The sequence below is a fragment of the Panthera leo genome, chromosome B2 (assembly GCF_018350215.1).
Source record: "Panthera leo isolate Ple1 chromosome B2, P.leo_Ple1_pat1.1, whole genome shotgun sequence".
NCBI lineage: Eukaryota > Metazoa > Chordata > Mammalia > Carnivora > Felidae > Panthera > Panthera leo.
Window position 1 is genome coordinate 8836743 of NC_056683.1, and position 144179 is coordinate 8980921.

At 45.4% G+C, this 144179-nt stretch overlaps 1 protein-coding gene and 1 long non-coding RNA gene across 2 annotated transcripts; both read right to left on the reverse strand.

Moving 5' to 3' along the window:
• Positions 1-5471: 5471 nt before the first annotated feature.
• E2F3 (E2F transcription factor 3) lies at positions 5472-79886 on the reverse strand. Its single transcript, XM_042937787.1, has 7 exons — positions 79783-79886; positions 17346-17457; positions 15505-15706; positions 13804-13962; positions 10683-10797; positions 8606-8741; positions 5472-7336 (listed from the first exon to the last, which is right to left on the reverse strand). The coding sequence occupies exons 1-7, from the start codon at positions 79798-79800 to the stop codon at positions 7074-7076; spliced, it is 1005 nt and encodes a 334-aa protein (XP_042793721.1). The 5' UTR covers positions 79801-79886; the 3' UTR covers positions 5472-7073.
• Positions 79887-119552: 39666 nt separating this feature from the next.
• On the reverse strand, positions 119553-121267 carry LOC122218935. Its single transcript, XR_006202181.1, has 3 exons — positions 121167-121267; positions 120749-120855; positions 119553-119782 (listed from the first exon to the last, which is right to left on the reverse strand). It is a non-coding gene; the product is annotated as an uncharacterized LOC122218935 (long non-coding RNA).
• Positions 121268-144179: the final 22912 nt, after the last annotated feature.

A 144179-nucleotide genomic window follows, 5' to 3' on the forward strand; every position in this document is an offset into this window, starting at 1 on the left:
CAGAGAGACAGAACATGAACGGGGGAGAGTCAGAGAGAGGGAGACACAGAATCCGAAACAGGCTCCAGGCTCTGAGCCGTCAGCACAGAGCCCGACGTGGGGCTCGAACTCACGGACCGCGAGATCATGACCTGAGCCGAAGTCGGCTGCTTAACCGACTGAGCCACCCAGGTGCCCCGGGAGAGAGAGAATCTTAAGCAGGCTCCACATTCAGCACAGAGCCTGACATGGGGCTGGATCGCCCCACCCCACGATCATGACCTGAGCTGAAATCAAGGGTTGGACGCTCAACCAACTAACTGAGCCACCCAGGTGCCCCTGTATTCACCTTTTAAAATGACATAGCCCTGGGCGCCTGGGTGGCTCAGTTGGTTGAGTGTCCAACTTCAGCTCAGGTCATGATCTCGTGGTCTGGGAGTTCGAGCCCCACATCGGGTTCTGTGCTGACAGCTCTGAGCCTGGAGCCTGTTTTGGATTCTGGGTCTCCCTGTCTCTCTGCCCTTCCCCTGTTCATGCTCTGTCTCTCTCTCTCTCTCTGTCAAAAATAAATAAACATTAAAGTAAAATAATTAAAAAAAAAAAGGATGTAGCCCTACGCAATTGATTTAGTTGTATCTTGTCTACATTTTTTCAACTGCTTTTATGTACAGGCAATTCTTCTTTTATTCCCTAGATCCTCTACCCCTGCCTTCAACAGTTCACCTGGAGGAAGGACTATATCTTTGTATCATTTTGTTCAGCTTCTACCACTGGCTCGAGTACAGAGTAGCTGCTGACCAAATGAGGAGGTGCTTGGGTAGGGTAGCAGCTATGGTGGATGACAGGTCAGACAACCAAACTGGGAAAATGGGACTCAAGAACTAAAGAAGATGAAATGCAAAAATGTCGGGGGAAGAAAGGAGTCCAGTACAAGGTACAAAATGAGGAAAAAGAGGACAGACAGCACAGATGAAAAGCTCACCACAACACTGCCTTGTCTTTGGGCTCTTCGTGTTTGTTTTGTTTGTATCATTTTTATTTCTTTAGATTAAAAAAAATTTAATGTTTTATTTATTTTTGACAGAGAGAGAGAGAGAGAGCATGAGCGGAGGAGGGGCAGAGAGAGAGAGAGGAAGACACAGAATCCGAAGCAGGCTCCAGGCTCTGAGCCGTCAGCACAGAGCCGGACGCAGGGCTCGAACTCACAGACCTCGAGATCATGACCTGAGCCGAAGTCGGTCGCCCAACTGACTGAGCCACCCAGGCGCCCCTATTTCTTTAGATATTTTAAATGTTTATTTATTTTTGAGGGAGAGAGAGAAAGAGCACGAGAGCAGGGAAGGGGCAGAGAGCAGGGGTGGGGGTGCGGTGGGGGTGAGGGGTGGGTCAGAGGACCCTGGGTGGGGTCTGAACCAAGAGCAGCAAGCCTGATGCGGGGGCTCGAACTCACAAACCGTGAGATCATGACCTGAGCTGAAGTTGGATGCTCAACTGACTTGAGCCCCCAGGCGCCCCTGTGACATTTTTAAACCCCAGACTCATCTGCAAAATAGGAATAACTCACTCATATATGGTTTAGGTGCTTACTATATGTCAGTCGCTCTTCTAGGAACTGGGGGCACAGCAGAGAACAACATGAAGTTCCTCTCCTCACTGAGCTTACATTCTAGAAGTGGAGAAATAACAGATACATACTTTAGCTAGTGATGTATGCTTTGAGAAAACATAGAGCACTCATAGAAAGCACTTAAAATAGTATCTGGCATTCCAATAGCCAAAAGGTAGAAACAACCCAAATGTCCATTAACTGATGAATGGATAAACAAAATGTGGCATATCCACACGACAGAACATTACTCAAGCATAAAAGGAAAGTAACGACAAGGGCTTGAACACGGAGGAACCTTGAGGACATTGTGCTAAGTGAAAAAAGGCAGACCCGAAAGGTCATTTATTGTAGGATTCCATTTATAGGAAATATCCAGAACAGGCCAATGCGTGCAGACAGAAAGCAGATGAGAGGTTGCCGGGGGTTGGGAGTAGGGCTATGGGGTTTGGTAACGGGTATGGGGTTTCCTTTTGGGATGTTGAAAATGTTCTGGAACTCACTGCACAAGACTGTAAATGTACAAATGTCACCAATGTTAAATTTTGTGTTATGTGTATTTTACCACATTAAAAAAAAATTGTACCTGGCATAATGTAAGTACTCAATAAAACTTACATGTTATTCTTTATAGCAAAATGAACACAAATCTCCCAAATAGAAAATTACCTAGGTGATTATGCTAAGTGAAATTAGTCAGAGAGAGACAAATCATATGACTTCACTCATATGTGGAATTTAAGATACAAAACAGATGAACATCGGGGAAAGAAAGCAAAAATAATACAAAACCAGGGAGGGGGACAAAACATAAGAGCCTCTTAAACACAGAGAATGCGCTGAGGGTTGCTAGAGGGGTGGGGGGATGGGCTAAATGGGTAAGGTGCATTAAGGACGCCTGTTGGGATGAGCCCTGGGTGTTCTATGTAGGGGATGAATCACCGGAATCTACTCCTGAAATCATTGTTGCAGTCATCATATGCACACTTGTGACTTAGCTTTTTCATGTGTGAGCATTAACAGCAGCAACTCCGTGGTACCAGAAAACCTGCAGACTTAACTTGGATGTCGATTTAAAAATAAATACACAAACAAACAAACAAACAAATGAAAATTTAAAAAATTACCTAGGTAAACAAAATTATTAAATACACTCTTAACCACTGGAATGCTATGCAGGCTTTGAAGAGAGCGAACGTGGTCTGTAAGTACAAACTTGGAAAGGTGGCTGAATTTATAGCAAGGACACAGCAGGAGCTGCAGATGAGGGTACGTGGCGGGATTTATGTTAAAATACACATGCACGTGCACACCCATGTATATCTGCCTGGGAAGCAACCGGAGGGATATGCATCAGAAAATTGAGAATTGTGGTTTCCTCTAGGGTGAATAGGTTGGGGGAAGGGGCAGGAATGGTTTTGTTTTTGAGCTTTATACCCTTGTGTATTGATGGACTGATTGCGTGTGTATATGTACCATACACAACAGTTTGGGAGTTTAGATGATAAGCTGAGCATGAAGAGTATGAGATGGGGCGCCTGGGTGTTTCAGTCAGTTAAGCGTCCGACATCAGCTCAGGTCTTGATCTCGCCATTTGTGGGTCCAAGCCCCACGTCGGGCTCTGTGCTGACAGCTCAGAGCCCGGAGCCTGCTTCGGATTCTGGGTCTCCTTCTCTCTCTCAAAAATAAGTATTAAAAAAAAATAATAAGATGGCCATCCAAAATTCCTAACCTGCTCCTAGGCAGTATTACAAGAGATACAGAATCTTGGACAAGGGAGGTAATTATCCATCTTGAGAATTAAAATCTTTTGGCTTCATACTTGTTATGACGAATAAAACTGGACTTGTCCCATAGTGTAAAAATCCTTCAATATCTGGAAGTGGTTTTTGCAGGTGGCCAGAGGGACAGCATGTTCTAAGTGCTAAGCACACCACAGGTGCTCGAAAAGGATGTCCCGTGTTCCCCAAGTCCCAAATAAAGGGTAAGGCATGTGACGTTCTTCAGCTTCTGGGCAACCTTTCCCCTTGTTAAAGTGCATCCCCAAAAATGAAGTTAATATAGGAACATGAGATGGTATGAAGAAAAGCCATTTACAAGTCTGAACTCTTAAAAAAAAAATCATTTTATTGATCCTTTACCATACAAAATTTATTCAAATTACACCCATTTGAAGTGGTAAGATCACAGCTAGAGAACAGGTTTACCCTGTAACAAATCTATTTACAAAATCCGTCATAAAAGCTTTTTTTTTTTTTACATTATATTACATATTTTCTTTTTTAAACTAGCATACAACACGAAGCTAAACCGATTAGTAGTTTGCCTACTCCCAATTGTGGGAGAGATACTTCCTTTCGACAAAATCACGTACCCCGTAGGAAAAGAAATTCCCACAATCGGACTTGCCATACCACTGCAAAGCCATCTTCCTTCAGACCCTTCCTCTCACACACAGACTGTCATGCACTCCTCGAGTTCTTACTCTCTTTTTCCTGAAAGATAAAGCTTTAAATACTGCAGTTTTATTTACAGATCTACACTGAAAACAACGAAAACGGAAACAGAAACCACGACGAAAAACGAAAACGCAATATGACACTCTTAAAAAATTACAAACCAGCTAGAAAATACTCTGGCAGTGTTTACAAATTAATTGCTATTTTTTTTTTGTACAAAATTGCTAGATAATGAAAATGTGAGTAGACTACATATCAACTTAAATAAAACGACCGCTATGCACAGATCTGTACATATGAACACACACCTAACACTGTTTGACAGCTCATGTGTTGCCCTTTATACACTTTATTTTGTAAGGCTCACGCAGTCATAATTTGCACACTTGTAACTTTCAGCCATTTCATGTGTGAGCGTTAATAGCAGCAACTCAATGGTACCAGAAAACCTGCAGACTTAGTACTTAAAGTAACACAAATACCGTAGTACTAACCCGCTGGGTACGCCAGATACTACGTCAGAAAGAAAAGGACTAATGCAAATGGAACACAGCATGGACATCTAATTAAGGTACACCAGTTAAGCCCACTAACTGGGGGAAAAAAAAAAATCTTACGCGTGAAGGAACTCTTTAAGACTTATTAGTATTCCTTTCTCTTTTAAAAACAATAAATACGGCATTATTACATCACGCAAAGGCTTCGCGAGAAAGTCAACAGAACACACAGCAACCTAGCCAGGTGAGCTCAGTCTTTAGACTTTGGAAAAAAATCAGCTTTGTGCAGCTGGCAAAGAGAATGAGACAAAGCTGGGAGCAGAGGCAGCTAACCAGATGAGATAAATATGGGAAATGGGGGAAAGCTTGGCATAAACGGTTTCCCATACAGGAAAACACCCCACAGTGCATTTCCAGTAGGCACTTGACACAAAGCTCCCCCTCCCTCCCCCACCCCAAGGCTTCATCACGGACCACACCGCTATTTGTACCAAATCCAGTGTGTGTGAGGGAGGAGGCTGGGGACGGAGGCCGAGGAAGAAAAAACGAGGATAATCTGCACCTTTGTTTGCCTTCCCAAACATACACCCACGCATACCCACACAAAGAGTTTAAAGTGCTGGTGTCATTTGTTTTGACCCCACCACCACTTTGCATATTGTGGAAATCTACCTAGAGTAAACTGGCTGGGGGCTTTCGTGGTTTTTTGTTTTGTTTTGTTTTGTGTTTTTCCCAAGGGATGTTCTCGATTCGGTTCAACACAGGAATCGAGTGCTGCTGCGTCAGGCACAGAGCATTTCAATTTAACCGTTTGTTTCATCTTGAGGTTTTTGTTTTCTGTTTGTTTCTTATGTGACTCCCTCATTCCTGCAGTCTTCAGTATCCAAGGAATGGATCTGAGGTACCAGGCCACCTGCCCCGGGGGGGGGGGGGGGGGGGGGGGGGGGGGGAGAAGGCTCGCTCCCGGGGCCCACGGGAAAGCCATTCTTGGACGTACCTGGGAGGATGTGCGGCTGACATGAAGCCTCCAGCAACTGGGGGACACCATCCCCGAAGAGTAAAGTGGGAGGCGCCCTGGCATTCTATCGCTTCTTTTCCCACCTCCCGGCTTCCCTTGGTTCAACTTTACTCCTTCGTGGAGGAAGGGGACCGGGCTCTGGCCAGGACGACTGCAGCCCCCCTGGGCAGTGGGGGGGGGGGGTGCCCCGGTCTCGCCAGCGTTAAGTGAATGCCCACAGAATGCCACTCACACGGCGGGGATGTCTTTGTCCCCGGAGGCCTCTCCATCTGACCCCATCCTGAGAAGTGGTCTCCCTGAGTGCAGTGTAAGAGAGCCCTTGCCCCACTCTCGGGGCCCGGGGAGGTGGGGGGAAGGAGGGAAGCCCGAGGACGGAGGGATCCACACCTGCGGCTCCCTGGGACTTGCTCTGTCATCTGACCTGGTTCTCCTCTCGCATGGGCCACCGGTGTCCACGAGCCCCAGGACCCCCTCGCTCCCAGGAAGGGAAGCAAGAAGGGGTTGGTGCTTCTTGCCAAAGCTGTTACACCTGCAGTCCCACGCGTCTAGATGCTCTGATCAGTAGAGGTTCTCTACCTCTGCTTAAATCATTCCAATGAGCAAAAAAACCGTTTCAAAGTAAACAATTAAATTGAAATGGTGATGGGTGCCACAGGAATGCTTCAATGGCGGCTAAAAAAAAAATTTTTTTTAAAAGCCTAAAACAATCCACAAAGGACTTCTAAGTGAGCATTTGCTACAAATCAACTTTAAACTGACAAATACGTTGGGGGCGGGGGACTGGGAGTGGTTAACGGAGTCAGGAAAATCCACAACAGCTTCGAGTGGCAGAACGCTATGGTTCTTCTGTATCTGCAACAGATAGTAGAAAACAGAGTTCTTCATCCGAAAGGCTGTGCGGGTTCTCTCGACCTCCTGGCGGGACACGCGGTCCATAGCTTACACTGAATTATGACAGTAATTTAAATATTCCTAAGAAGAGCTGAAGAAATCCATTTCATACTTTTTGCATGACTTCAAGTTTACAGTTCCTGCCGTTCCGTTCCATATTAGCAGACCCCAAAGACATGCATTCTGCGGAGAAGGCACGGCTTGAAATGCTATTAAGGAAGATTGCTGTTTTCGAGTGGGCCAGGTGGCCAGACCCCATTCGACAGCCCATCCATCAGGGACAGCAAGCCAATCCGGGAAGGGGGTGGGGGAAGAAAAATACGGGTGAGAGACACCTGATTGCACATTTTCTCACTTGCTGACTCATCCAGGAGATTTTGGAGCCTGGGGCAAAGCAGGGCTTTCCCAAGGGCGCCTGCGACTGTGCGTTTAGACAAATAAACGAAAAAAAAAATTTTTTTTTTTAAATTCATTAAAATGTCAGCTTTGTTCTGAAGTTTGTAGTTTACTTCATGATACTATCTCGGAGGAAGAAGGCAGGAAGGGACAACACTGCATGACAGATGTTCTGGTTCCATAATAAAAAAATATTGGTTTATAAGGGGAGTTCACACAATGCATAATCAACTACACATAAAATCTTCCACCAGTGGGAGCTTTTCCAAATCGTAAGCATCGAAGAGATCGCTGATGCCTTCTTCCTCCCCAAGGCTTAGGAGATAGTCTTCTTGGAGCAGGGGGGGCAGTAAGTTCACAAATGGTCCTTCCAGGTTGGAAGGAATTTGGTCCTCAGTCTGCTGTAAGAGGTTGGCTGGGGAGGCCAAAGGAGAAAGGTTCGCCATAGAAATTGAACAATCGCTATGTCCTGAGTTGGTTGAAGCCAAGTCTGAAAGGGGAAAAAAGAAATGGGGGAAACAGAAAAATAAATTAGGAGCAAATCGAATCGACTTTTTAGAAGAATATGCACGTCACTGTTATAAGAGCATGCGCCCTCTGCTAAGGTTGATCAGAACGACACTGCGGTCCAGACCATCTCGTGCTAACTGTTCACAGGGACGGGCTGCCTTTCTCTGTTCTGGTCTAACTCATTCATCTTTTGAAACGTCCACTGTTAGCAAACAAGACTACAAACCATTTCAAAGATTACAGGCTAACAAGTTCCAACACTTTGTTCTGCTATCAGTTAGTCACTATTTATTTATTGAGAGGGAGAGATCTCGAGTGGGTGAGAGGGGCAGAGGGAGAGAGACAGAATCTTAAGCAGACTCCACACGCATCATAGCATGAAGCCCGATGCAGGGCTTGATCCCACGACCCTGGGACCATGACCTGAACCAAAATCAAGAGTCATCGGATGCTCAACGGACTCAGCCACCCAGGTGCCCCCAGTTAGTCACTATTTAAAGGAAAAACAAAACAAAATATCAATAGTGAAACACTGGCTTCCTAGTAGGGCTCACTGATTTTAACTTAGCCTTTTTTCAACTACCTTTTAAAGATACCTCTAAAAACACATGTAATAAGACATATCCTCTTTGAAGGGGGGGGGGTCTTTCGTTTTACCATCTGAGGTGCTGTGTTTTTTGTTTTTTGCTCAGTATTAGATCAGAACCTATTCACGTAAATCACTCCTATTCTTGCTGCTATACTGGGAAACGGTAGGAAGAAAAATTAAATACACGTCCCCCAGTCTGAAACTGAAAAGAGGGGAGCACTTAGACTCCCCCCGGGGTTATTCCTCCCATGTCTTGTCCCCATCACACTGGGGTCGGGGAGGGAGGGTGGAAATTCAGTTACAACTTCTGTCGACAAAAGGCTTTTCTCTCCAAACTTGTTGCCTTTCAGTGTCGCTGATGATTCACCCCAACAGCTCACAGCTTCACTCCGCACTTGAGTTGGTTTTCTAAAACACTAAGCAAATGGTTTCCGCTGATTGCAAAAGCCTGAGGGACTCCATCCGAGGGTGGAGGAGTCATTTGCTCAAGATCATTATTTTATTCTGTAACCAGTCCCAATGCCTTAAAAAAAAATTACCTTAATAACGTTTAATAACAAAAGTTTTCATTTCTTGCCTAGACGTGTGGTTCTGACACAGGATCCTTCCAACGACCTTCATTTTTAACATAGTTTCCAAATGAAAAAGCTGGATTTTTACCTTTGGAAGGGGGTTTCGGGATATTCCCATTGTGGTCTTGGTTGTTTGTTTTCATTGGACTGTGTGTTTCTGTCTCTTCTGGACACAAATATACCTCAATGGGCCCTTGGGTACTTGCCAAATGTATTTGTAGGCTCTATAAACAGAAGAAGTGAGAAAAGTCCAAACTGAAAAATGAAAGCTACAGTAATTATCATCTAAAAATGGAAAGTAAGGGTAATTTTCATTCTTTATTTTGCTTCTTCACTGGTAGCCCACTCCGATCAAAAGCAGGGGCCAGCAAACTGCAGCCCGAAGGCCAAATCCAGCCCATCAACTGGCTTTGTAAATAAAGTTTTATTGGCATAGAATCATGCCCATTCCCACGGTTTATGGATTGCCTCTGGCTTTTTTTTTTTTTTTTTTCCCTCATACTATCATAATGGCAGAGTTGTGCAGTTGAGTTGTCCCAACAGAGACTTATGGCTCACAAGTCCAAAAATATTTACTGCCTGGTCCTTTAACCTTTTTTTTTTTTTTTAACGTTTACTCACTTTTGAGAAACAGAGACAGAGCATGAGTGCGGAAGGGGCGGGGGGGCGGGGGGGCGGGGGTACACAGGCTCCAGGCTCTGAGCTGTCAGCACAAAGCCCAACGTGGGGCTCGAACTCACGAACTGTGAGATCATGACCTGAGCTGAAGTCGGACGCCCTACTGCCTGATCCTTTATAAAGAAAAAGTTTGCTGACCCCTGCCCTAGAGGAGGTGAACTGTGTTCTTTAAATATATTGCTTCTATGCAAACTATTAAAAGGTCTTTTAAATATTCCATAGACAGTATTTCCATGTTGTTTTTCCTATATGGCAGGGCTTTTTCTTTTTTTTAACGTTTATTTATTTTTGAGACAGAGAGAGACAGAGCATGAACGGGGCAGGGTCAGAGAGAGGGAGACACAGAATCTGAAACAGGCTCCAGGCTCTGAGTGGTCAGCACAGAGCCCGACGCGGGGCTCGAACTCACGGACCGCGAGATCATGACCTGAGCTGAAGTCGGACTCTTAACCGACTGAGCCACCCAGGCGCCCCTGGCAGGGCTTTTTCATGTGAACTTTAATAACCACTGGATGAATAGCATTCTTACGTGATAGGAGCAGAGTTTAATAAGAGAATACGGCACACTAATATCTAAAATTCTTCTTCATCTGGGTCACAGAGCTATTAATATCATTTAAGGTGAGAACTGTACCCTAGATGGGAGCTTGCAAATTTCATTCTCTTATTTTCTATGCATTTCCTTTTTGCTACATTTCTTTATCTTATAGTTACAGTCCAGGCCTATATTAGTGAAGATTATCTGAAACCAATCAGAAAAACATGCTCCCTACTTTCTTCTAATATTCTAGTCTATCAATTCAGCCACAGCCTTATGTGATTTCTTAAAAGTAAACATGTTATAAAAGATAAATTCTGAAAATGTGCTAAGATATGTTGGGGGGTTACTTTTTTTTTTTAATTGGGGAGATACATTAAAGCATTTATGCCTCTACTCCTGGGGGTCCAGGGCAATCAACATAAAATTCCCCAATGGTTCAAATCAGTCAGAACCACCAGATGATAGAGAAACAAAAAGTACAAGAGGGACAGGGAGCCATACACCAAGTTCAGTGCTGCTATGTTAAATTTGATTTCTGGGGGACTCCATGCATAATGAACTGTTGAAATGTTTTTTATTTTTTTTTTATTTACATTTATTTATTTTTGAGAGACAGAATGAGACAGAGCATGAGTGGAGGAGGGGCAGACAGACAAGACACAGAATCCAAAGCAGTCTCCGGGCTCTGAGCTGTCAGCACAGAGCCCGACGCGGGGCTTGAACCCACGAGCTGTGAGATCGTGGCCTGAGCCGAAGTCAGACACTTAACCGACTAGCCACCCAAGTGCCCCTGAAATGTTTTTTAAAGTTCGGGCTAAGTAAAATAGATGGGAAAGAAGTATCCAGTTTTTCAGAGGATACACCCTTTGTCCATGACTCCACGATTCCTTAACTTCAAGCATTCCAGAAAGATCTCTGCAGATGAACAAAGATGTTATCTCCTTACCTCTATTGGGTCAGGCACTTCAAGTCTTGTTTCTGGAGGGGCTTTGACAACTATAACAGTTTGGTCTTTAAGGCCACTAATTTTTCGAATATCTTGATATGTAACGTAAGCTAACGTAGGGAGTGTTAAGGAAATCTTCCAGTGAATTGCCTCAGATGTAACCATTTAGAAGACAAAAGAACAGATGCAAGGAAAAATTTTATAAAGTATTTTTATGACTTGGAAGAATATATCAGCATCTCCGTCTAGATCTTTAAATATATGGGATCTCCTGTGAATCTTCTGGTTGATATTCTACACAAGACAAATACACAGCTTTTTCCTGCCCATTTCTAAAAAGCCCATGGCTACTTAAAATATCAAACACAGAAACGGAATAGTTAAACTATCCAAAGAAAACCAAAACCCAATTTGTTCAGGGATTTCCTAGCCAGGTTCCTCTGGAGCACAGACATTCTATACACTTCAGTGAAAAGTGTTCTGTCACTCAAACTGAGTGATGGCAGTTCCCAATTTACAGGGGGGAAAAAAAAAGTAAGTTCTAATACCCATATATTTTCTGAAACTCCAGTAACTTCTATCTGCTGCTTGACTATTAGCAAATGTCAGCAGCCACCCAAATGAATGAGTGAGTAGCAAACAGATCTTTTGGTGGAAGAATTCAGAAGACTGCTCAGGCAGACAGCCTGTATTCTTAAGGGCACCCGGGCTGTGGGTGATTATACACTGCCCATTGATAAGACTGTCATTATTTCTCTGTTACAAAAATCATCCTTTGTAGGATATTATTAACTGTCAATATTTCAGTGTTCACAAGGAGGAGAAAAGCAGCTTCCCAAGGTTCTGCCACTGAACAAACTTGAGAAACACTGCCGTTAGAAGACAGAGCAAACAGTATTTCAGTACCCTTGCTAATGACTTCTACTCACTGAACAATTCTTTTGAGTGCCCTGGCAGGCAAACCTGAGAAGATACCATGAAAGAATATGGTACTTACTACATGATAAAAGTATTCACGCAAGCTTGCCTAGAGAGACACGTTCTTACTCGGCAGTAAAAGAACTCACGTAGCTCTCTTCTACGAGGCACACGGAGTGACATAATTAATGTACAATGTCTTCTAGCCTGTTGCATTTTTTATGTTAGCCCACAAAAAATGCCTAGGATAAAACAGCAAATCACAACTCAATGAAGGCCTTTCTGCAGGTAATGTAATACAGCACATAGAGTCAATGATCTGACATGTTTAATACAGAAATAGGGTTGAGAGAGCCAGGAGGAAATGTCTCTTAGAACAGTGGACTTTTATTAGAAATTGAAGGAAGCTAAGGAACGTGCTGTGCAGAGTAAAGCACATTCACTTCATATCTGTATATACTTTCAGGGGCATCTTCATAGACTATCTTCTTTAAGTCTGAACGGTTCAGACAACGGCTAATTCGGTGCTGAGCTTGATGGGACAAGCTCACGTGGGAGTCCAGGTCTTAGGTCCCCATTTATTTCATCAAGGAAGCAAACTGACTGTTGTGAATTTTTACCGAGAACGCTGGGGGAACTGACAGCCAGGTACCTATTCCACAGCCCACTGTCAAAAAAAGCTGTGCGACAAGAACTTATTAAAAACTCATCTACAATTACTCAACATGCTGCAGGAAGGAAAGTTTCAACACATTTGTGAACAAGCTGTACCACATTCGGAACTGAGTGGCGAATTGAAATAAATTGTGCAAACACATTTTCTAATCTTACAAATTTAAAAGTACTTCCGCTGTGGCTCCCTCCTGAATTTGCTTTTTTGGGTTAGCAGCTCCCCGCAAGGAAGCTTTCAGTTTCCGGAACAATGGCCCCAGAGAAAGCTAATGTAGGGGACCATGCCGTAAGCTACACATTGCAGAGGGCTGTCAATCACGGACAACCACCCCGTCTCTTCCTCCACGGGGGTCCCGACTAAACAATGAAGGAAGCAGCCCCACTAGAGTTATTCTGCGTTCTTTCCTGATAAACCCACTCTGGCCACCACCGGGGGTTCAAATCATCACACCTCTTCTCCATGTCACTAATCATCAGCTGACAAGATGAATCTTTCGGTCAACAGAAAGCGAACGATCACAGTAGCAAAATACTGCCCGAATTGGAAAATGTATGTCCCCACACCCTCCAAGGGGAAGCTTATCAGCCATAAAGGGTAATGTGGAATGATCACAAGTGGGGAACGCAGATTAGGGATGGGGTGTCTTAAAACATTGGCTTTGTCTTCTTCTAGAAACTGAGAATATTGCAAGATCTTCTTGTCAACATAATGAAGTAATCTTGCTCCCTTCTTGCTGGAAGGGGGGATGATGAACAGTAAGTTTTCCCATGATGGCCAACAGATTGTCAGCCAGTTGACAAGAACTGGCTTTAAAAAATTTTACTTCCAGAGACTAATGTCTGTAGATGAATGGATAAATTGAGATGTCGCAGGCCTTGGGGCCGGGGGTGGGGGTGGGGGCGGTGTGGGGCGGGGGGAGGGGGGGTGCTTCTGAAATCTTGGTGCTATGAATCAGCATTAACGCATGGGAGAAGTTATAGTGTGCTTTTTCTCTACTCTCTTTATTCCTTCAGCTGTAGCCCAGATTCAACAAATTCTGATCGCTCCAATATCTGATGAAAAGAAAATAGAATGTGAGAACCCCAACAGTGACAGCTAACGCCCACCAGAAATCTGGGGAGCCAAAGATGAATCTGCTGGGTGTTGTCATTAATATTAACACCGACACCTTACGTGTCTTATAATAGTGCTGCCTTACGCTATGAGTGTGTCCATATGTCCCAACCACACATAAATAACATGCTTAAAAAAACAAAAAAAAAAACCCCAAACCAGTCACCACCCAGCTATCAAAATAGATAGGAGAAGATACTGTCCAGTGACTATCTTTCCATAAATACTGAGTTCTAAAACCAAGATAAGTGGATTTACACACACACACACACACACACACACACACACACACACACATATACACGGACTTGGGTGAAACCAGAGTAAAATTCTACCTGTGCCTAACAGTCAGCCTGTCAACTCTCGATGTAATCTAGAAGGCGCTAACCCCCAAGGAACAGGTGACACAAAGGATATCTTTGATTCTCTGAATCCTCGGTTAGCAGTTTGAGGTCCAGGGTGCAGGTTTGGATCAGCTCATCTAATTTCTTCTCCTCCTGGCTGAGCTCGGTCACTTCCTTCGACAGGCCTTGACACTGGGCCAGCATGCCCCCGTCCTCAGACAGACTGCAGCCCCTGGAAACCGAAACACAGACTCATCATGGCTGCTGGGGGGGACCAGAGGTGGGGGTGGAAGGGAGGGAAGGGAGAAGTGGTCTTTTGAGTAAATGTCTCCTCTTTTTTTTTAATTTTTTAAAATGTTTATTTAGTTTGGAGAGAAAGAGAGAGTGAGAGAGAGAGAGAGAGAGAGGAGCAGAGGCAGGGAGACACAGAATCCGAACCAGTCTCCAGCTCTGAGCTGTCAGTGCAGAGCCCAACGCAGGGTTCAAACTCATGATCCGTGAGATCATGACCTGAGCTGAAGTTGGACGCTTAACTGACTGAGCCACCCAGGCGGCCCTAAATGTCTCCTCTTGACACAGGTCACGCTGCTTGTTAGCCAATTGTTAAAATCAGAGCATTTATACACCTATTTTTTTTTTCTCCACACCGTCCTTCACCTCTCACACCATAGAAACTAAGTGGGGAAAAAAAAAAAAAAAAAACAACAAAACACAACAACCCAAAATCCAACACTGCTATTTTCAGGTTTCTTTTCTCCAGAGGAGGCCTGTTTCTTCAGAAGCCTCCAATTCAAAGGGCGAAAGGAGGGCCTCCTCCCTGCCACATGCCTCCTGGGGGGAAAGAGAAAGAGAGGGGGAAGAAGGATGGAGAGACATAGCGAGAAAAATTTGAAAGAAAAGATGAGGAGTGGTTCAAAATTCAACAAAATATCATCCGAAAAGTACAAAAGACCTAGGTAGTTTCTGAGGGCCTTATACCAACCACCGACAAGGAAAAGGAGGTTAAGGGAACGGATCTGTGTGCTGTATGGGAGAACAAAGGCCACTACCCAACAGGCCAAAATGGGTCACCGAGTCGTCACAAAATCCCAAAAAAGTACAAAAAGTTACCCGCTCATCTTAGCGTGTCTGAGGTAGTATTTTTCCAAAGCTACCCTCTAAGAGGTTGGTTCCTTCCCACAACGCTTTCAAAGTTTCTTCTAAAATAGAGGCTCTTCAGGCGCCCCGTCTAATAATTCACGAGCGGCATGATCATACGTGTAATCACACGTGTGGGTGGTAAGTGTTAACATCCCTGCTTTCCAGAAGGAACCGAGGCAACTAAGTCTTGCCTCAGTTTACTCAGAAAGTGAGGTGGCCTGCTGGTCGAGCCACGGCTAAGGATAATGTGGCAATGGTGTATACACACGGATGTGTTAACACACAGCGGTCGTTCGCTTCCAAACGCCTGTTAGAGACGAGCCAACGACACACGTGAGCAGCCTTTAGATTTGCCACGGGAGCACACACGTGGGCATCGCCACAGCAGATGAACGGCATCTTCCTTGACATCTGCAGGCCCCCCCCACCCCCCGCCACTGAATCCCAGGATCCCCTGGCTTGAGGCTAACCAGGCTTTTCGTCTCTGAAAGTATCTAAAGAGAAGGGCTCTGTGCAAAGAGGCTCTGAACTTCTGACAAAGGACCTGCTTGAGGGGCAGGGAGAAGGGGACCGCGGAGACGGAGTGTGGGCGTGGACGTGAGACCTGGGACCGGGGCCCGTGGCTCGTACTCACATCCACTGCACGTTGTTTTTCGACTTCTTCTTAATGAGGTGGATGCCTTCCAGCACGTTGGTGATGTCATAGATCCTTCTCTTCTGCACCTTCAGTACCTCCGCTGCCTTGTTCAAATCCAAGACCCCGTCAGGGGACTGGCTCAGTAGCTGAATGAACTTCTTGGTGAGCAGACCAAGGGAGGTGTCATACCGTGTTTTTTCTGAGGGAGATTTTGGAGCTTAAAGAAAAACAAAAGCCGAGCGGGTGGGGGTGGGGGGACAGGGAAGGGGGAGAGGTAAAGAAATGAAGGGTTTCTTTGCAGGTAGGCAGGCCCTCTTTCCCGCTGCAGCCCAAGTATTAGTGTTGAAGCAAAGCTATTGCTGTCGTGTTTTGGTAAGTTACAGAAAGCTATGAAATTGCTTTATTAGAAAAGGAAGGGGGCGCCCGGGTGGCTCAGTCGGTTGAGCATCCGACTGGGGCTCAGGTCATGATCTCGTGGTTCACAAGTTTGAGCCCCGCATCGGGCTCCAGGCTGACAGCTCAGAGCCTGGAGCCTGCTTTGGATTCTGTGTCTCCCTCTCTCTCTGCCCTTCTCTGTTTTACACTCTGACTCTGTCTCTCTCTCTCAAAAATAAATAAACATAAAAAAAAAAAGAAAAAGAAAAAGAAAAGGAAGGGACAGGACAAGTTCCTGTTTGATTATAAAGCGTTTTACTGTAAATTTCTCAGGAGTTTCTACTTTGGCTTCCCCTCCTCTCTGGGTCTAGTGAAGAATCCCACACATAGTAGGTGTTCAACAATATCTGTTGAATTAATGAAAAAGCACGATAGCCTCAGGGGAGCAGCACATGGGGAGCCTAACCTGATGGGGCCAGGCTGCAAAGTCTCCCTAGCGTTTCATGACGGGCTCAGACAGACTCAATTTAACTGGCTTTGCAGTCTCCTCTGTGTGTGTGTGTGTGTGTGTGTGTGTGTGTGTGTGTGTGTGTGTGACATGATGGGCTCAGACAGACTCAATTTAACTGGCTTTGCAGACTCCTCTGTGTGTGTGTGTGTGTGTGTGTGACTTATTCACCACTTTTTCAAATAATGCTTCAAGTGGATGAAGAATACTGAAACTGCCTTTCAGTGGAATCGCCCCATCCCTCTTGAATGCAATGTCCTTATTCAATATCGTGTTTACTCTCTCACAGGTGCACAGGTCAAGGCTTTCGCTGAGCATTACACACCGTTTGTGGACTGCCTCATTCATAAACTCCATGAGAGGAGTGAACAAAGTCTAATTTAGCATCTATGTTAAATGCCAAAGACATAAAGACTGTTTAGCTGTTTTCAACCTACTTTTTTCTCTCTCCCAGAAAAAGCAATCGATGGAAAGGAAAACTAGCTGCAGTGTATTAGTGTCGGTCAATTCTTACACTGCCTTCCGCTGAGTTAGAGAGATTCAGGCTGGTGCAGACATCCCCGACCCTGGTGCGGTTTGTCTACCCCCAGTTAAGCCTGCTCTCCAAAGTCATGTCTGTTAAGGAAAGTTAAAACTAAATTTGATTATAGAATGGTGTAGAATTTAAATTTGTACAGAATACAAAGAACTTGTATTCCGAGTGGAAAAGTGAAACCACACACATTCAAAGAGCCCCCCCCCCCGCCCGCCCCAAATCAGTATTCAGGTCCCGAAGTGACTCGAAACCCTTTGCGGGGCATCTGCAGACACTGTATTTAATTTTCTGGATAGGAACAGGGAGACGAAAAAGGACACAACATGCCAGCATTATTCACACCTTGGCATCCTCTCAGCCACAAGCTTTGAAAGGTGGGAAGCCCACACCAAGGAGAATATGAGATGAGAGCATCCTTACTTTTTGGACTATCTGGACTTCGAAGTGCAGCTCTTCCTTTGCCCTTAGGGGTTTTTAAGCCATCGGAGAGGTACTGATGACCGCTTTCTCCCAGCTCCAGCCTTCGCTTGGCCTGCAATGTGAAAGCACAAGCGTTGGTCACTGGGCACGTGGGCAATCACAAGGAGCGGGGCTGTCTGTGACCTGTCCCTGCCAAGGGCTGCGGGCACCTGCCAGCTCTCAGGCCTCTGTTCTGCCGCACTCGGGGCCCTGGCCCGCCCCACAGCCAGGTTCTGGCTCCGGGGGCCGGGCTGTCACGTCAACTCTCTTCACCTGCAATGGATTACCCATCAGATGCAGGACATAGCCAGTGGTCCTGTAGGATTAGGATCAGGAGCCACCTTGTTCGTTCGTTCGTTCGTTCGCTCATTCATCCATTCATTCATCCAACATACGTGCCACGCGTGGGGCAAGACACTAAGACAGCAGGCATCGCGGAACATAAACTCACTTTTCCCCTGCAAAACTTTGCCGCCGACCTCATCTCTAATCTGGGCAGGACCCCCTTCCTTGTGCTCCCGCAAACACTCTGTTTATTTGTATCCTCCACTTATTACATATAAGGGTTATTTTACTTCTCTGTGTCTCATTTCCTTTAAGGCAGGGACCACTTATCTTTGTATACCTAGTGCTTGGCACAGAGCCTGGGTTTCTGTAGGTGTTCAATCACTCTGTCTCTCTCTCTCTCTATTTATATTCAATGCGAGAGTGATTGAACAGTAACACAACTAGTCACAGACTACAAATGGTCATTCACCAGAATAACAAATACTGCAAATGTCCCTAGTATTACTGTCTCCGATTCTGTCATCACACCTGACGCGTGGAGGTCTTCGAGTTTTTAATTTGATCTAATTTCACTACAAAAATATCCACCTAGTGTCTACGGACTGGGCACTGGGCTTAGGGCACACAGGTGAAAGCAAGATAGGTTAAGAGTCCCTGCCTCCCTAGCGCGTAGAGTCTGAGAGGAGACAGATCACTGAAGTAAGTAATTACTGTGTGCCAACGTCTGGGTGTGACAGGTGTTCAGACAGGAAGGGTACCGACTGGACACCCCACAGGGCCATGTGTCTCTAGGCTCATTTCTGGGGCAGATCCTCCTAATGAGGAGATACACAAGTTCACAGAACTCCTCAGGACATAGAAACAGAAGTAAGAGCTTCGCCGGCTTCTCTGTAGGAAGTGATCAGTTCATCTCGTTCTGGTCACTACAGTGGCCACAGCCGCGTGTGGCTCATCTGAATCAACATGTGCTCTAGGTGTCAAATGCACACCGGATTCTGAAAACGTGCCACCCCCCCAAAAGGGCAAAATCCATCACCAACTGTTTTTATATAGATTACACGCTAAAATGATATTTTGGCTTTCTAAAATATTATTAAATCAGACAGTATTAAAACGATTATTTCACCTGTTTCGTTTCATATGTATTTTTACTATGTGGCTTGCATTTGTGGCACATATTAGCTTTCCTTTTTTAAATTAAATGTTTGTTTTTAACTAATTAAGTAATAAAATAAAAATAATTTTAAAATGCTATTTTTTAAAATTTAATGTTTATTTATTTTTGAGAGAGAGACAGAGCGCAAGTAGGGGAGGGGCAGAGAGAGAGGGAGACACAGAATCCAAAGCAGTTTCTAGGCTCCAAGCTGTCAGCTCAGAGCCTGACGCGGGGCTCGAACCCACGAGCCTTGGGATCATGACCTGAGCGGAAGTCGGGCGCTTAACCGACTGAGCCACCTGGGCGCCCCACGCGTTATCTTTCTGTTGGGCAATGCTGGGCTGAAGTTCACTCTCAAGGCCTAGGAACGACGTTCAGCAAATTTCTTAACTTCATCTTCCCCTCCCAAATATTCTGTCAAATCCTCGTGTGAGCCTGTTGTTTTGGTTGGCCTGGCAAACACTCTCTTCATTAGGTAAAAGCCTCTGATTGTCTTTGGGGAGCACCCCCCTCCCTGTGCCAGCACAGGCACATCTGTGCACACAGGTGACCTGGGCCTGCCTGATCTTTGTGTTCCATCCTCCCCTCCCCCACAGTGACTGGGCCGGATGGCACATGACCAAACCTGGGTGAACAAAGGCCAACCCAGGAATTTTTCTGGAACCACTGGCAAGAAGGGGTTGTGCCTTCCCAGTAAGGTTGACAGTGGCCAGAAACTACCCGACAACAGAGGCTCTAGAGGGGAAGGTGGAGTGAAGACACGGAGAGAATGGGGTCTAAGGCCATCACTCAAAACTCTGAATCAAGTCATATGCTGGGGACAACAGCTGGTCTTTCCCCAGACTTCTCAGTGGCATTAGCCAATCAAAGCCTCAGTGAAGAGCGGCAGGGTGGGTGGGTCACTTCTTGCGGCCTGCAGGACGTTACCACTGATAGAGGCAAGCTTCATTTGAGGCTCACCTAGAAGTAGAGAGGGGAACAGCTTTGCTATGGAGGCTTTTTCTCTCCACAGAAAGCCATCCAAGAGGTACACCGCTGTATTCTTTCCATGTTAAGGTCCCCAGCAGGGAGTCAAATGGGAGACCCAGAACTCTTGGGCTCCTAAGTCTGTAAACTCTTCCTGAACACTCGCAATAAAGAATTGCTCACTGGCCAGGGGCCTGGGGGCATATTAGTTTTCCCTCCCCCATCCAGGCTACTGTTCCAAATTGCTTTGAGGCGAAGACCCATGGAAAGCAGTAAGCTTGTAGGCTGGGGAAATTCCCAGAGATCTGTTGCTAAGAAACGGAGATCTAACTTCAAGGACCAGGACTAGGCTGGTTGTGTGACTTTGGAGAGTTGAACCAATCTAAATACTTGATGGAAAATCTACTAAATCTTAAGGCACTTCTACTGCCAGAGAATCCTTAAGTCCTAGAATCCTCACGATCTATGAGATCTCAGCTTCTAAGGGGATAGATCACCAAGCCTATACATCTACGCCAAAAAGAAATGAGCTGCGGAAGAAGGGCAGCCCCAGCAAATCCTCCTGGAGGGTAGAAATTGGGGGCGGTCATATCGGCTACACGAGCTATTCCTGCGGAGTAGGCGTGACAGGCTTTGAGAGGTGATCACTGCGTCATTTTCCTTTTCCAGATGGATGTTTCTGCCAGGCTATCCTGTTAGCATTCCTCCGCACTGTAGTGGAAGGGGCTGAACTGGATCTGAGATGAACACACAGTAGTCCTTAGGACTTATAGGTCGCAGACCTGAAGACGGGCACACTAACTGGAATCTCTCTGGGGAAAGAGCTGGCTGAACATTTGATACATCATGGAGCAGCATTACCTTAACAAATTTAGGTGCACGTGCTTGGTAAAAACAAACACACACACAAACAAACAACTACATGGGAGGTTTTAAACAGCACGGGCGGTCTCTGCTCACACCAGGACAGATGGAACTCTCTCTCCCATCAGCTCAATTTTTGTTTCTTATGAGTGTGCCCATCTCCCTGAACTGTTGAGTTCTTCTGTTTATAAAGAGATCTTCATATCACATGGCCCCTATCAGTAAAGCAACTCATCTATCTGGTGCTCAGCGGAAGGCCCAGCCATCTGGTCCCAAGTAGGAATAAAGGCTGGATGGGCGAGAGGTTACGTAGATCGCCCACGTGGCATCTTTCTGAGGTATTACCAAGTGTGGCTTTTATTATAAATGAAATAGGTGCTGATTTTAGAACGTCAACCCAAACTAAGATGTTGTAATGTTAAATTTCTGAAAAAAAAATTAAAAAAAAATTATATATATATTAGTAATAACTGTCAGGCAGCCAAGCAGTGGGCTGGGGCGGGGGGGAACATCCATAGTTTCTGCCCATCTGGCATCTGTGGACCCTATTTTTGCCTTCGGGGAAGAAACTTCTCCATAATTCTTAGTTCAGGTGGTTTCTTTGTCTCTAAGCCTGATCAGCAAAAACCCTGACACTGCTCAACATCTTAGGCTGGCCCTTCCCATCGAGGGTTCAAAGGTGAGTGTTGTAACCTGGGCCCACCAATCAGCGTATTCCAGTATCCCTTGGCTAATGGGCCTATGATCCAAGCAGGAGAATCGGCCAGTGTGGGGCTTTTGTTAGAAACGACGGGGAAAGTACTGGGTTCTTTTCACTGGGAGTTATTAGTAGGAAGTCAGCCTGGGGCTACCTGGGAACTGAGCCAACATGGAAGTAAAGAGCTGGAGAGACTGAGTCCCAATGCCTTCAAGTGAGGTGCTAGAAATAGCCATGACCAAAGGCAGGTCTACCCAAGACTTCCATTTTGTATGAACTAACCGATTCCCTTTTTTCGTAGAAGAAAACTGACTTCGGTGACCATTATTTGCAGCCTGGAGTCCCGATAGATCGAGCATGCTAGCATTAGCTAGAACTCAAGGGATATTTGAGTGCTCATAATGTATCATGCACCATGGTAATTACTTTTCACTTGATTATGTTATCTCCTCTTCACAACGTCCCTACAAGGTAGTTGTTATTATTATTTCTCATTCTACGGGAGAAAACGGAGGTTTAGAATGCTCAAATAACTTTTCCAAGATCCCGCAGTCAGTAAATATGCCTACTCCAAACCCATGCTTATAACCACTTTAAGGATTGTGAAAAACTGCCACATGAAAATATTTGAAAAGTTATATTAAACTGATGCCATTTTACTTTATGATAAATTTAGAGCTTTATTTATTTATTTATTTGAGAGAGAGAGAGACAGCACGCAACATCATGAGTGGGGTCTGGACAGATCTATCTATCTATCTTCTATCTATCAATCAAGAGAGAGAGAGAGAACCCCAAGTCAAGAGTTGGACAGTTGGGGTGCCTGAGTGGCTCAGTTGGTTAGGTGACCGACTTCAGCTCAGGTCATGATCTCACTGTTTGTGGGTTCGAGCCCTGCGTCAGGCTCTGTGCTGACAGCTCAGAGCCTGGAGTCTGCTTCGGGTTCTGTGTCTCCCTCTCTCTCTCTGCCCCTCCCCTGCTCGCACTTTGTCTCTCAAAAATAAATAGTTAAAAAAAATTAAAAAAAAAAAAAACAAGAGTTGGACAATTGATTGTGCCACCAGGCACCCCAAGTTATTTTATTCATGACTTTAAAAAAACTTTCCTTTACACAATAAAAGGAATATGGAAATTCAAACAGCACAAATGTGTCTATGAGGAAAGCAACTCTTTCTCCCACTCCTGATCCCATCCCCTTCCTCAAAGGCAAGACTACTAAGTTCCTTTGATCTCCTTTTAGACAATCTATGTGAATATATGTATACAGAGACCATTGCACTTTACAAAAAACTGTACACCAATGATGCATTTATTAACACAGGATGACCTTATTTTTCATAGCTACATAATGCCGGATTCATTAATATGCCACAACTTGTTTACTTAACCAAATACCTGCTAATGGATAGTCAGCACTCTTCTACTGTAAGCATTCATGATGGCACTGTGGGGTAGGTATCACTATGCCCACCTTGCACTGAGGCAGAGAAGGTAAGGGTTTACCTTAGTGAGTCATAGATACCAGGATTTGAGCCCACGACTTCCCTGGACTGATGGAAATGGCCCTCCTGTTGCCATAGCAACTTCTGGGCTACCGCGGCCAGACTGCCATCACAACGCACGTGCATGCTCCAGGCTTCCTCCCTGGACCATGAGCTCAGCTCTCAAGTAGCCTTGCACACGGCATGCACTCAGACAAATTCACTTATTTATTTTGAATGAACCAAGAAATAAATTCCCAAAGTCTCTTGGCAGGTAAGGCACAAAGCTCTGACATCACAAACCTGTAAGGTTTGTATGTATGTATGTGGAATGTACATATATATATACACACACATATGTGTGCATGCATACGCATACTTATGCTGGAGACTAATCGCTACATATTTGGGAAGATTTTCAAGAAACATATGGGGGAAAAATTAAAGTTGCAGAAGGACACATCTGAAGATTTTATAAGGGTAAAAAAACAATAAAATATAGATTTCACTCTAAAATTTTCCATGTATCCATAGAGGAAGACCCACATCAAATGTTAATGGAGGTTATCTCTGAGAAGTAAAATTAAATATGGGGTAATGACTTCATGTTTATAGTTTGTAAGATTTATTTGACAAAGCAATGTGTCTTTTTTTTTTTTTAATTTTTTAATGTTTGAGAGAGAGAGAGAGTGTGTGTGTGAGCAGGGGAGGGGCAGACTGAGAGGGAGACACAGAATGCAAAGCAGCCTCCAGGCTCCGAACTATCAGCACAGAGCCCGACGTGGGGCTCGAACTCACAAACCTTGAGACCATGACTTGAGCTGAAGTTGGACGCTCAACCGAGCCACCCAGGCGCCCCGAAGGCAATGTGTCTTTATACATACTAAAGTTATACCTAGCAATTCTACTCTTTGGAGTATATTCTGAGAACACTGATGTGGTTTCTAGGATTTGTCTATTGAAAACAGCACAGCTGTTTTCTTGAATATTTATATTTTTCCACCTATGTCCAACATAAATGCCCAATTAGAAGAAAAGTTCAGTAGGTTATTGTACATTTATATAATGGAAGGTTGTGCAATTAATGATATGCATCTATATATGTAAGTTTAAAAGAAAAGTAGGTGTGAATGTAAATGTTATTTTTGTAGGGAAATTATACGCATAGGAAGAAACGATATCTAAGGCTATACACTAAATCGTTTAAGAGTATTAATCTTTGGGTGGTAGGATTACAGTGATTTTATTTTCTTCTTTCTAAATCATTTAAAAGTGATCATGGGTTCCTTGCATAACAAGACAAAAATTTCCATTGGAGGTTAAACAAAAGAAGGCTGCTGGCTTGGTTTTTAGACTGTTGAAAATCTTCTGTACCATTCAGTAGGTATGGGTATGAGTTCAAAGCAGAAATGGACTATACTACCAGAAGGGCATCCCCCCCTCACGGCGGGGAGGGAAGTGGTGTTCTTATCTACCATTTGGCTGAGCCACAGGAAAAGAATTAAATCAAGAAAAAGGCACGGCCTGCTGTCGTTCACAAACTGAACCCTAAAATAAACTCCTTTTACCCCCGTTAATAAGAGACCTGGGCAAAGGAAAGAACCAGATCCATGATACGTTTTGTTTCATGGCCAAAGACGAGGCAGAACGTTTCGGGCAGAGGACGAAGAGAAGTAAATATGGAGGCTAAAAAGATACGAGGGCCAGGTTAAACTCCTTAGCGGAATGAGCCAATGGAGAGAATCTCTAGTTTGAGACCAGACCACAGATGAATCTCACTTGAGTTCTGGCCATCCTTAGGTCAGTAGGTTAGGGCAGGAGGATTTCAAGAAAGGAATTCCCAGTTTCCAGCTGTGACTACATACTAACACAATCTGGCTAACCATTTTAAAATCCATTAAATATTTATTAAGTGCCTGCTGTGTACCCAGCCCTGCACAGGCAGGTGATTATAAAGGCAACATGGTGGTCCCTGCTATAAGAGAGGCTCCAGGCAAATAATGGGAAATGCATGAAGAATGCCACAATGAGCCCATGGCTGGGGGCAGGAAGGCAGGAAGGGGGGCTGGATGGAGAAGATGGTGGAGGTCTGGAGAGGGTGGAAAGAGTTGGCGGTGTTTGAGCCACATCCTGGAAGGCAAGGGGCTCTGTCCTGCAGAGAAAGGTCTGGGTGTCAGGATCTCCAGAAGGCTGTCCAGGCATAAGCATAAGCACAGGGACTTGGGAGGGGCTGAACCAGAACTCTGGTTCAGAGGTGCTGGTGAGTAGGGAGGGGCTTGGGTGCAGAGGGTGAAGAAGGGGCCACATCACAGTCCCTTCCGTGCCATGCGGTTATAAACCACACTCAGTGTCCCCTTTTCCTTGAGATGAAGTTACCCAGGATGAAGAGCTCTAAGGTCCTCCCCGGCTTTCCTCAGCCAGGTCAAGTTCAGAATTGACAGGAGCAGCGTCTCTATGAGCTATTAGGTGAGAAAGCCTAATCAGAAAGTGAATTGTCTCCCAGGAACTGGGGAACCGAACAGAAACGCAGACGGAGGCGTGTGGAAACAAGAAGAGTGCATTTTATCTTGGTGAAGATTTCCCCTTAAATCCCGCATCCCAGCCACCACCAGTGGAGAGTAGTCTCTCTTCTCTCAGACGTGCTCCTTCCCATGCCTCCCTGCCCCAGCTAAATTTCCCCATCACTGGGTACCTAGAATGCCCCCAAACTTGGCCATTTTTTTTTAAACTACAGATCTAGGGTATCTTCACTATAATTTGTGTTTGCAGACTGGTCTGGGAATCTAAGCACATGCATACGAATGTTTCTAAAGGGTAGAACTTCTGGAATCGAAGCCATTTACTGATGAACTGGTGATTGCTTCCCTTTCTACAGACATTTGTTTTGTTTTTAAGAATAATTTGAGGGACGCCTGGATGGTTCAGTCAGTTAAGCGTCTGACTCTTGATCTCCAATCAGGTCATGATCTCATGGTTTCATGAGTTCGAGCCCCACACCAGGGTCTGTGCTGACAGTGTGGGGCCTGCTAGGGATTCTCTCTCTCCCTCTCTCTGCCCTTCTCCCAGTCACACTGTCACTCTCTCAAAATAAATAAACATTAAAAGAAAAAAAAAAAAGAAGAATTTGAGACAGGGCGCCTGGCTGGCTCAGTTGGCAGAGCACGTGACTTTTGATCTCAGGGTCATGAGTGCAAGCCCCAAGCTGGGCATGGAGCCTACTTAGAAAACAAAACAAAACAAAACAAAACAAAACAGAATACTTTAAGGCAATTTAAAAAGAAATTAATGGACATGATTTTTAAAAACCCACTAGTTCAGGCAGCTTATAATGGCTACCTCCCCAGGGGAATCAATTTTATTCTTTCTCCTGGTGGTCACCTCTGCATCTCTAAGGAATAAGCTTGCACAGCTATTTCTGGATGAAAATGTCCAGCCCCCCCAGTGATGACTATCATCCAACCGAAGATTACCTCACCTTTTCATATCCGTCACATCTTTTTCTCCATTGTATTATGCATTCTATCAAGTCCCCACTATTTCTCCTGCCTGAAACTCTTGGACCTCCTGCTGTCTAGACCCTAGACGGACAGTTCTGTGCGCCTGTTGCAAAGCTGTCATTCTGTGATTTTCCACTCACTGTAGAGTGTGGAAGCCTGAAGGGGACATCTGTCCCTTTGTTTGACTGCCTAGCCTCTGAACCTTCCCACCCAGGCTTAGGAAACTCCCCACTTGATCAGTCTATGTGGGAGGCATAGCTGCCCTTCTATCACGGAAGTAGAGGACTCCCTGTGCTCTTTCCCAGCTTCCCCAGAGCTTGGACCAGTCCTGCTACCTCAGCGGGAGGACAGGCACACGCAGCCACTCCAGACCCAGAACCCGGAGGGGCTCTGGCAAAGCAGCGGGCCGGCTGGCGATGGCTGCTGGAGCCCAGGAGAAATCACTAGATTTGTGATTCCACTGGATTCGTTCTGTGGATTGACATTTTGGCTGTGGCTCTGTCTGCTGGTCCTTGCTGGTTCCTGCCTGTCCTCCGAACCTGGTTCTCTAATCCTCAATATCCTTCCATAAATTCCTTCGCTGCTTAAGTCAGCTGGGGTTGCCTTCTGTTGCCTGCGACAGAGTCAGTTTCCCGAGCCCAATGCTAGTTGACTGCTTTCCTGGGACACATCCGAAGAGTAGTATGGAAGGGAACGTTTGAGTCCCTGTATATCTGAAATGTGTATTCCATCCTCACACTCGATAGTCTGGGTAAGCAAAGAATTTCAGGCTGAACATGGGTTGCCCTCAGCACTCAGAAGCCACTGTTCCAGTGCTTTCTTTTTATATCCAGTGTTGATGGTGAGAGACCTGTGGCCATTGATCCTCATTCCCTTGGAACTACTGGGTTTCTAACCTCTCTGAGAGATGCCTGGCCTGTCTTCCATTTATTGTAAAATTTTGTAACATGCGTTCAGGTGCGCAACTTTTCTCACTCACGGTGTGAGGGACTCCTGGGCTCCTAGAAGCTACCGGCTTGGCCTTGAGCTAGACGAAATATTTATGTTGTAAATCATCCCCTCTCGTTTTCTCTCATTTTCTGGGAATTCCTATTCCTCTTAGAGGGATCCTCTAAAGCTCCTATTTTCTGTCATCCTTACATCAAATCTAACTTCCATTCACTACGTTTTGTTTTTTGTTTTTTTTGTTTTGTTTTGTTTTAGTTTGGGCAACTAGATTTTTCATTTCCAAGAGTATTTGTTTTGCTTTTGCTCTCTGATCAATCCCTTTTTATAGCATCTTGTTCTTTATGACCAGGAGCACCTCTCCTTCACCACTAATTACTTCTTTTGAAGTTTTCTTTTGTTTCCTGTTTATTTTCTCCATTGTCCTCTTTTCCTACTTAAAGGAAGTCCTTCATGGGAACATCCTTTTTGCCTCTGCTTTTGTGACTCCTGAGGCTCTCCAAGGTAGACCCACGCTCTCTCCGCCATAGCTTCCTGTCCTACTTTACTGACCGCTACTCCTCAATCCTTTCCCTGCTTTCCAGGAATCTGCCCAATGATCTGGTCTGCTAAAAGCCCCACTCTCATTGTGAATAATTAAAAACAACAATGACAAACTGTTTACTATTATTTTCGTAGGGTTTCAAGGGAAAGGAGAAAACTATGTTTGACGACCTGCCTTTCTTTCTTTATATATATATATATATAAAAGTGTGTGTGTATATATATGTATATATATACACACACACTTTTTTTTTTAATGTTTATTTATTTTTGAGAGACAGAGACGGAGTTTGAGCAGGGGAGGGGCAGAGAGCGAGGGAGACACAGAATCCGAAGCAGGCTCCAGGCTCCCAGCTATCAGCACAGTGCCCGATGTGGGACTCAAGCCCACGAACCGTGAGATCATGACCTGAGCCACAGTCGGTCCTTAACCAACTGAGTCACTCAGGCGCCCCGACAATCTGCCTTTCTGAACCAGATGTGTCTGTGTAGTTAATTCTCATTCATCAGCACATGATACCGACTACTCACTATATGTAAGGCATGGTGCCAGGCACTTTCATCACAAAGGCACTGGTTTCTTTTGCATAGAGGAGCAGGAGCCCTAATACCCTTCGTACCCAAGTCTCTACCCCAATAATTGAATACTGATCTTAAAAAGCAAAAAACCCTGAAAACCTTTTACAGATTAATTCTGTATCTATACCAAATTAAGAGTAAATGAATAAGAAGCCCAAGAGAAGGGCCTGGTTAATAAATGACACAGATTTAATGTCATGCAAATGAAATAAGAGGAAATAAGCAAGATTTTTAATAATAAAAAATGTTGGGATGCCCTTTTCTAAAATAACCATTGTGGTCTCTCAAATGGAGAGGGCAAAAGGTTTTGAATCCCCCACACAATGCTCAAGCTTAATTATTCCCTTTCAGGTCTACACTCTACATGGAGTACTATTCAGTTTATCTTAATGTTCCTTTTCAACTCCTCGTTTTTGGTCTTAGGATTTTACCTCACTTCAGTACCAAAGGAATACACCAGGAGTTGACGTTTTCTGCAAAAGGCCAGGTAGTAAATATTTTAGACCTCGTCGGACACGGCCCTGTTTGAGTTCTTTAACACTTCTGTGGCAGGAAAGCAGCCATCATGCGTAAATAAATGGGTTTTGCTGTATTCCAATAAAACTTATTTACAGAATAAGCCGGGGGCCAGATCTGGCCCATGGGTCACAGTGTGTGGACTCATGCAATAAACCATTATCCTCCTACAATTTATGTTTTTATTAAAGGATACTTACATTGCTCACACCAAATACTGAGATTTTATGAAATAAGGCAATCATGTTTTTGGATGATGGAATTATGTCTCTGTCCTGCTTGGTGTTATACATAAGGACTAAAAAGAGGTACTAAAAATACAAGCAAATTTGAGCTGTCCATTTGAATAGCTGAACCTCATCCCATCCATAGAAAACAATGACAATTAAACACACAAAGATACTCCTTTTTACGTCCTCAACGATTTATAGCTAAAGAGATAACTTATAGGTTTAATGAAGAGCTGTAAACAAATTCTTACTATGGGTTTGACACAACAGTTTTAGATAATATTAATTTAATTTCTTCATGACTTGTACCAAAAAAATCTCTCGGCAAACTTTCTCCCGTTGAGTTCTTGTAGAAACATCAGAGTAACTATTCTGAATCTCAACCGGTGAGTTCACAGAGAATGACTTCAGAATGTAGTTGGTAAAATGGCTTGCAGCACAGTGCAAGCATCTTAAATCTCAGGAAAACAGCATGTGTTTAATGACTACCATGGCTCTAAAGGACAGGACACTTGGTCCTGGGTGGACATAGTTTCACAAACTGTCCCCATACAGGAGCATGATAAATGGACTCCCAAGAAGTAAGAGCACTTTTGAAAGATTTATGAACCTAAGAACTAAATGAAGAACTTCCTCTTAACGTAGTAAAGTGTTACTTTAAGTATTGCAAAGAACAGAAAGCAGACATCTGGTAGCCTTGTGTCATGTCAGGAATATCCAATACTTGTACAACTGACTCGAAGATCAAAGGGTGCTACTTTCCCATTCATTCAACTTTCATTTAGTGGGCAAGTTAAATTCCTGTATATGAGAGTTGGGAGTTTTTGGGTCGTAACAAAGTAAGGAGGAACCTGGGTGGAGGCCAAAAATTCCTTGAGTTGAGGAGATGAAGCGGAGAGTCCACGGAGGTCGAAGTAGCTTAAACTTGGACAGAGCACTGAAAGGAGAGAACTGGTCAGAGACAGAATCTTGGAAGTCTTCAGAAGGTCCCTCTTGAGAATTTGGCAGAATACAGTGTATGGATGTGAGGAAACTACCCAAGGCCAGGAAAAACAAATGCCTGAAAGAAATAAAAAATAAAGAGTGCCTAGCGCTCCCATAGGGCCTAGAACTATAAAATTGTAAGCACACTGTTCTTTCAATTGTTTCTAGCAGACAAACTAGAAAAAAAATAAATAAATAAAAACCAAAACAAAAAGCAGCCTTCATAATTCAGAGGCACAGGTAGAGTATTCAGAAGGCTGTTGCTGTATTGGTGAGGCAAAAGTAGCCCTAGAATAAATGCTGCTCTGGTCCCATCCTACAAAGCAAGAGCTGAAAGATCAAACTCTTCCTAAGAAACTTAACTGCCTCTCAGAACAAAACTGAAGAATATTTACAGAAATACAAAAGTGTCCAGCACCCAATAATGACTACCATCCAACCGAAGATTACCTGGCTTCCAAGAAAGCATGAACATATGACCATAATGACATTAGGAGAAAAATCAATCAATCAAAACTGACCTAAAACCAACACAAATGGTAGAACCAGCTGATAAGACATAAAAAAAGTTAATGTGACTGCATTCCACATGTTAAAAAAGCTAAGTGGAGGGAGCAGTGATTTAAACTGATAGATTCAACAAGTTCAATGAATCCCAAACACAAGAAAACCTGGAGAAAACTGTAATAAGGCACATCACAATCTAATTGCTCAAAATCACTCATAGAAAAATCTCCAAAGCTAGTGGGGGTGGGTGGAGGAATATGTGGCAGAGAAATAAAACTGAGATCCCTCATTTTTAATAATACAACCAGAAGACAGTACAGCAGCATCTTTTTAAAACTGAAAGAAAGTAAATTATCAAGCTAGAATTTCATACCCAGCAAAAATAGCTTTCAAAATCCAAAGGCAAATAGACTTTTCCCACAATATAAAAGCTAAAGGAATTTTTTTTAACCGTGGACTCACAATAGAAGAAATATTAAAGGAAGACCTTCAAACAGAAGGAAATGATGCCAGCTGGAAATATGGATCTACACAAATGAATTAAGTGTATCAAAAATGGTAACTACATGGCAAATATGTGACTTCTTCCCCCCTTATATTTAAATCTCTGTAAAAGACAAATGACTAAACAAAAATAGTAAACTATATTGTGGAATTTATAACATAGGTATAAGTAAAATGCAGAATACTAGCATATTCTAGCATACTAGCATACTAGTGAGAAGGGAAGAAATGGAACTGTATTATCATAAGGTAAGTGGTATAATCTTAAGCATACCTAAAGAATGAGTAGGGGTAAGTGCAGAGAGCCAAGAACAGCCAAAACAACTTTGAAGAGAAGAACAAGGTCGACAGACTTGCCCTACCAGATATCCAGACTTGTATGCTAAAACTACAGTAATGAGTGAAATGTGTACTGGCAAAGGGATAGGCAAATAGACCAAGAGAACAGAACAGGAAACCCAGAAACAATTCCACATGTACCTGGAAATGTCATGTATTACAAATGGAGCACTGCAGGTTGCTGGAAAGGATGACTTTTTTGTTTGTTTTATGTTTTTGGTTTTTTATTGAAGTCCAGTTGGCACACACCACAACATTAGTTTCCGGTGTACAACACAGTGATTCAGCAACCCCATTCATTCTGCTATGCTCACCACAAGTGTAGATACCAAAGAATGACTATTTCACAAATGGTGCCAGGACAATTGTTTATCTGAGAAGAAAAATAAATAAAAGTGGATCCCTACTTCAAACCACACACAAAATTCAACTTCAGATCTAAATGAAGGGACCAAACTTTACAGTGATGAGAAGAAACAAAGGAAATATTTGGCTTTGATTTTTTCTTAAACAAGAAAGAGACACACAAATAATACATGTGAAAAACTGCATTAAAATTGACTCTGGTCATCAGAAGACCACAATAAAGTCAAGCCACAGGTTATGAGAAGATATGTGTGATGCACACAGCCTCCTAAGAATTATTATCCAAAAAAGATACAGGATTAGAAACTGGTAGGAAAAAGGAATATAACCCGAGCAAAATAGAAGATAAGAAGAGGCAATTCCCAAAAGAGGGCACTAAATGGTCAAAATAGTAAAAGATATAATCGGGGAAATGTAAATTTAAAATAAATAATCTTTTCACACTCATCAGATTGGCAAAAAATTGCAAAGTCTGAAAATACCAGGTGTTGCAAATATGCAAAACTGTTGTATCTTGCTAGTGCACAGGGGGGCTGGGGCTGTAAACCCCTGGAAAAAAGTTTTATCCATACTTAGTGAAAACCATCAACCCCTCAGCATGCACCACAAACTCCTGCACATATGCACAAGGAAGCATAAACAAGAATTGTACCAGGCTATAGTTATTGGCATCGATGAATCACACAAATTCTGAGCAAAACAAAACAAAACAAACAAAAACAAAAAACACCACAGAATGAACATGGTGTCCTTACATAAAGTTTTAAAACAGTTAAGACCTTATTAAATAGCATTAGGGTACTACATATATAATATGAGTATACACACACAAGCCATATACAGAAAAGTATGTGAGAAACAGGAAATGCAGAGAAAAAAGAGAAAAAGCAATTGGGGAGGAAACAAAAATCTTCAACTGCATTTACTGATGTCACCACACGATGCTATTCTTTCTATCCTTTGTATCTGAAATGTTTCACATAGTTGATTTTAAAAAACAAGTAGGAGTCAGCTGGCAAGACAGAATTATGGGTATGTGACCAAGCACCTGGAGGGTAATCTGGCAATATTATTAACATTTTAAACACGTAAACACCTTTTGACCCACAACCGTACTTCAGGAAATCAGGGGCGCCTGGGTGGCTCAGTCGGTTGAGCGTCCGACTTCAGCTCAGGTCACGATCTCACGGTTCGTGAGTTCGAGCCCCGCGTCGGGCTCTGGGCTGATGGCTCAGAGCCCGGAGCCTGCTTCTGATCCTGTGTCTCCCTCTCTCTCTGCCCCTCCCCCATTCATGCTCTGTCTCTCTCTGTCTCAAAAATAAACATTTAAAAAAAAAAAAAAAAAAGGAAATCAATTCATCCTAGAGAAATACTAAAAACATGCAGAGAGAGACACATATGAGGACGTTTGTTATAGCATTATATTTAACGGGGGGGGAGGGGGGGTACTTAAAACAACAACAACAACAACAACAGCAACAACCCTAAATGTCTATTGTCCATTAACAGGGGGATGGTTAGGTAAACCATTCTATATTATATACACCCACACCCACACATACACTCAGAACATTATGAGGCCACAGTATTCTACAGTGAGGTCCACATTTGGCTTTATCTAGTAAGAAAAAAAAAAAAAAAAAAAAAAAGCAAGTCAGAACTGTATTTGCAGTATGGTCTCCAAAAACAGCCACTGTTGACAGATACATAGAGAAGGTCTCGAGGGAAGTCTGTCGGTGAAGAGGAAGATAAAGGGTGGAGGAAGGCAGGGCCCTCTACTGATGGAAGCTGTGTCAGAATACAGTGTCTCTGTAATTCATTTTAAATTCGTGAAAACAGAATACAAACAAAACAAACACGTTAAGAACACAATAAGAGCCTAGGCACCAAAGAAATTATGAGAAATCAGAGGAACCGGAAGTTAAAGGTAGGAAGAGTGGGGCCAGCTAGGCCAGAAGTTCTTAGATGGTGGGCTCCTGGGGGCTAGGGTGCAGGGGGCCTCCATGGAGAATGGCAAAGGACAAAGGCCAATGAAAGAATGAATGGATGCCAGGAAGGAAGGAAGGAAGGCAGGAAGGAAGGAAGGAAGGGAGCCTTCAGATTTTAGAATTATTGGCTGTTTCTATAGTATCAATTCTCTACACATTCCCTGTAGTTTGGTAACTCCCAAAGTTTTAGAAAGGAAAACTAAAATTTATCCAGTGCTTACTGTGTACTTTCATATACAGTTGACCTCTGAACAAAATGGTCGGGGCACTGACCTGTTATACAGTCAAAAATTGCGTATTAACTTCTGATTCCCCAAAACTTTACCTACCAATAGCCTACTGTTGACCAGAAGCCTTAATGATGGCGTAAACAGTTGATCAGCACGTATTTTGTATATCATGTGTATTATGTACTATACTGTGACAATAAAGTAAGCTATAGAACAGAAAATGTTACTAAGAAAATCATAAAGAAGAGAAAGTACATTTAACAGTGCCATACTATATTGAAAAAAACCCACATAAGAGTTGACCTGCACAGGGTCAACTGTAGATTATTTTAATTACAGAAAAGTGGGTCCTCTAACAAACCTTTAACTTGTTAAGATGATAATGACTTTGTACTAAAAAAAAAAAATCAATGTATAGGTGAAGGATATTAAAAGGTACAAACTTCCAGTTACAAAATAAATTTAAGTCCTGAGGATGAAAAGTTTTAATGAAAAAAAAATTAATGTAAACATAGTGACATCAATCCTCAGATACAGACTATTCAGAAGCATATTTCACATAGCGTCTTGGTAACTGGAGGACTGAGAACAGTCTCTTCATCTACTGGTGTGAGTGATACTTGGTTTTCATAGCTGGTGTCGCTGGGGTCAGTGAGTCCCCACCAATCATCCCGGCGAGTTCACTGCTCTCACTGGGGCTCTTCCTTGTGGGGTCACTGAAGAGCAAAACAACTGTGGAAAATCTGACTTAGAACCCCAATTCATGTGACCCTCAACAAGGTAAATAAAGGATTAAGCAGCTCTGGAGGTGGGAGAATCACCCCCAAACACCCAGACTGGGGCAGATGATGGACCCTCCATTATCTCCATTGTTTTTCTCCCAATAACTTCCAGAGAAGCATCCTAGAGCCCTGTTTCCAGGAAACAGAATACTAAAAAAGCAGTAGCTACACATAGAAGCAAATTTTGCCCCTTTGTCATGGAGGGTTTTACCAACAGGCCTATGACCCTGAGGTTGAGAAATCTCCCAGAGTTTGAAGGATAGAATGGAGTCCCAGGCAGGTGAATACGGTTGCACTGATAAGATACGTGTTGGCCCTAAGATGAGACTTCAACTGTCGTAAAACTGAGGAGTAGAAATTTACCTCCAAAAGGGACCACCCATGAGCTTTCTCAAGTGGAGGAAACAGAATGGGTCCAGGAGGAGGGTTCGGAGAGGAGCCAGACCAGGCCAGGTAGGTAGGCAGGGGGGCTCATGGGCTGTGTTGGCTTCAGTGAGTCCCGCTCTAGTAGGGACCGTTTCTGCTTGTTCTGGGATTTAAAGACCCCTCAACATGGAGAACACACAGATGGACCCTCTTGATCTCTCTTTAATTTTTTTTTAAATTTTATTTTTTTGGGGCGCCTGGGTGGCTTGGTCGGTTAAGCGTCTGACTTCGGCTCAGGTCATGATCTCACGGCCCGTGAGTTCAAGCCCCGCGTCAGGGTCTGAGCTGACAGCTCAGAGCCTGGAGCCTGTTTCAGATTCTGTGCCTCCCTCTCTATCTGCCCCTCCCCTGTTCATGCTCTGTCTCTCTCTGTCTCAAAAATAAACGTTAAAAAAAAAAAAATTTTTTTTTTTTAAATAAAAAAAAAAAATAAATAAATTTTATTTTTTTAACATTTATTTCTTTTTGAGAGAGATAGTGCACATGAGTGGGGGAAGGGCAGAGAGAGGGAGACAGAGGATCTGAAGCGGACTCCGTGCTGAGCGCAGACCCCATGCGGGGCTCGAGCTCACAAACGAGCCGGGAGATCATAACCTGAGCCGAAATCAAGAGTCGGCTACTTAACGGACTGAGACACCCAGGTGCTGCGACATCCTCTTGACGTAAGGGCAAAACAAGACCGCCATCAAAACAGAAGCTACCACTCTTTGAAAGGAGTCAAATTCCTCCACTTACATCCTGTGATTTTATGATCCCCCAGGTTCTGATACAGAAATCGGGTGTTAACTCCCTGTTGGGCTAACCTGGGCAAGCATTCTGATAGAGATCATGACTCAGGAGCCTCTGACTTACCCACGGAAGGTTCAGGACAAGGTCTTGGCTTTTCTCTTTTTTTTCATGTTTATTTTTGAAAGACAGAGCATGAGTGGAGGAGGGGCAGAGAGAGAGGGAGACACAGAATCCGAAGCAGGCTCCAGGCTCTGAGCTGTCAGCACAGAGCCCAACATGGGGCTCGAACCCACAAACTGTGAGATCAGGACCTGAGCCGAAGTCGGACGCTCAACCTACTGAACCACCCAGGCACCCCGGCTATTTTCTACTTTATAATGAGCCACTACCTTTGAGGCAAAGAAGAAAAATCAGATTAGAAAGGCCTACAGCAGAGATTGTTACTGAATGTGTATGAAACCATGTTCATTTTCCAAATGCATGTATGAAGATCCTAAGAATACACTAGGAGTAAATGCTATGAAAAATGTAGGACGGAGTAGTGGTGATACAATAGCTCTGAAGATATACAAACTTTGGGATATTGAATTCAATGAACAAGTAGACAAAGGAAAGTGTTCTTTAAACGAGTTTTGAAAAAAAATGCTGGTCTAGTGCGATATAGGAAAGGGATGTTGATAATGCTAACCTTTAATAATAAAACCAAGAACAAACTATAAAGTTTATCAAGGACCGGACTTCATCCAGCAGCTCCACGATTACAGGAAAAGCAACAATTTGTCTGAATAAGATCTTAAGCTCACATGGAGCTCACGAGCTCTCTCGGGGGACACGAATGAGTGGTGCATACAGACAGGTGGCCACTCCAAAGCCTGCGTCCTTTTTTCACAAGCGCGTTTTTTCCTAGCCATTTACCTTTTCCAACTCTAGCCTATCTACCTTAGAATGGTTCTAGGCATCAGATGTTACCTCAACAGATACTTGTTAATAGGGCGACTAAACAGAGACATAAGGATCTCAAAAAGTACTCCACTTGAACCTGACGATTGGGAGAACAATTCCTCCCTAATCTGTACTTATTTCCAGATGTAGGCAAGGGATGGAGGTTTACGAAGGAGAGACTGTCTTCATCTCTGAAGCCACTATATACATAGGATTCTCCCACTGGTTCTCAACCTGGAAAGCTCACCTGTGGGCAAAGTGAATTCATAAACCTGAAATGCATTGCTTTCTTGATGAATAACCCTGAGCAAACTCAAAGGACGCCACGTGAGGGCTCACCTGAGAATCCATCTAGAGATTCCCATGGCCAGTGTTAACTATTTTGCAGTTGATCATCACCAATGCAAAACAAGTACCTACTTAGTAAAAAAAACAAAAACAAAAAAACCCACAAATAACTTATCTGTGGGATAAATAAAACTTCAAGATCTCTACAGATCATCTGAAGCTTACATATCTGAGAACATTAGCTTTGTAAACTAAAACTAAGCAATCCAAAGAAAAAGCCCCGATAGTTTTATTAAACATGATTAATGAATCCTGTAATTATGTTGGCACTTTTCTCAACTGATGGACGGACAGACTTTTACAAAACTGATTTCTATTTGTACTCATACACTGATTGTATGGCTTACTAAAATGCATGCATGTGTAGACAGTCACTTCATAAAAATCAGGGAGCATAAGAGGCAGGACTCTTAGAATCAAGTTCCAACTTAGGAGAACGTTTTTTATGATGATACTCTCAGAGCGGTTTACAAAAGTGAACAAAATAAACTCTAGGAACAGATACATTAAAATGAGTGTTATTTCCACCCTGTTAGTATATAGTTCTTTTAGTCAGTTTGCAAACTAGAACTTAAAAACACTTTTTTAAACTGGCAGGCTGTAGAGTAATGGCAAGAAACTTTGGTCAAGACACAGAGCCTCCCTGGGTCTGTTTCCTCACACGTACAAAGTGAACAGAAGACCAGAAGAATCCCTGAGAGTCTCTGAAGCCTCACCCACCACTAAGTTCACCTCTTTTGTTCATTTGTGTGTATAGCTTTGAGCAAGATGCCCCAGTGTGTAGTGACCAGCACCTGGAAAGTGTTAAGTTCACCAGACATATTTGACTTGATTTACAGTTACCAACACAAGGTAAGGGAAATATACTTCCAAACACCATCGTGGGGGCGCCTGGGTGGCTCAGTCAGTTAAGCATCTGACTTGGCTCAGGTCATGATCTCGCAGTTTGTGAGTTCAAGCCCCGCGCTGGGCTGTCTGCCGTTAGCACAGAGCCCGCTTCAGATCCTCTGTCTCTCTTTCTCTGTCCCTTCCCCACTCACGTGCTCGCTCTCTCTCTCTCAAAAATAAACATTCAAAAAAAAATTAAAAAAAAAAAACATCGTAGGATCCTAAGCAAAAATTTAATATCCAGAGTCTCTTGATTTGTGACTTTGTAGCCAAACACAAAGCTCCCTCCCCAGCTCCTTCAACTGTTCAACTTGAGGTGCGGCTAAGGCACATGCTTCCCCACCAGATCCTTCGGATCCTTCGTGAGCTCTTCCCTTGGGCTCCTAAGGGTTTGGTTCTAGAGCTGACTGGAGTTGTAAAAGGGATGAGAGAATTTCTTTCTGTCCCCACCCTATTACCACATGGTTTATGACCAAATGGCACCCTGGTCAAAAGCGTTTGGGACACCCTTGCCCCAGGGCCACCACGAAAGAACACTTACTTTATTACGAGCTGTGCCCTGTCTTCAGGGAAAGCAGGATGTTTAGAAAGTTTTGTACTCCATCCTTATCTCCCTTTTTAGCCGACTCTGACTCCCTTCAAGGAAACTTGTGCAGCAGGGGGTCAGTTAATAAAATCATGGGGCTTCTAGGAGGCAGAGTTAACCACTGCTGTGGACAAAACACTATCTGATGGCAGAAAGGTGGGAAAAGGCCTAAAAAGGACGGTGGCTTAGATAGCAGATGCTTCTGGGGGTCAAAAGTTTCCAAAGGGGGTTCGAATCAACCTGCTAAATGCATCAAAGCAGAGCCACTGGGAAAGCCCGATGCTGACCCGGACCCCCTGTCACTGCCAACTGCTAACAAAATCAGCAAGTGTATTACAATGAAATACAGAGGATGCAGAGAGAAATGGGTTCTTTGGAAGATGAGAAAGTCACCCAAAGAGGAGGTGATTTAAGTTGCAAGCGAGCTGCAATTTCAACTACAGATTTCTCGTTCTGATTGCCTTTGTCATTTTTGGGACCACCTTCTCGCCTGCGGTATCTGCTCCTGGTTACAGTCCTTGTCACAAGTCCTGCTTTTCAAACTGGGAACGGACTGGGAAGTTTTCAGCAGTCTGATGCCTGGGTCCCCACCCTTGAGATACTGATTTAGGTGGATGGGTATGGTCTGTGTGGCAGGGTTCTTAAACGCTACCCAGCTGATTCTAAAGTCCAGCGGGTGTCAGAATCACAGCTGTAAGCTGAACCCTTCGGCCCAAAAGACGCTGCTGTTTATGGGAAGTCCGCCTTAACCTGCCAAATATGAATAAGCACAATTATGGTGTGGCCGACAGTCATCGGGGGTAAATATGTATTCTGTTCTGATATCAAATTATTTTTAAAGGCAGAGGGGCAAAGGACAAGAGGGAACAATGAGGCTTTTGTAGAGGTAAGACAAGTCTTCAATGCTCCAAGACTTCTTAGCATATTATAGAAACCAGTTTTGCTGGTTTTTTATTATAGGACAAAGGGAATCACTGACCCAATCGCAGAAATTTGGATGTCAGATGTTCGAGCCCAAAGTATTCCTGAGATATCTTTGGGACTTCTGGAAAAACCCAGGGGAGCTTTCTACTCAAAGAACACCACCGTCAAAGGACAGACGTGGTTTGGGGCGAGTCTTTACGTGTTTCTGCATCAAGAAGATAAGGCCCAAACCCTATCCACCTAGAAGGCAGAACTACAGGGTTGTAATTTTCCATTGAGAGACTAAATATAACTTGTAAGGCCATGGCTTTCAAATTTGGGCAAGCTCAGAGTCCCCTGGAGGGCTCCTTACACGCCACCACACAGGGTCTCTGATCTGAGGGTGGGGGATGGGGATTCGCCTCTCTGATGAGCTCCCAGGCGACGCAGAGGCTGCTGGCCTGGGAACCACACGGAGAACCCCCGTTTTCAAGGGCTCGTAAATGGCGTGATTCTTGAGTGGCATTAAGAAATGTTTCCGCCCTGCTTCAGGCTTTGTGACCAAGAGACAAATTACCTTGAGAAAATGAGGCCCTGTCTCAGGATCTCGAGATGCCAGGAGGCAAAATGTTATCATTCTCCTAAAGAGCAAGTTCCTCCTAGGAGGAGTTCGGTTAACTTTATTCATTCACTCATGAGTAAACGTCACCCTCGGAGGAGAAAGTGGAAGGGCTGCCTTAAAAGAGAAGGACCCAAACATTCTTTCCAGAAAATAATTCACCCATGGTTTGTTTCGCAAGGGAATACCGGCTGTTTTTCACTTAGAAAATGTTTATAATGTGGCATTTAAGGGGAGGCAAAGGTGGGCTTTATAACTAAGTGGTTGGGGCCACTGAGTTATATCTGGAAAAAGAATAATGTCGAAGCCTACTTTACAAAACACAGGCTCAATCTCAAATGGAGCAAATCTTTAAATGTAAAAAAAAATACCCATAGAAGTTCTGCAAAAAACATACACGCAAGTTGGACAACTTCTCTATGTGTGTGCAGGAGGGGAATAGTGGAGAATACTTTCTTCTTTCCTTTTATTTTTTTGAGGTTTATTTATTTATTTTGAGAGAGAGGGCGTGAGGTGGGGCAGAGAGGGAGGATCCCAAACAGGCTCTGCACCGTCAGCACGGAGCCTGACGCAGAGCCCGATGTGGGGCTTGAATCCACGAATGGGGAGTGCTTTCTAAGAGACTCAAAGTCTGAAAGCCATAAAAGAAAAAAGTGGAAAAAACCTTGCTACATGAAAATTAATGTCTGTATGGGGTACACAAAACCTCAAAGACTAAGAAAATGACAAACTGAGAACAGCCTTTGGAGATCATATCACGGACTCAGAACTAATTAACCTCCCTATTATATAAAGAGCCCTACAAACCAATAAGAAAAAGGTCAACAAACCAATAGAAGAATAAGTACAAGAACATACAGTTTGCAAAAAAAACCAAAACAAATGCGCTTTAAATAGGAGATGCCCAACCTCACACTTTAAAAAAAAAAAAAAAGGAGGCACATTCAAACCATATCGATATTTTATTTTGCATATCAGATTGGCAGAAAACCAAATGGGTGATGACCTCCTCCGTTGGTGAGGCTCTCGTCGGCGGTGGTAGGAGTACAAAAGGACACAGCCCTAAGGAAGGCAATCAACACCACTACAAATTCACACGCACACATCCTCTGGCCAAAATTCCACTCCATCCTGCAGTTAACTACAGAACACCTGCCCCTGTACGAACTGATACGCGTGCCACTTTGTTGGTAACAGGTGAAGGCTGAAAGAATCCAAGAGTCTGTTCATGGGAGATTGATTTAATAACCATGGCACATCCATACAACAGAATATAAAAAATAACAGGCAGTTCCGTATGTTCTGGAAACTCATTAAAGTCTATCATTAAATGTAAAAACGAGGTGGAGAATAATCTACAGCTATCTTTTCTAAGAAAAGACAAAAAATAAAAAATACATAATTTTTTGAATTTGCACGAACAGTGGAAGAATTCACAACAAGCTATGGGAAATGATGACCTATAAAGGTACCGGAGGACAGTGCTGGGGGGTGGGGGGTGGGAACAGGCTTGAGAGCAAGATTTTCAAGCGTACCTTCTTATAAAAGTTCCTTTATAATAGGTATTGAAATCAACTTGTCAACTATATCATAAATGAGAAACTTTGGTGTACGTGAACTTTTTTTTTTCTCTGCATGTTTGCAGCACAATTCAAAGCCACCGCGCGCACACACACACACACACACACACACACACACACATACACACACAGTAGTTAGTAAATACCAGTCAAGTGATAGGGCTTGGCCAAACTTATTGACCTCCAGGAGGCCAGACACTGGATGGCAAAGTCCACTCTACATGCAAGGGCTTTTCAGAACAGCATTTACTACAGCAGGCCTCTGGAGATCAAAGAAGCCAGGCTTTTAGTCTTACTGGATCATTCAATTTCTATAAATACCCTCTTCCAATTAAGCCAATGAATTTACATTTCTTTGGAGCCCATGCTTTTAAGTGAAGCTCAGATGTTAGCCCCAGAATGCTTTTCACTTTGTGGCACTTTCCTCCCCCCACCTTTGTTTTAATAAATAAGCAATCAACATCAGCGTCTGATTGTGGACTTCAGGAATATACAATTCCCCAGATCAGACAAGAAATACAATCCACCCTTCCCCCATGTCTCAAGCCTGTGTCTTATCTAACCCAAAGATGAGGCAACACCTTTAGATACTGTACAAAGTACACCACATGGGGCACACAAATTAGTCATAGTAATAACTGAGGGTTTTCGGTACCTCTATGTGTTCCAGAAGAGATGTCAGCTTTTACATATTTCCTAAAACATCATACTTTTAAAGTCATTCCCTATGTTTAGACTGTTATAGAAAATTTGCAAAAATGTAACATAAACCTTATGTAAATGTGACAGTTTTTTTACACTTATTTTTAATTTTTTAATTATTTTTTTAATGTTTATTTCTGAGAGAGAGAGACAGAGCGTGAGCAGAGGAGGGGACAGAGAGGCGGGACGCAGAATCCAGAGCAGGCTCCAGGCTCTGAGCTGTCAGCACAGAGCTTGACTCGGGGCTTGAAGCCACGGACCGCGAGATCATGACCTGAGCCGATGTCCGATGCTCAACCGACGGAGCCACCCAGGCCCCACAAAAAATGCTTTTAAATAAAGACACACACACTTAACTTACTCTGGGCACATGCCAAGGCTCCAGAGTTATCAGTTCTATGATTGTCTGCCACAGATCAACAGAAGAAAACCGGTGCGCTGACCTCCCCTGTACCGATGCCTCTCGATGCCCAGGATTTCCAGAAGGACATCTGTCAGTGGGCCAGGAACATGCCAGTCTGCACTAGCTCCCTGGAGAGCTGATTATCATTCCTCTGGACGTGTTTCCAAGCCATGGTGTGTTTCTCGTGCACGGACAGCACTCATGACACAACCCAACCAAAAAAAGCCCACCACGCAAACTAGCTTTGCCCATCCTCTGCTCCGTTTAGCTAGAGTTACCACCTGGGATCCACCTGGAAAAAGGTAACGAGGAGGGACGAGTGAAAAACTTTTCCCATCAACCCTCAGGAATGACCCTGGAGTAAAATCCTAGCTAGCGTATCACCGGGAAGTCGAGTGGAAAAGACCCAGAGACAGAGCATCCAGAAGCACCAGTCCTCCAGTCCTCGACCTAACTCACTGTGTGACCCTGGGCAAGTCACATCCCCTCTCCGGGCCTCCATCTGCTCAGCCCCGAGAGGCGGCGGTGGTACCCGAGGTCTCGCAAAGGTCTCTTCCGGCGGTGCAAACAGAGACCGGAGCTCGAGGGGCCTTGCTTCGGACAGCAGCCTCTGTCACTTGAAAACCCAGTGTAGTGGCAAGCATAAATTATGTCGATGACTGTGGGTTCTTCTGTGGGTGACTGCTGACAACGAATGGATGTGCTGTAACCCAACGCGTGCACAAAGTGACTTCGCAGCCTAATCCTTTAGATTTCCGGCTCCTGATTATACAGCAGTCTCGGCACAAGATGACATAATATAAAAAATAAATTCTCTATTTCCTCCTGTCCCCCCTATCCTTGGAGACCGGATCAGTGCAAATCACTCACGCTCTGGGGAAGGAAAAAAAAAAAATCCCAGAAGATGGCTGTGGGTCTCAATCCGGTGCATTGGTGAACTGCCTCCGGGCCCTGTTTGAGTTCAGAGGCCCAAACACACAGAGCGGTAGCTTGGGGTTATGATTACATTTCTGTGCTGAGGGCTGGCGGTGGGTTGTCAGATACAAAGCAAAATGGCAAGACTTATTGGCTCTGCCTGTGTGTGTGTGTGTGTGTGTGTGTGTGTGTGTGTGTGACATACACACACAATAATGCAGTACTGCTTAGCTCATTTGTCCGTTGGGCAAGAAACAAGAGAGGCGGTGCCCTTCCCCCACGTCTGTCAAAAGCTGCAGGACACCAGGCACTGCCTGGTCGTATTCCCCTTCAAAGTGACATTAAACAGGATCACGGGGAGGTTCCTCTCTCCTCTATGCTCTGTGGACCAACCTATTTTGCCCGACAAGAAGACGCAAGCTAATCCATTAATCTAACTTATTACACTGCCTCCTGATATTGCCCAAGAAAGACAATTTAAAAGACTGTCATCTTCTGGGTCCGAGGTGGCCGCATTTCTTTATAAAGGTGCAGCAGAACAGTGACATTATAGGAAACGGCTTTTTTGTTATTAATCAGATTTATCTGTTTGAAAACTTCTAACTTCTCAGTTTCCCTCTAACTGCCTGTGTTGTCTATCCAGGCAAAAATAATACAGAGGGTGGGTGACCCATCCCATTTTTCATTTCCTGGTCCAGAAACAGGGGTCAGCAAAGACCCTGTCAGAATGCTTCCGACCTTCGGTGCTGCCTGGGCTGTGACACAAAAGCCATCTATGCCTGTCAAGCAGGTGCTGCGCGAGCCCTCAGCTGTAAGCCCTTACCCTTTTGGCAAAACGATTGCCATTTGTATGTGCTGGGCCTCTGTTCAGAGTCAGATTTGCCCTGCCGGGCAGTGTTATTTCATCCCCCCCAAACTTCGAAGTCACAGATGAGAAAACTGAACGTCTGCTAGAGAGCGGCAGAGTGGAGACCCGAGCCTGTCTTTCTAATACCCGATTTGTCTCTGAGAGGGATGTGAAAATAACGTCCTTGGCTCTTGCAGAAGTTACCGACTGCAAGTTGTACCACGGTTTTATAAACCAATGCAGAGATACCAATGGTAAGATGCGTGTGGGCATAAAAGAAATGTAGGTCTCAGCAAATGGAGGAAACGCTCTCATTCCTACACAAAAGGAACACCTCCCTGTGACCTGCGGCCCACTCCCCACCCCGACTGGGGCTCAGTGTGACTCCTGCCCTTGGGGACCTGGCCTCAGAACAAAAGCCCAGCGGTCCTAATGCCAAAGGTCCACAGCCCAGTCCCACATGCCCTCCATCCACCCCCGGGATGGAGGGGGGGACTTCCTGCAAACTTTGGACGGACTCTGCAACATTTCCCAAGACTTAACAATAAAGTCTTGGGGCGCCTGGGCTGCTCAGTTGGTTAAGTGACCGACTTCGGCTCAGGTCATGACTTCGCGTTTCGTGAGTTCAAGCCCCGCGTCGGGCTCTGTGCTGATGGTGTGGAGCCTGGAGCCTGCTTCAGATTCCGTGTCTCCCTCCCTCTCTCTGCCCCTCCCCACCGCCCCGGCACCACTCAGGCTTGCGCTCTCTCTCAAAATAAATACACATTAAAAAATTATAGTAAAGTCTTGAATGGCTAAGGAAATGTGTTTTCTGTTGTTTTGTTGTTGTTGTTCTTGTTTGTTTGACGTAACCTTTCTTTTCCCAGGACCTTGCTTCCAGGTGGGGATGTGGGGCCAGCTGCCCGCACGCTGCCCTCCTGCTCTGGGGTCTGGACACCCCTGTGGCAGGGAACTGACATACAACAGAAGCCAGAGGAACAGGTCCACAATGTGACTTCAGGTGGAGGTGGACGGCCCACTGGGGATCCCGCAAGATGCTACGTGCTCTCCTTCCGTGAAGGAACTAAGAAACGGACAAGGCTTTCGTCTGTTCGAGGTGTCAGCTGTGAAGCTCTACTGAAAAAATGGGGTGTCTCAAGGGTTCGAATGAATGTACTTCACAAAGACTGAGCTTGTTGCAAATCATGAATGCACCTAGGTGCACCTGGGTGGCTCCGTTGGTTGAGCATCGGACTCTTGATCTCGGCTCAGGTCATGATCTCACGGTTCGTGGGATTGAGCCCCGCCATCAGGCTCTGTGCCGACAGTGTGGAGCCTGCTTGGGATTCTCTCTCCCTCCCTCTCCCCACCCCTCCCCTACTTGTGCTCTCTCTCTCTCTCTCAAAATAAATATATAAACATTAATAAAAAAAAAATCTCCTTGCTTAAATGCACCATATCAAATCATAAGCGTGTGGGGTGGACCTAAGAGTGCAGGAGACGCCACCGAGACCCTAATACGCAATTTCTACCTCTAAAAAAGCTTACCAAATCTAGCCGGGAAGAGTGTTCTATCATTCTGAAAGCTAAGCAATGATAAAATAGTGATAGGAAATTGAAGTAAAATAAATAAAAGAATTAACCCTCAACTTGATGGGAGACACGGAATATCGGCGTATGCACTTAACTGTCACCTAATTCCCGTTGGCAGTAAAGCTACCGGAATGCCCACAGGCAGACGCAGTACCTGAAGCACTACAGTTGTCAGGGAATGTGGTCAACAGCCAAGCTGGGGATTTCACATGGACAAAGTGGACACTCTGGGAATTGCTGATGGTCTGGGGAAGCTTTGAGCTAGGGTGCCGGGCATCTGTGTACATATGCAACACGGTAAGTCTATGAAGAGAAAAAGAACGAGGTCCAGAGAAGAGCGTGTCTGTGGAGAGACATCCCGGAGAGGAGAGCAGACTTCTCTGCACGTGGGGAGCTCCCACTTCGGGCAGCTCCAATGCTGTCCCATCTACACTGCCCCTCCCACACTGCACCCCAGTGGGGCTTCTCGGGCAACTCGCCTTGTTGACACACGGGTTCCCTTATCTGTCAAAAGAAGGTAACGGTGTTCATGAGCCACCTGCTTCACACAAATGTTTCGGAGGTTAAGTAAAAGAGGAGATTTGCAATTTCTATAAAAATGATGAATCGAGAAACCTAAATGTTAACTAAAAGCTTTATCTACAGCGGTCAATGAAAGGAATCGTGTCTGGGTATAAATACACATGTACACAAACACATACACAATTGAAGGTGCTGCAGCATTTCAAATAATTCTAAACTCCGCTTCATTGATTGTTACTACGTGATGATAAGAAGGCATAAAAAGCTGAATGTTACAGAAACTCAAATAACTCGAAACTTTAAGAAATAAAACAGGACAGAAGTTTCCAAGATAATTGGTAAAATAATATCTGACATGTGAGGAGCCTTTCCTCTGGTAAGCAGCACAAGATAAATTTTTTATTTAGATGAACCGGCAGCTATTAAGAAGCCGGTTACCAGAATAATGAAAAGACTCCCAGGCAGACTGTTTCTGGAGGAGGCGGGGTGAACGCACTTCAGAATGCTGGCTCCCTTTACAGGCACGAACAAACAGCACCACTCGGACCCCACAGCCACAGGAAGCCTTCCTGAACCTCATAAACAGGCTGACATATTCAACCAGTAAAAGGCAAAGCAAAAATGCCCCTCTCCCCGACCAAAGCCAACCCGCCAGAGAGCAAAAACAGTCATTCATGGGAGAGAATGAGGCCTGGTGAGCAAATCAGGGTTGGGGGACCTTCAGAGGGTCTCAATCTCCCTCTTGCATACTGCCGGTGCGAACGTAAAATGGCACAGCCACTGTGGAAAAGTTGGGTGGTCCCTCAAAAAGTGAGACACAGACATACCATACGATCCAACAATCTCACTCCTGTGTCTATGCTCAAAGGAATTGAAAGCAGGGACTCAAACAGATACTTCTATGCCAATGTGCAGAGCCGCTTTCTTCACTGTAACCCAATGGTGGAAACAACCCATGGAGAGATGGATGGAATATTATTCAGCTGATAAAAGCGAATGAAATTCTGGGGTGCGTGGGTGGCTCAGTAGGTTAAGCGCCCAACTCTTGGTTTTGGCTTGGGTCATGATCTCACGGTTTGTGGGTTTGAGCCTTGTTTTGGGCTCTGCACTGGCAGTGTGGAGCCTGCTTGGGATTCTCTCTCTCTCTGCCCCTCCCCTGCACACATAAGTGCTCTCTCTCTCTCTCTCTCTCTCTTTCTCTCTCAGTAAATAAACTTAAACAAGCAAACAAAGGAATGAAATTCTGACACCTGCTATAACAGGGATTAACCTTGAAGATACTCTAAGTGAAATAAGACAGACACGAAAAGGACAGATACTCTGACTCCCTTTACGGGAAGCACATAGAATAATCACATTCATAGAGACAGTGAGTAGAACAGGGCTTGCCAGGGGCTGGGAAGAGAGGGGAGTGCAGAGTTATTGTTTAATGAGTGTAGAGTGTCTGTTAGGGACGGGGAATAAAATCTAGAAATGGATACTGGCAATGGTTGCACCACATTATAAATGTACTTAATGTCACCAAAGTGTACATCTAAAAGTGATTAGTTTTATATGCATTTTACCACAATAAAACAAAGCAAGGATTCTCAAAGGGTGCCCTCACCCCTGCAGGTCCCCTTCCTTGCCTGTCTACATTGGATTGCAGGGTCTTCCCACGCCTGCCTCTCTGATCACCCTTCCTTCTCCTTGGCCACGGAAATTACTCCTGGCAGAAGGAGGCTCCAATAAATCTGGAAACCAGACTTAAAGCAGGAGGTTTATGATCCTTGGTCCTGTATTCATTCCACTGGTAGCTCCAGATGTGACCTCCCCTTCCAAAGGAAAAGAAATCATGCTTATGAGTTTTCACATAGACTATAACTACCAACACTTAAGACCATTTTGAATTTTTTTTTTAATTTTAATTTTACAGAGAGAGAACATGCAAGGGGGGAGAGGAGCTGAGAGACAGAGAGGAGAGAGAGAGAGAGAGAGAGAGAGAGAGAGAGAAACAATCTTAAGTTGGCTCCACACTCAGTGCAGAACCTGATGTGGGGCTCGATCCCATGACCCTGGGATCAATACCTGAGCCTAAATCAAGAGTTGGATGCTCAACTGACTGAGCCACCAGGCACCCCAAGATCACTGTGGAAAGAAAACTCCAGTTTCTCTAGTAGGTTCCAGAAAGCAGAGCAAATCCTAAGTAGGAAAAGTGGGCTTTTTCTACTGGTCTCATTGACTCCCTACCAATGAGCCAGGGAGACTGAAAAGGGGCCAAGACTCCCAAGCGCCTGTGAGTGAATCATTCACTCTCCCCAACTCGGGTGCCACATTTTCTCCTCTCCTCTTTGGACTGATGGATATGCTTTGCTAGTTATAAATGCCTTGATCAGAAGTAGGCAGGGGCCAAGGTAAAAATTTACAGCGGCCATTTGTTTCCATTGAGTAATTCTGGAAAAAAGTTCAATGTCAGATAATGTTGACACTATTAACCTAAGTTATTGTGACTTTTCTAGAAAACCGATTTAAATAATTATGATTTCCTTGGCAGTAATATGCCTGTCACAACATATGCATTGGGTTAAGTACTCACGGAATCAAGACTACAGTAAAAACAATTCCCTCAAACAAAAGAGGAGTTCAAACTACGATGAAGTCCATAGGGTATTAACATGGGGTAAATCCGTGGTATGTAGTAATGGGGGTTCAAGGAAGTTCGGGGAAGGGACCGGGAGATGCGGAGATAATGGGGTATGCACAGCACCTCGGCTAGGCTGAGGGGCCAGTGCCTTTTCCACTGGAATGTAGAATCCAAGCCCACACATCCAGAAAGAAAAGCATCAGTGCTGGTCATAAGCTCAAGCATTCCCATTATGTATGCTTAAGTAAGACAACGGTTTGCGAGGTCAACGAAATGCGGATTCTCTTGTTTCTTTTTCCTCCTTTTCCTTTCTTAAAAGGTTGTAGAAGGACACGTCACTGCGTTTGTAATCAGTTATGAGTATATGGAAGGAACTGCAGTTATTAAAATCAGATCCAACAGAGAAATGAGCAAATACACTAAGACGTGAAATAAAGACACAAACAAAAAGGAACATGTGAGTAATAAGCTTGTTCCTCCTCCCCAAAGGACAGCTTGCTTTGTCAACCCATGCTAAAGGGTGGTCTCTACATTCTAGAACTCAGATCAAAATCTGAGCAATTTTGCATTCTGTTCCACACTGACAGAGCAGTTCTTTGCTGCTACTTATTTATAATTTAATTCCCCCGATGGTTCTAAAAACGAGGGAAGAAATATTTCCAAACAAAAATCATTATTTATACAGCTGGAGTTTCCATTTAGTTAGGAAAATTAGTAGAAGAAAAATGTTTGGTCAGAATTTGAGATAAGTTTTGAATGTTTCACAGAACCCCATACCACCAACTTCCAAATCTCTTTTGTTATAGCTAAGTCTTTCCCCAAGTCAACAAGGGAGCTCCCCCCCCCCTCCAAATCAACTAAATTAACGGGTCCTGATCTGGGCAGCTCCAGATGGGGTGGAGTATTTTTGAATCAGCAGCAAAAATAGCTCAATTAAAATACCATCCTAATATGTCGTTCGTTTTTGTTTGAAAATGGAAACCAGCAACTTGCTCGCATGACTAAGTAGAAGACAATTATTCAGGCCGGGGTCTACAGAGCAGAGGGCAGAGGAGACAGCTGGCAATTATCTGGCTAACTTAACCAGATAATCCATGCCTAAAAATTCACTCTGGGGCCCAAATTGCCCAGACTGGCTATATTCGCAGAAGAACTAAAGAGCGTAATTACCAAATCTCCTTCCAATCTGTGCTGCTAAGGCTGTACCCAGGTGAGGAGAATCACGAACTGTACCCAACCCTCCATTTTCCCCCAGTGAAGAGCACGCTTGGGTTTTCACAATGTTAAATGTGAACACATCCCGAAGTGTCTTATGTTCTTGTAGGACGCAGTTATCAAAAGTATCGAAAATTTCCAATAGGCCCAAACTGACAAAGGATACTGGGGGTAATGCCTTAAATTCATACACCTTGAGACAAGGCTCGCATGCAGAGAGACGCTTCGTGTGAAGAAATTCTAAAGGGAAAAAAGCACTCAGAGTAAAAATAGGGGAAGAATCTGCAAGATTATGCAGATTCGAGTTAGCCAAAATTTGAAAGTGTGCCTTTTAGCTTATCACCAAAGTGTGAGACTAACACTCTCACGCTTACATAGCACTTCGTGCTTTTTTACCAGGCCCTCCGCCACTACTCCTCACAACTGTGTAAGGTTAGTCGGGTGAATGGTGTCATTCCCATTGTATGGATTAAGAAAACAGGGCCCTCGGATTTGCTGAAGCAGAGCTAATGTCAAAACTGAAACTTAAACCCAAGCCTTCTGGGTCCAAGTTGAGTGCCCTTTGCATCACGCCGTGCTAAAGGCTCAAGTTAACTTAACGCAAATAAAAAAGATCCGATTACCCAGTCAAATCTGTGGTATTCAACATCACGGACAGACTTAGAGTCAACACATGCCATTAAATAAATCTTATACCCAGGCACAGCTTGAGGATATGGATTGTGCAGGAAAGTAGTGTGACAAAGGCTGCTTTCCACGAGTTCCATCTGACCCTGGGCGAGAGGGATTGCTTCTAGACTCAGTTTCCTAATCGGTAAAGACTGAGCAGAGAACCCCTAAATCCCTTCAACATCAGCCTGATTAGAAAACTGAGTGGCCTCAGTTTTTTCTGTTCACACCTACTCAGAGTTTGGTGTTAACTCTCTTTCCTCCTCCTGGATATTAGAAACTTTTCCGAGTCAATGGCTCTCCACCCTCCCTAACTACAGGAACAGGGTAGGCTAAAATGCACTTTACCAACTTTTGCCCAATAGAAGAGGTAAGCAATAGACAACAGTTTTGGAATTATTCAATGTTGTCTGGAGGTGACTGTGTCAGTTGCGTTTCCAAACTTGATTCGCATCAATTTTTAGACTCCTCACACAGACCAAGGGTAGTGGAAGCTGGAATAAGAATGATCTTCCCTAGGGACAAACACTACTCCTTTGAAATGGATGCCATTTCAAATGCTGATAAATCCTATTCAAAATCACCAATCACCTGTAATTGGCAATGACACGTTTTACTTTCCACACAAGCTAGGTCCAACCAAGAGACTTCTATTTCTCAGTAGTACACCCCACGCGGGAATACTGACCTCTGATGTTTTAAATGGTATGAAAGGCTTTCCCACTCCCTAAATGGACTTAACTGTCACACTTTCATACATATCTGTGTTTGAACTTTACTTGAATTCAAGGGCTTAAATTATGGGCCACGTGTTTCCTTCACTTTCCTGCTTTCTTACTTCTGGTACTTTCTCATTTAAGAGAGGCGGGGAAAAGGGGCTACCACCGCGGGAAAGCATCTCATGTACAGAGAAAGAGGAAGATCTACAATCTTCATTTTACCATAATAGGAAAAACCCAAACACTCCTTATTTATGAAGACAATCCTCTGATATACAATCCGAGTTTGACAAAGTTATCTTTGGGGAGGCGGAGAGGAAAAGGAGACTAAGGAAAGACCTCTAATAGTAATAGCCATTATTATTATTATTATTATTATTGCTCTCAAAAACCAAAAGGAGCCCATTTTTCTTACTTCTTATATCCCTTTATAATTCTGGTCTTCAGCAATTCAACGAATTTTAGTAATGTTCATTGCTCCCTCTCTCCCTTTTTTTTTTTTTTTTTTTTTTAACAAACTGGCTTGGTAAACTTCTACTTTTATGACACTCCAGTGGGCTGGTCTCACTATCAAATCAAAGGCCAAGCAACACTCAACTTACTACATACTTGGGGCTCACTGTTAATTTTACACACAACTTATAACCAACTCAGCTCTCAAGTTCTTCCTCTGTAAAATGGATACACCACTGACCGACTTCAAAGTGGGAAGAACAAATAAAAACGACCATGAAATACTCTGAAATGGTCCATCACCACCTCGCTCATCCAAGGCCACACCCCTCTGCACACCCATGCTGTGCAGGGCATCCATGGCAGGCGGCCAACTGTTGTGGCTCGGGCGCCTTATTCTTGGGCACCATTTCTTGTACCCACCCCTCCACTGCCTGTGCCTGGAACCGGTCACTGTCTAGACTTCCCCTCTTCATCTGCCCGGCTCTGATTCTATGCCTGTACCTTTGCTGATCTGGAAGGGCAGAAAGAAGCCACTGGCTCTGCTCAGTGCTGCCCGTGGTGTAATCACCAGTGTTCACATCAAGCGTTGGAGAGCTTGCGGCAGTAAATGGGGCAGGTGGGCAGGAAAGGGATATTCAGCTCCCAGACCCCCTTCTGGTCTTAAACGAAACAAAGAAGGGAAGCTCCAAGGTACAAGAGCTAAACTTAATAAAGGCATTCTGGGAGAAACCAGTGTTTCTCTACAGACTTTGTAGAGAAAGAGCAAGCAATGTGCTTGGGGTGATGCTGACAAATCCACTGAGGCATTTAGATGCTTTCAGTGGGTTAACGATGTAAGCGGCACAGGAGAAGTGAGACAGATGCATTACTTGTAAATTTTCTTCCGACACCTTGATGTCACAGTACAAACTGCATCTGATTATGCCACAAATCACAGTGTCCTCAAGTTCAGAGATTCTGAGATCCTAGTGACCATTCCATGCCCTACTTAGATGAATCACAAACAGAGGGAACCAGTCGGAGGCTTCCTGGCTCCTTTGTGCCAAGCTCACCAGAAGTCAAGCCTCCTGATCGCCCCCACGAGAGTGCTCCTTTCTTTTAAAAAAATTTTTTTAATGTTTATTCACTTTTGAGAGAGAGAGAGAGAGAGAGAGAGACAGAGCATGAACACGGGAGGGGCTGAGAGAGGGAGACACAGAATCCAAAGCAGGCTGCAGGCTCCAAGCTGTCAGCACAGAGCCTGATGCAGGGCTCGAACTCACAAACTGTGAGATCATGACCTGGGCCGAAGTCCGGACGCTCAACTGACTGAGCCACCCAGGTGTCCCAAGAGCACTCCTTTCTTTATACCACAACAGGGACGTGCTCCCGGGTATTTTCCTTTCATAAATTCTTGCAGTGAATTTAGGCTGTTTTTAATTAAGATCCTAACCAAAAGATCATTTGGAAACCTCTGTCCCTCCCACAAGGCAGGGCGGGTTTGTTTTGACCAGCTGTCCTGAGATCTTGTGCTCAATCTTCAAGGCTTGTAACAGCCTCTTACAGTCCTGACCAGGCGAGTGCCTCTAGCAACCAGAAAGAATCTTTCACAGAAAGTCCATCCCAAAATTTACAAAAGACGGGGGGTGGTGGGGGGGAGCGGGTGGAGAAAAGAAGGAGAAAGAGATTCAAAAGCAATCAATAGGCCCAGAGAAGGGATGGGATCATCGTTGATAGGAATCTTCACTAATATAATATAAGCCAAGGTGATAGGACCTCCATTTTTACACAATTCCACCAGGGCTCTTAACATTTTTTTGTGTCTGTGCCACGGACTAGGCCTTCTGGTGAAACTACAGATAGATACCTTCTCAGACTCATGTTTTTATGCACCTAAAACAAAACACATAGGATTACAAAGGAAACACTTTGTACTGAAACATGGCTATTCAAAACATTAAACAGAAATTTATAATACAGTCATCTTTGTACTTTTTTTTTAATGCATTAAATAAAAAGATTCAGTGGCAGGTATAAAAAACCACTGTAATTAAAAAAATTGTTTTTAATGTTTATTTAATTTTGAGAGAGAGAGAGAGAGAGAGAGACAGAGGGACAGAGAGTGAGTGGGGGAGGGCAGAGAGAGAGGAAGACACAGAATCCGAAGCAGGCTCCAGGGAATGTGGATTCATAGTGGAAGGAAATGCTAACTTCCAGTTAGAAGGGAGTAATAATAAATAAGTATGATCTAGAATCCAATCAGGACCCAGGTTAAGAACCACACACTGGACAGGGGCGCCTGGGTAGCTCAGTCAGTTAAGTGTCCGACTTCGGCTCAGGTCATGATCTCGTGAGTTTGAACCCCGCGCCGGGCCCTGTGCTGACAGCTCAGAGCCTGAAGCCTGCTTTGGATTCTGTGTCTCCCCCTCTTGTGCCATCTCTCTCTCAAAAATAAATAAACATTAAAAAAAAATTGACTGAAAAAAGAACCATGCACTGGACAAAGATCCCCATAAGGTCCTACTCATCCATGACCCCCGAGATCTGATGAGCTCGAGGCACAGCACAAAACAGGCACTCAGTAAATGTTTGAGCCGGTTCAACAGAGAAGTCTGACTTATCTACTGGGTGACCTTCCAAACTCCAAATCTCAGCCGGTCCACCGATGGCCGGCCTACTTCAACCTCTTCATTCCTTTACCAAATATTCACAGAGCGCCTAGTGAGCTCTGCACCATTGGAGCTCTGCACAGGCAGCACCATTCTAGGCACTGGGCGGACACAAGATGCTAACTTCAGATGGTGATAAGTGTTAGGAAAACAAAACATGAAAACAGGATGAAGGGGACTGGATGGTGGCAAGGGCCCTTCGGAAGTGTCAGCGGGGTCTGTGAGGACAAGGAAGGAGCCAGGGTCGCAGGGGAAGACACGGGGCCATTCCAGGAGGAAGAACCTTCTCGGCACAGCCCTTTCCTACCTCCTGACTCATTTTACTCCGAAATGCTCGTCTCCTCCCGGGTCCCCGTGTCCCCTCCTACACAATGCTGCCCAGTCCATCCTCCTTAAGCACTTCTGTGTGATGGGCCCCTGGCTCAAACATACAAAAAGTTCCCTATTTCTCATCACACCTGACCATACCACACCCGGTTCACTACTCCCTCCCCTTCCCACACACAAACCCTCTGGCCTCTTTCAAGACCCTGGAAGAGGCTGTGTTCCTTTCTTACGGACCCTTCCCTTCTTCCTTCCATCTCTCGCATTTTCTCGTACCCCAGGCCAGAGCGTTCTCTCCATCACAGGGTTTCAGGGTGGATGTTCCATAAATCACCGAATTCAACCATACCTCTAATAATCTGACCATTTTAGTGACAGGACACTGAACTCCCTTTGAACTTCCAAGTTCACGGTCTGCATCCTACAGCTGGTCTTAAAACAGACTTTTGGCCTCTGCTGATGTATGTCTAACAGTCTTGTCTTCCTATTCAGCCTGCAAGCTCCTTTAGGCTAGCGACACGCTTGCCTCGCCGTCGCCTTCTCCAGAAACGTGTGGAGCGGAAGTGGAGACACAGGCTGCTAGGTAAATTTAAAGACAGCCGACTAACGTCATTATCCCTCTCCAAGTTCACAGATCCACCTCTCCAAAGCCCTCCGGGAGACAAGACACACAGGTTTTGTGAAAACAGCTACAAACTGGAGACCTATGACAGGGTAGCCTGTATCCTAGATTGAGTTTTTCTTCTTCCACGGGTGTTAGGGGCTGAATTTGTTCCCACCTCAAAACGCAGATGGGGAAGCCCTTAAGTCCAATACCTCACAATGTGACTCTTCAGAGACAGGCTCTTCGGAGAGGAGACCGTGTTGAAATGAGGCTGTTCGTGTGGGCTCTAGTCCATAGAAACTGGTGTCCTTGCAAGAGGAGATCTGGACACACAGGGAGACACCAGGGGCGCACACGCACAGGGGACCGTGTGAAGAGGCAGCAAGAGGGCGGCCATCTGCAAGCCAAGGACAGCGGCCTTGGAAGAAACCAACCCTTGTTGGCCTTGGTTAAACCCAACCTTGATCGTGGACTTCCTGGCCTCCAAAACTATGAAAAATAAATGTGCTGTTTAAGCCACCCATTCAGCGGCATTCTGTTATGGCTGCCCCAGCAAACTAATAGGACAGGTGTCTCAAATTAGATACTTCCCAAAAGCAGAGACCCAGACATGGACTTGGGTGCAGGTAGTTTATTTGGAAGTGATCCCGGGAAGCAGGAGTTAGGGAGCAGAGAGCAGGAGGCAGGTGCATGATTTAAGGGTGTGTGAACCAGGTCATGGCTATGGATCACAGGGGCTCGATTCTGCTGCGGCCTGCAGAATGCCCCCCCCCCCCCCCACCGGAATTGTTCTAGAAGGCAGGGACATTTATCCACTGGCTTCCTTCCGTTCCCAAAGGGCACAGGGTCGCCTCCAGGGATGGTAACTCCCTCGACTTGTAGGCTAGCGTGTGTGCACGGTGGTATGAGAGAGGCTCCTTGGGAGGAAGCAAAAAGTGATACTACACTCACCTGAAGCAAGATATCAGAGTGGGGAGGAGAATCTGACACTGGCCAATGCCATCACAGGGGACTGCGAAGAGAGGCAGGCCACAGCGATGTCGTGTGGGACCAGAGGGGATGTACAGCTACTTGACCTCAGCTGACACGGGCTGGTTCTTCCTCCAGAAGGCAAGAACATGGATAAGGCAGCTGGAGGCAGCAAGTCTGTGATGGAGCCACTCTGAGGCCACATGTGTGAAGACGGGCATCCGTGACAGCCACTTTCCTCCCAGAAGGTAAACATGGACGTCACCAGGGAACGGTGAGGGACACTCACTTGGGCATGCTCGCTGTCAGCAGACTCTTGCAAAAATTTTTAAAAAGTTTATTTATTTTGAGAGAGAGAGAGAGAGAGAGAGAGAGAGAGAGACAGGAAGGAGCAGAGAGAAAGGGAGAGAGAGAATCCCAAGGAGGCTCCACAGTGTGAGTGCAAAGCCTGATGCGGGGCTCGATCCCACAAACCCCAAGATCGTGACCTGAGTCGATACCAAGAGTTGGATGCTTAACCGACTGAGCCACCCAGGCGCCCCAAATTCTGTATTTTTAATGGAACTTGGGTTGGGCTTTTTTTGTTCGTTTGTTTTGCTATTTTCCAAAGCTAATCTAATTCTTTTACAATCAGCCTGTTCCCATTATTGTAACTGGCCTCTGGGCTCTAAGATGAACCTACCAACGATGCAAACAGAGTGAGTTTAGATACTCTGCACTCTCACTTAAGTTTCAGGTAAGGCCTGGAAGCCAAACCATAAAAAGGATTCTCCCTCCCGTCCAGTTTTCGCCTCCGGAATCGAGTTTTTAGGTCAAATACAGGGCACTTCTGTACATCAGGTAAGAGATTTCTAACTCGTATTCGAGCCACCTTCAGAGACCAAGGAATGTGACTGCAGAACAAAGTTTCTAAATTACCCTCAGAAATTTCTCTCTTTCCTTTTGGCAAACAGTCGCCCGAGATTTATTATTGAACACTTTTGTAAAGTCCAACATCCAAGATAAAGTTATGCAGGGAGATGCCAGACATGAGTGGTATTTCCTGGTATTTTCCAGTCCTCTGAGCCCTATCTTTAGGGTTGCCAGATTTAGCAAATAAAAATGCAGAACACTCAGCTTGAACTGTAGTTTCAGACAAACAACAAATAATTTTCATCATAAGTATATCTCAAATGATGCACGGGACATACTTACGCTAAAAGCCTCTGTCGTTTATCTGAATTTGAAATTGAACTCGGCATCCTATGTTTTGTGTGGCAGTCCTGCCCCTCTTAATGTTCCAGAATGGAAAATTAGCAAAATTAGAATTTAAAAGTAGAATTTCTATTTAAAATATGAACTTCCTGTTTTAACTCTGATAAACTACGGCAGACCATTCAAAGCATGACTAGTCAGAACAAGCCACTATTCTAACAGACAGGATTCTTTTAGAAGTGATGGCTCATGCTAACAACTAGGGTAGCTCAATATGGAAGAAATAAAAGTTCAAAAACAAATGATTCAAGTTCCCCTAGAAATCAGGGGCTTAAAAACAAAAACTCATGTATTATTTGTATGAAAAAGAGCAATTAAAAAAAGTAAGAACATTTTTATTTGTATAGCCTGCCACTGTTTACTTAGTGCTCACAAAAATTAAATGTATCAACGGCACTGGGGATGGGGAGGGGGGTCACACGCGCAAAAAGCCGTTGAGAAGGTTTCCGACTGGATCTGGAAGCTTCCTATACCTCAAGCTTTATGGAAGAACTAAACAATTTCCTCTCCAGTTTCCTCCTCCCCTTACGGTTTGAGAAAATGGTCCTGGAATTTTTAGGACTTTGCCATAATGGGAGGACAGGATCACCTGAGAGCATGGCTTCTGAACTTCAGCACGATGGACACTTTGGGCCCAGTAACTCTTGGTTGTGGGGGGGGGGGGGAGAAAGGGGCGCTTTCCTGTTTGTTTAATAGCGTTCCCTGGCCTCTACCTGCTAGAGGCCAGGAGCATTTCCCTCCTTCCCTCTCTTCAGTTATAACAACCAAAAATGGGAGCAGAATTGTCCCCCATTGAGATCCCCTGGCCAAAGAGAACCTTTAGTGTCTCGGCTTTTTCTTTTCCTTGGCAATTGTACAGTCCTGAGTTCCAGCAATTTTTTAAAATACCAGTGCTGGGCTTAGAATAATGAAAGAGAGAGGGAGGGCGAGACAGGAAGAGAGAGAGAGAGAGAGAACTCCCAACAAAATCTGCACTGAAGCCATGCTGATCAAAATGGTCCTGAATATATGTAGAGTATAATTAAAAATAAATAGGTCTATCTATCATCTCTGTATACAGATAGTTGTTGTAGGCTAATACGAAGGAGATTTAGACCCAAGACCGGTCTTTAACCCGTCTCTCCAACTTGCTCCCCATACAGAGTAAGAGCTAACCCTTCTGATCACTTTCTGTGATCCACACATGCATTCCCATTCAGTCCCTCCATCTGAAGCCCGGGAGGTAGGTTGTTCATTGCCCCACGTTGGGGATGAGAGAACGGAGAGGTCCTGAAAAGTGAAATAACTTGCCCACGTTCCCAAAGCTCATGAGATTTTCAACCTAAGTAACTCCAAAGTCCAACCCCTTAACCACCTCTCTCAGCTTGGAGGGAAAAAGAAAGTCACTAAATGCCTCTGACCTTCATTCTGTTTCCTCACCTGGAAATGACATTTCTTAGTATTTCTCAGAACTGTTGCAAGAACTTGAAGGCGGTTTACTGGGCTGTGGGAGGGAAAGGACCAAAGTCCTGGCCACCGGTGAGCCATGATATTCAGCGACTTCTGGGCGAGTGTAACATTCACCTAAGGCTCACTGCGTTGGAGCGGGTGCCCCACTCAAAGGCCAGGAGAACCACACCCTGAGTCTGAGATCTACTCACACTTGAAAATGAACTGGTGCCACTCACTTTGAAACAGCACTATCAAGAACGTCAGTGTAAATAGTAAACATCATAATTAACCCTTAGGACTTTGAAAAGTGGAGAAGTCAGAGACATCAAGTCTGGCAGGGGAGGGGTGTGGCGAGTGGTGGGAGGGAGGTGACTGGCACTCTGGGGCTCCCTCCTTGCACAAGCTCTGAGTCACGTCCAGGGGTGCTCCAAATGCACGGTGGCAGATGCGTCCCCACCTGGAGCAGCGAAGCCTCCCCGAGGCCCCCAAAGACGTAGGGGCCACGGTGCTGGGTGCCTGTGGCTTAGTGGACAAAATCGCCGAAGGTCTGAGTACAAGGAGGCTATGAGGATCACTTGCATTTTGACAGATAGGGATCTGGAGCCTAGAGGTCAAAGAACTGACCTTGTCTAGCCAGGCTGTGACCTCTGCCAGATGTCAGGCGCCCTGAGTCTGACCACACAGCAAACCTACCGCGGCCCAGGCCCTGGCTAAACCCTCCCTCCTGCACAGCCCCCCCCTGTTCCGGGTTAAGTATTCACCGCGCACTCTGGCCCTCACCTCCAGCACAGAGTCACGTTTGTCACCTGCCCGTTTTGCCGTACTTTCTGGACCAAATTATGCTTTGGAAACTTCTAAGAGAAAAAGGAGCAAACACAAAGTGTTTCGGTGACTCAGTCCATGAAGCCGAAATGAAACGTTTAATCTTTGGGTAACAAAGTCTCATCAGGGTAAGAAGTAGCTGTCGGAGCAAACCTAGGGAGGTTCTGGATTCCTTTTCTGTAAGAAATGAAATTAGTTTGCAGTGGGTCACTACGGCCTGGGGAGGGTGAACATCTCTCTAATTTATCACTGATGCAGAAACAGCCAATGCTGCACCTTATACAGAACTTTTAATTCTAAATCACTTCCAGACATCTGTTACCCCATTCTCCCCCAACATCACAGCAGAGAAGGCACAGTCGGGTGGTCTGGGGGCCAGAAGACCACAGACTATTGAGAAAAGAGAAAAATGTCCCACCCACCGTTTCATGAAGCCACATTTAGATTCTGGGTCTAATTTCAACAGATATCAGCACAGCGGAGGTACAGTTACAGTGGACATATCATTTGTCAAGAATGGAAAAACCCAGGATGCCGGGGTCACGTTGTATTGAGGGGGGTGGGTGGGAAGGAAGAAGTGAAAATACGTTTTAAAGGAAATGTGGACAGAAACTGTTACCTGAGTGGGCAGAGTTGAAGCTTTGGCCCTGGGAGGGACAGAGAAACCAGGTCAGCCGAGGTGAAGCCACGGACAGGACACCACAGTTCCCAGCATGGCGGTCACCACCAGCACCGCCCGGGCAGGCCCACCTGTGGCCACAGTCCCAGGGTGACACTGGGTGGTGATCAGAGAGAGACACTGGCACAGGGAGGTCTGGGAAGGAGCACCAGCCATAACTGCAGATATAAGAAACAAGGCCGGGCGGCCTGTGCTATATAAATAATAAAGTGATTATACATTTACCTCTCAATCTGGAAGGAAACCTTGCCAGCTTTCACAAAATTAAGACTGTAGTTTATGCAGTGCAAGAGGAGACTTCTCTGATGAGGTGCCTTCTGTTTTTTAACATGAGGTCAGGCACTGCGGGCTGATTAAACAAATAAATGAACGATGAGGCACAATGACACATTTTTAGAAAGGCCCGTAAGATTTAGTGGCGATTTTTCCACCCTTACCACCCGTGATTGCTGAAGGAAAGGTAAATGAAGTGATTTGGGATATGAAAACAAACTTGACCTACCAATTGCCAATTTAATTACATGTACATGAGAAATTCACTAAGCATCTCATCATTTATATTCTGGAGTAGTATTTCAGTGCAGCTAGTCTGTTAGATGTCTTAAATTATAATTTCAAATGGACTCACTGTCACAGGCCTCTGGGTCCATTTTACACACGGAATCAATAGACTCCTACTAATAAATAGGATTACTTTTCTGAGGCTCCCGGTGGGCGCTCAGCTGGACGGGTGTTTGGGAGGCCGTTTCGAAGTTCTCCAAAGAAAATTACCTTCCTGATGTTCGCCCTCAAGAACAGGAGGCATCCGAGAGAAATCGAATCAAGGGGCAACTTCCCTGCAAAGGGAAGGCTTAGCCTGGCAGGTAGACGGATTCAGACACGGTTTTAAATGCTCCTCTCCAACCACGGGCTTCCAGACCCACCAGGACCTTTGTTCCTCCGCCAGAGAGCTAACACGTGTGCTGTGTTCACACGTGTTCTACACAGCTAGAAGCTCCCAGTGTTGTAACTATGGCCTTTCCCGCCAGAACGCCCCAGAAGGTCCAGGGCTGCACTCCACACCGGTCCTGCTGCTGCCCCCAGAGCTGAGGGACGGCTAAACTTCTGGCCTAAGAAGCATCTGCTGAACCATTTCTTTCCCTTCTCCTTTGTATTCTACTCTGTGGTCCCACCTTGACCCACGTCCTAAATGGGAACAGATACCCTTAGCAAGGCTGAAATGTTCACCCCTTGCTGCCCCAAGATGTGAGTCCTCAGGAGAGCTCTTGTCAGTCCTTCCGTTTCACACAGTGCCCGCTCTATAAATGCCGCTGACCACCCGTCGGACATGGAGACACCTGATAACCCATCCCAGACAAAGGCCCTGGAAACACCTTGCGGCGGGGGGGGGGGGGGGGGGGGGGGGGGGGGGCGGACATCCTGCCTGGCTACCATCGTGGTTAAAAAGGAGGCTGGGAATCACTTGGTCTGGACTCCTGCGTCTCTCACTGACCGTCTGGGAGTGTAGCCTGGGACAAACTGCGTGAACACTGAACCTCACTTTTCTCATCTACAGACGGAGGGCTGCTGTGTCCAATGACACAATATATGTGAGATGCTCGCTGCCACTTCTGGTGTGCAAAACCATCCAATAAGGCGGACGGTACGTTTATTGCCCTAAATTCACAGTGGATGGGGAGACAGAGCCCCAGGCTGCAAAACTGCAAGAAAGTACAATGTTGAAAATGAATTTTAATGGAAGAAAAAAAAAAACACACCACAAGTATAAGAGGAGAGGGGGCAGGATCTTCCCTACATACAGAAAAACATACTATAAAGCTACCGTATTTAAAGCAGTGTGCTATTTTCTTAGGAGGAAACAAAGGTATCAGTGGAGCGGAGTAGAAGGTCCAAAATGAAACCAACACAGATCCACGTGCATGTACACACACACATACACACACACACTGCCATATGACAAAAGTGGCATTTCTCTTTTTCTCTTTTTTTTTTTAATAAGTAATCTCTACTACCAGTGTAGGGCTTGAGCTCACGACTAGATCAAGAGTCTCATGCTATACCGACTGAGCCAGCCAGGTGCCCCAAGAGTGGCATTTCAAAATCATGAGAGTCTTGAGAATGGCTGAGCCATTCAACAAAGTGCCCTAGTATAACTGGCTATGCATCTAGGGAAAATATAAAGTTAGATCTGTAACACACACACACACACACACACACACACCTTTCCAAGGAGACTAAAAAAGATCAAAATAATAAAATTATTAAGTCAGGAGAAGAAAATACAGAATATTGTTATTTTTTTTTAATGTTTATTTATTGTTAAGAGAGAGAGACAGACCACGAACAGGGGAGGCGCAGGGAGAGAGGGAGACACAGGATCCGAAGCAGGCTCCAGGCCCCAAGCTGTCAGCACAGAGCCCAACGTGGGGCTTGAACTCTCGAGCCGTGAGATCATGACCTGAGCTGAAGTCAGATGCTTAGGCTCCCCAAAATACAGAGTATTGTTATAATTTAGGGATTAGGAAAGACCCTCCCCAAACAAGCCACCAACTTCATAAACTATTAAGATTGTAGTTTTATATATTAAAAAATGGGGGCGCCTGGGTGGCTCAGTCGGTTAAGTGTCTGCATCTTGGTTTTGGCTCAGGTCATGATCTCCTGGTCCTGAGACAGAGCCCCAAGTGGGGCTCTTTGCTGACCGGGTGGAGCCTGCTTGGGATCCTCTCTCCCTCTTTGCCCCTCCCCCACTCACAGTGTCTCAGTCTCTCTCAAAATAAACTTAAAAAAAAAGAGCAAAACTTTGGTAGAGAGAAATATTTCATAGATAAAATTAATAGAAAAATGACAGAGGGGGAAAAAGTATTTACTATGTACACACATGCATGCACACACCAGAGAAAGTCCACTATCTGAAACTCATTAAAAGTACCAATAATTCAATAGGAAAGTTATAAATAGCCTTGTAAACAAAAACGGTAGAGGATTCAAAGAGGCAATTCACAGAGAGACAAATCGGGTCAGAGATGTTTACATTTATGTGTGTAAAATGAGGACAGTAATCATACCAAATTCAGAGGGATGTTGAAGTTTAAAATCAGTAAATTCCATGCGAAGTGCTTGAAACAATCCTGGCACATAAATACACTGAATAAATATTAGTCAGTAGCGGTAACAGTAGCAGCAGTGATGGCAGGAACAAGGATCAAGAAAAACACAAACTAAAAATCAGAGATCATCATCTAGCATCACTAGCAAAGCCATAAAAGGACGTATGTTATCCAATACTGGAAAGAGTACAGGAAACCAGGCATCTGCTCCGCCCTGGCAGTGGGGACATGGGGACAGGACTGGCTCGGCCTGTCTGGAGGGCGATCTGGCCTCATCTACCTGCATTTTCCTCCCTGTGCCCTGTGACAGGCATTCAATGTATAGAAATGTCACCTATGGAAAGACGCAGGTGTACAAAAACATGTATAAGGACAGTTAAAATTAGAAATAACCGAAACCACAACGGCATGGGGAGAGCTAACTATAGGAGAGCTAACTATATTCTGACAAATCCATATAATGGGCAGAGTGCAGCCATGACAGAATGAAGACCAGGGTGGAAATGCGTCCAATGCCTTGCTAAGCACAAACTGCAAGCCGCAATTTGCACCTTCATATAAAACATGTATTTGCAAATTAACAAAAAAGGGAAAGGCCAAGCTGTTATTGTGGTTACGTCTAGGAAGGGAAGCAGGACTAGGTGGGAGGACCGGGTATTTTAAACTTTACTCCACTGACGGTCTTTGATTTCTTTAAATAAGCATGCATGTACTAAAAACAAGTATTTTCTTAACAACAACAAAAACGGTAGGGGCGCCTGGGTGGCTCAGGTGGTTAAGCATCTGATTCTTGATTTTGGCTCAGCTCATGATCTCACGGTTCATGGGTTCAAGCCCCGAGTCAGGCTCTGTGCTGACAGCTCGGAGTCTGGTGTTTGCTTCGGATTCTGTGTCTCCCTCTCTCTCGGCCTCTCCCCTGCTCACACTCTTTCTCAAAAATAAACAAACATCAAAAAGAAAATTTTTTTTGGATAATAATAAAAAAAAAGGCAACGAAGTCACTGTTTCTTAACAGTCCTCAGTGGGCACCTGAGTAGATGACAGCGTCCACGGTGCCCCTTCAACAGCCAGCAGAAGCCCCACCTCTGCAGGTATGCTCCAGAGAGGAGCTATTACAGCTGGATACTAACAGAATCGTTCAACTTGAACCTGGCTCCACTCATAACCCGCCGATCTGATTGGGAATGGAAGGCAACAGCAGCATCTGTAACCGTCAGTTACACTTCTTGGGGTGTATTAAGAAGTTCGCGTGCTGGTTTGGCAGTCTTCAGAACCCTTACACAACACAAAAAAGTCCCCCAGAGCAATAGATCCGGGTTCCTAATCACACCAAGTTGGGGCCAACATGTATTCCTACGGAGATCTCTTCTCTTAGGTGCACAAACAGGAGACCTACCTTACCTAAAAAGGGCAGCCAACGGGCTGACCATTTCAACACCATTAGTCCTGTATTGACAGCAAAAGGTGAAGCAAGACCCAAAAGAGCTCTTCACGTGGCCACTTGTTATGGTCAAATGTGACAATGTGTGTCTAGATCCATTTAAAAATATATTTATAAAATTCAACTACGGTACACAGACGGCATGGCTCTTTTCTAACTTCTTTTACTCCATAAGGCAAGACGGGAGGACCACACCCAGAGCTAGTTTGGGGAAGGATGGCAGTAGCTGAGTCATGCTAGACCTTCAGAGGTGGCGGATGTTCTAAGGGCCACACCTTGGCCACACTTGTGACACAGAGCAGCAAACGTCAGACGGAAGTCATGGGCTTAGAAAGGCTGACCCTCACACTCTTCAGCAAAGCAGGAAGCAAGAAATGAGTACCGCCTGCCTCATTTTCTCGACCTCTGTAATATCATCAACCGCAAATGGCAAACTTAACTGTCACGGTCACCAGAAGTTGTTTTGGCTGAAGGTGGACGGAAACGGGGTGGAGTTGCCCACCAGATAGCTAGAGAGACGCTTTTAGAAGAACCACCAAGACGAACCTGGGCCATAATAAAGCCACAGAATCTTCCACATGCGTTTCAGGACACAGCCCTTCTATCACAAGAAACTATCGTTCTGTCCCAAACACTCCTTTTAACATGGTAGTAGTTAATTAGGTTGCTTAGGAGAAGACCAGGGTTTGGGCTGGTGCAGAAGTGAAAAATTTCTGCCATTCTGATTAGGGTCTTTTTTTTTTTTCATTCCTCTTTACGGAAAAAAAGAATCAGGTTAACACCTTTTTTCCCCCCTAGTTTCTAAGTTTAATTACACTTGTAAATAAAAGTCATAACTAATCAGAATTTCTGATTCTGTGATTTTGATTATAATTTACACGATGGTTCTTCATACTCAAACTGTGGGTAGTCACGAGCTTTTCGCACAAAGAAGTGTGGTATCTGTTTAATGCCTTTATTGGGGCTAGGGGACAGGAACCGCATGGACAGTGACCGAGTGGCTGGCCACTCTGTGTCCAGCTCCAGGCTGGACGCTTTCCCGTGGTCTCTCATTTCATCTGCTACTCACAATATCTTTAAATACCCAAATTACCAGACATGTGAGGAGAGTGACCATTTCACTTCCAGATAAGTCTTGTACATCTGGCTGGCAATTTGGTTATAAAGATTTTTAATGGTGCTAGATAAGAGGACCATAAGAGAGAAGGAATTAAAAGGAGGAAAATATTTGTCAGGCAAACATGTCAACAGTCTCTGGAGAAAAGGGAGGGAAGCAGTTTCCCTGTTTGCTGGATGATGAAAAGCCCAAAGAAGGCTAAGAATTTCTGTTACCGAGTTCTGGGCTTTGGCGTGCAGGATCCTCCCGGAGTCCTCTGGTTTCAGGGAGGGATGCCAGGCCCAGGAAGGGATCAAGGGGTTCTGCCAGCTGTGAACTGTCTTGATACACCCAAGACTATCGCTTATAAGCTCTGTTACTAGAATTGCACTTCTAGAAGCAACATTGCAGCACAGCTAAGGCCTTAGCTTTCCCCCAGCCCTTTTACGCTGAGAGGGATCTTTTCTCAAACAGTGCCTCTCAAACTTGGTGCACCAGAATGACCTAGGGGTAGGGGCTGTTTAATCTACTACTGCTGCTCCCCTCCCCACCCCCCCCTCGCCACCCCGAGTTTCTGACTCTTGAGGTCTTGGGTGTGACTGGAAATTCTGCATTTCTAACATGCTCCCGAGTGCTGCTGCTGGTCTGGGACCACATACTGAAGAACCACTATTCTAAGAGACCAGACCAGAACCCATCAAAGATAAGACAAGGCTGCATTTTTTTTATGTGGCAAAATCTTTATCAATTGCGACCTGAGCCACACAAAGGCAGGGAATTTTGTCTGTTGCTGGGTGCCCGGCGTCTGGAACGGGGGCTGGCACGTACCTGGTGTGCTGTACGTATCTACTAGGTACGTCAACTGAATCCGTAGGCTCCGTGGTGGAAACTGGCCCACGTGGGTGGGAGTGGGCAAGAGAGAGTGGTTGCATTCGCACCAGGCTGCTAACAGTTTTTTTTTTTCTTTTTCATGGTCACAACAGAATACATTTTTAAGTATTTCACAACCAGATCTTTGGGAGGGGGGGAAAAAAGCCTTAATTTGTTGCATGTGCCATTTTCCTTGGTGTAAATTCTTCCACCAAGGTCGATTACAAGCTATCATCCTGGCGTCACTGATTGCAGACTTAGGGAGAGAGGAGCACAGGTGGTTCTTGTGAGCAGGTGGAAGGTCTCCACACACCCCCGGGTGCAGCTAAGTGTTGGGAGTCCACACCAGGGCTGCCCAGCTGCCCTCCTCATGGCATATTCAGGTCTTTCTGGTCCTGCAGCCTAACACTTCATTTTAAAAATGACTTTTTTTAAACGTTTATTTTTGAGAGACAGCGTGAGCAAGAGAGGGCCAGAGAGAGAGGGAGACACAGAATCTGAAGCAGGCTCCAGGCTCTGAGCTGTCAGTACAGTGCCCGACGCGGGGCTCGAACTCACAGACCGTGAGATCACGACCTGAGCTGGTCGGATACTTAACCGTCTGAGTCACCCAGGCACCCTGTCAACACTTCTTTAGAATCCAAGGTAAATGACACACATATTCCTTCCAAAGCATCTAATTCTGAACATTCAAAACTCAGATTTTCCATGTTTTAGTACGCGGGTGTGAATGGAAGTCTGAACTACAGTATTAATTCTGCATCCGTTTTCTTTAGGTTAGTAGAAAGGAACAAATTGTGGCACTTCAAAAGGAGGCAGAACTGATTTATTTCTGTTATCTGCTTCTGTGTGTACCACAGTTAATATCGTCACTTGCAAACGATAATAAACATAGTGCAAAAAAATTTTTTTCCCCTAATTTATAAATTCAATCTAGTCTTCAACAATATATAAATTTCCCGGTTGACTGGTGTATTTCAAAATGTTTGGAATGCACAATTACTACATATGATGAATAATGTTTATTACGCATTTCTTCTCTTACCGAGTATTTCGTACCAAGTAATGCTTCTCAGTTGAATTTGATTCATTTCTGCTAGTTTCTTAATAATACACTAACAGATGTTTCTTCAATCTCCACAGACGATTGCCATTATTTTTCTAAAAATTTTCACCTTTTTAATTTGTTTTTTTGATATATACATTTACAATTATTTTCTCCTGCACATTTGTTGTTATTTTTCTTTTTAACGGAAGTGTCGTTGACACGTACGATGTTAGTTTCAGGTGTACAACATAGTGATTCAACAATTATACACCTTATGAAATGCTCACCACAGTAAGTGAGGTGACCATCTGTCACCATATGAAGTGACTACAATATTATTGACTACATTCCCGGTGACTGACTTGTCTTATAACTGGAAACTTGTACCTCTTAACCCACTTCACCTTATTTGCTAAGAGCTGATGTGCGCTGGAAGGCAAGCTCTACTTAACAATGAAGGTACCACTCGCGACAGTCAGATAGGCAACGACAGCAAACACTTCAGGGTTTAGCGCGTTTAGCACTTCACACACATTATGGCATTCAACCAACCTTCCCAGGGACTGAGGTAGGAACCCCAATTCCGGTGAGGGAAACGGGGGTCGGGGGGGGAGGGCAGTGGTGTGCCCAAATCATCAAAGTACGATGTGGTCCCGCTGGGATCAACAACCATGCCGAGAAGTAGGTCCTGAGCGGGTCTGTCTTAATCACCCAGGTAAGTAAATGATAAATGCCAACACTTCCTAGGCCTTCCCTGAACTGCAGACTTTGATCCTTTCTTCTCCAAGTGACAGGGAAGCTTCGAGTGGCCGATTCACAGCATGCCCGACCATAAACCAGACAGAGCTTCACCAGGCTGTGCACAGCACGTTTTCTCTGTATCATCGACCAAGAGGGTGAGCACAGCTCCGGGGTTCCACCGGGGGTTAGGCATGCCAAAATTAAAGTCCAGCTACGAGAAACCATGTGCTTTGAAAGTCTCTACTGCTATTTCAAAATGTTAATGTACACTTTATATAGAAGACGCATCTCCGTGATTTCCCCGTTTCTGCTCTTTCTTCAAGGTCTGGTACACTAGTCCACAACGGGGGTGGGGGTCAATTCTGCCCCCAGGAGACATGTGGCAATGTCCAGAGGCAACCTTGATAGTCTTTTTTTTTTTTTTTTCTTAATCTCTATTTATTTTTGAGAGAGAGACAGAGTATGAGCCAGGGAGGAACAGAATAAGAGAGGGAGTCTTTCCTCCAGAGGAGTACTCAAAGACTGATTTTTAAAGGCTAATGTGCGAGAGCCTAAGAGAATTCAAGTTTTGTTGTTGTTGTTGTTGCTTTGGTTTTTGTAACCAGCAAAATCAGAGAGCCTAGGAAATCACGGTCCAAAGAGCCATCTTAGTTCAAGACGGAATTATGTGACCTTTCTTTATGCACAGTACTCTCACTCTCTAGCTGGCTCTGGGCTCTGACAGGTTGCAAACCGTTGGCTTTCTCGAAGCAGCCAGAAGCCAGGCCCGGACCTGGTAAAGCATGTAATAAATAACATCTGATGGCTCGTCTCTGCGAGCCCTGGCAGTATCGATCCCCCAAATCAACCTGATGGATCTGTCTCGTTTTCATATTGCACAGCGAGAAGTGAAAACAACACAAAGGTTTTTGTGGCACCACATTAATTTTTTTTTTTTTTTTTTGAAGTCAGGGAGACCAGTTCTTGGTTCGCCATCGTTCACCAAGCCTTGCACTACGACCTCTCTGCCAAAGCCACGTTTCCAGTGCGCGGCCCTAGCCTCTTGGAAGGCTGCACGGCCTCCGGCGTCACTGACAACCAACTCCTACCAAATAACCGTCTCACCGAGGCCGCGCTCCGCCGCAGCCCTCCCGGCAGCCCCAGGACTGAAACCCCCGGACAGTCTGAAGTCTTCCTTCTTTTCGCAGCCCGTCCCTCACTTCCGTGCTGCCTTTCCACACGCTCACCGCTGCTGTCCCGCTTCCCGGCTCGTTCAACCTACGGCGCCCAGAGCCTAGAGGGTGTGACCCGGTTCCCTTCCCGGGGAGATTCCTTGGCTTTCTGTCCTCTCGGTAACCTGCTCCCGGCAGGCCTCGGCCCCACAGAGCGAAAAGCCTTCCTCGCCGGGCAGAGAAACTCCCTGGAGGGCGGGGCGCCCCGCGTATCAAATCGCGCCCTTCCCAGCCTGTGCGGGGGCCTGGCGTTTGGCATTCGCCCGCGCTCCCGACCGAGGTCCTCCGGCCTCCGGAGCCCCCTCACGCTTCGCCCGCTTTGCGCCGCCGTGGGTGGCCCATCTTCAGGGACATAGGGACGCCGGAAGGGGGCGGGCGTCGGGTACCAGTGCACCTGCCCCACTTCCCCGGGGCCGCCGGGCTAGTCCCTCCGACCGAGGCACGAGTGGAGGCCAGCCTCACGCCAGCGCGCGGATTCTGCGGCCGGCTCCAGCTCGGAGGACCGTGCTTCCCGACCTACAGCGGTGTTTGCCCAACGTCCCGGGAGATCAGATCTCGGTTATTTCTCTCACTGAAGAGGGTAGAGGTAGCGCGTGGGATAAGTGCCACGGGCCATTCTTATTATCAGGGAAGCTCGGGGAAACACTGGGTTTTCTTTCTTTCTGCCGGGTGTCTTGAGTCCCTACTGTAGAATGGATACAGCGTCAGAGACCACGGAGGAGAACATCCAGGAATGAGCGGAGACTTTGTAGCCAGGTTTAGGTGGCCCCACTCATCAGGAGGGCCCTGAGCCAGCCCCCTAACCCCTGGCTGTCGAGTCCTTCCCACGGCAACAAGCATGATGATAATGCCCACTTCATAGGTTGTTATGCGGATAGTGGGCTAATGTGCGTGAAGCACTCAATTTGGTGCCCTCCGTACACGCGGGCACTCGATAAACATTAGCTATTATTATCCCATAGACCAGAGACTGCTGAGTGGTAGCCCTTAAGCCAAATCTGTCCTAGAGACCTATTTTGTTTGGCTTGCACATTTTCCTTTTTAATCGAGCCAACATTTTAAAACTGGTAGATTTCTGGCATTTTAAGGTTGAAGGACGGGCAGCAGGCAGGGCCTGCCTTACCCTCTGGCAGACCTCGCCTAGGGCTGGGTCCCACGGCCCCCTCTTGATAGGGCATTTCTTCTTTGTCCAAGCAAAGCCCGCACATCACGATCCCCACCCCACTACCCCGCAGGGAACTCCCTGCCTGACCCTCGTACCAAGGCCAATCTCTATTCTCGACCAATTCTACCAACATATCCAATGTTAGGTTCTATTCTCCGTCAGTCCAAATGGTCTGTCTGTGACCTGTCTTCTACTCCTTGGGATGCTTCCCTAGCCCTGAACAATCTCCTCAATCTTCTGTCTGCACCTAGCACCGGGGCTCTGCCTGAGAATGCACAGGAGAACCATCTGGGACACATACCCATGTGGGGATCCCACCCCCACAGGTTCTAATTAATCTGGGCGGAGCCCGAGTTTGGGTTTTTCTGGGGCAATGCCCAGATGATTCAGGTGTGCACCCTCGTGTGCCCCGAGCCTGCTGACCACGGGAGCCAGGCCTCCCCGCTCTCACGGCCGGCGGGCTCGTCCTCTTCCACACCGCACAACCGAGGACTAGAAGAGTCTTGTTTCGCTCCTGACTCCTGTTTAGTCTTGCTTGCGAATCACCTTGTGTTTAAAGCCTGTCTCCCCACACAGGTTGTAAACTCGCGAGTGGGCGGGTCACACCTCACACTTCCTTTGCATCCCCAACCGGACCCGGGGGGCCGGCACACCGCGGGTGTCTAACGAACGCGCGCCTCCCAAGTATCTGAGTCTCCGGGGTCGAAGGCACTGCGGGGACGTACATGATGAAAACACCACTGACCGACCGAGACCGACTTCTTGGAGCTCGCAGGTTTGGAGGAGGGAGTCAAGGGCACCGACGATGGGGCTACAGGGAGGTGCACTTGATGGGCCGGTGAGGAGGGCGGCAAGAGAGGCCAGGCGGAGTGGGAGGAGAAAGAGCCCACGAGCAAGTGAATGCACCAGAGGGACACCTGCAGCTTCTCACGTGCCAGGTCAGACCCGAGCTGGGAGGAAGGGAAGGCAGAACGGGAAAGGCGAGGTTTCACCGTACCTCGAACGAGGTGGTAATTAATTTAGTACGTCACGGGATCAGCCAGCGAAGGCTGCAATTCTGGCATCCTTCTAGAAGCCAGGCAGAGGGAGAGGTGAGGGACGAGGGGGAAGAAGAGACCTAACACAAAAATCGAGGGTCGAGAGGAAACTGAGAAGGGGAAACGGAGGCCCAGAGGCCCGTTCCCTGACTCTGGAGAGCAACACAGCCCTCCCCTCCTACCCCCTACACTGGGGCCTCGTGCCGCCCAGGCACCCCAATTTCTGCGGTTCAATCTTAAGCCGTGGTTTACTGTGCAAAAGTGAAATCATGTTCACAGTACAACTTTATTAACACATTTAATCACAGAAATAAAGATTTTAGTCACGATGCTGTTACTACTGCTAGTTCTATTGTAATAAGGAGCTTATTTTTCTGTTCCTTCTCCCAAGTCAGTGCACAGCTTATAAAGAGCCACAGATCCGAACAGCTACGTCAGGAGAAAGCAGCCCCGTGCCTCACCCCTCCTGCCCATCGCCGCCAACTGTGGAGGTGGAATTGGGTTTAAACGAACACAGGCTGGTGCTCCACCTTCCAACCCCAGGAGGTAGGTGCTACGATCTTCCCATTTTACAGGTGAGGACATTAAGACACAGAGCAGGTGGTAAGCTCCAGGCCACACAGCCGGCAGGCGGAACCACAGTTAGAACCCAGGCACTCTGGCTCCAGACTCCATCGTCCGACCCTTCACTTTTCATCTTTTAGGTGAGGGTGAGGTCTTGTACGCATGGGCCCCCCTCTCTCCCAAGGCCTGCCAGACCCAGAAGGGCTCAAAAGGGACGGTGTTTGGGGCCATGGAGCTACAGCTCGGGTTTTCTATCTCTAGAGCCTTGGAGTAGAAATGGCAGAGGGCAAAGGAGGGGTGAGCCCAAAAGGCTAGGAGTTCCCTCCGGTGTCGGGAGCCACAGCATTTGGGGTCATGAAAACCAGAGCGTGGAGAAGCCCTTCTCAGCAAGTTCGGGCAGGAGCATGCCGGAGGAGCCAAAAGGATCTCCAGGGGAGCCAGGCAGGAGGAGCTGGCCCGGAGGACCAAGGGCATTCAGCTTCTTGCTCCCTGAAAGACGGGCTCCATTTACCAAAACATTCTTCTGGGAAAGGGAGTCTCACTGATGACAACTGCCAGCATCGTGCTGCCTCCTGCTCGCTGGCTGGGAGACCATCTCTATCCACGGCCCCTCTCTGTTTTGGGGATTACAGACGGGCCACAGATCCGAGCCCCTAATGAGTGGAGGAACCACAGCCACCTCAGATTATGTTTCACTTTTAGGCTTCAGGGCTTGAAGGGATTCTATTTTTAAGCTTTCTCGGTTCCACGCGTAAAAGAAGACATTTTAATGAAATCAGTTCTGGGTTTTAGGGGACGGTGGCTTCCTCTGCCAAGAATTAACGGGCCAGTCACTTTGTTAAACCAGAAGTCTTGCTGCAGGAAGAGCATCTAATCCAGCGTCACCGGCCAAGTACCTGGGGACCTGTGAAAGCCACTCCAAGCCACTGAGGGTGTGGATGGCCCAGGATAAAACTTCCAGTACCAGAGCTCCACGGTGTGCCCCTGTCCTGAACAAAGTTTCAGAAATCCTTTTAGGTTCTATTCTCTGTAAAGTCCATCTTTCACCTTTTAAGTGCCAGAAAATGTCACGTACACAGAGAACAAACTTGTAAATAACAAAACGTTAAAAATATTATGTTTTATGTGAGCCAGTCATCCCTTCCATTAAAAAAAAAAACTTAAAAAAAAAAACAACTCCCTTTAACATCTAAAATAGCTTTGCTTATCCTGAATCTTTGAGAATGGGTTGTTACTCCAAGACCCACTGTTCAAGACACTTCCATGGGTGCCCATTAAAAAAAAAATGTCACCACTCCTAAAAGGGAGTTTTCTACACATCCCAATTTCCCCATCTAGAGCACATGAGACGCGGTTAACTTTCTCTTGGTGAATGAGGCTTCCTCTAAGAATTCAAAGTCTCCAGTTTCAGTCCTGGCTTTGCCATTAGCTAGCTTGTGACCTTGGGACAGTAACTGAACTCCGCTGGGGCTTAATTTCTTCACCTGCAAAATGAAGCAGATTGGGTCAGACAGCTCTCAGTGTTATGACTCACACCAAGACCTCAGGAGTTGTCAGTTGTTGCCTATGCTAACCTAAAGCATTATTCTTAGAGACTGTCAAGTTATAAGAATATTGCCTAGACCCTACAGATAGCCCCAGACAGCTGGGCCACAGCAACAGAAAGCAGACTGAAGTAGAGTATAGTTGACCCTTGAACGCAGGTTTGAACTACACGGGTCCACTTGTATGAGGGATTTTTTTTTTGTTTTTCTTTCTTTTTTTTTTTTTTTTTTTTTTTTTTACAGTACTCTTAAGTGTATTTTCTCTTCCTTGTGATTTTCTTAATAACATTTTCTGTTCTCTGGCTTACTTTATTGTAACACTGTGAACAATATGTATGCAAAAGATGTGTTAACTGTGTTATTTCTGGTCAACAGTAGGCCACTGGTAGTTAAGTTTTTGGGGAGTCAAGAGCTCTACTCAGATTTTTTACTCTGTGTGTGTGTGTGTGTGTGTGTGTGTGTAAGCTGTTCAAGGGTCAACTTTTCTTTTCTTTTTATCCTCTCCTTGTTCCATCAGCTGTCAATTCTCCCATCACCCTCCAGCTGACATAAACCCCTGCCTTAGTTTACAAATCTAAGTAGTAGCTTCTTGCTTTGCTCAGGTTCCCCAGCCAAGAACAGCGCACGGGCCTCATGATAAAATCTGGCAACCAATGGGCGTTATCTCTTGTTGTTCAAAGCGGTCTTGTAGATGACTGTGGCCGCCATGGCCCCAAGACTGCCCCCCGTTAGGGCTCGGGGAAGACTGAGAATGCAATCTTGTAACCTGTACATTCTTCTAGTTCTAAAAACACACTGCTTTGTGGGGGGAGGGGGGAGGAAGGGAAGTGTTTGAAGCAAAAGTGACAACAGAAAATAAACCAATTTCCTTCTTATTGGAGCAAAGCTTTGTGCAGTATCCCTCTATATTCCCCCCCCCCCCCCACACACACACGAGCTTCCCGTCCCCATCTCTGCTGTTGCTTTTCCAAGCCCTTCTGTTGTGTAACTTTTCTTGGTGTTAAGATACATTTTCCAAGTCACTCTTTGAAGCCAACGAGAGGATCAGAGTAGGAGGAAGGAGATACCGTTAGTGGTTTCCTATATTTACTGCTTTCCCAGTTATTGTCCCTTCCTGGTCCCATGAAAAATGATTAGTAGAAAAAAAGGCTTCTTAGCAGTTGTAACTATGGTCCCTACAACACAATTTTTAAGCTGAGAACAAGCATGAAAATATGCATTAAACCGCATACTTCCTACCTCAAAGAATTCAGGAAAAGTTCCTTTTTAAAAACTGAATGGAAACAGAGAATCTGATTAAGAACCGAAATCTACTTCTGTGCTGTGCACACACTTTGGGGGTGATTTCGTGGGCACCGACATGGGACTGGATATCATGAGCACGAGCCAGTGTTGGTTTTCACTCATCCTGGTTTCAAAACGTTGGTGGGAAAATAGGTGGTTCAAAAAGGAATGGGAGCTGGTTGGCCCGGCCAAGTGGAAGACAAGGAAATCCCATGAAATCAGAAAACCAGCCAGAAAATGAACGCAGACTATCTGAAGCTTTGCCAAATGGATCCCAGTCCTGCGGAAAGGGGTTAAAGGGGTGGGTGGTAGATCTCTAGGGAGGCAATAAAGACAGAAGAGTTAAAAGGAAACTACTGCATTAGACCTCTGAAAAACAAGAATAAAAGCAACTTTCCCCTCACAGCCTCTAAATCTGCAGGTGCTGCTTTTTATTCAGGTCTAAGCTTTGAGTATTATTTTCTGTTTTCAAGGCAGCTTTACACAGAGCAGCATTAATCTCCGAATCTACTCTTCCAAGGTGACGACTTATAGAAAAACAACAACAACGACAAAAAATCCTTCCCTGTTTGCAAGCTTGGGTTCCTTAGCTCACAGGGCCACAGTTGAGGGTGCTTTGTCTCAGAGGATGATTAGAGTGGTGCCCTTGGTACTGATTATAGTGGAGCTATTTGCACTGCCCGCGTCTGGGCACCGCATTATATTAAAACTTCCATTTTGGGGTATGTAGCGACTAAAAATTCTCTCCTAGTTTAAACTTGGCATCAATCATGTATCTCAGCAGAAGCAAGATTATTGAGTATAGAACCACAGGAACCCAGCATTTTTCTTTTATACTTGCACAGGAAAAAAACCAGTCCCAGCTATATACATGGTCTATGGTTCCTCCATTCTTACACAGAAATTTCAAGCATGTGGGTTCTTTCCCAAAGTGTAATCAGCAGGCTGCTGTGACTGGATTAAATTAAATCAGATGTGAAAGGCCACTGTCTCTTGCATTAATATATCCCAAATTTTCTAGTTCTTGGATGAAATCATTTCATCCACGAGGGAGAAAATGATGAAGTCTTTTCTGCTCCAGAAAATAGCTCCTGTATGGTTCTCTACAGTTCTTCCATTTCCAACAGTTCACCATCTGAACATGAATTTACCTAGAGCGTGCCTCTGACCTGGTGACAACGGACAGCTCAGTTCTACAAACACCACCAAACACAGACTGCACCCAAAAGTTAGCAGGTCCGTGGCGTCATGGGAGGCGCGGAGCCCAGGCAAAAAAAAGTGGGGATGAGTTGATCTAAATTTATCACAACCCAAGGCACAAGATCATGCTCAGGCAGTTCAACACCATCTCTATATATTCCTGTCCTACTGACATGCCCCCGTTTTACCCATTGCTGGGACAGCCATGTTTTGTGGATTTAAAAACCCAGACTAATTGGGTATAAGGAATGACATATCCCTTTAGAAAACTCGTAACATTTTACTCCTACATGTAAACAAAGGAGGGCTGTCCACGAGGTCCCATACAATTGCTCTAAGTTATAAAAGAAGTAACATTTCTGGATCCTAGTTTTATTGGGCATCTATACTATTCGCCAGGCACTGTGCTAAGTGTTTCACACGGATTCTCATATTTAACCCTTCAAAAAAACCTTAACGGCAATATTGCTGTTGTTCCTATTTTACAAAAGAGGAAAACTGTTTCGAGAAATTAAGTTATTTGCCTAAGAGCACGAAACCTGTAAATGATAAGAGGCGACTTGGCCAGTAAGGTAGTACTCCTATTTTCTTCCCCAAAAGGTGAGGATCTGCTCCCGTTAAGTTCTTAGATGTTCTTGAGACCTGGAACCAGCTGGGTCTGCAACTCTGGCCTCCGGAACAGAATTCTCAACCTCTTCTTGGACACAAAGTGTTTAAATGATCTCTTTGCTCAGCCAATCACTTAGCCATCCCCATGCTGTCATTCCCGGTTAGGGAAAGAAGATCAACAAAATTTCAAGACTTGAATCAAAGTCTAATACAATTTTGATAAGAAGAAAATCACACTTCACATTCAATGCTCATGACTTTGGAATAATAATCTCATGGCAAAAAAGATAAAGTTTTGAAAGAACTTGGAAGCCAGTGAGGATAATTTTTACACTTTAAATACAATGAAGTCCAGGGAAGTTTGGCTAGACAAGTTTTGGAGGCTCCACCAGCAGGCTAACAGTCAAAACAAACAAACAAACAAAAAAACACCAGCAATCTGGTGGTGGTCTCATAACTTCCCATCGTCAAAAGTACTCTCCCATAAGTCTGAATCCAATGCAAGAATTACGTCTATAGCTGGCTGCTTCGGGTTAAGTTTATGATATAGTAACACAACTGTGTAAGGGGCCAAAATGCTTAAAATATATCCAAACATGTTTAGGTCAGGCCAAGTAACAGTATTTAACGCCAAAAGCATGGAATATTCTTGTGACTGAGATCCAGCATACTGGAGACAGTGTGTCTAAGTAGGTACTGTACTCTATCTCCCCCCTGCTGGCAGACCCTTGTCACTAAAAACCAGGAGCTTCTTTGAGACTATCACACATCCTCAGCAAGTATCTCTGGGGCTGGAAAGCAGTTAAGACCCAGCCATGGGAGAACTGGAAAGAGTATGGGAATAAGAAATTTTCGTTATTCCAAGACCCGTCTCATTTCCCCAAGTGCTGCCTATGTGCTGACTTTCTTAAAGACCCCTGCAAAATCTTGATTCTCCAAAAAACAAACCTATTTGCAACTGACACAAGGTGAGGTCAACGACTGGTATTTATCAACCATTTATCTGACTCTCGTTGGTTGCCAGCCTCGTGGGGGCCAAGCCTCACCACGAGGGTGAAGACAGGAGCCATGGAGGAAGGGAATGAAGGAGAAAAAGGAGAAAGGGGAGAGACCTCCGGGCCACACTTCTTTCGAGTATCAACAAAAAGAGAAGCCGCATACTGACCTAAATCATCTCTCAAAGGCGCTTTATAAATTACAGGGACAAAGGGAGGGGGTGGCGGGTGGCCTGGGAATCCTACAGACACCCTACCCTCTGACCCGCCCCCCTCCCCCTCCAGCACAAGGGAAGAAGACAGAAAACAGAGCTCAACTCGGCCATTGGCGAGAAGCCCCCCCCTCCTCCGGTTTTCAATCGCCCATCCATCGGCCCCCTAGAAAAAGATACATGTAAACACCATACCCACCCCCCGGGGCGGACACTCCCGGCCCGAGGTTCCTAGAACCGGAGGCCGGGGCATTTACTTACTTAGATTTTTCTTGCTTACTCATTTCCCTCAAGCACCCAACCCCCCGTTCCCACTCCAAAACCCCGCTCAACCGCCTACCCCCACGGCTCCAGCCCCTAACAGAATCCGGTGCCCCCCTTGGCGGCGGCAGCCCCCGAGCCGTCCCGGTCACTAACCTGCTGCTGTAAGGGCATTTCCGAAACCAGCCTGGCTCCGGGGGAGGTGGGGGGGCCGGCTGGAGAGGGGGCCCGGAGGGCCGAGCAGACCGGCGGCGCCGGGCGAGGGCGGGCGCCCGTGGTGGTGGGGGGGGGGTTAGGGAGAGCAGAGGGAGGGTGGCCGCGCCGGGGGCGGGTGCGAGGGCGCCGGGACCGTCCCAGGCCAGGGAGCCGGCGAGCAGGAGGAAGTGGGTGCCCCCCTCTCCCCCTCCAGCGCCCCCTCCCGCCGCCGCCTCCTCCCCAGTCACAGGCGCGTCCTCCGCGCACGTGTGCGAAACGTCACCGGCGGGTCCCGGGGAGAGGGACAGACCCAGCCGGCGGGACGGGAACACGGCTGCCCCCGCCCTCCGTCGCCGGGGGGCGGGGAGGGGGACAGGGCGGGGAAGGAAGGGGCAAGGGGAGAGGCGGGTCAAGGGCAGGCCCGGGGCCCGGCGAGGAAGGCCCGGGCGCTCGGGCCACGCGGGCGCCGCCGCTGCCACCGCCAGGATGCGCCCAGGCCGGGTCGCCTGCCCGCGGGTCCCTCGCCCCCAGACAGCCCACGCCCCAGCTCGCACCCGGCTTCCAGCCCCACCTCCCCCGCCGCCCCTCTCCGCCTCCCCCACCCCTTTGTTGCCGGGAGTTCCAGATCCCAAAATGTGTCAAGCGCAGCCTGGCAGAGCCCCTGCGCCCGGAGCACGCCTCAGGAACCCCCGGCCGCCAGCGGGCCTCTGAGGCCGGCGGAGGGGGTGGGGCGATCACCCCAACTGTCCCCCCGGTTTCCAGCCCCCAGAGTCCCCCACTCCCCAGTTCACTACTCCCTCCCCCCCCCACCCCCTTCTCCATCCGGGGCGTGACCCCTTCCTACGCCCGAGAAAGAGGAAGCTTCGAGTTGGAGGGGAGGGGAGGGTGGGGGTAGGGAAAAGTGCAGGAAAAGAAGGGGGGACCGCGAAAAGTTTCGGAGTGTTTGACGTGGTCCGCGCCAAGGCGATCCCCGCTGCCCCGCGCGCCTGGCGGAGCCCCCCGACCTCCGGGCGCAGGGGGGCAGTGCACGAGGCTAACAATAAAGCCCCGTTGGAGGGGCGGCCGCCGAGGCCCGCGACGCTCGGCCCTGCGCCGTCCCGGGGCGGCCCGCAGCGCGCCCACCACCCCGCGCGGTGCGAGCCCACCTCCCGCCCGGGCTGGGGACGGTGGGAACCGGAGGGCATTACCGGAGGGCCGCCGCCGCCGCCGCCGCGTCCCAGCGCTGGTGGCTGCTGCAGCAGCCCGGCTCTGCTGGAGGGTCCGTGCGGCGTGGTGTAGAGGAGGCTGCCGGCCGTCTGCTCCGCGCCGGGGGCACTGGGGAGGAGGGGGCCGGCGGCGACGGCGCCGCTTTGGAGGGAAGAGGAACAGGAGGTGGTGGAAGTGTTCGTGGTGAGGATCTGGATGTACGCGCCCGGGGCGGCAGCGGCGGCGGCGGCGGCGGCGGGGAAGCCGGGGCTGGCTAGCAGTGCCCTTTTGTCCATGGAGGCTGCTGCGGCGGCGGCGACGACAGCCGCCCCCTCCCCACCCCCGGCGGTCACCAGGTACTGCTCCAGGGCGGGCTGGATCCCCTTTCTCATCTCTCGCTCCTGCTCTTTTTATTGCTATGGTATATTAATGTATTGTTTTCAATTTCTTTTATTATTTGCAGTCGGAGTTTCCAAGTCTCTCCTCCTTCTCTCCTCCCCGCCCGGCGCTTCCGAGCCCCTTCTGTCTCGTTTCTTTTTATTTTTCCGCACCGCACGGGCACCGGGGGCCAAAAATAATCGGGGCTCTGGAGAGAGGAGGGTCCCGGCCGCACGGATATCGGGCCCCGAGGGGGGATGGAGGCGTCGGGGGCGGCCGATGCAACGGATTGCGAGGCGGCGGCGGCAGCCCGGGTGCTGCGGCCGGCAGCTGAAAAATGGCTCCAGGAAGCTGCTGCTGACAATGAATGAAGGGATACGGTTTACGCGCCAAGGTCCTCCCGCGAAACTCAGATTTCCCGCCGGCTTTTCAAACCATATTTGCATATCCCCGCCCTTCAACCCGCCGAGGACCGTTCCCACAGCCCATTGGGCCTCTAGCTCCTTACTTAAGTCCCAATCGTGGCGCAGGGCCGCGGCTGGCTGGTTTCCATTGGCTGTCTTGCATCACGGTTACCGGGGCGACAGGGGCTTCATTTGCATAGACCTCCTTGATTGGCTAAGGGAGAGCAGGGTCTTTAGTAGGTGGGGCAAAAGCCCTTCCTTCTCTCCCACGGAAAGCCACGCCTTGTCCAAGCTCCGCCCGGTCCCCGCCCGCACGCCGGGCGGGGGCTGCTGACCTGGGCAGGCGCTCAGCGCCCCGCAGACTCAGTGTCAATCCGGCCTGGAGCGCAAGTTTCGCTTTTAGAAATTGTCAAGGTGACCAAGGGGACACTTGCGGGAATTCTCTTTCCTTTGGCCAGTCAGTGTAATAGATGAACAAAAGCTGGAGATTCTCCCAAATAATGTTCCAAAGGCAAGTTGGACCATGCGGACGATGCCTGGCAGGTGGGAACTGAGCCCTTTAAATCGTGGGTTTCTCTTTTCCTGAAATCCAACCAATGCCGCGGCGAGAGCTGATCCCGAGGCCCAGGCTGATAGACAGAAGCATGTGGGCAGACAGGGATCGTGGGGGCAGAAGGTTCGACTGACGTGACTGCGGGCACCAGTTTAGTTAGCATTCCAGATGATTCCTGGTAGCTTCATTATTAGCCGGGACTGGGTTTAAGTAAAAATTAAACTCTGAAATGTTTTAAGCGAAAGCTTACCACGAGTATGGGTTTTGAGTCCGGCAGACACCCCCCTTCCCTTCCCCGCCCCCCACTGGCCCAGAAGCACCCAGGGCAGTTAATCAAGGCTAACCTGGGACTGATCTGCGGGTTTCTAATCCGCCAAGCAGTAATCCGAAGAAGTACACGCTTCCCACGATGACGTCTTGCTCCCAGCAAACGCTGCACGCCCAGGCACCACCAAGCGCTTTACAATCTCGGTTTCCTACCAAGTTCTCTGACTAAAAGCAAACGCAACGACACAGACCTATTCGGAAACATTTTAAACGATTTTTCTTTTTCTTCTCTTTCTCTTTCTTTTTTTTCTTTTTCTTTTCTTTTCTTTTTTTTCTTTTTTTTCTTTTTTTTTAGTAAACTAGAATTTGTCACCAGAAGTCTATTAAGTTACTGTCAAACGGACTTTTGTACTGATGCCAATTATTCGTGGGTCTTAAAATTGAAGACTGCTTCTGTGAGACAGGACAGGAAAAGGAACGCCTGCAGGGTTGTGGGGAAAGGTGTACCCGTCAGTTAGTCATCGTTTACGATTCCAGTCGCTGAGAATTGTACAAAATAGCTGCTAAGCTGGCGTTCAGGGGGTGATGAGGGCCGAGATTCTTAAAGCCCATATGCAAAACTTTATTATTGTTATTAATAATAAGAATTTACAGAAACTCACATACTCAGTCTTAGGAAAGGCCTGACTAGATCTGTCAGTCCAGGCTAGGACTTTCTCAAAACTTTCAGTCCTGTTACCTAGGTTGAAACAGAATGAGCTAAGAGTACTGTTAAAGCTTGCCCCCCGGCTCAGGTGCGCAAGGAGGCAAGCTAGTGGAGGACACGGCCTAGTACTCAAACATTCATGGATGCTCTTTCAATAAAACTTCATAAAACCTTTAGGGCAGATTAGGTGGTACTCGAAGGGCATCAGTTCCTGGTTGGACGAGAGGCGTAGTGTTATCAGCAGCTTCCTCGACCTTGTTCCATCATTGTAGCTTTTCACTGTGGGTCCCTGCTGAGGAACCCAGTGCTGTAACTACTCAGATAATACCACCTGTAAAACGTCATTGGTGGCACGCATTCAGTGGTGGGAAAGAGGGGACCCGCAGTTCTAAGATTAGAGACAAGCCCCGGGTTTGGAACTGAGTGCCAAAATCCCTGCCAGAGCTCCCCACGGGTGGTCACGTCAAGAGGAATACGGCACGATCACAAAGGAGCAAGCGTTCCCAATCCAGAGCCACACCTGTGATTCTCATTTAGAAAGCTTTGAAATACATATTCTACTTTAGCCAAGTTATATTTTTTAATGCAGGGCATTTGGTAGAAAACAAACATTTTGACATGGTAACATGTGGTGAACCCCAGGATGAAGTGGTAGAGAGAAGGGTCCGAAGAGAGAAGAGAAGGTGTTGGAAAACGAGATGCGAAAATTTGAGGTAGGTCTATTGATTGGTGGAGAGGCAGCATGTTTTCATAGAAAGATAATGGGCTTTGGAGCCAGAGTGATGTGGGGTTAAATTATAGCTCTGCCACTTACTGGTTCTATAACTTTAATCTTTAAAAGCCTGTTTTCTCCTATGGTGAGTGGGGACCCCTATTGCAGGGCCCATATTACAAGTCGCGATGAAAAGAGGCGATAATAAATGTGAAGTGCCAGGCATATACTAGGTGCTCAGTAAGTGGTAGCTATTTATGCTTCTACTTAATGGTGCGGTTTGCAGTTCTGTGTCGTCCAGTCTGACTCCCGGCCTCCAATCTTCCTGTTGTCCCTGGACGTCCACATGCTGCGGCAGCGTGGCTTTGTCCCAGAGTGGCAGCACAGTCGTGTCCTGATTAGTAGGGATTACAGCATCCTGACTCAGAAGTTCCGGGTAATAAAATAAAGTGAGCTCCGCCGCTCATCCCACTACCCACTTCATCTGTTAGTGGCTAACTTCTGGCTGGTTCTGAAGTCTGAGCCTTCCTGACCTTCCCTTGAAGGTTAGGCTCATCCAGCACGAGAGCCAGACAGCTCTCGCCTTCCTCTTGCTCTGACGGTTGCCCCAAACAGCTGGTTGTTGCAGAGTTGGCCTGGGTAGCTGGTTGAATGGTGACCCCTCAAAACAAAACCAAAACCAAAAACACGTCTTTATCCTAATCTCTGGAACCTGTATTGTGAGCTTATTTGGAAAAAGGGATCTTTACAGATGTAATTGAGTCAAGAATCTCAAGGTAAGAGCATTCCGAGTGATGTGGGTGAGGCCTAAATCCAATGACCTGTATCCTTACAAGAGACGCCCAGAGGAAAGGTGCGGAGAGGAGGAGAGGCTTTGTGAAGATGGAAGCAGGGGTTGGAATGAAAGTCAAGAAATGCCGCCCGCCACCAGCAGCTGGAAGAGGCAAGGGGTAGCATCTCCCACAGAGCCCCTGGAGGGAGCAGCCCCCCACGCCCAACATGTAGATTGTGGACTGCTGGCCTCTAGACCTGGGATAGAATACGTTTCTATTGTTTTGAGCTACCCAGCTTGGGAATTTATTATGGCAGCCCTGGGGAACTAATGCAGTCTGTTAGCCTGCCTACCTGAGTCTCAAACCTCTTAGCTGCTACTCACCTTGTTTCGTGGCGCCACTGAGATACCGTTCCTTGCTGGACACCAGTGACACTAAGTGTCAGCCTGGGCTGTAACCCCCGTTGAAGATCTTTCAAAGTATGACTTGTTCCAGACTTAACCTAAGGAGTTTATAAAAATGCAGATTCCTGAGCTCTACCCAAACCTAAGGAGTCAGAGTCCTTTGAGGCAGAGCCCAAGAATCTTATTTAACAAGACCCTCCAGGTAATTTCTTCAAGCCCTAGACACGGAGAACCAGAGTCAGCTGTATGACTTTGGATTTCTTTCCATTATTTCCTTTTCTAGCTACAGCTGGAGTTGCCATTCTTGTGTCTAAACGCCTTGTTGGGTGTTTGTTATTTTGGTGGCCCTTCTCATCCTGCCAGTTAACATAACGAGCGCTGAATTCCTATTCATTCACGCGTACGTGCGCGAGCACACACACACACACACACACACACACACGCTCGTACTTTATATATAAAGTTTGATGTTACAATCTTTTCTAAAAGTCTTCGTTTTCTTTTTTATTTAAACATTTTTGGGGCCGCCTGGGTGGCTCAGTCGGTTAAGCATCCGACTTCAGCTCAGGTCATGATCTCACAGTCCGTGAGTTCGACGCCCATGTCGGGCTCTGTGCTGACAGCTCTGAGCCTGGAGCCTGTTTCAGATTCTGTGTCTCCCTCTCTCTGACCCTCCCCCGTTCATGCTCTGTCTCTGTCTCAAAAGTAAATAAACATTGAAAAAAAATTTGAAAAAATTTTAATGTTTATTTTTGAGAGAGAGAGAAAGCACGAGTGGGGGAGGGGCAGAGAGAGAGGGAGACAGAGAATCTGAAGCAGGCTCCAGCCTCCACACTGATAGCAGAGAGCCCAATGCGGGGCTCGAACTCATGAACCATGAGATCATGACCTGAGCCGGTTAGACGCTTAACTGACTGAGCCACCCGGGTGTCCCAAAAGTCTTCATTTTCAATTTCAAAATACAATTTTGCCAACATCCCTAAGATCGATATATATAATATCCAGGAAACAGTACCATTAAACAGTTTTGTGGCAATTCACTATTAAGTCTTCAGATAAAAAATTGTAGGTTCAGGAAATTAAAGAAACTGATCGTAAGCCCAGAAAATCTTTGGAACATCTAACATTTAAAATTGTGCCTCCTTGGGGTGCCTGGGTGGCTCATTTGGTTAAGCGTCCAACTTCAGCTCAGGTCATGATCTTGTGGCTGGTGGGTTTGAGCCCCACGCTGGGCTCTATGCTGATGGCTCAGAGCCTGCAGCCTGTTTTGGATTCTGTCTCCCTCTCTCTCTCTGCTCCTCTCCCCCTCACACACTCTCTCAGAAATAAACATTAAAAAAAATTAAAAAGAAAAAAATAAATGAAATTGTGCCTCTAATTCCAGTTCAAACAAGTCTGGTTACCACATTGGATTTAGAGTGTATGGCTTTAAATTTTAGGGTCTGGAGAAGATTAGTTTAAGAATTTAAGGTTCTCGTAGTGCAATTCAGGTAGTTTCCCATAGAGAAATAAGCTTCTCTGTTTTTATCTTCCTGGTTAGGAAGAGGAACATGTCCTTAAGCCATTACCACATCAAACACTAATAACAAAATTTCTAGGTGCTTATCCTAGAAAATTGACCATTATAGTTATTATAGATTGTGGCTTAGATACCTGTGTAGTTTCTTGTCTTCAGCTCTTTGTGCAGGAAGGTACTGTTTGGATAGAATTTTTGCATTTTTAAATAAATCTAGGATGAACTTCAGGCACAGACCATGGTTGTCAATCCCGTCTACTGAATCTGTATCTCTGATTGGAGTCCAGGGATGTGCCTTATAAACAGGACCATTGTGATGCAGGTGGTCCACTGAACACACTTGGAGAAAGCCACACGGGCATCCATCCATGACCTAGCAATCTCTGCCCTATAAACTGGCTTCTAGGCAACTGTGGCATAGAAAATTCCCTTGTAGGTAGTATCTTTTGAGTAGCTAATGTTACCATTGTTAGCATAAGCATTTATTTAGACTGTACTGTGATTGCAAGTTGCCTCTTACAAAAGCTCTTCCTGGTCACTTAACAAGTAATGCTATGGAGACAAATTAGATGAGTGGAAAAGAAAGGTATGATCTCAAAGGTGTGTGTTTCCTTGCCTTTTCAATACAGATTTTTATTGAAACAAAAAGTACAGACACAGAAACCAGACAACACAAATGTGTGGATTAATGAATTACTATCAGGTGAACACCCTTGTAACCACCACCCAGGTCACGAACTGGAACTTGATCTGAAGTCCCATTCATATCACAGCCCCTTGCCTCCCACCAAAAGCAACCATTAGCTTGATGTTTTTAGTCTTCACTTCCCTGTTTGTCTTTTTTTTCAAAGTTTTGTCACCCAAATATGCATCTTTAGGAACTGTAGTTTCATCTTGTCCATTTAAAAATGTTGATATGTTTTTAAAGTCTCTTTTGTTATTATTGTTTAAAGGTTATTTATTTATTTTTGAGAGAGACAGTGCAAGTGGGGGAGGGGCAGAGAGAGAGAGAGAGAGAGAGAGAGAGAGAGAAGCCCAAGCAGGCCCCACACTATCAGCACAGAGCCTGACACGGGGCTTGCACTCATGAAACTGTGAGATCATGACCTGAGCTGAAACCAAGAGTCAGACGCTTAGCTAACTGAGCCATCCAGGCACCCTAAGTTTCTTTTAATCTATGGTTCGTCTTCTATCCTTTTATTTTCCTTACAGTTTATCTTGAAGCATGTAGTGAGTTGAATGGGGGCCCCTCCCTATGTCCACTGGAACCTTCGAGTTAGACCTCTGACCTTGTTTAGAAAAACGGCCTTCACAGAATAATTACGGTAAAGATCTCAAGATGAGATGACCTTGGGTTAGGATGAGCCCTAAATCCAATGTCCGTTATTTTACAAGAGGAAAGGAGAAATGGAAGCAGGAGGCAGAGAATGAAGTGACGGGCCCACAAACAAGGCACACCAAGGGTTGCCTGCAGTCACCAGAAGCTAGGAGAGGGACATGAAGCAGATTCTGCCTCAGGAACTTTTAGAAGGAAACAGCCCTGCTGGCATCTTGATTTTAGCTTTCTGGGCTCCAGAACTAGCAGAGAATAGATTCCTGTTGTTTTAAGCCACCTAGCGTGTGGTCATTTGTTGTACAGCAGCTTCAGGAACTCTTTCAAAGAGTTTGGGCCGTTAGACGTCAGGACCTGAATTTGGCAGAATGCACACTCCTGGTGCCGTTAACCGTGTTCCTCTGTCTCCTGCATTTCCTGCAGATTTGCGGCTGGATCCGCAGTACGGGCCAGACTCAGGTTTGATTCCTCTGGCAAACCCGAGGCACACGATGTCATTCTGTCCCTTGCTCTGTGATCTTGGCGATCATCCGTGCTCCTTATTTTCTTTCACTCCCGCGATATTTGTCCTCAATGCTTTTCTTTATGTGAAAATCGCTTTCTCTGTCTTGAAGAATGAGAAGGGCTCAGATACGCTTGTCCCTCTTCACAGAGCTCGTCTTCGATGGTTGTCGTGAGGATGGCAGCTCACTTCCCGAGATTTCCTCCATCCCTAGCCTAGAGCTTCCCTTTCCTTCTTCTGCCTTGTCCCTGTCCTGGTCGGTTTTGATCTGATCCCAGCACCCCCGGCTCGGGGTCTCCTATCTTCAGAGGGGAGCCCTGAGGGTCAGCCCTGAGACGGGGAGGCCAGCCGGCTCCGGTCCCTCCGGACCTTCCTACCAGCGTTCTTGCTCTCAGCTGCTCCTGGGGTGGGGTGGGGGGGGGGTAGCTGCCATTCCCATGTCACCCCACCCACAGCCCCGTGAAGGTCTCCTGGCTCTTTGGGGGCTTCTCCTGGTTTGGGGCCTCAGGCACTACTCTGTTCTCTCCTTCTCTCTCAGACGCAGGTGCTGGTACCACGCAGCTCCTAACGGCTGTTGGGGGTTTGTTCCCACTCGTTTGTATTTTGAGACTCATGGGGTTGCTGCATCACCAAATTTTGTCATCGGCATCGCTCGTGGGTTTCTAGTTTTCCCATCTAGGTGTCCTTTCTGTTTTCATGCGAGGGTAAAGAGAGATTGAAGAGTAATGCTGCTGCATCACCAACTTCAGGTTTACCTTTCCTTTTTTTCTAGGGTTTAATTTTAATTTTGCTGGGTTAACACGTAGCGTCATAGGAGTTTCAGGCGTACAATACGGTCACGCAACCATCCCCATCACCTACCTCGCCCATCCCCCCCCCCCATCCCCTCCCTTCTGGTAACCAGTCAGTTTGTTCTGTATCGTTAACAGTCTGTTTCTTGTTTGTCTCTCGCTTTCACTTTTTTGCACTTTGGCTCCTTTGTTTCTTCAAGTCCACGTATGAGTGAAATCACGTGGTATTTGTCTTTCTTTCACTGATTTATTTTGCTTAGCATAATACTGTCTAGTTCCATCCGTGTTGTTGCAAAAGGCAAGATTTCATTTTTTATGGCTGGCTAATATTCCATTGTGTGTAACAACACCCCTTCTTTATCCGTTCATCTACTGATGGACACTGGGACTGCTTCTATAGTTCGGCTGTTGTAAATAATACTGCAATAAACATAAAAGTGTATGTGTCCCTTTTTTTAAAAAAATTTTTAATGTTTATTTATTTTTGAGACAGAGAGAGACACAGCATGAGCAGGGAAGGGGCAGAGAGAGAGGGAGACACAGAATTGGAAGCAGGCTCCAGGCTCTGAGCTGTCAGCACAGAGCCCGACGTGGGGCTCGAACTCCCGAACTGCGAGATCATGACCTGCGCCGAAGTCGGACGCTTAACCGACTGAGCCACCCAGGTGCCCCTGTATGTGTCTCTTTGAATTAGGTTTTTTTTTTTTTTTTTTTTTTTTGTATTCTTTGGGTAAACACCCTTACTTCCCCCCCCCTTTTTTTATTATTGTTACTTGAGGAAAAAGAGAGAGAGAGAGCAAGCAGGGGAGAGGGGCAGAGGGAGAGAGAGAATCTTACGCTCCATGCTTAGCGTAGAGCCCAACACAGGGATTGATCCCACGACCCTGGGATCATGACCTGAGCCAAACTCAAGAGTTGGACGTTCAACCGACTGAGCCACCCGGGCGCCCTGTGCCCCCCTCTTACCTTTCCTTTTAATCAAATTTATTTTCAGTCCACCACATTGGATTGTCACGAAAACAATGCCATGCAAGCACACATTTCCGTAAGCGTTAAGGGTAAGGAAAGTTATGAGCTGTTTTCTTTCCAGGTTATCAGCTAGAGCTTGAAAACGTGAGCTGAGAGGGAGAAGTGGAGTCAAGATACTTAATTTTACTTAGGCAGTGACTCCCGTGAGATCTAGAACAGGAGGAAGCAGAGGAACACAAGCTGCCTCTCCATACGTGGTAGTCTGGTTGTACCTCTTTCTTGTGGGGCTTTAGATAGGGAATGTTGTTTGTAGCACATCACAAATGGGTACGTGGGTAGAAAATTGCTTTTTCTTTTCCGCCTTGGTTTCCTGGACAGCATTCCCTCTGGTTTCCCATTCGACCCTCCTGACTTTGTGGGACTCTTCGATGGTTTCATTTTCTTATTTATTCTCTTAAAAATCTCTTTTCAGCTTTCTCCTCCTCCTGTTCTATACATTCTCCCTGGATGATACTTTTAAAATAATTATTATAGTAAAATAGATATAACACAGTATTTATTATTTTAACCACTTGTAAGTGGACAATTCAGTGGCATCAAATACATACGATGTTGTGTCACCATTGTGACTATATATACCCGAAAGTTTTTAATTATCCCCAACAGAAACTCTGTACCCATTAAATAATCATCCCCATCCCCCACCCTTCCCTCAGTCCCTGGCAATCACCATGCTACTTTCGGTCTTTGCGAATTTGACTAATCTAGGTACCACGTACAAGTAATATATACAATGTTTGTCCTGTGTCTTGTTTATTTCCCTTCACATGTTTCGAAGTCCATCTGTGTTGTAAGAGATATCAAAGTTTTGTTCCTTTTCATGGATGAATGATATTCCATTGAATGTATATACCACATTTTGTTCATCCATTCATCTATTGATGGACTCCGGGGTCACTTCTACCTCTTAGATATGGTAAATAATGTTGCTTTGATGTTAGCCTACACATATCTGTTCAAGTCCATGCTTTCAGTTCTTTGGGGTACATAACCAGTAGTGGAATTTCTAGGTACTAGAGCTGTTCTATGGTTAACTTTTTGTGGAACTTCCTGGACAGTCTTGACTTTAACTGTAATTTCAACACAGTCTAGATGGTGTTGTTCAATAGAACCTTCTGCAATAATGGGAATGTTCTATAATTCTGTACTGTCAGATACAGTAGCCATTAGCTACATGTGGCTAATGATTGTAGGAAATGTAGCTTAGTATGATTAATAAATTGAATTTTTAACCAAAGAGGTGAAAAGTCTATATACTGAAAACTATAGAAAGCTTATGAAAGAAATTGAATAAGACACACAAAAAAAGGAAAAATATTCCATGCTCCTGGATAGGAAGAACAAATATTGTTAAAATGTGAATACTACCCAAAGCAATATACATATTCAATGCAATCCCTATCAAAATAACACCAGCATTCCTCACAGAGCTAGAGCAAACAATCCTAAAATTTGTATGGAACCATAAAAGACGCCGAATAGCCAAGCAATCTTGAAAAAGAAAACCAAAGCAGGAGGCATCACAATCCTAGACTTCAAGCTGTATTACAAAGCTGTAATCATCAAGACAGTGTGGTACTGGCATAAAAACAGACACTCAGATCAATGGAACAGAATAGAGATCCCAGAAATGGACCCACAAACATTTGACCAACTAATCTTTGACAAAGCAGGAAAGAATATCCAATGGAATAAAGACAGTCTCTTCAGCAAGTGGTGCTGGGAAAACTGGACAGCAACATGCAGAAGAATGAACCTGGACCACTTTCTTACACCAGACACAAAAATAAACTCAAAATGGATGAAAGACCTAAATGTAAGACAGGAAGCCATCAAAATACTGGAGGAGAAAGCAGGCAAAAAACTCTTTGACCTTGGCTGCAGCAACTTCTTACTCAACACGTCTCCAGAGGCAAGGGAAACAAAAGCAAAAATGAACTTCTGGGACCTCATCAAAATAAAAAGCTGCACAGTGAAGGAAACGGTCAGCAAAACTAAAAGGCAACCAATGTAATGGGAGAAGATATTTGCAAATGACATATCAGATAAAGGGTTAGTATCCAAAATCTACAAAGAGCTTATCAAACTCAACACCCAAAAAACAAATAATCCAGTGAAGAAATGGGCAAAAGACATGAATAGACACTTCTCCAAGGAAGACATCCAGATGGCCAACCGGCACATGAAAAAATGCTCAGCATTACTCAGCATCACATAAATCCAAATCAAAACCACAATGAGATACCACCTGACACCTGTCAGAATGACTAACATTAACAACTCAGGCAACAGCAGATGTTGAGGATTCAGAGAAAGAGGATCTCTTTTGCATTGTTGGTGGGAATGCAAACTGGTGCAGCCACTCTGGAAAATAGTATGGAGGTTCCTCAAAAAATTAAAAATAGAACTACCCTACGACCCCAAAATTGCACTACTAGGAATTTATCCAAGGGATACAGGTGTGTTGTTTCGAAGGGACACATGCATCCCCATGTTTGTAGCAGCACTATCAACAATAGCCAAAGTATGGAAAGAGCCCAAATGTCCATTGATGGATGAATGGATAAAGATGTGGTGTATATATACAATGGAGTATCACTCGGCAATCAAAAAGAATGAAATCTTGCCATTTGCAACTACATGGATGGAACTGGAGGGTATTATGCTAAGTGAAATTAGCCAGAGAAAGACAAACATCATATGACTTCACTCATATGAAGACCTTAAGACACAGAACAGATGAACATAAGGGAAGGGAAGCAAAAATAATGTAAAAACGGAGGAGGACAAAACATAAGAGACTCTTAAGTATGGAGAACAAACAGAGGGTTACTGGAGGGAGTGGGGGGGGGATGGGCTAAACAGGAAAGGGGCATTAAGGAATCTACTCCTGAAATCATTGTTGCACTATATGGTAACTAGCATGTAAATTTAGAAAATATATTAATTAAGTTGAATTTTTAAGATTGATCTATTTTTTGCAACACAATGCTATTAACCATAGTCACCATGCCATAGATTACATCCCCATGGCTTATTTATTTTATACCTGGAAATGTTTACCTTCTGACCCCCTTCATCCATTTAGTAAATTTAAATTCAAATTTAAATAGGCACATGTGGGGACACCAGGGTGGCTCAGTCAGTTAAGCGTCCGACTTGGGCTCTGGTCATGATCTCATGGTTTGTGAGTTCAAGCCCCACGTCAGGCTCTGGGCTGACAGCTTGCTCAGAGCCTGGAGTCTGCTTCAGATTCTGGGTCTCCCTGTCTCTCTGCCCGCCCCTGCTTGCACTCTGTCTCTGTCTCTCAAAAATAAATAAATGTTAAAAAAAAAAAAAGGCACATGTGGGCTAGTGAACCAGATGACATATACTTAGAGGCTGTGACTTTTTCTAATTCTGTATTTCCGACTTGGCCATTTTTCCTGAGTTTCAAGTATGAAACTTCCCCTGTGTTTTCATGAACATATCCTTGATTTGCGTGTCTTTATTTCTTTTGTGAACTGTTGCTGCAGAATCTGAATTTATTTCGTAATGTGAAATTGGCATCAAACTCCAGCCAGGTCTGCTGCCAAAATGATCTTGTCTACTTTCTCTCAGACACTTTAATTGGATCTAGACTATCTACTGGGCAATGAGATCTAAGTGAAGTTGCTAAAATGTCAATCTGACAAACTTTGTCTTTTTGAGACCCCCCATGACCTGAGGAATTAAGACTGAATTCCTGATCTTAGCCTACAGTTTCTCAGGTCCTCTGTCCTGTCTCACTTCCCATCATTTTCCAACAGGCGACAAAGCTCCAGCCATACCAAACTGCCTGAAGTTCCTCAGATGGACTCTCCCACTTCCGTTACTGCTACAGCTGTTACTCTGCTTGAAAATGCCCATCACTGTCTGTCAAAATTCTACACTGCTACTCATCTTTTAAGGCTCAGCTCAGGGAACACCTCCTCCGTGTAGATTCCTCAGATCACATCCCCCGCCCCCTGCAATATTTTTCATTCATCCGGAGAGTGTTTACTGAGCATGTACTTTGTGTCAGACTCCAATTTAGAAACTGTGGCTGTAAGTGAGAAGCAGATAAACTTAGAGGTTGTCTTCATCAAGCTTAAGACAGAGACTCGCAAGTAGGGAATAATAATAATGACATAGTGATAGCTATATTTAATAATCATACATAATAAGTGCCGTGACGTGAGGCAATGCCTGAGGCTCTTAAAGCACTGCAGAAGGACACCTCACCTGGGCTTAGCGAGAATTTAGGGAAGGCTTCCTGGAGGAGGAAATAGAGGAATGAATAGGAATTGCTCAGGTAATATAGCATGGGAGCAGGGAACATGAATGCATGGCCTCTTGAAAAAAATCAAAGTGGTTCAGCAGGGGATTGTGGAGTATCTTATAAACCAGTATGGAGACATTTGGAATTTATCCTAAAGGCAACGAGAAGTCATTGAGGCAATGTATGACGTGATAAGATCTGGTCTAAGAAGGACTCCTCTGGCCACAGAATGAGGAATGTGTTGGAGGGGCCGGGACTATGGCAATAATCTAGGTCAGCGCACCATGTTCCAGGTCAAATCTGGCGCATGGTCTGTTTTTATACACCCTGTGATCTAAGAATGATCTTTATCCTTGTTACACTTTTGAATGGTTGAAGAAACATCCAAAGAAGAGTGTATCCCACGACACATGAAAAAGTAAATCAAATTCAAAGCTTGGTTTTTGTTAATAAAGTTTTATTAGAGCATAGTCAAGCCCATTGGTTTACATATCGTCTATGGCTGCTTTCGGGCTACAAGGGCAGAGTTGAGTCATTGCAACACAGTTGAACCCATGAAGCTGAACATATGTATCTGGCCCTTCACAGGATAAGTTGGCCAACCTCTGATCTGAGTAAGATATCATAGTGAATTAGACCAGGCTACCCAGGCAGATGTAGATGTCTCCTCTTTTCCACAGCATGTGAATTATGATGGTAATCTATTGCTTTCTTATTGTTTTTTTTTTTTTCTCTTCCATGAAACTGTGGACGTCTTCAGAGCAGATATTTTTTCTTTAGTTAACCTTGTCTCTCGGTACTTAGCACGCTGTACTTGCTCAGTAAATGTCTGCTGGATAAATGGGTTTATATGTGTGTGACACTCACGTATAGATATACAGAAAGCATCTGCTATTTGCCTGCTGCCAGGAACCTTGTGATTTAGTTGAAGCTGAGCCCCTTTACCCCCACTCGAGGGGTGGCACTGTGACTCAGGCCTGTCCAGCAAGCCTTTTTTAATTAAGTCTTTGCTTTTAATACTTGGAAACTCATAGGGTCATCTTTCCCTTCGTTTAGTATTGCCTAAAGTTGACCTTGCTTTCATCCTGCCCCAAACTGGAGGGATATCCATGATGAAAAGTTAAAGTTTATCCCCCTAGGTGCTCACTAGTCCTGTGAGTATGTACGGTACATGTTCTTGTATGTGGGCAGGTGGATTAGAGCATCCTGGTGCTTTTGGGAATGCCCTTGGGTGGAGAAGAAGCCCTTAGAGAAACAAACAGGAAAAGTAAAAGAACAGCAAATGTAAAAGGTGGAAGGCAAGAGGAAGAAAAGAAAGAGGTAGAATGTGGAACCACAGCAGTGTGATGGACAGTTGCCTGAAATGCCACTAATTTGCACAAACGGAATCTAAGATGAGTGGTAGGCACTTCGGATGGAATATTAAAGATTTTAAGACATTGGATATGATTTATCAAATGTAAAAACATCTGAATTTGTGAGTACTTCATAGATTATAAAGCCTTATGCTTTTACATTAAAATATTTTAATTTTACAAGTAATATATGGGTACATACTTTGTTTAAGAAATTTTAAAATATATGTATTTACAATACACAGCTAGACTAGGTGCTTTTGCCCTCTGTAATACATTGGCGTCTTTAATCTTCTGAAAAACCTAGGTATTTTTACCCTCTCTAACACAGAGGATTACAGAGACATAATTTCAAGCATAGTCTCATACGTGCTAGATGGCAAAGCTGAGTTTCTGACTCAGATATTCACACTCTTGATTCAAGGATCCTTCTGCAACCCATGCCACTCTAAAGGGGAGCCCAGTGGCCTATCCACACAGCTCTGAAAGTGGACCACTTTCAAAGTAGCCAGTTTCCCCAGAAAACAATACCGGGTTTCCAGGTCATTCTCAAACAAAATTACAGATTCCAAGTGTTGTGGGTTAAATTGTGTCCCCCTAAAAAAGAAACATCAACATTCTAACCCCTACCACATCAGAATGTGACTCCATTTGAAAATAGGGTCATTGCAGATATAATTAATTAAGTTAAATGAGGTCATACAGGAGTAGAGTGGGCCCTTAATTCAATATGACTGGTGGTCATGTAAGAAGATGGTCATATGAAAACACAGAGACACAGGGCAAATGTCATCTGACGATGAAAGCAGAGATTGGACTATGTAGCTACAAGCCAAGAAATGCCAAAGATTGCCAAGAAACTACCAGAAGCTAGAAGAGATAAGGAAGGATTTCCCTACTGTTTTAAGAAACACCACGGTCCCAACAATACCTTGATCCCAGACCTTTAGCATCTGTGAGACAATAAATTTCTGTTGTTTTTAAGCCATGAAGATACAGCAGTCCCAGGACACCAATATACCAGGTAAATTCTACATACCAGAGGTATATGCCTTTGCTAACAACTTCTTCATAAAAAAATGATCATAGGCTTTTGGTCAGGATGACATTTTCTGTTTATATCTTAAGTTGCTCAAAACAAAACAGAAGCTTTTCTGAAATGCCAGAAATACTACGATTTTTATCTTTTGGTTACTCAATGAGGATTTAAGAGGTCAAAGAAAAACAATATGTCCTTGGTTTAAGAGCAAATAGTCAATATTTAATCCCTGAAGTTATATCCCTCAAGATTTTATTATAAATTTTTTTTAACTCTGAAGTTATTTTGTTGGAAACATACAGAGAAATAGTTACACATTATTGTTGTATGAGAACCTTTCCAACTTAAACTCTGGTAGAAAATTTATAAAACATGAATGCTGCTTGAAGCATTTTTTTTCTCTCCTTGCAGAAGAAACCTGCAAGAAGGTGGCTGAATTTTTTTCATTGAGCTAGTTTTGTGCTGGGGATGACCTATATGTAATAGTATGAGGTGAAGATCCTTCTAATTTTAATATATCTCCTATCCTTACTACCCTAACCTAAAACTCCTCCCCTTAGAGTCATTTCTTAGGGCTACAGAACAAAGGAGGGGAGATTGTCTTTAGAGACTGTAATACTTCAGACACCTGAGAAAGACAAAAGATGAGTGTTTAAATTCGGTGTGACTCTTGTCCCATTGGCTGGTTTGCATGGAATAATTTACTTGATCTGCTAAAATTTACCAGCAATGTCAAAGAATCTGGACTGGAGAGGCTAAATTTGGTGGTAAAGAAAGTACAATAATAAGAGCTTGGAATGTTGTTGGGGAAACCAGTAGACTTGTTATGTGGACAATGTCCTTATGTGGATAATGTCCTTAGATGGACAGCATTCTTACCTGGACCACATTCTTACTTGGACAGTGGTCCTCCTCTCTATAGGAAGGTCATCTTCTCCCTTGGGCTAGCCAGCTTTAGGAGTGATGCTCTGGAACAAGTAGGAATAAAGGTCCATCCACCAAGGAGTAAGTAGAAACACCCTATAGATGAGTGGGGGGGGGGTACAAATACTACCTTCATATCCTGGTAAGGAGGGAGGATGCACAGTGGGGCCTTGAGTAACAGTGTTCTGGGAGCAGGAAGATGGGAGTCAGTGCTAATAAGAAAGCCCAGCTAAGAGGGAGCAGGAAAAACAAAGGTGAAAAGGACAGAGGACCGCCTTCCCTTTCATTGATTTTATCTAGAGCTAACCACTTTCATCCTGCCCAAAGCTGGTGAGATATCCACCAGGAACAGTGAAAAGTTTATCCCTCTAGGAACCCACTAGTTCTGTTCTTGCAACACACACACACACACACACACACACACACACACACACACACTAATGTCGAACTATTCACTATGCTGCAGTCATCATTTTGGCTTTGGGCTACAAGAGGAGATAATTTGCCCTTCACCTTTAAAATCCTTCCTTCTTTTTTCAGATGACTGCAGGGAGAGGGTAGGTCTCTGTTATAATTTCAGAGTTGCCCCTCACAGGAAGCTCGATAGGCTTCTTGGGAATGAGGACATTGTTTTATACATTCAGGAATGTCTCCGTAAATATTTGTCGATTGATTGATTACGTCCACATCGCCCATCAAATCATATCTACTTAAGGTATGTACATATAAACATCCTGCTCTGAGACATATTTCTGACCTGTCATATTGAATATAAAACAGAAGGAAATAAAGCCAGGGAACAAGCACATGTTATGCAGACGTACTTGCTTTATGCACTGCCTGGTTCAGAACCAATGGCAGAGATATGCAGGGACTAATATACTTCAGATGAGCAGACGTTAAAATCTGTGTTTGCAAATAAATAGAAATGACTTTCTGGAGGGAAGAAAGGGTGGTGGAAAGGGGGTGGAGTAAGAAAGAATGTGTAGAATTATGAGAAGAACATCTGGTTCAGCTAAAGAATAAAACCTAGAAAAACAACCTGCGGGCCTGGATATTCAGTTTATGTTGATGATAGCTTCAGAAGAACTGGGACTTTGCCCTTTTCTTTATAATGAGAAATATCTATTTGGTCTTCGTCCCCATTTCTGGTGCAGAGCTCCTATTCAGTCTCACCCCCTGACCTTGGGGTGGGGAGAAGGGTTGGAGGTTGAATCAGTCACCGATGGCCAATGATTTCATCAGTTATGACTAAGTAGTGAAGCATTCATAGAAAACCAAAGAGCTTCTGGGTTGGTGAGCCCATGGAGATGTGATGTGGGGAAATGCTGGGTCTGGAGATGGCATAGACGCTCTGCGCCCTTTCCCCACACCTTCCCCTAAGTATCTCTTCTGTTTGGCTGTTTCTGAGTTACACCCTTTTATACTAAACCAGTATTCTAGTAAGTAAAATGTTTCCTTGAGTTTGTCAGGTACTCTAACAAATTAATGAGACCCGAGGAGGGTGTCATTGGAACTTCCAATGTATATATAAGCCGGTTGGTCAGAAGCACAGGTAACAAGCTGGGCTCGCGATGGGCATCTGAAGTAGGGACGGGGTGGGGGCTGAACTCCTTTCCCCGCACGTTGGAAATGGGTGTAGACTGTTATGAGACCCTAGGGCCACAACGGGCGTGCAATAAATATTTGTTGAATGGACGAAAGAAACTCTGGAAATAATTTCCTGCTTCTGAGGAAACACATCAGACCTATGGTTTTTTAAATCAAAGGGTTTTTTTTGTTTTGTTTTGCTTTGCTTTGCTTTAGAAGTTGAATTCTCCGTTCAAGCAACATCTTGCTGAACATAAATAATGGAAGAGCCACCCTTGAATCAAGTTCAAATGGGAAGCCCAGCGATGTCTTCCAATCACCTCTACCAGTCTACCATCTCCAGAGGCTTTAATTCACTAGACTGGGGAGAGGCAGATCTGGGTGTTTTGGGGGAAGCTCCCTAGGTGATCCTGATGCAGAGGCAGGTTTGGAAAGCGCAGTTCCAGGGCTCCCTTGGGCACTAGACTGCATGCTTCACAAGAACAGGGAGTCTACACACCCCCTATCCCTCACAACTGGAGGGCCACCTTCACCTTAGGCACCAACACTATTTTCCGTGCTTCTGCTATTGCAGCCGCTTGTCTGCAGCCCTCCAGGTTCCCCTCAGAGATGATTTTGGATTGCAAAGACCGTTAGACTCACACTATTTAGTCTAGCATTCTCAGAAAATTTGGGGATAGGGCAGAAAAGAATTGCTTTTCTTCCCTTCATCTGAGACAGAGATTTCCCCCTTCGAAATGTCTCTTTCTGACATTTGTTTTCACAGCATCCCAGTGGGTGGGGACAGACGAGCATTTCCCACCCCCCCCCCCCCCTGCCTTATTTTGTAGATGGGGAAACCGAGAACTAGAAAAACGTATTTGTTTACTCCTTGCCAAAAAGGCAACTCAAGGCAGAGCTGGGACTGGCTTCCATGGACATATTGACAGTGATGGTCTCTCCTTAAGCAACAAAAAGGAAGATCTTTTCTCCCGAGAGTACATCAGAACAAGCCCCAATATAAATGTCTTCTACTCCGCAGATAACTGGGAATGTATGATTATGGTACAATCTCATGATTTTGTTCAGCGACAAACACAATCTTAGATCTTATTTCAGAGATGATAAACTTTACAATCAGATAATGTTATTTTATACACTTTGGGTCCCTCAGCCCCTTTCAAAATACTACTTAGACTTTTCCTATCAGCAGTATTTGTGCACTGCATTTCCCATTTATTTTCATCAAGCCTGTTCTCTCAAAGATTCTAATAAGCTTCCTTTGTAACTGAATTCCTCTATTTCCTCTCCAGTACCTATCAAAGAACAGCCCTCCTCTGAAAGGCACAACATTTAATGCATTAGCCTCCACTCTGAGTCTCAGACTTTTCGAGATAACCTTGAAAGGGCATCAGTTCTATGGCGTTCTCTAATGAATATCATGAGGACGTGCACGTTCTGACCCAAACCACGAGAGGAGCTCCTCTGGAAGTTATCCCAGATTTGGGTCTGCAGGATCATAAGAATGAGTTTATTTATGGACAATGATTATGTGAAATCTTCTGTAAAAATACAGAAAATTCTAATCATTGCCTTACTCTCGAGTGTCTCTCCTCAATCTGAGCATAATTTCTTTCAGTTTTGATCGGGATGTGTGATGCATACCTAATGGGCTCCCCACTGCCATCTGGCACACTGTGCAAGTTCACAGCTCACACTACGGCTGCAGCAACACCACAAGCCAAATTTAAAGTAAAAGTGGGCTACGGGACAGTTGGATCTGTAAGAATGAATTCTCTTTTAGCTCCAGAAATTCCTCTTGGCGGGGCAACCGTCTTTAATAGTTTGTAAATTTCCGTAGCCTTCAGAGAGGACCTTTTTTTACCTGCACTGACGAAGGTAAATCTGAGTCTCCAAATTGTGTTGTTACCAAAGAAGAGTTTGCTTATTTGTGGAGTTTCAAAGCTTTCTTCAGTTTGAATCACTCATTCATCACTAGTTGTTACGAAACAATTTGATTCTATTAGGAGGATGGGTTCTGAGGACTTTCTAAGTTTTACCTTGAGAAGATGCTCACGTATACTAACCAATATTCAAAATTGTATCTATGAATAATAATTATAGGAAAACACCTTCATTGACTTGCTTGAAAGTGTTGTTACTGTCAGTCATTCTTCACCTCAAGATGGGTCACTACGGTGCTTCTAAGTAACACGGGAGGAGCAAATGAGGACATCGAAGACACTGGCGATCGCAATTACTTCCAGGGTAATTTATGCTCTTTATAACTCTTGCGTGAAATAAGTTTTCCCTTAAGAAATACTTACTTCCATATCCTTTTCATGTTCCCTGGTCAGAACTTATCTTTGCCTTACACTCACTTAATGTAAGTCTATAATATATTAGTTGTGATTGTAACTCAAGCAAGCCAACTTGAATTTGCTTAGACTCCAAGGAAGAGTTGAATAACTATTTCATTGATTCTAAAATTTGCATTACAACTTTTAAAAATATCTCTGAAATAAGATGAGTCTAACACTTGATAGCACATTATGGTTTGATTGCAAGTGTATTTACATAAAATACATGCAAACAAGGTGGTGCATCTCTTAACCGATGGTGTCTTAAACTTGGTCAGATATGGGAAGTCACAAGAAGGCCGTAATGCAGTTGAGTCTCAGGAAGCACTTGAACCAGAAGCTCAAACCCTCCTGGAACTCTCTGTCTGACCATCTTTCCTCATTTGGGTTGGCTTCATTTCTTTCAGTGCAGACTGGCTTCCTCCTCTACATGCAAGAGACAGGTCTGCCAACGGCACTTCAGTTACATATCTTCTGGGTTCCACAAATTGAGTCACAAATTCAAAGCTACCAGTCAAGGCACTCATTGTCTTAGTTTGGGTCAGGTGCCCATCCCTAGATCAGTCCCATTTGGTGGGGGAAATGTAGTTGTGAAAGACTCCTACGGAGAATGCATGAATCAGAAAGGTCCTGTGGTAGCCGTGCAGACAGGAGGGATGGTGGAGAGTGCACAGAAGTCAGTTCTGGGGGAGGGGGGGATGAATGCCACTAACAGCCACCATTGTTACATCTATATTAATAGGTGATCGATGATCTTCCTTTGAGGATGTTAAGTCTTCACTGGTCCATTTCCGCTCTTTGTTCTCTTCCCATCTGGAGCCACTAGTTCTCACTCATGGCCTTGCCCTCATGTTCAGGACAAATTGCAAGAGGGAAAATACAGGAAAAATAAAGATATTTATAGATCACCTCCCCCACCCCTTATCCACAGAGGGCAAAACTTCATTGAATGCTCAGGGAGAAAAAGTACGTGTGCTCATAGCAGGATCTGCCATTTGTGTAGGACTCCAAACCCTTCTGGATTATACCTCAGAAGCTAGCAAGCTAACAATCCATTCCCAGGCTCCTCTGCAAGTAGCATCCACGAGAGACTCGGAAGGTGGGGTGAACAAGATGAGCCGGCAGCCCACGGGGAGCTAGGGTCCCACGGTGGAGATTGATTTTTCAGGACTTGCCAACACACCTGCGTCCTGCCCCTTGCTCCAGGCAGCAGAAAAGAGGTTTCCTGGCATCAGACAGGCGCCTAGTGTGGTTGGGTATCTCTCGCAGTGGCGTTGTTCCTGGCCGTGTGGCCACCAAACTTGGTTCTGGCCTTCTTGGAAATTCTGTAAGCCCAGATAGCAAATGATAAACCCATTTCTGTAGAAATAAGCTAGCGTGGATTCTGCTGTCTGCTGCTCAGATCCCTCTCTGATACTCTCACGCTGTCAGCAAGGACATTAGAACTTTTTGTTTAGCCACAAAAATAGTAAAAATTGGGTCTACTACTACATGGAATCAACTCTCTAATCTTTTATCCTTTACATCCACGTTTGAGCTCATCCCGTATGTTCACCCACATTATCTCATAAGAGATGGACAGAGTGCATAATCCCCTATTATCACTGAGGATGTGGGAAAACAGACACCCTTCCCGAGAGAGGCACGTGGTTAAGGACATATGCTCTGGAGTCCAGTCCACTAATCCATGGCTTCGGTCAAGTTGCTTGGCTTCTCTATGCTTCCATTTCTAACTAAAATGTGAAATGATGACAAAAAATACCTATCTTAAAGGGCTGTTTTAAAGAATAACCTAAGCAACCCATGCAGAATATTTGGGAAGTTGCCTTGGGTAACGTAAACTCTCAGTCAACATTTGCTATCATATCTTTTAACTTTGCTGAGTATAAATTGGTATATCCTTACTGGAGGACAGTTTGGCAATATCTATCAAAAAATCTATGTACTTGGCTCAGCAGTTGTACTTTGTGTCTAACCTACAGAAATACTTTCCAGAATGTTTTTCAGTGGGGAAATAGTTAAATAGATTGCCTCATATCGTAGAGTACTGTGCAGCCATTTAAAAAGCGTAATGGAAGTCTGTACCTTCTACATGGAAAGATCACTCCTAGATTGCCCATTTATTCAACAAATATTTATTGGGGACTTACTTTGCCCAAACTGGTCCAGGTGCTGAAAGTTAAAACTATTAAGTCATGGAATAGTCTACATAGTATGACCAATGGGTGTTGAACAATAATCTGCACCTGTGTACAAATGTCTACTGGGCTGTGGTCACCTCTGCCAGGCGGTAAAGAGGTCTCGAGCTGGCTGTCTTCAGGCCACCCAGTGTGGATGCAGAGGATTGCTTTACCACATCAACACTTCTTACGTATCCTGGCTCCATCTTGGGGGTCTATAAATGACCTGAACCTTTGGAAAGAGCAAGGCTCTAAGGCGTGAACAGCCCCCGTATCCGCTGGACAGTTGATGGCTGTCCAACTGGCTGCTGTTTATAGACAGTCCCTGCCGGAGGACAACCCGAAGAGCAACTAAAGTGTTCCTTGGCTCTGCTTACTCAAATGGCCCTCTGCAGACTTTGCCTTGGTCCCCGGTGGCTCTGCTGCTCACTAGGGAGGAGGGTGGACTCTCCTCTTGTATGAGGCGTTGCTTCTTGTCCTGCCCTCATGTTGACTCACACAGACCCTCTGTCATGTCACGTCCCTTCCGTTACTCCACTTCCTAGCTATCTCTGGTGGTGAAGAAGTTGGCTTCCTCATGCGTTCGATTTCCAGGGGGCTGTTTATGCTGCAAATATGCCAGGGCTTCGATTTTGATACATAGCATCAAGAATTGGGATTCCCAAGCATACTTTTAGTACAGGTCTTTGGATTCACAGCTTGGGCCATGTGCCATCTTGATTCCTGTAATGCCCCTGCCTCATGGTCTTGCTTTAATGGTGTGTGTATGTCGGGAGTATGACTAAAAGAGTGAAAACAAAATTGAAAAAAAAAAATCAGAAATATCAACAACGAGTACTGAGGACAGAACCACACTGATTAATATACCAAAATGTTATTCTACACGCTAGTGGGATTTACCTCTGAAGAACAGGGGGGTTGATAGCAAGACAAAAGCAGACTATTTTCACTCTGGAAGCTTCTTTTGGTTTCTTTGGATTATTTATAAAGTGTTTTAATGCTATCTTTTGTAATGAAAACTATGGTGAAACACAACAGTTTCCAAAGAGGCCGTAGTGTTTGAATCTCAGGCTTGGTGTCGGTGTGTGTGTCCTGAGCTTCTCACCCCTTTGACATTGTCATCTGCTGACTGTAATTACACCCTAATCTAGGCTGCCCTTCTTCACCTGGCTGTCTTTCAGGACGCCTCTCAGAGCTCACCTCCTCAGGAAGTCTTTCTGGATTGCTTTCACATTGTCTCCTCCAGACTGGGTTGGGTAACCCTTCCTGTGTCTGTCTGCACTCTCCACAGACTATAATGCTTCCCAGGTGGCCTTAAAGACCTGGTTGTGTGTTCATCTTCCTCTCTCTGCAAGGATAGACATCGTGTCTCAATCATTCCTAGGACTCCAGATCCTACCACAATGCCTGACAGGTGGGAAGTCTCAGTACAATGCTTATTTGAATTCCATTCGTGCATCCAAGTCAGAGAATTATTGCCCTGACATAAATATGTGAAGATGCAAAAAAAAAAAAAAAAAACAACAAACACCCAAAAAACAAACAAAAAAAACCCTAACATCAACTCCACTTTCCTTGTTAATTGACAGTTTTTTCTTTTTAAAAGTTTATTTATTTATTTTGAGAGACAGAGAGCGAGAGCATGAACAGGGAAGGGGCAGAGAGAGAGGGGGAGAGAGAGAGAATCCCAAGCAGGCTCCGTGCTGTCTGCACAGAGCCCGCGGGGCTCAATCTCACGGCCTCTTGAGATCATGACCTGAGCAGAGATCAAGAGTCTGATGGTTAACTGACGGAGCCACCCAGGCGCCCCCCTGACAATTCTTTTTGTATCTTCCATATCTTATCTTTCACATCAATTGTTTCTTCTTCACATTCCAAAGGCAAACTTCCGTTCTAGATTCACCAGGAAGATTCAGACCCTATTCTCTTTTCTCTAGTCCTAATCAATTATGTATGAGTCAGTCTGATGAGACTCTTCCCTACCTGTGCTTTTGGAAGCACCTCCTTCTCTCTCCCCGTGAGCCTAGGTTCAGCTAATTACCACCACATTCTGTTATCTCAGACGAAGCTGGGCCTGACCTGGCACACTGCCAAGATGACACATTCATGCATTTAACCATTATTGGGCACCTTCTGTATGCCAAGCGCTGTGCTGGATGTGAGGCTCCAGAGACACGTAAGAATCTGTCCTCGTAGCAATTAGGACCCCAGCAGAAGATAGACGGAGCTTCAAATTGAGTCATTTGAGGAGAACGTAGTCAGAGTTTAGGGAAACCACATGGGATAGCGTAGACCCCTGAGGCTGGTGATAGTGGGAATGACTATCCTTAGCCCTGACATGGGTGAGGCTGGGAGGTATGGCTGCTGGAACATGGGAGAACAAGAAGGACTAGCAAGCTATGTAGAGATGCTTCCTGACGTTGTGGTCTTCAGTCAAGGGCTGAAGTCAGTCCTGAAGCCATTAGTCAGCTGATGGCAATCTAGCAAGGAGGGAGCTGGGGAATCAATACCTTGACCTCACTCTCCTTACCCTACGGCGCCCTTTTCCAATCACTCGGAAGCCAGTCGGGGAGGAAGCCACTTGGTGAAGTGTATGTGCCAGCCTCCTGGAGCCGAGCGGGAAGGAGAAAGGTAGAGTGGACCCAGATGGGCAAATAAAAGGTATCCTGTGAGTCTTCAAGGAGATCAGTAGCTAACAGAAATAAAAACAGGTGCTTCTGATACAGTATGGGATGTGATGGGGTAGCTGCATAGCATACGCTGGTGTGATTACTATATGCCAGGCCCTATTCTGAGCATTTTACCTGCGTGCTTTAAAAATCCCTACAGTGTACAAGGTACTGGGGTGGGGGGAAACTAGTCTGGAAGGATCAGATAAGTTTTTGGGGGGGAAAGCAAGGTGGAGATGAGTCCTAAAGTTTGGGTTTGAGATAGTTGGGCGAGGCTGGGCTTAGGGACGGGGCAAGAGCAGAGATACAGAGAAATAAAATAGTGTGATCGGAACCTCATGAAGTTCATTGTTGAGTTTGGGGAAGTCGGCGCTAAGGCCGTATTGAAGAGGAAGGCAGAGGTTGGATGATGGAGGGCCCATATAAATTGTATCTAATGGATGATGGGCAGCAAATAGGCCATTTTTTTCACCGAGATGTAATTGACCTATAACATATTAGTTTCAGGTGTAAAACAGAAGTGATTGCCACGTAAGCCTCGTTAACATCGGTCACCGTACATAGTTACACTTTTTTTCTTGTGATGTAACTTTTATGATCTACACTCTCAGCACCTTTCAAAAGTGCAATGCGGTAACTATGGTCACCACACTGTACTACATCCTCATGACTTATTTACGTTATAATTGGAAGTTTCTACCTTTTCACCTGTTTCACCATTTTGCCTCCACCCCCCACCCCCGCCCCTGCTTTCTGTTCTCTGTATCACCGTGCTTGTGTTTTGGTTTTGTTCTTGTTTTTTTGGATTCCACATGTAAGTGAGATCAATGGTCTTTATCTGTCTCTGACACTGCACTTAACATAACGCCCTCTAGATCCATCCATGTTGTCACAAATGGCAAGATTTCCTTCTCTTTCATGGCTAAGTAATACTCCATCGTGTGTACGTATCACATCTTCTTTACCCATTTCTCCATCGCTGGGCACTTAGGGTCCCATAGTGTCCCTGGATGATGGGCAGCAGTTGTACAGTTTTAAACAAGATAGTGAAATGGTGAGTTTGGCAATCGGGTGTACCTCCATCTTCTGTCCCCTAAACACATGCACACCTAACGTGTTTATAGACCCATCATGTTTCTAAATAGTAGTAGTTCTTACTGACTTGCTCTAAATTAAATCTAAACACTCAAGACTGCCTCAGGGATGGCCCCAGAGGCTCCCAGGACGGGAGATCGTTTCTTGCACCAAGCCTACATGCTTTGGGGAGGGAGTTCTACCTGTACCCATATAGCTTGCAGCCACTACCTTCCCTATGAGGGCACTTGGACTCCCCACCTTTTTATCTTCATACTGAACACCTTTACATGAACCAGCAGGTGGGTGTGCCATGGATAAGGCAATAATGTTAATAATACATAATAATAATCAATACATATTTATACGTCGTAAGTCATTGGTGGTAGGACCATAATCAACTTCTACCCTTCCTCTTCTTACAAGTTTTCTGTACATGCTTCCATTAAAAATTTAGAAAAGGATCAAGAAGCAAATAAGATAGAGGGCCTAAATAGGAAGAAGAATGTCACATTTGGGCCAAATGCTTTTGCTGCCCTGCATGCTGTAGATGGTTCATGTTTCCTTCCAGTTCCTGAGCTGAACGTCCTGTCTTTGCCTTTCTTTCCGGAGTTGGATACAACTTAGGCACTTTCTTGGAACTATCAAAAAAAAAAAAAAATCCATCATCCTTCACATGTGTGAATTATTTAAGGGTAGCCAGCTCTAGAACACAAGACACTGAGTCCAGATAGAAAGCTTCTAAATCACTGGTTTGTAGACCAGGTGGCTCTCTGGAAGCAATATTTGGGCTTATTTTTGAGCTTATTGTTAATTGGTGGAATATTACACTCCCCACAGTAAACTAGTGATTACAAGACGGATCCCCCCTTCAGGAATTCATTACAATAAATGGCCTATTCTGCCTTCTGTTAATTGAATCTCCAGTCCATGATGCATCATGTTACTGTGCTCTAATAGAATGACATCTAATGACATCCATGCTTATGTAACTTCTGGTTGAGTGCTTTATGCTCCAGCCATGCTTATTTGTGAGTCATAATTGTATCTGTGTTAAAACACTGCTGCAAGCTGTGTGTGCCCGTGTGGGTGTTTTATGTATGGGTGTAGTCTACAGCCTAGGAAGCCAAACCTGTTGGTGAAGGGATTTTCACTTACCTAAGAGACGGATCTGAACATTTAATAGAAATCAGGTTAATTTCAACTGGTTATTTACATGTCAAGTAAGGTTAGCGCAAAAAAAAAAAAAAAAAAAAAAAAATGTAACCACACGGCAGGCCCCTTGCTCCTTCCCAGCTACTCTGGGAGTGGAGAGGAAAATCAAAGAATTCTTCTTCCAGGCAGGGCAGCCTGTGGTTAGTTCTCTGGTCTACCTGGTAAACAAAATGGGCTTCTCCAGCTCTAGACGAAGAGTAAAACTTTTTTTTTTCTTTCTTTGAGTAAACGATGGTGAGTAGTACGATAGATAAGAGGACAGAATCTGGATCCCGACCATCTTGCTAGCTGTGTGCCTTTGGGCGAAGTTTCCCTATCTGTAAAATGGGGTGATAATAGTGTCTATCTCATAGGGTTGCTCTAAGAATTAAACGGTTTAATACATTAAAAGAACCTGGCACCTATTTACAGTGGCACTCAAATAGCTGCCTTCTCTCGGAAGGGTTCAGCCAGGTTCCTAAGGCTGGAGCTCGAACCACACAAAGGAATGTGGTCCCAGCCTTCCTGAGCTGAGCCTTAAGAGGATGTCTCACATGGGTATCCTATCACTTGCTCTTTTCTTTCTATCCCTGTTGTCTGTGGTCTTCTCTTGTGGATCGCTGGGCAGTTCTGTCTTGTCCTTGAGACTTCGGTAAGGGAGATTCTTTCTTTTCCTGGAGTTAAGTGTTCATGCAGGCTGTGGTGTGTGTCTTTTATCAGATTCTGTTGTTTTCCACCCCCAGCCCCGCAGGCACCGGTGCCTCCTTGCCAGGGCTGATTCTTTTCATCTTGCTCAAGTTCGGGCAGCTCCGTCAACCCCCCTATTTGCTCTGACGGAGGGTGGGTGACTTCGTGACTGCCTTCCCACCTTATCTGAGACCAGTTTGTTTTCCCCAAAGTGCTATAATTGGCAGGCTGGGTGTTTCCTGTTTTTCTGCGCCCTGTGGGCATGGTAGGGGGGCTCAGCTGCGGCTTTGGGCCCTCTTCATCAGAAACCCCGAGCTCTGTGCGTGTTGCTATTTCAGAGTTCATTCCACCTGCTGGACTCCATTTCCACAGGCCTGGGATCCCTTCTGCAATTCAGAAGGCGGTCCTTGAAGCTTTCCCATCCGTGGCTTTCCAGTGGAATGTCTCACCCAGTTTCTCCCCAGCAGCGAGTTTCTTTCCCTGCAATCAGAAAAGATAAAGATAACCACACAGACCGGCTCTTTTGCAGATTTGAGTGTTGATGCCAGTGCTTAGCATTTCGTGACCTCTGCGAGAAGGAGCTGGGGGGGTGCGGTCAGCAAGCCTCCCAAGATGCCGGCCTGCTTGGCTCCCACGTCTTGTGTCCTTCCTGGACCACCTTTTTGAGGTTTATAGTATCGGAACGTGCTTCTTTCCTCATTTGACTGCTGCTCGTGAATTTCTGTTATTTTTTTCCGATGATTTCCTGAGGAATGATCTCTGAGGCAGCTTCACGCTCCAGGGTAATCCAGAAGTTGTATTTTTCCCTTTTAATATGAACAAGACCTGCTCCATATGCAGTAGAAACCTTGACCTTGTTAGGCTACGCCACATTTGTCTCTTCTTTGGCCTGGCTTTTTCTTTCTGGGGCTCTACACGTAAACCAGCAACCCGTCTGGTCTGAGCCATCTGGTCAAATGGCAGCACGTATTATCTCCAGCTTTCAAATCTCTCCCCGGTAACCGGGGTAATGGTGGAGCAGAGAATCATTTTTATGCCATACGACCTGACTGGCTCTAATCAGTCACAGAAGTTAGTCTTTCTCAAGAGCAGTGATGCCGTAGAGTGATGAGAGCCTGCTTTGGAGAAGCGCTGCCCGGGTTCCACTTCTGTCTCTCCCCCTTTGTAGCTAGCTGTGCAGACTGGAGCAAGTCATTGAATTTCCTGTGCCTCTGTTTCCTCATCTGTAAGATAGGATGATGATAATTCCTCTTACCTGTTAGAGTTTCTGTGAAGCTTAAATGAGTGATTATAGGTGGTGGGTTTTAAAACAGTGCCCAACTCTGGCGCCTGGCTGGCTCAGTGGGTAGAGCATGTGGCTCTTGATCTCAGGGTCGTTGAGTTTGAGCCCCGTGTTCGGCATGGAGATTATTTAAAGAAATAAATAAACTTAAAAAAAAGGGAATTCAACGAAATGGTGCCTCGCTCATGGTAACTCTTCGGTATATGCAGTAGCTCTGATCTTTTCTACTCTGTCGTTGATTGTCTCACCGAGCTATTTCCAGCAATGGTCTTCAGTGACCAAGGGAGCAAATATACTTTAATTGAGGAAGAGTAAGTAGAAATATAACTTCTCTGCTGGTAGAGATAGGAGTGGGAAGGGTAAGAGTTGAAATAAAAGTGGGAAGCACTGAAGCTGTGTGATGGGCACATGGGCGTTTGGTTTGTATACCGTTTTCTCACTATTGTGCATATTCATTTTCCATAGCAAAAACTTAAAAACAAATAAGAGGGGCGCCTGGGTGGCTCTCTTGGTTACGTGCTGACTTTGGCTCAGGTCATGATCTCACGGTTTGTGGGTTCGAGCCCTGCGTCGGGCTCTGTGCTGACAGCTCGGGGCCCGGAGTCTGCTTCGGATTCTGTGTCTCCCTCTCTCTCTGCCTCTCGCCCACTCACACTCTGTGTCTCTCTCTCTCAAAAATGAATAAGCATTTCAAAAATTAAAAGACAAAACAAGAGGTGAACGGTCAGTGTGGATAATGTGCGGTGAGCTGGGAGCTCTCGTAAGATCTGGGTGGGAGGCCACGGTGTGCCAAGAGGCCCGGAAAACAGTCTGACAGGATAGATCAAGAACCCTGAAAATGTTTGTTCTAGTTACTATTGCTGCATGAAAACTTACCCAGAAACTTGGCTTAAAACACCATTTTATTATTAAAACAAAACGGGGCTCCTGGGTGGCTCAGTCGGTTAAGCAGCCGACTTCGGCTCAGGTCATGATCTCGTCGTTCGTGAGTTCAAGCCCCGCGTCGGGCTCTGTGCTGACAGCTCAGAGCCTGGAGCCTCTTCAGATTCTGTGACTCCCTCTCTCTGCCCTCCCTGGCTCACACTCTGTCTCTCTGTCTGTCTCTCTCTCTCAAAAATAAACATTTAAAAAAAAAAAAAGCCCACACTGTTTTATTAAGCTCACAGATTCTATGCATCAGGAATCAAACGGTAGTGATGGGTAGTCTGTTTTGTGACTTGTGCGGCCTCAGCAGGTAATGCTTGAAAGCTGGGCAGCTGGAATCTTCTGAAGGTGTGTTCAGTCCCAAGTCTGGTGCCTGGGCTGGTCTTAGGACTGTCTCCGGGGGTGCCTTTCTGGGCCTCCATGTGGGTTGGCCTCCTCTCAGCTTGGCGGCCTTGTGGTCGTCTGCTTGTCTCTGTGGTGGCTCAGGGCTCCAAATGCGAGTGCTCTGGCCATCGAAGTTCAGAGGTCACGCAGCATCAGTTCTGCTCAGTCTGTTGGTTCATGTTGTCACAAGTCTGTTCAGATCCAAGGAGAAGGGAAATAGACCCCAGCGCTCCATGGGAAGAGTGCCAGAGAGTCTGGGGATCATGAGTCAGAACTGCCTCAGTGTTTATGTCTATGACCCAGATTTTACCTCTGAGGAATTTATCTTAACGAAATCACTCGAAATGTGAACAAAGTTTTGTGTGCAAATATATATATATATATATATATATATACACACATATACATACATATATATACATATATATACATATACATACATATATATACATATACATATATATTTCAGTATAATTTACAATAATGAAATATTAGAAATAAACTTTTTAAGAAATGTTTATTATTTTAAAAAAATTTTTAAATGTTTATTCATTTTTGAGAGAGAGAAACAGAGCATGAGTGAGAGAGGGGGAGACAGAGAGGGAGACACAGAATCCGAAGCCGGCTCCAGGCTCTGAGCGGTCAGCACAGAGCCCAACGTGGGGCTCAAACCCATGAACCCTGAGATCATGACCTGAGCTAAAGTCAGATGCTTAACCAACTGAGCCACCCAGGCGCCCCTAAATGTTTATTTTTGAGAGAGACAGAGACAGAGTGCGAGCAGGGGAGGGGCAGAGAGAGAAGGAGAGACGATCCAAAGCAGGCTCCAGGCTCCGAGCTGAGCTGTCAGCACAGAGCCCGACGCAGGGCTTGAAACCCACGAGCCATGAGATCATGACCTGAGTCGAAGTTGGATGCTTAACTGACTGAGCCACCCAGGCGCCCCTAGAAATAAACTTAATGACTCACAATAGGAAAAAGAATAAACAAATGTTGGTGAACCACAAAGATCATGTGATAGTGCCAGTTTTTTTAGTGCAGGGTAAGTGTCCATATTTAAATTTAAAGTGATAAACGTAGGATTCATTTTGTATATAACATTTAATCGAAAATGTTTAAAAAAGTCTAAGTTGCTAAAAATGGCACAAAGACAAGAGGGAAACATATTAAATATTAACGGTAACTATCTCCCAGCAGTGAGATTATGAGCACTTAAAATTTTTTCTTTGTCATTTTCTCCTTTTCCAAAAATTTCTGCAATTTGCATGTATTGCTTTTGTAATTACAAAAAAAAATCTGATTTATTGGATGCAATAAAAAAAAATTGTGACTCTTAACCAATTTGCTTGTTATATTAAACTGAGAAAATACTTGCTGACTTGATGAAAACTTGCATTTATATGACCAAACGTACACCCTCTGGGCTCCAACAGGGGGATGGACTAAACAGTAGCGGGACTGGCAGCGTTTTTCTGAATCCAGTTTAGCCCCGTCCATGCCTCTTCCCTCACCCTGTCCCCTCCATTTTTAGGACTGAGAGAACTTGTCTGTGGAAGAGGGTGTGTGTGACACAGGACATTTGCACCTTCCCTGTCTGTTCAGTGAGCAGAAGACAGCACCAGGAAGCTAAACCCCAGCCCCCAAACCCCAGCTAAGAGTTTCCTCTGCAATGAACTTCGGTTCTTCGGTAGGCCTTTCTAGCTTTTTTCCTAGAACACATCCTCCTCCGCTACTCCATGGGCAGAGATCCTTCCATGCCCAGATCCTCATACACTTTTCCCTGGGCCTCAGGGAGTCCTCTGCTCTGCCGACCACTGGCTCAGCTCACCTTTCCAAGGGCTGCCGACTGTTGCCCCTGGAGTCCTGTCATCTCTCCCTTGTCACTCCCTCCACATCTGCTGCACCTTTACCAGTGAGATGATGAGATTGGTTATAAGTGAGCGTTTGTCTCTGGCCTTATCAGAGGGCCTTCCTGGAGGCTGTCTGCCTGAAATCTGTAGCTCCCAGTAGCACCGAGTTGGCTATCTTTGCTCCCATCTCGGCCTCCACCTGAGTCAGATGACTGTACACTTGGTTCCAGCTGCCCCCAACTTGTTCTTGGCTCAAGTGAGCCTCCGATGATACCCTATGCCATCTTTCTTCCCCCCAGGCTACAGCCCCTTGGGACCCATACTAAAAGTAACCGAATGATATACCTGAGTCCCACCACGCAATGTGGCTCCAGATACAGTTTCCTATAAACCTAAAATTTTTTTTTTAAATATTTATTTGTTTTTGAGAGAAAGAGAGAGAGAGAGAGAGAGCGGGCAAGTGTGCGCACAAGTCGGGGAGGGTCCGAGAGAGAGGGACACAGAATCCAAAGCAGGCTCCAGGCTCTGAGCTGTCAGCACAGAGCCCGACGCGGGGCTCAAACCCATGAACCGTGAGGTCATGACCTGAGTCAGATGCCCAACCAACTGAGCCACGCAGGTGCCCCTACAGTTTCCCATAATCTATATAATCTATTACTTGTTTAAAAAGATCTCATGGGGCACCTGGGTGGCTTGAGTGTGGGTTGAGTGTCTGACTCTTGATTTCCACTCAGGTCATGATCTCCCCATTCGTGAGATGGGGCCCTGACTCAGGATTCTCTCTCTCTGCCCTTCCCCCGTGCTGGTTCTTTCTCTCTTTCAAGAATAAACAAATAAATATTTAAAAAAAATAAAAAGATCTCAAACATTTAATCAGTTACTACATTCACTAGGCAACACTTGAAATAAACTGGCTCAAAGCTATATATTATTACCAGTATTATTTTCGTAAATAGTCTCCTGGTCTGACTCACTGATAATAGTGCTCTCATATTAATATTAAATTCCTTAGGATAGTTTTAAAAACAGTTTAAGCAATCAAAACTACTCCTATTTTGTTTTAGATTACCTAGAATTAATACCATTGGGCTTTTTAACATAGCACAAAATCGTCTTCCGTGGGAGTTACCAGCACCAGCTGTCGACGTCTTTACTTTCTGTTTTGTTTGATGTTCTATGAACAGAGGATTAGAGGGAGAGACGAAATATAGTTTAGGATAGAAAGGGAAATGGTTTATGATGCAAACTCAGACTAATATGGTTAAAGCATTTGATCCTCTTAAAGGATTTGCAAATCGGGAAAGATTTTATTCTCCATTCCAGCCCAATTTTGACTACTAGATTGTTTATAAACTCAAAGAGGCCAAGGGTCATTTTTGCTACTTGCCACTCACAAATATTCTAGCTCTTCTGGAGACATGGTAAGGGCGCATAGTAGGATCGCTGCTTTGGTGATAGCTTGGCCGTGAGACTTGCATTGGCCAATGAGTTGTGAGCAGAAGTGAGAAGATGTATCGCTTCTGGGCGAAGCGTTGGGAAATGGGGTGTGCTTTGTGGTATTCTGTTCCACTGCTGGGTTGAAATGGGGCTTTTGTCACCCTGGGTCCCAAGTGCGTGGATAAGCAGAGTGTCCCCAACCTGCACCGGACATGTAGCAGGATAGAGAAATGCACTTAAGAAGCCACTGAGATTTCAGCGTTGTTTGTTACTGGAGCATAACTTAATCTGTAAGTTAAATAGGTAGGTAACTAGCTAATGGATAGGTATGTATGTAGATAGACAGATATACCGATGGTGAGATAAAAAATCAGATATCCTGGTAGTAGTTGTTCATGGGTGGGACACGAAGTCTAGGAATCATGACTTCAAAATTCCTACTCTAACATTGATTAACTAGTTTACTGGTCACTATCTTTGGTTACAATTCATTTGAATCTCCTTTCTCTGAATTAAAAGTTATATTTCAATCTTGTCACTATTTATATAGAGTTTTCACCAGGTATTTTTTTTTAATGTTTATTTACTTTTGAGAGTGAAAGAGAGAGAGAGAGCATGAGCAGGGGAGGAGCACGGAGAGAGAGGGAGAGAGAGAATCTGAAGCAGGCTCCAGGCTCCACACTGTCAGCGCAAAGCCCAACACGGAGCTCGAACTAATGAACTGTGAGATCATGACCTGAGCTAAAGTCAGACGCTCAATTGACTGAGCCACCCAGGTGCTCCCACAAGGTGTTTTAAGTAGGATAAAAAGGCAAATTGCAGGGTAGGGTACACAGTATGGCTTAGTTTTTGCAAGGAAAAAGTTCTATATGATTAGCTAAATGTCTGGAAGGCTATATACCAGAATATGAATTGTAATGGGAATACATTTCTACTTAAAAATTTTTCTACATAAAAAATATAAGTACATGCCATAAACATGTATTATTTTTGTACTAATCAGTGTCCATCCCTTTGGGTAACTTCCCTGCCTTCGGTCCATGTGATTTTGGATGTCCTGGGAACTAAGACCTGCTCCCTTCCTACTGGCCCTTCCCCAGCCCACCCAGGGTAAAAGTGGATATATATCATCTGAACTTGGCCAGTCAGATACTCTCCTGGCATCTGAATCTCCATACAGGTACACGGGATGGTTTGTGGAGTTGTATCATCTGTTGGCAAGGTTTAAGAAAAGAGTCTTTGGAACTTTGGTTTCTGCATTTCTTTCTTTTTTTTTTTTCCTTTTGATGTTTGTTTATTTTTGAGAGACAGAGTGTGAGTGGGGGAAGGCACAGAGGATCTGAAGTGGGCTCCATGCTGCCAGCAGCGAGCCGGGCGGGGGCTCCAACTCATGAACCGTAAGATCACGATCTGAGCCAAAGTCGGACGCTCAACTGACCAAGCCACCCAGTCTTCTCAGCTTCTGTCTTTCTTGAGGCTTTAGGAGTTACTTTGCTTTTACGGGTATGCAGTTTCTTCTGTTCATTTTGTCTTTGGTTTAAGTTAGCCTGAATTGATTCGGGGGTTTGCAACAAAATTATTTTTTACTAATGCAACACATATTGCTTGTTTAGTTTACAAGATTAATGAGAGAAAACATAGCGAATTTGTTTTTGTCCTCTTGCCCACGAAGAGTTAAGTCATGGAAACTTTTTTGGCTTTTTATTCTTGCTTCTTTCAAGCTGGTTGTGATTATTACCAAGCTTCTTTTAAGAATGAACAGGACATGTATAATCAGCTAGTGCTGGGTGGAGGTGTGTGCATGTTTGTGTGGACACACTTGGTGTTGTGTGATAATTGGAACTTAAGCTGATATACACACGGACTCAGACACACTGGGAGTGGGTGAGTCAAGGTGATACAGGCTTGGGTGTGTGATGGTGAGAGAGGCGGGTCAATATCCTTGCATTCTGGCTAGCCGCCCACCATTGCATCCACACCTCCTAGTTATACATGAACATGTTATTTCTGGCTCCTTTCATGTCCCCAAGCAATGGGCCTCCCTCCCTAGCATTTTGGTCTGACGCTCTCCAGTACTTTTAATATAAAAGCTATTCCAGGCATAGTGTTCCCTCTCATTCCCCGTTCAATAAATATTTGTTGAGAAGTTGCCACGTGTCAAGAGATGTGCCAGTTGCTGGGGATCCAAAGCAAGTAGGACAAGATTTGTCTTTAAGAAGACTACAGGTTCAGAAGGACCATGGGAAACAGACCTCTTTAGGGAGCCACCCAAGGTAACTCTGGAAGTACACTCCCACCCCCCACTTCCATGGGAGCAGGACCCCAGCGGTCATTAGTGCCACTCCCCAATATTTCTGGTTCTCTGCCTTCAGAGCACATGGTAGGATTGTACTTCCCTCCCCCTTGCAGTCAAAAGCAGCCATGTGACTTCCTTTGGCCCATAAGATATGAGCAGAAGTAACGTATGTCACTCCTGAGAAAGTCTTTATGAACAAGTGCATGAATTTCTACGTTAGTGACCGGCCGTGTTCCAGATTGTATACATTGTACACAGGCTACATTCTGGTAGCCTGGGTCCCATGATAAGGGTGATTTGGAACACAGTTCCCCACACTGACCCAAGATAGACAGTAATGTAAACATGAAAAAAACTTTATTGTTTTAAGCCAGTGAAATTTGGGACTGTTTATTACCTTAGCATAATCTGACAGATACAGCGAACCTCTCCCAGACCCAGCAAGAGTTTCTGTGGCCCCGAAACTCTGTGGTTATCTAGACTGAGTTAGGACTGGGGTTCCTGGGTGAGCTGTAACACCAAATGAACAAAGGTAACAGTGAACTCAGTTTAACTAGAATTCCCAGAAGGAACAATCCTTTCAAGTTGAGTAATTCCCCCCCAATTCCCCCTTAGCTTCAAAGGGGCCGCCTCCCTGCGCCATGAAAGTCTTTGAAATAATAAAACCCAAGGGCAGACCTACTTGGCAACAGTAGGTCCATACCTGGTGGAAAAAAAAAGAAAAAAAAGGACCACCCCTGAGAACCAGGATTGGAATTGTCTGCAACAAAACAGATCTGGAAGATGGGGGCAGGCTGGCGTGCCCTACTGAGAGTCTATAATCTTGAAATCTGGGCTTCCCTCTTCACTCTGCATTTAGGATAAGTTGCTGAAGCCACTTTTGAGATGTATTTCAACAGGAAAAAATGGCACAGACATCACCAGGAATTAAGAAAATGCAAAATAAAACAGCACAACGATCATTTTCTTCAGTTATTAATTTGGTGAGGTATTTTAAAATGCCCTGTGTTGGCAAGGGTGATATAAATTGCTATGGTCTTTCTGCAGACCGATAAGGTAGCATATATCAAAACCCTTAAAAATATGTATGCTCATTAATGCCTTCTTCCATGGTAATAAAATTTTTAGCTGGGCTACTCAGAATAAAGATTATATTCCCAGCTTCCCCCACAGCTAAGAATGAGCATGTGATTAAGTTCTGGCTAGTGGGTTGAGAGCAGAGGTGATGTGGTGACCTCCAGATTGAGCTTCAAAAGGACAGATGTAAGGTCTCTTCCTTCCCCGTCCACCCCCTTTCTTTGTCCTTATGTCCGGAATACAGATCATATGGACAAGAGCACTATCTAGGGAAGACAAAGCCACAAGATAGAAAGAACTTGGGTCCTTGACATCATAGAGCAAAATCACCATACCAGCTCTGACTTTATCCCAGATAAAAATACATGTATGTTAATTAAGTCACAGCATGTGACACATGTGGCCCGAAATATCCTAACTAATGCATCAGAATCCCTACTTTTAGAGACTTATCCTCAGTCAGTAATTGAGGATATATGTAAAGATTTAAGCAACAGTGAAATTTATCACAGACCTTATGTGAAAGTTGCATATAAACTACTCGTGGCTCAGTTAAAGAAATTATAGCTTATTTATACCGTGGAATACCAGGAAGCTGTTCAAAATTATTACATTTCAGAATATTGCTGATGTAGAAAAACATGCATTTTTTGGGACTGCACATGTTAGACAAGAAAATAATTACCGGTGTCTACAATCTCAGCCTTTCCCTCTCATCACCTGCAAAGAATTCGAACTGTGTCCTCTAGGTCTCTTTCCCTTCTCCCTCATTCTCTGTGGAAAGACCTGCCTTGCCAGACAAAGTTTCTTGGGCTTCTGCGATGAGAGCTGAGAGGGAAAGAAAAGGGGGAGAAAGTCGGGAGGCATGGTGGTTGGGGCTGGGAGGATATTTTGTGCAGGGTTTTGAGAAAGGAGAGGTGAGCCGTTGCCTGTGGGATGGTGGGTGGAAAGGACAATGGGATTTGGAAAAGTCTGCCTGGGGCCATATGCCTCTTCAAGGTATTTGGGCTGAAATTATGTCAGGCTGCTGTGATATGCAGGCACTGAACCATGGGGCCTCTCAGTCGTGGACACAGAAATAGGTCCTGAAGATACACAGATATATATCAGATATCCAGGTGTGTGTGTGTGTGTGTGTGTGTGTGTGTGTGTGTGTGTGTTTTACCAGCTTTTCCTCTGGGTGGGTAAAATTCCATTTTCTGTTTTTTGCTTTCCTGCTAAGTACTTCCCCATTTGTAATTAAAAACAAATGCTTAGATTTGTTTTTTTGTTTTTTTTTAATGGTTACTGAGCCCTGCTAACAAAAGTGGAAACATAAATTCGTCCTGGCCTTTTCTGTCAGCACAGGAGAGGTAAGGGGAGAGGAGGTAAGCTTCCGCCTTCACCGGCCCCGTCTGTCAGCAGCACCCACCTCTGCCTGCCAGAAGGGACTGTGTGCCTCCCCCAACCAGTCCCTGAGCCAGTTAGGGTCTGGCCAGGCGGTGTGTGTCCCCAGCTCCCCAACCACCCAGTGGTGGAGGATGAGGGCACTTGGGAGTAGTCTGCTGCTTTATTTCTGGGGTGATGGGGCCATGGACACCTTCACGGGCACCCATTGCAGGCCCTCTCGCTATGTCCCCGAACCCTGACTGTAACCAACAGAACCCCTGCTCCCATTCCTGGTTTTTAAGAAATTGCCTGGGTTTTGTGGTAGGCCTGCCACTCAGCTGATTGGAAACCCGGTCGCCATGACTGTATCTATAAAGGGAGTGAACTCTGCCTCCGGAATTCTTGACCTATAGATGTGGCACATACCTGATGGCTTGAAAATGACAGCTTCACAGAACATTCTGTTGTCCCTTTGGCCCCACTTCATGGAATATTTGTGAGGAGCAGTGGCTGAAGTCCCAGGTTCTGACAGACTCGGTGTAGACAGGAAAGAGAGAATGGGGTTTTGGTAATCCACAACAGTGAGAGTTGATCGAATCACTTGCTTGACTCTTTTTAGCTATCTATGACCCCAGGGAGACATCCTGAAGTGCTCTGGGCGGCTAGAGAGAGAAAATATAAAGAGTATGGCGGGAACCCCTGTGCGCTATTGGTGGGAATGCAAATTGCTACAGCCACTGTGGGAAACAGTATGGAAGTTCCTCAAAAAATTCAAAATAGGAACATCATAGGCACTACTGGGTATTTACCCAAAGAAAATAGAAGCACTAATTCAAAAGGATACCTGCACTCCTGTGTTTGCAGCAGCGTTATTTGCATTAGCTAGGGTATGAAAGCGGCCCAAGTGTCCATCGATAGAATATCACTCAGCCATAAAAATGAATGAGACCTGGCCATTTATGACAACATGGATGGACCTAGAGGGTACTACACTACGTGAAATAGAAGTCAGGCAGAGAAAGACAAGTACCTTACAGGTGCACTTACATGTGTAATCTAAAAAACAAAACAAACGAATAAACAGACGACAGAATCAGGCCATTAAATACAGAGAACAAACTGATGGTTGCCAGAGCCATCTGGGGGCTACCTACTGGAGGTTGCCTACCTACGGGGGGTAGGTGGGGGGATGGGCAAAATGGGTGAAGGGGAGTGGGAGATACAGGCTTCCAGCTGTGGAATGAATAAGTGATGGGAATAAAAGATACAGCGTAGGGAGTATAGTCAATGACGTTGTAACAGCACTGTAAGGTGCCCAATGGAAGCTACCCTCGTGGCAGGCATGGCATGATGTCTAGAATTGTTGAATCACTGTATTATACACCTGCAATTAATATAACATTACATGTCAACTACACTCAGGTTGAAGAGAGAGTGTGGCAACGAAGGTCATGCCATCTATAGAGGATCCCCTTTAACTGGCTGCAGTGGTTAGAGACTTCATACCAAGCCTTTGCTCCATGAAGTGTGTCCCCAGGATTGACCCGGAGCTTATTCCACAGGTACAGTTGTAGTTCCGGGGTAGATGGGAGAATGAACGAGAGGATTCGTAATTGCTGCGGAAGGAATACTTCAGCGGGTCATCTGGCAGGTATTAGTCCGCCGTGGGCCACTAAACCGCCCGGTCATCTGGGTGACAGGTGGTATAGTTCTTGAGGAATTGCTTCCCAGGTCTGCTAGCACATGTAACCGTGTTGGTGCAGGTGCTGGGCGGAGGGCCCCTGGACCTGAATGGCAGGGTTTTAATAAGGATCTGTAGGAGTCTCTGAGGATTCCACGGGGCTGGAAAATTCCCCACCTGGAAAAGACCACTGACTTGATAGCCCTCTGAGGATGTGTCCATGTTGCATAAAAACAGAATATACTGCCCTTAAAGATCCATGGGTAGTAAAAGTCCGAGTTGTTTCTTAGCACTGCATATGAGTGGGTAATGGGAACAGAAAACTTTTTTTTTATTTACAAGAAAATATTTTTTAGACGTTTATTTATTATTGAGAGACAGTGAGAGATAGAGCATGAGCATGGGAGGGGCAGAGAGAGGGGGAGACACAGAATCGGGAGTAAGCTCCAGGCTCCGAGCTGTCAGCACGGAGCCCGACGCGGAGCTCGAACCCACAAACCGCGAGACCGTGACCTGAGCCGAAGTCGGACGCTCAACCGACTGAGCCACCCAGGCGCCCCGGGAACAGAAAACTTTCTTAGGCAGGATCGTCTATGTATTTGCAGGAATCAGTGCAAAATGAAAACAAGTCCCCTTGTTCAAAATGTATTAAGACTTTCAACACAGAAACTGTAGAGCATTAAGTCAAACATGGAGTCCTTCTAAGCATGAGGCCCTTGTGAATGTATCTAGGTTGCACACCCGTGAAGCCAGCTCTGTTTTAAAAATTCCCAAGAGAGTCTTTGAGATTAGCTGAAGACAGAGAGGACGAGAGCAGGGTTGAACTGTAACAATCATTGCTGACATTATTCTCTTAACTTCTTTTTAAAACAATTTTTTAATGTTTATTTTTGAGAGAGAGCGAGCAAGCGCGTGAGCGGGGGAGGGGCAGAGAGAGAGGGAGACACAGAATCCGATGCAGGCTCCAGGCTCTGAGCTGTCAGCACAGAACCTGACTGGGGCTCGAACTCACAGGCCGTGAGATCATGACCTGAGCCGAAGTCAGACGCTTACCTGACTGAGCCACCCAGGTGACCCTGTTTCCTGCTTTTAATCTCTATGGCTTTACTAGGTATTTCCTTATGGACTATAAAATTTGCCCATAGGCTCCCCCTAGCCACCAATTCATTTCCCTCATTTCCTTCACAGCCAAACTTCTCAGAAGACCAGGCTACAATTGCTATGTCTACTTTTATTCTGATCAGACAGACATCCACATTTTTAAAATAAAATTTTAATCCCCCACGAACCCACCAGATCTTACCAGTAGGGACCACATGTATAAGTTAGGGGTGCTTCTAACTACAAGTAACAGAGAATCTGGCATTCAGTGTCCTAGACCCACAAGAGTGTGTTAACTTTTCTCACGTTCTAGGAGGTCTGGAGATAGACAGTTGCAGGTGTTGGTTTAACAGATCAACAACGTCACGCCCAACATCATGCTTTTATCACATGGTTGTAAGATTTCCCCTACTCCCACCCTGCTCAGCTCCTAGAATCAAGGCTGGAAGAAGGGAGAAAGAGGAATGCTAGATGGGGAAAGATTGTCCTACTCCACAATGTCTGAAGTCTCAGCTGGGAACACTTGAAGTCTCGATTCAGTCATGGACTGTCACTGAGAGATGTCCTGCCTCCTGTGTCTCGTGGTTGGTGCTGTTGGCTGGGACCTCCATGGTGCTGTCATCCAGAACATGTAGACACAGTCTCTCCGTGAGGTCTCTTGGCAGAGGCTAGCTTGGGCTTCCACACGGCATGGCTGCTGGCTTCCAGAAGCACGTATACCAAAAGAACAGGTGGAAACGCATAGCATTTTCATGATCTACCCTCATATGTCACAGTGCCATTTCCACTGCACCCGGTTGGCTAAGACTAAAAATAAACTCATTCCAGGGTCAAGGGTGGAGGACATTGATTCTATCTCTTAATGGGAGGCGTTTTACAGTCGTGTTATTAAGAAGAGCACACTGGGTGGGAGATATTGTGGCCGTCTTTGAAAAATACAATCTACCACGAACCCTTTTATTAAGAAAGCAACACTTTCGCAGAAACCACCCGGCAAAGGTGCAGTTTTATCTCTTTGAACCCATCTAGGTCACATGTGCGCTTAGTTGGTAGGGAGGGTGAGAAAGAGAGCATTTGACTTTCAAGTCTATTTAGTGGAAGCTGGTGTGGGGAGGGGAAGGCACGACTGTTAGGTAGGCAATCGGCAAGGTCTGTCACACTCCCGCCCACGCCAGATTCAACTACTCCCTCCTCTCTGCTCTTTGTTCTCTGTACAGGCTTCTATATGGCACCTATAAAATTTTTACTGCATTCATTCATTTGTTTCTTTCGGCTATGTTCCAAGCCCTTTATATGCAGGGACTGTGAATTATCTGTCTTAGCATCTCCAAGGTCTATTGCTATGCCGGGCACAGGGGAACATTTAATAAAACCCTTCTTGAAGAAATGACAGGTTAGGTTCTAGAATTTCCTGAGTAGAATAACTTACGGACTGAGATGTTTGGGGCCCAAGACCATGAGTTGTTTTAACGGAAAGACACAAAGAAGTCCACCCTCAGTATCAACAATAGCTAAATTGCCTGGTGGCTTCCAGACAGCAAAGGAAGGACCCAGAGGTCCAGAAGATACTTTTGACTAATAATCATCCTGACTGCCTTGTTTCGTGTAAAGTGGTTTTCCCAACATCATTCTATTTGTTACTCATAACCACTTTGAAGATTCAGAAGGGCAGATCTGCCATTTTGCAAAAGTATCTCAGATTTAGGGTAAGTGACTTGTTCAGGCTAATATGTGGAGGAAAGCATGGTAATTTCGTTTTAAATTAACCACACATACAGTTGAAGTCTGGAAGTCTGTGTGATGCAATCAAAGCACTTACTGCCTACTTGGATTGGATTTGGCTCTAATTGCGGGTGCAGCTTCTGAAAATAACCATGAAGTTTAAAATTACAAGTTTACATACACCCATCGAATATATATAATATTATATATATATAGGCATTAAGATATGCACACACAGATACACACGTAGAAATATATATCAAACCAGGTGCCATTTACCTGGAAGCTATTTGACAGGATTATGTAAAACGGTATTCTAGAAACATGGCTATGATTTTCCTTAAACATAATTTTCTCTCTAAAGTGAGGGTAGATTGATGTCTGTTTGAAAAGGTGATTTCATCCAGTTCTTGAATGCCTGGCTTATAGCCGCGGCCGTGGTGCACGTATGTAAGAACAGTATTCTGTCTCCTGAAGAAGGAGCTGGGCAGATCTGTAAAAGGTGTTAGCTCAGCACCACACAGTCTTTGCTAAGGTGCTGGGAGAGCCACACACGGGAATGCTGAACCATAGCAGTCAGACCGGACATCAAGGAATCAGGATGTGCAACAGGGATTCTGTAAGTAAAGGAAGGAAGGCTACCCAGGGTCCTCCTAAAGACGTTCCTGCATTTCCCTAGGAGATAACCCCCGCTGGGGTGATGAATGTGTACGTTCAGACGAGGGATCCAGAAGCGGAGGAATGACGCTTTCCAGAAGGATGTGTCAGGGTTAATTATGAAGGAAGTAACTAAAGTACAGAAGACCAGGTGAGTCAGTATTCCTTATGGCCTGTTTTAAGAACAAGTGTTTGCCAATCTGTAGATAGAGTCAATACTATTTCAAACAAATAGTTTGGATCTTTACCATCTCAACCCAATAATTAATGGTAAATGTCGTGATGGCTCTCCACATTTCTTCTACAGTATTTATCTTAGTTTTCCTGTGCAAGAGTATCTGTATATAAACGCTAACTGCTCCAGGACTGTGGACGACAGGGATTCTGTCTTATTTATCTCTGTGTCTAGCAGAGACTCAGCACATGGCTTTGTATTTAGTAGCTTAGTAAATGTTGTTTGAATCGAATAGTGCTGTGTAGAGGCTGCAAAGGCAGATAATAGAGAGCAGGTCCTTGACTTAATTAGGTTCAATCAATATGTCATAAAATTCCCAGGGTAATTCAATTACAGGTCCAGGCTATGAAGGTAAGAGCAGTGTCTAAAAAACAGCCAGGATCATTATCTATCTCTTGGCATTCGGAAGAACTTGACCCCCATATCCTGATGCTGGCAGGAAGTGAAACAAAGATCTTGCTGGCAATTTAAGGGGCAGCCTTCTACAATCATACTTGAGATGCATTTTTTTAAAAAGTTTATTTATTTTTGAGAGAGAGAGAAAGAGAGCAGGGGAGGGGCATAGAGAGAGGAGGAGAGAGGATCCCAAGCATGCTCAGTGCTGTCAGCTCAGAGCCCGATGCAGGGCTTGAACTCATGAACCGTGAGATCGTGACCTGAGCCGAAATCAAGAGGTGGACATTTAACTGACTGAGCCACCCAGGTGCCCCGAAATGCATTCTGAAGCATGCTCCATGCTTTTAGCAGCTTTTTAAGAGTAGCGATATCCAACAAACAAGTATATTCCCGGTAGACCAGATCTTTGATATGGCATAAAATATAATTACCAGTACCCAGAAGTCAGACACGTCACACGCAGAATACCTTTATGTCCCTGACTGATGCCTATTATAATGCTGCGTGACAACCGTGATAAGGGTGAGTGAACCTTGAACTGAGTGGCAAATGAAAAATTACTTTTCATTTTGTGAAAGCCCTGGATGGATGGCAATGTCTCAGACTCCTGTCTTCTTCCTTATTTGATCATCATGATCTCTGACACCTGAATGTTAGGCCAAAGATTAAAGTTGTGCTTTACCAGGGGCGCCTGGCTGGCTCGGTCCGTAGAGCAAGTGACTCTTGATCTTGGGGTTGTGAGTTTGAGCCCCACGCTGGGTGCAGAGATCACTTCAAGATAAAATCTTAAAAACATTGTCTTCACTGTCCTTCTCTAGCACTGCCTCCTATTATTGTGGCATCCAACCGATGGCAGATCGGACGGCCACCCGCTTCAGTTGTACTATTTCTCAAAGCTTTAACTGTCACCTCGGAAAGTGGCCTGCATCCTCCAAGCTTGTCCTCCCCAGCCTGCACCTCTTCTCTGAGTCCAATTCCATTCATTAATTCCTTTAAAATGGATTTATTTAGCATCTACTGGTGTGTGTTTGGTGCTGGAGATACAGGAAGGCATGATCTCCTCCCTTCAGGAGCTCACAGACTGTGAGGGGGGTGGAAAAGTAACACCGGAGTTGGGGAAGGGACTTTCCACAGGAGACGACCTTCCTATGGTCTTTTGCACCTGCCGAAGGCCCAACGTTTTGAATAAATAATTAATAATTTTCTCTCCAAAACGTACGTTGCTTCCTAATTTCCCCCATCCTGCTGTATAGCACTACTATTCAGTTCCCCAGCGATTCAAGTGTAAAACCTGGTGTTTCCGTTTCCTTCAACCCCCTGGAGCCACTCGCCATTGGGTCTTGTTGGATCCCACCTCTCATTTGAGGTCCCCAGAGCCTTGGGGACAAGACAATCATGCCCAGAGACTTTGGCTGTTACCTCTTCACCGGCACCTGGCATTGTCAAAGTTAAACAAAAAACAAAACAAGCTCACGGGCTCCAGCCACCCACTCGTCCACACCCCATCACCTCACTTGCGGGTTACTGAGCTAGCCTCCCAGCTAGCCCGGGCCTGCCGAGACGGTCGCCCTGGAGATGTTCCTGGCGACTGGCTGGCTTGATCATGTGGCTTTAGGATGAAGGGGGCAGGAAGAAGAAAACAGCTCCACAGACCTGTGAAATCGTCTGCCATCAATATGCGTGGGTATAACAGCAAGGGGCGTAGGCGGACAGGGGTCCGTAGCAATTCACCAGAAATAACCAACCCGGAAGCAGTGATGGCCTGAGGGACAAGAGGCCCAGGTAAAGAGAGCAAGGCAAACGTACTAATTTCCCGTGGCTGTTGTAGCAAATTGCCATACACGTGAGAGTTTAAAGCAACTAAAGTTTATTTTGTCACAGTTCCGGAAACCCGGAAGTCGGAAATCAGCATCACCGGGTCAGGTGTCAGCTGGGCCCCTGTCTCTCCAGAGGCTGGAGGGGTGAATCTTGCCTCTTCTGGCTTCTGGAGGCTGCTGCTCCTTGGCTGGGAGCTGTATCCCTCCCGTCTCCGGCTCCACGGTCACACCGCCTTCCCCTTTTCTGTGTGTGTTTTCACCCTCTGCTTCTGTCTCATAAGGATACGTGTGGTTGCATTTAGGACCCATCCCAATTGTCCAGGATAATGTCCCCATGTCAAGATCCTTAATTTCATATGCGTGCAGAGATCTTCTTTTTTGCCACCTACAGTAACAGCCACAGGTTCTGGAGATTAGGGTGCGGGTATCTTTTTGGGGGGTGGGGTGGGGGGGGTGCAGGCTTTATTCAGCCTACTGCAGTAATCAACAAAGTAATTTTAAAATCATGACTCTGGCTTATAAATCTGACCTCGTGGTTGTTTTAGGAGTAGAGCTGGGTTTTGGCTACGCGGATGAGACACGGGGTATTTCTTTCCAGGGAAACAGCATGAGCAAAGGCCCGGGGGCAGGTGTGAGGATGTAGGGAAGAGAATGGAGACAAGGCCAATTGGACTGGAAATGTCCCCCATATTTTGTCATAGTGGGCACTCAGACTGGCTACGTAATCAAAGAGGGATGAGATAACAAGACCTAGAGCAGCTGGGGGCTGCTTCTGATAGGGGGAGAAGCCTCCTGTCGGAGGACTGGTCTGCTCTCTCGTAAAGGCCACTCCATTCCTAACTGAGAAGCCTCACGCAGAAGCTTCACTTAATGGTCTAGGTGCCTAAATGCCACCTCAGACATTGCTCTCCACGTGTTACTAACATGTTGGGCCTCAGAAAAAAACCGTGAGTAAGATCTAATCCCCACCACAGCCCACCAGGTCGTGTAGGATTTGGCCTCTGGATGCCTCTTCAAGATCACTTCTTATCATTTTTCTCACTACCCACCCACCGGCCCCCTTTCCTTGAAGATGTCAAGCTCGGTGCTGCTTCAGGATCTTTGGATGTGCTGGGGTGTTTCTGTTTTTTGTTTTTTGTTTTGTTTTTTGCTGTTTGTTGTTTGTTTTTCCAAATGGTCTTCCCAACATGGGCAGGGCTGATCCTACCTCATCCTTCTGATCCTGCCCTCAACGTCATTGTTTTCCAGAAGATCCTCTCTGGCCACCCTATTTAAAGTAGGTCCTCCATCATTGGGCCAGCTAGCTTCCTCGAAGCACTCGTTACCGTTTGCAATGACACGTATTTACTCTCGCACTTACTTAGTGGCTGTCTCGTAATCTTCTAATCTTCTTGCAGGAAAACCATTTCTCTGATTTCACGTACTCAACAAGTATTTGTTGAGCACTCGCAATGTGTCGGGGGCCGTACCGGGTGCTGGGAGACAGCGATGAATGAAAAGGTGCCATCGCTATCGTCAGAGAGCTCCCGTTCCTGGGGGAGGCATGTAATAAATGGGCAAGTGAATATACAACGTACCAGGAGGAGATGAGCACTACAGAGAAAAAAGTGAGCAGGATGAGGGTATAACAGTCTGGTGCAGAGCACTGCTTTTTCTTATATTTATTTATTTATTTATTTATTTATTTATTTATTTATTTTAAATGTTTTATTTATTTTTGAGACAAAGAGAGACAGAGCCATGAGCAGGGGAGGGGCAGAGAGAGAGAGGGAGACACAGAATCCGAAGCAGGCTCCAGGCTCCGAGCTGTCGCAGGGCTCGAACTCATAAACCGCGAGGTCTTGACCTGAGCCAAAGTCGGATGCTGAACTGACTGAGCCGCCCAGGCGCCCCTAATTTATTTTTTGATATAGTTTGTCTCTTTATTTATTTATTTATTTATTTATGTATTTATTTATTATTTTTTTTAAATATAATTCACTGTCAAATTGGCTAACATACAGCGTGTAAATTGTGCTCTTGGGTTTTGGGCTAATGGTTCAATCAGTTCCATACAACACCCAGTGCTCATCCCAATAGAGTGTTGCCTTTAACGAGGTGGTCAGGGAAGGCTTCCTGGAGAAGGTGACATCTGAGCGGAGACCTGAGGAGAGTAAGGCAGCGAGCCAGGCAGATGTCTGGGAGAAGAGTTTTCTGACAAGAGCAAATTCAAAGCCTCAGAAATGGGAGCCGTTTGGCCCAGGTGCTTAAGGAAAGCCGTGGCCGCACCGGAGACAGCAGGGCAGGACGTGGTTGGCCTGGCAGATGCAATAAATTCTTGGAGAGAGATGGAAGTTGTTGAAGGGCTCTGAGCACCGGAATCATCTGCTACAGCTTACATGTTTCAAGGGTTGCCCTGGCTTCTGACTTGAGAATAGACAGCCTGGAAAGGCAAGGAGAACAGAAGTGGGGGGGGGGGCATGAGGAAACTGGTGCAAGAATCCCGCATATATGAAGACAGTGGCTCGGCCCAAGGGGTAGGGCTGAGATGAGGACGATGGTCAGAACGTGGGCATATTTTGAGGTACAGCTGATAGGAGTCGATGCCACACTAGGAGTGGGATGTGAGAGGAAGTGGAGTCGAGGACGATTCCAATGTTCTTGTAACCTGAACAACTGGAAGGATGCATTCTCTCCCTATTCCGAGTTGGAGCAGATTTTGGAGGAGAAACCAGAATTTAGCTTTGGGTCTGTGATACTGGGGATGCCCATGAGCCATCCAAGTGGAAATGTTGAAGAGAGAGACAGATATGGCAGTCTGGGGTCCAAGTGAGAGGTTAGGACCAGGCCAAGTCACGAAGAGGGGCTGTTGTCAGTGCACAGATTATATTTATAGCCATTGGAACAGAGCGAGAACGTGGGGACTTTGCGACAATTAAAAAGACAAGGCCTGCAGACTGAGGGGATGCCAATATTCAGAGATCAGGGCCGCTAGGAGCTAGTTAAGAGGATGAAGGACTGGACAGTAAAAAGGGGAAGAAATAAGATAAAGTCATGTGTAGGGGCCACATGAAGCAAGTTTTTCCCAGAAGGAAGGAGCCAGGGGCTCATCGAATGCGGCAGACAGAGCCAGATGTCAGTTCTGTTAGCTCTTCTCTTCAGTGCTGGGTGTGTAGATGTCATATAAATATGCACTGAGTGACTACAGAGAGAGGTGCAGCTGTGTCCTTACTAAGCTAATAAGGGACGAACTTTCTACCGTCAGAGGTAGAGCACTAACAGGTGTTTTGATCTAGAGGAGAGGATCTCAACACGGAGTTCAGAGCTCACTAAGACAGAAAAGCTCAAGAAGCTTTCACGGAGACCCCATCCCTCCATGGTGCCGGCTGGGGAAGAACACAGGGAGTTAAGAGTTTCTGGCTCTCGACACAGGGAGGAACCATAAGGTGGCGATGGGGGTGGGGAAGGACGAGGAGAGCTTCTCTACTGCCAAAGTGAGGATACCTGTCTGGGAAGAAGAGAGACGAGAGTTCCCTAACAGATCCCACGAGGGATGAAGGGAATGTTCAATTATCTTCGCCTAAAGCCATCACCCTCCCTCTCAGCACAGAAGCTGACTCCTCTGTGATCAGCCAGAGGTCAGGTCCCCAGCCAGTTGACAAACCACAGTGGGGGTGGCCGGACCTTCACGAGCTGGGACTCTTTGAACAAATGGACCCATCAATTTGCTTAAAACAGCGCCGTCCAATAGGAATATACTGTGAGCCACATATGGAATCAAAAATGCTTAGTAGTCATATTACGAAGTGAAAAAGATGAAATGGAATGAATTTTATTTTTATTTTTATTTTTTTAAATTTATTATTATGTTTTAAAGTCCGGCAAGGGAGAAGAAGCATTCTCTTTGAAGGACACTTTTAAAAATTTATTTAATGTTTTTATTTATTCATTTTGAGAAAGAGAGAGAGAGAGAAAGAGAGCACAGCTGGGAGGAACAGAGAGAAAGGGAGAGAGAGAATCCCAAGCAGGCTCTGCACTACCAGCACAGAGCCCGAGGCGGGGCTCGAACTCACGACCCGTGAGGCCATGATCTGAGCTGAAATCAAGAGTCAGATGCTTAACCGACTAAGCCACCCAGGTGCCCCAGTGGGAATTACTTTTAATAATGTTTTATTTAACCCAACATATCCCAAGTCTTATCATTCTGGCATGTAACCAATGCTCAAAATATCAAAGAGACATTTTACCTTCTTTTTCCCTTTTGTCATGAGCCCTTCAAATCAAACCAATGGCACGTCTCAGTTCAGACCAGCCACATTTTAAGGGCTCGGGAGCCCCAGTCAGCTAGGGGCCGCCATACATCCCACAGCGCTGGTCAAACACTTTGCAAGCCAGTGACACACATACCTTTCCAATGTACTATTGGTGCCTAAGTTCAAAGTTCAAAGCTGCATTAGCCAGCCTTATGTCCAACGCGTGCAGTTACTAGCTTCTTCTGGGGACGTCTGGAGACCGAAGGAAGAAGGTCCCAGGGCTTTGGGCCCCAGGAAGAGGAAATTGTGCATGCAGTGTCCTTCTTCCTACCCTTCTAGACTATCTTCCCTAGATGCCTGTAGTCCCCATGCTTCCTGCTTAGAATCCTCGGTTCCACGGAAAGAACTGGACGTATAAACTAGCTCCCGTGAAACCCCGATGTCAGCAGAAAGAAGAAAACAAACACTGTGTAAGCTCCCACCTTTTCCTGGTTCATTCCCAAGGCTTCATAGTCCTAAAAATGCTCCCTCTCCTTCCCTCATGCCGGCTGCCACAGATGCCCCATGTCTGGGGAAGGCCCGTGCCCACGTGAGTCCCTGGGGGAGTTGCAGGCTCTCAGCAGGTGGAGGCCTGCATATATGAATTATGAGTGACCCAATGGGCTCCATGTCCTGCAATGCTTACAGTTTATTTTTATTTCTTTTTTATTTTTGAGAGAGAGATACAGAGAGCGAGAGAGAGAGAGAGACAGAATCCAAAGCAGGCTCCAGGCTCTGAGCTGTCAGCACAGAGCCCGATGTGGAGCTCGAACTCACAAACTGCAGGATCATGACCTGAGCCAAAGTCGGACGCCCAACTGACTGAGCCACACAGGCGCCCCCTGAAATGCTTACATTTTCAACAGTTGTGCCTGGGGAGAAGGATATTCAATTCAAAGAAATAAACATGTAATGGTGGAATTTTAGGTACCATTGATCCTGCATTCAGGAGAGGGGATATTTTTTGGATGACAGCATCCAGGGGTTCTCAGCGTAGTGAGCTGCTTGGTTGCCTAATCCCACGTCCCTTCCTTCTTTCTGCAAGGATTGTTTGGACCCTGCTTGTAGGCTCAGTGTTTCTTGAGCTGGAAATTGAGGCCAGTAAGTCAACCCCTCATAGTTGGTCCTTCTCTGAACCTGAACTCTTTTTTTTTAAAGTTTATTTATTATTTTGAGAGAGGGAGAGCACAAGAACGAGCAGGGGAGGGACAGAAAGAGAGGGAGAGAGAGCATGCCAGCCAGGCTCTGCACAGTCTTTGCAGAGCCTGATGCAGGGCTCCAAGTCAAGAACTGTGAGATCATGACCTGAGCTGAAATCGAGTCGGACCCTCCCCCAACTGTCAGACATCCAGGTGCCCCTGAACTCCTGTTTTTAGAAATGGAGTCCTCACTTTTTCCACAGGACCAAGCCCATTCCTCTTTCCTGCCTTTCTCAACACCATCCAGCTCTTAAACCTGCAGGCTGAGCACCACCCATTCCCTTTGGTAATCCGGGCCAGCCTGGCAGCGTATTAAATTTCTATTTGCCTTGTTCCCTATAGGTGTGGTTTGGACTGAGTCTTAATGGTAGTAACAGTTCTGTTTATGGAGCATCTGTAATGGTGGTAGGCACCGGGAGAGCGTGGTGCTTCATACACATTACGTCATTAATCTTCACGACTGTGCTAAGTGCATGTTGTCATCCCCATCTTAACGATGAGGCAACCACAACTCAGAGATCTTAATTAACTAGCTGACGATCTCATGGCCAGCAAGTGGTGGGATCAAGATTAAAACCCCCATGCGTCTGAGTCCAGAGTATACATCAGATTCCACCACCACACATTCTTGCCGTGCTGGCCGATATTTGGTAGGGCTTGGGTAGGTCCAACACGCTCAAGCTTCCCTTCTTGCCTCGCGTGCGTGTGCCTTGTCTGCTTCTGGCCTCGACCCTGACTTTTACCCCTGGGACTGAAGTTCACTGTGACCCCAGTCTACTTCACTGAGACCCTTACATCCTGCCCCGAGAGCATGCCTACCTCCTGTCCCCCAAGGCTGCACCTGTTCCTTCCAGCTGCTAGACGCAGTCTTGTGACCCATGAAGCCTCTGGCTTGACGGCATTCGTGATCTCTACCTGGAGATGGTTGCTGCCTGAACCATCAGCTCCTTTTTAAATGGCTTCAGCACATGTATGTCAGCGCACGTTGGGACTGCTCCATGTAATGCTACCATAGGGACTTGCACGGTGGCATGAAATTGCTACGAGAGAGGTGCTGTGTGCCCAACTTTCCACTTTTCACGTCTTTTCCCCATAATTTCGTGATCTCCCATGGGGCTTGCTAGCTATTTATTTATTTATTTATTTATTTATCGTATTTATTTTTTAAATTTACACCCAAGTTAGTTAGCATAGAGTGCAGTAATGATTTCAGGAGTAGAACCCAGGGATTCATCCCCTACATATAACACCCAGGGCTCATCCCATCAAGTGTCCTCCGTAATGCCCCTTGCCCATTTAGCCCATCCCTCCACCTACAACCCCCCTAGCAACCCTCAGTTCATTCTCTATACTTAAGAGTCTCTTAGGTTTTGTCCGCCTCCCTGTTTTATATTATTTTTGCTTCCCTTTCCTTCTGTTCATGTGTTTTGTGGCTTCAATTCCACATATGAGTGAAATCACTCCCATCGGGCTCTTTAACTCGAAACCTATTCTCGGTCAAACTCCTGTTTTGTGACCCTGTTTTGGATTCACTCTCTAAGATGTCACACGATTCCCAGTCTCTGCCTTCAACTTCACCTACCGTAACCACGGCTGGGGACGACGTCCATGCCGCAGTGATCTACCATAATTTGTGGGATTTGCCCCCGTGTTTTTCCCTGGCTTCTGCCTATCAGAGGAGGTGGGGATCAGCCTCCTGCTGGCAGATTTGAACACTGTAACCAACCCATGTCAGACCCTAGTTTGTGGTTCGGACAGCCGGTTCTTCTCCTTGGGGCCATGCCCAAAACCACATGAATCCCTCTTGCTTGGTTATTGCCAGTTTTCAGCTCATTCTTCCAGTGCTCACCCACCATTGAGATTCTAGCATGCCCAGTAGCCAAATCAGCCCAGATTATAGCGCCCACTTTCCCCCGACGTTCAGAGAGTCCCTGCCTACACTGCTGTGCCCTGTTCTTGCCCCAAGACCCCCTTTCTCTAGAGCTACAGACTGCATGGGCTTGCCAGGACCCAATGCCTGGCTTTCCCTACCACGCTGCCCTCACTGCTGTCAGTCCGTCCACATATGGACCTCGCTAACACCAACTGCCTGCTTGGATTGCTGCCGAATGCCCCCCACCCCCTCAGAGCACCGCCAGCTGGCCAGACACCCAGCCAGGCCCAGCCCCTGCCTCCCTGACACTCCCTGCCTTGTCACCCCTGTGGCCCCGATCGTGTGTTCCACTCACCAGTCTGTCTGCTGTCTGGTCCTGGCCGTTCCTCACCTGGCCTCTCTCCCCGGCTCTGATATTTAAAATCCAGTTGCTATGAAGGGACCGACTGCCTGCAGCACGGTGCACAGCTCCACACACGGGCTTCTAGAGACTTCCAGAGGCTTCATATGTGTACATCATCTCCTGAATTAGGTTTGGAGTTCCTTTAGGTTAATAAGTGTGTTTTATGCCGACCTACTTTAATGTCTATTGAGTTCTTATTGTGTCCTTAGCCCTGTGCTGGGTCCTAGGGTGGGGATGAGTGGGCGGGGTAAGCACAGAACAGAATCATGAATCAACAAGTGGCCTTATACCTGGAATAAGCCTTTGAAAAGACACTTGTCCTTGAAGTTTGTGTCTGATATCGGCTCCGGATGGTAGAGCTTGTTGCTGATCTTGACCTTGTATCCAAGTTCACTGCTTCCCTGATGTATGTTCGGTACCTTGTGCATATCTGGGATTTAAACCCTTGGTACATGTGTCTCAGTCGCTTCATGGGTGAGGCTGAGAACATGTGTATAGAAGAGAAATCCACTGGTTTGAGAATCTGCAAGACCATCAGGTTCTGATCCATGCGGGGTATTAATGTATAAGAGCTATTTCAGGATTTCTCTAGAGACTGGCCAAGAGTCCTAAACCAGTTGTCTTGCTGGTCTGACGGGGCTGGGAAGTTCCGAGCCTTAGGACCCACTTTCCTTTCTTACTCAATGTTTTCCTTCTAGAACACTGTGGGTTGTTAGTTGCCTTGAGTTGGAACACGGTTTGCATTCACAACGGCAAGTTTATTCATCCTTTTAATCGATGCATGGTTTTTTGGGGTTTTTTTTGTACATAGTTCTCAATTCTTTAAGAGGTGACAACAAATTTTGGTTTTCTACTGTCATGTGAGAACATTAGGCCTCAGCAAAGCGTTGCTGGGTAAGGAACATAAAGTGCTTCTGTAAAAACAAAACAGAAAAAAGAAAGGAAGCAAGGAAGCAAGGAAGGAAGGAAGGATAGAAGGAAGGAAAGTGCCTTATATGTAAAGAGGTCATATGACTGATCATCCAAATTGGGAGACTTTGAGAGTGTAAGGGTCCTAAAAATAATTTAACTGGTCTACAGCCGGTGTAAAGCAGGAGGCTCGGGAGAACCTGGGAATTACGTCACACTTCTCAGATATGGCTTAGCTTGGCCTTTGCAGGCTCAGCGTGCTGAGCGGGCTCGTATGCAAGTTCTGGCTGGTGGCCATGCTGGCTCCAGAACCTCCATCTCCTGACTCCCAGCCCTCATTGTTTCTCTTGTCTTTCATCTGAATCTCTGCCCTGTAGGAATTTGTAATCTAGTAACTAATGTTCAAGAGTCAGGAAAAAAAAAAAAAAAAGACAATGAATGTATGTCAGTGAACTACCAAGTACGTGAGACAGACAAGCACTTTACCAGAGTCCCTCCGCTTAGATCTGGTTTCCACCTTGGCTTCTGCTGGGTTTTTGTCCTCGGTAGAGTTATGGCCACGAAAAGCACGAAATCTTTTGGTAAACAATACATAGAATGGACAGTCAGAGGAGGGAAAGATCTTCTGTTGGTTGGCTTTTAGAGGCCACAGTAATTGAGTCATGCCTTAAAAGATGGGTGTAATTTAGATCCTTCTAATGCATTTCCAACCACATCCAACTCAATACCGTGATCAAAGTTGTTGTTTAATATGTACTAGTTGACTTGTTTTGCCCTCATGTACACCCAAATACATTTTGGATACATTTGTGTCCATACCCCTGTGGCTCAGCTGTCTGAGGCCACAGTGCTATCAAATGACACATAACAAGCGTCAGCGCTAGGGCACCTGGGTGGCTCAGTCGGTTAAGTGCCCAACTCAATTTCAGCTCAGGTCATGATTTCATGGGTTTGTGAGTTTGAGCCCCACACCTGGCTCCACACGGACAGTGAGGAGCCTGCTTGGGATTCTGTCTCTCTCTCTCTCTCTCTCTCACTCTCTCTCTCTCTGCTCCTCCTCCACTCGTTCTCTCTCAAAATAAATAAATGAACTTAAAAAAAATAAGCTTTAATGCTAGTTCAGTTTTTAGAGGGGTGTGTGTGTGTGTGTGTGTGTGTGTGTGTGTGTGTGTGTGTGTTTGTGTGCACGTGTGCAGTTTAACCCTGGAGCTTCAGATTAGATCACTTGCAAAAATAGTTAAGTTGAATTCCATCCCACCTACAAAGAGTTTCCATTTAAAAAAAGGTGACCAGTGCAGTTCTCTAATCTTCAAAGATACACCACCACCTTTCTGTGACCCCGGAGGGTGTAGAAGGCACTCTGTCTCCCCCCTCTTTGCGAAGATAGGAAATCAATTCTCTCATTTCTTACAGAAGCATAAAGATCTACCACATGCAGACTAGAGAACCAGACTGTCTGTACTCATTCAAATTAGAAACGGACACTTGCTACTTAGTGCCTGATATATACCAATGTACATGAACAGAGCACTTTGCAGAGGTCTCATTGTCACCAATCATTGGCGACAAATCGCCTTGAATACTCACACACGGGCCATTAATAACCTTATGTATTTATTTATTTATTTATTTATTTATTTATAAAGTTTATTTATTTATTTTGAGGTAGGGAGGAGCAGAGAAAGTGGGAGGGAAGGGGAGAGAGAGAGAGAGAGAGAGAGAGGTTCCCAAGCAGCGTCCTCATTTGTCAGCACAGAGCCCGATGCAGGCTGAAACAAAATCAAGAGACACTCAACCAACTGAGCCACCAGGTGCCCCCCCTTTTTTTTTTTTAAGTATTCTTTACAGCCAACGTGGGGTTTGAACTCACAGCCCACAGATCAAGAGTTGCATGGTCTGCTGACTGAGCCAGCCAGGTGCCCCAGCCTTATTTGTTTTTAAACATACCTTCAAATAGTTGCTATTCGTTGAATATAAGCACTTGCCATACCTCATCTTGTTTCAGCTTGGATGCCAGGAAGTGGTTATCATCAGCACCGCTTCCTAGGTGAGGAGACGGGCGCAGGAAACCAAGTGACTTTCTTAAGGGAGCAGAGCTAAGCTCGGAATCCACGTGTTTAAGAAGCACCCTCTCTTTCTCCTAAGCAACATGCTGTACTTTCTTATCAAAGGTTTAATTAAATATTGATTCTTTATTCTCAGAACTTGATTTTCATGATACATTTTTGACTAGGGAGACAGCACCAAGACTCTACATCCTAGAAGGTGATTAATGCTAGAGAAATCTTCCAGGGGCACCTGGATGGCTCCGTTGGTGAAGCATCCAACTCTTGATTTTGGCTTGGGTCATGATCTCACTGTTCGTGAGTTTGTGCCCCTGCACTGACAGTGCAGGATTCTTGGGATTCTCTCTCTCCCTCTCCCTCAGCCCATCCCCTCTGCTCGCTCGCTCTGTCCCTCAAAAATAAATCCATAAACTTAAAAAAAAAAAAAAAGAGAGAAATGCTTCCCCTCTTGGAAGTTGTGATATGTTTAAGAACAAATGGTATGATCAAGAAAGAATTTGTGGTATTTAGTGCAAGCCGTAGGCATCATTGTGAACGTTTTACTCATTGCCTGTCAAAAGCATATCTAAAACCCCAAGATTCAACTCTTCTCTTGCCTCACCGTGACAGAGTACTGTAAAGACGTTTCACTGTAACCCCTAAGGGAAGTTACACTCCTGGGAAATTAATAGCTATTTAACACTGGCTGAAAACAAAATTTCTCAAAGTTAGGCTTACATCGAGGTAGGGTAGGTACACTGCTGAATCGCATCAAACCTGTGCTCCGGGCACCCATAAACCTTTGTGTTTTGATTTCGCAACATTTTGTGCTACACTTACCCACTTAACTGCATTTCAATGTATGTCACAAGAATTTTGGCTCATGTCTTTTAGCTAGTAATATAAATGCACTCATGAGCTTCAGAAACACAGGAAACCGATTTATACTGAGAGACAACGAAGGATCAGGAAAACAGAATTCTGGTGTCAGGAAGAGAATTGACATCGGGAAGGAAACAACAGGAGTTCAAGGAAGACACAAAGAACGACAGTGTGTAGAATAAAGGTTAATAACCAAGCTGGGTGAGTCTTAGCTTCTGAAAGTACGAGTAGGCGAAATTCTGGACTGACTGAGAATTAAAAGTGGACTTCGTTTCCAGCATTTTCTCTGATGTATGTGACTTTGAGAAACCCGATTATTCTGTACCTCAATTTCTTTATCTGTAAAATGGAGTCATTGACCGCCTACTCAACTCCCCTTGTGGTTATAAAGATGACAGAGATAAGGGTTACAAAATGCTCTGATGAAACTCACTGTACAGACATGGAATGCATCTGTTATTAGAAGCTACGCCATATTTCACCTCCAGTGGCCTCCGACTAAAGTGTGCTGAAGTCACATTCTAAGACAGATCATCAGGCACTCTTCAAATTTCCCTATCTTAGGTAATTACTTCCCCCACTGTCTTCTTCAGGTTCTTATTTGTAATGCATACGAAATCAAAAGTTTATTAGTTATTCCAAGGTTCGTGCATGTTGCCTGAACTGGAATACATGTCTACCTTTAGTGTCTTCAATTTCAAGTTTATTTAAAAGGGTACGGGTGGTGAAAATAGGAAATTGGATATTTTATCTTGCATAGCACACTTTTTATGATGAAGATCAATCATCGTTATATACAATGTAAAGGTTTTTTATTTTTTATTTATTTTTTTAATGTTTATTTTTGAGACAGAGAGAGACAGAGCATGAACGGGGGAGAGTCAGAGAGAGAGAGGGAGACACAGAATCCGAAGCAGGCTCCAGGCTCCGAGCTGTCAGCACAGAGCCCGACGTGGGGCTCGAACCCACGGACCGCGAGATCATGACCTGAGCCGAAGTCGGACGCTTAACCGACTGAGCCACCCAGGCACCCCATATACAATATAAAGGGTTTTTTAAGGTTTACTTGTTTATTTTGAGAGAGAGAGAGAGGGAGACAGTGAGTGGGGAGGGGCAGAGAGAGAGAGGGAGAGAATCCCAAGTGGGCTCTGTGCTGTGAATATAGAGCCCAATGGGGGCTTGATCTTACGAACTGTGAGATCATGACCTGAACTGAAATCAACAGTTGGACGCTCTTGAGACTGAGCCACCCAGGTGCCCCATGATGTAAAAATTTCAATGAGTGCATTGATTAGGAAGGTAGGAAACATTAATTATTGTAGGAAAACACAGAGGATTGCTAGCATCCTGTTACGCTAACTTGGCATATGAGTTTTATAATATAAGGAGATTCATTCAGCTGCAAGTTTTGGGGGGAGTAGTGGAACCCTGCCTGCAAAACCACAGCAGCCTAGAAATAAGTGTCTTCTCACAGACACTCTACAGGGCTCAGCTACTGACTTCCTGTTTCCAGGGGATGATATTTTCTGGTCAATTAGTAAAGTACTCTAAGATGAAACTTTCTCAGTGCGGCTGTAACTATTGAAACACAAACTGCTGCCATCTTGAAAAATCACTTGTCCTACTCTCGGGATATCAGCCAGAGAAACTATGGAAAAGAGGCCGTGAACTGCTTGGATAAAGGATGGAGTGGGGCATCTAGAAGATAAAATTCCAGGTCTGGCATTTTTTTTTTTTTTTTTTACTTCCTGTCCTCCATCCTGGGCAGTGCACCCATCCCCATTAGTGACTCACTCAGGACAGCTCAGGTCCAGTTGAGTTGTGTGGACCAAGCATGGAGGCAATGGGCTTTGCCTTGTAAAGAGCTCTACCTCGGTGGAAACAGGGTAGACTGGTCAGGATTGGAAAATAGAAGGTGTGTTGTGGAGATAGGGGAAATTATCAGGGATCATGTGCATCTTACTGGGCTTGAGTCAGACCTCAGAGGAGAGGAGCCAAGGGAAAAGAAATCCAAGACGGGCATCACTCACCAATACCACCGGGTGCCGGAGGCGGGGCACTGCTCCAAGCCCAAGTCTGCCCCAGGCAGCACCCGCTCCTTCAACAATAAATTGAGTAAAGACTTCTGAGCTCCTCTATGTGCCAAGTGCCGTGTTAGGCAGTGAGGATCCTGTGTTATTCTGGCCACTTACTATCCAATCCACTTTTTCTTCTGGTAATAACCTTATGAATTTCTTTCAGGGAGCCATTCCCTGCTCAGGCCACATGGTTTAGAGAGTCTCTATCCCCAGCTCTGGGCACAGAGCAGGTGCCTCAGGGCTGGCCAATCACCACACTGAGTCCCCATGGCTAGTGATTGGTTCAGAGATGGCTGAGTCACTCAGGTTCCTCCAATCAGAAAAAAACCCAGAACCTAAGAGGGAAGCGCTGGGAAGACATTTTTCTCCTGGGATTTCTAGCAGTAAGAATGAAGTCAGCTGGAATTGCCAGGACCCACCGCATAGCACCCAACCTACATCGTGGGAGGCAGCGCTAAGATGGAGAAAAATGGAATTCTGAAGATATCATTAGAGCCTCTGGATCCGGGCCAAATCAGTTTGGCACTAACCCTGAAGTTTCCCGTTTTATGAGGCAATGGTTTCCTTTTTCTTTAACTCCTCCTTGGCTTAAGCCAGTTTGGATTAGTTTTTATGTCCTTTGCCACCAACACTGAAAGAATTTTGACACGGGGCCATAAATGAAAAGACATCACGCCTGATACTGAGGCTGCACACCTATGGTTAGTGCAAATTTAGAGACACATTCCCAGCGTGGGGGGTACAGCAGAGGGAGCAGCTGATTCTGCCTGGGGAGGATGTTCCCGCACCCTGGGGAGGGGAACAGTTGGTGACTAGCCTACACTCCTACTGACCATAAGACATTCATTCTCTCTTCCTACATGCCTCAAGCTAATTAGTTCTAGGAGGGTCCAGTGGTCTGGAAAGAATTTCTGGCAACTCCTTTTTTCTCCACTTTCCCCTAGTCTGTGCATTTCCCTTAAGGGAAATGGTGGAGATTGCCGAAGACCCTATGGTCAAGTCAAAGGCTGGGCTGTTGAAAATGACAAGAGAAAATATTTTTCTTTCTTTAGGGAAGCGGTAATTGGCATTAACCACCCCCTTCCATGGCAAGAATAGGTCATGTGAATGACAACCGCTAACAATAAAGCATGACTTACTGAGCTGTCAAACATTTCTTATGGCTGGATATAATCTTGGACATACTACTGAAAACCAGTGAATTCCTGGATCCATCCAGCCGTGTGCCCTCCTGCAAGCTGGATAGCCTACTGCAGCCTTCAGCAACAGTTCCTGCGGAATGACTTCTGTAGCTGTGTTTTGGATTTGCAAGATTTGCTTGATAAGGACTGGCAGTGTTTTCTAGGACACAACGTCTGTCTTTGCGAGGCTGGCGTGGAGGAGGCAGAACGGTGAAGTGGAGAGAATGTGACCTTGGAGTCAGATGGATCTATTTTGATTTCTTACGGCACCCAATCAAGATCATTAACTTCTGTGAACGTTCATCACAGTCTTAAAGGAAGACAATAGTAGCTCACTCTGTGTGGTTCCTGTAAAGAGTGGATGGGACCTTGCACACTGCTTGCCCCATTCCACATTCATGACGAAATAAATGGTTAGAATCATTGTTGAGACAGGTTTAAATCCTGTCTCTAAAAGCCAAGATTTTTAAAGTTTTTTTTTTAATTTAACTTTTTAAATTTTGTTAAGAAAAGTTTATGTATTTATTTTGAGAAAGACAGCGTGAGTTGGGGGGGGGGGGTTGCAGAGAGAGAGGGAGAGAGAGAGAGGATCCCAAGCAAGCTCTGGGCTGATTGCGCAGAGCCCAACGCAGGGCTCGATCCCACAAACTGTGAGGTCATGACCTGTGCCGAAACCAAGAGTCAGATGCTCAACCAACTGAGCCACCAAGGCGCCCCTAAAAACCCAGATTTTGTAAATTTCTAACCAGACCTCTACTTTTCCTTCAAGTTCAGTGTGCCCCAACTTACCCTTTTCCATTCCCCAAGTACGAGGGCTATTTTCCCCAGAGTAAATTCTTCTCCATGACCTCTATGGTAACAGGGAAACTGATGGGCCATGTGTCCAGCTGGGATCCCAGCAGGGAGGGTAGACTATAGCATGATGGCTGGCTTGGGAGAGACCCACTTTCCCACCTTCCCTGGCTGAAGTCAGGTAGCAGATTTCTTCTCTGCTTCTCTGCTTTCACCTGCACCTGCTCTCAGCTGATTCTGTGGCACAGCTCAGCTTCTTCACAGGGGCCCGACTAGAGTGCATACTCCTTGAGGACAGAGACATGATCTTTCATTCATTGTTTGCTCTCAATGCCTAGACGGTTCCATGGCGTAAGGTAGATGCACCATGAATCTTTAGGAAGCACTGTGTAAGCAAATGAATCCGGAACCCTCACTGGCTTCCCTTTCTCAGGGTCTCCCCCGGGGCTCTGTCTGGATTTGGGAAAATGTGTAAGGGCTGATTGGAATCCCTTTGCCAGATTCTAGGGCTATCCTTCACTTTCTTAGCTTGGCAACCCACCTATGCATCTGGAGATCTTAAACTGGCTCTGAAGGTGGAGAGAGATACTTTGGTGGCTCAAAAGAGATTAGACT

Excerpts from the sequence above, each read along its gene's own strand:
- E2F3 (XM_042937787.1), bottom strand. Across the intron at positions 15,707-17,345 it reads AAGTCCAGATAGTCCAAAAA|AAAAAACACGGTATGACACC; the intron begins GTAAGGATGCTC and ends AATCTCCCTCAG. Across the intron at positions 13,963-15,504 it reads AAAAACAACGTGCAGTGGAT|GGGCTGCAGTCTGTCTGAGG; the intron begins GTGAGTACGAGC and ends TTCGGTTTCCAG.